Source organism: Hevea brasiliensis, chromosome 3 (genome assembly GCF_030052815.1).
Source record: "Hevea brasiliensis isolate MT/VB/25A 57/8 chromosome 3, ASM3005281v1, whole genome shotgun sequence".
NCBI lineage: Eukaryota > Viridiplantae > Streptophyta > Magnoliopsida > Malpighiales > Euphorbiaceae > Hevea > Hevea brasiliensis.
This window is the reverse complement of record NC_079495.1, coordinates 4,377,732-4,519,593: the sequence shown is the minus strand read 5'-3', so window position 1 is coordinate 4,519,593 and position 141,862 is coordinate 4,377,732. Positions and strand designations below refer to the sequence as shown.

Sequence of the window (141,862 nt, the reverse complement as noted above, 5' to 3'; positions counted from 1 at the left end):
TTGTAAAAGCTTTGGTGAGAAGATTTGTAAAGGGCTTTTGTCTCTTGCCTTTAAAAGAGAAGAATAGTGAAGTGAAGACTCAAAGTGGGATCTTTGAGAGAGTGGATGTAGGCTAGTTGAAGCCGAACCACTATAAAAATTTCAGTGTTCATTTTCTCAACCTTTGCTCTTTACATTTATGCATTTTAACTTTATGATTGATATGCTTTTGCTGATATGAAAGTTGATATTGTTTGCTGATAACCTTGGCAACCGAGAAAATTAGTTTCTTGCTAAATCTGTGACATCGATATAATCGCTTGTTATTTGATTTCTTTGTCGGTTAGTATATCCGGTATCTTGCTCTGCAGTTCTTGTGTTAAAAACTTATTCAGATTATCGATATCTCCTTTGAATCTTGATATAATTTGTTAGATCGATATCGATTGCATATAGCCTAACTTTGAATCAACTTGTCAATAGAGCTGTATTGTTCATATTTCACATTAGTCAATTGATTTGAACCTAGCTGCAATTTTCAAAGGTTTTGAGTAAGAACCGAAAATTGTTTTTAAAGTCCAATTCACCCCCCTCTTAGACATATTTTGAGACATCATAATTAAATATAATTTTATCAAACACTTAATATAAAATGGCTATCATCAACTATTAGTTATCAGCTATCAACTAATAATAATAATTATTAATTAATAATTATCAGTTATATTCAACAATTAAACTAAATAAGCCCTTAATTATTTAGGCGACGTTAGCATCAAACATAGTGTCGATTTAGAGTTAACATCAACGCATTAGATTAGTGTTACATCATTGATATTTAATTCCAATAATAGTTTATTCTGTGCTAAATAAAATGTAAATAGTAAAAAGTATTAAAATATAATTTTTCTTAAAAGATAATAAAATTAAATATAATATTTTTTACGGTGAAATAATATTTTTTTTACAGTTATATGATTTAAAATATGAATTAATTTTTTAACTAAATCTCAATAGACGATCGATGACATCAACTGAACTTAACAGTCTTTTACAATGCACTAGCGAATTTCTATGGAGATCGTTCAAGTACACCCGTCCTCTGAAGCTTCTGAAGCCGATCCCACTCAACAGCCTCCTGTAAAGACAACACGACGCCGTTATTTCACCGGAGACGGACCTATTCCCGCTAACAAGCGGGTCCGGATACCACCTATCTGTGTCCCCGCCATTTGCCGCCTCAAACAGGAATTGGGTCTTCGTTCCGACGGTGAAATCGTCCAATGGCTCATCCACGAGGCCCGACCCCAACTCGTCCCTGCTACCATATCACCACCCCACTCTCGCCCATCTAGCAACGCTCTCAACCACTCCCTTCCTAAACCCCTCTGCATGGAGTACCTCAACGAAGATAAGCTCGCGTCTTATCTTCCAGTTGCCACTGCCGGTGGTACGTCTGCAATTAAGCCGGTCAGGGCGACTGTGGTTCAGGCGTCGACTGTGCTCTTCGATACTCCGGCAACACTGGGTACGAAGTTATCCGTATCCTTTTTCTTTTCAATCTCAAGCTTTTTTCGCAGAAGTACTAATCTTGTTTGAATTGTGTAATAGTGGTTTCTTCGCTTCCCAAGAAGTATTGGAACACTAATAATATTTTGAGTAATTTCATGGATAGTTATTTTCATTATTGGCTCATTTAGTTTGAAAACTGTAGTTTGATTTGATTTGATTTCTTCGTATTCTGTTTGTTTCAATAATCATTAGCTTAAATATCAACGGATGAATTGCTTGTCTTTTATAAATGTCAACAGATGAATTGCTTGTCTTTTATCTGATTGCTTAAATCAGGTTTGAATAATTCAATCACCACCAACGGGGGTCTTTTTTCCTTTCCCTTCCAAGCAGATAAAGCAGAAAGACTAATTGCTGGGGCTGCTGCGTATGGGTCGCAAATGGTGGTATTTCCAGAAGCATTTCTTGGCGGTCACCCAAGGTATATGGCAACAGATGTTGATTTGCAGAAGTATTCTGCCTCCGCTATAGATGTGCCTGGTGAGACCACTTTCCATCAAAATTGTATCTTTCTTTAGGGTCAAGTTGTTTGAACTTTGCAATTCACTTGTGTCAAGTATATGCAGGCCCTGAAGTTGATGGGCTTGCAAAAATTGCTGGTAAATATAAAGTGCACTTAGTAATGGGAGTGGTGGAGAGAGATGGACTCTATCTCTTTAGTACAATTCTGTTTTTTGATTCCATGGGGCAGCACCTTGGACATCACCGCAAGCTAATGCCAATGGCATCAGAGAGTGCAGTGTGGTTTTCAGGAGAGAAAACATCACTACCAGTATATAAGACCACAATTGGGAAAGTTGGCGGCTTGGTATCTTGGGACAACAAATCACCACTTCTGAGAACTGAATTATATGCTAAAGGTATACTTCTTCCCGTTGTTGATTTGTGAAAGTTAAAATTACAGTTCGTGTACAATGTGGACAAGTGTCATTATGTGTCATTCTCTTATGTCCTGTTTTGCTAATAAATTGCTGTTCTTTTGTTTATTTATTTATTTATTTTGCACTGAAAAATGTAGGTGTTGAAATATATTGTATACCTTCTGCTGATGCAAGGGAAATATGGAAGGCATCTATGATCCATGTTGCCGTGGAAGGTGGCTGCTTTGTTCTTTCTGCAAACCAATTTAGCCGAGGGAGAGACAGTCCACTACCACTGGGAAATTCAGATAGTGATACAGCACTAGATGAAATAACAAGTGCTGGGGGTAGTTTAATTGTTTCGCCGTCAGGGACCATCTTGGCAGGACCTAATTACCAAGGAGAGTGTCTTATCTCAGCTGATATGGGTATGATTGCCATCGTCTTTATATTAACACATTTTCCTGCTGTTAATATTAAACTTCAACACTATGTTCGTGATGTTCTGACCATTGCTTTACTATTCCAGACCTCGAAGAGATCGGTCGAGCAAAGACAGAATTTGGCGGAGTTAGGAATAATCTCAACCCAAACCATGTTGGTTGGACTACAAGTGGATCGAATCCAATTTCTTTAGCAACAGATGTGAAAGCAGAAGTTCCCAAGCAGCTTTCATGGTGACTCGGCTGTGTAGAAATTGTTAGGTCTAGAATTAACTTGTCTTAATCTTACAAGGGCAATGACTAGTTTAGATTTTGCTTATCACTTATCATGTGTATAAAGTTTGGGTAAACGAGTAATCAGAATATGCCTGGTATTACAGTAACTTCATGCATTGCGTAGTTGCCTTTCTTAGCAACCTTGATGTTCGGAGCTTGTTTTGCAGGTTAGACTTGGCTTTTATGGCTCAGTCGATACATTGGTTGGATGTAGTTCAGAATGCGGTAATTTCATTCCTCTGAATGGGAAAATCTGGATCCAAGAAATGGTAATTGGAATTTCTTGGTTGCAGGACAAACTACAGAGGTTCTCAATTCTCATATTCCATTTGGATCAGGCACATTTAAATTATGGGTAGCTAAACATATCAAATGACCGTTAAAACAGCTAAGAAGAAGACAACATATCAAAGCATAATTTAAATGCTTCTAGCATGTTAACCTTTGTACCAGAAGCTTTTGTACAGGAAAACTTGGCAATGATGATCAAAACGTTTTTTTTTCTACAAGTACCCGTAAACACAAACGATCTAGCTAATTGCCAAAAGTTAAATGCATGGTGTGAAGCGATTGCTGCAGCTTTAGTGGCTCGAAAATGGCAAGTAGATTAATCGACAAAAAATTACTTCTCGCTGCCTAATTCTTCTTGCTTTAGGCCTCTAACTAGTGATGCCTCAAGATTACTCCCTGCTTTACTCACCACTTGGATTTTCTTCCATTAATGCCCTCGCCTAGTCTTGATTTTGAAGCATTCCCTGGAGCTGTAGGGGGTCTCTCTTGAGCTGCATTGTTGGGATCTCGCAGAGGCCGCTGCCCTACTTGGCGGGTAGGACTACCATAACTTCTAGCAGAATCTATCCTAGAACTAGACAACAAATAGTCCCTGACACCCTTCACTGTTTGATATCCATGCATTTCATCTGCAAGTTCATCTGCATAACTTTTTCCTTGCAGATGTCTTTCAAGTTCAGATAATCCCCCCCAGTCCATCCCATCCCCTGTAATTGAGAGCCTCTCATTTTGGGTGCTCCATTCAACTCCATCTGATACGCTTCTTTGCAGAGAAGTACTTCTCCTAGGTGCTTTGCTCGAGGTAGACTTCCTCCCTTTGATTTCTTCTTCATCAATTGCCGCCTTCCTCAAATCACAAGGAGTTCCAGAAGGATATGTCCATTTGTAGCTTTTATTATTGTTGTCCATATTCAATTCTATGGAATGAAGATCACTGTCAGCTGAGTCATCCTCACATTCTACCCCATCTTCTACTTCTCCTCCATCATCCTCATTTACCTCATTCTGATGGGACAATGAACGAGCTTTATTCAAATAAGCTGCAATCTCTTCATTCACATGATAAGCAGCACGACCTTTTTCTTTGGCTCTTTTGGGTCCTATAAAAGCTTCAAGTTGATTCCTCAGTTTGTCTACAGCTGCATTCTTCTCCTCAAGTTGATATTTAGCTTCTGAAAGTTTCATATGTACTCTCTCCTCACGTAATACATCAGCCAACTGCATCATCTCCCTTTTCTTCTCAACCTCTGCACAAAGTTTAGCTGATTCTCTCTTCAGTTCTTCAACTTCAGCTTTATCTTCACCTATATCCCTCGCTAATTCATCACATACTTGCTCCATTACAACTCTTGCTCTCTTCTCATTCTCAAGTTCTTTCACTGCCTTCAACAGAGAAGACTTTGTCTCAGCTAGTTCTTTCCCAAGCTTCTTGTTCAAACTTTCAAGCCTTCTTCTCAGCTTTTTCTCTACCTCAAGTTCTCCAGCAATGGACTCAATAGCAGCTTCAACCACTTTCTGCTCCTTGTTTTTCCATGCTGCCTTTTCTTCAGCAAAGCACTTCATTAAATAGTTCATATCATTCTGGTCTGAACGCTGTTCTTGGATAACATGATTGACCTGCAAGCGAGCCCTCTCAAGCTCAGCATGGAGAGCTGAGATAAGAGACATGCTTGATGAAGGCCGATCTTCATTACCCCAGACACGGTTGATAATTTTAAGCAATTCTTTAGATGTGGTCAAAGCATTACTGACATCCTTCAGATGAGTCTTAGCTCCAATAGTAGATCCGGTAGGAGTTTGGGCTCGAGATCTAGTATCAATCTGCATTACGGAAGAAAACATAAATAGGTTTCAAGCATCTACCCATGCAAATATATATATATAGACTAGTGATAATAACCAAAGGAATATTGATATTATAAACTGAATCATCTAACACTAAATTATTAAATGGGGAAACAAATTTTATGGCATTTATTAAATGAGATGTTCGATGAGCAAAAACAGGGGCATTTCCTATCAGAAAGCCATCATAACACCTCTAATAAAAGTTGCATTATTAGTCTCAAGTACCTCCATTAAACTGGCATTGCTAATAGAATCAAATGCCCCAACACAGTGGTCTGTAAGCCTAAGCCTTTGAGAAATTGATGACACTCTTCTATGGCGACTGCCAGTTCCAGATCGATCCATCCTCTACGAAATAATCATAACAATTATTGAACAAGAAAACCAACGATTTAGGTTCATGAATTACCAATGATAAAAGAAAATTAAAAATTAAGTCTAGCTCAGATACAATCGCACAACTTCTGGCGCCTTATGGTTGTGCTACATTCTGAGGCATGACAATACAATGTCACAAATGAAGCTTATAAAAGCTCAATCAATTAACAAAACTCCACAAAAGCGCAAGGTTTTCAAATTCCAAAGAGTTGGCATTCAACTGCTATGCGCATAGAGCATAAACATATTTGGCATCCCAAAATGTTGATTCCCAATCAAAATAATACCCTTTTTCTCAAGTTTAAGAGCTTCAACTATTTTTCTGTTACCAAAGGAATGTATGATCAATAAAGGAAAAAATATATATATACATGATCATAAAAATTTTCTTTCTCTGTTTCCTCAAAAGAAAAAAAATCCTTTCTTTGTTTTCATTTTTCCATTTTTCTTTTCTGAGAAGACCTTAGAGCTTCTCAAATAACCCATCACACCGAATCAAACACAACTGCCACTCATCTTAGAGAACCAAACTAACAGTTTGATTAAGATTCCATAACTCAAATTTCCTTTCCATTCCCCACTTTCTTTACCTAACCAAAAAATTCCACATGAAAACATATTTTCCCTTCTCTCCTCCCCCCCCCTCCCTCTCCCCTACACCACCCCCAACCCCCCCCCCCCCCCCCCCCTTTAAGCCATTCTGCTTTAGCAATAGCAATACCTAAACTTCTTTGGAGATTATGAACAAAACATGAGATAACAAACATTAAAAAAATTAAAACCCACCTCGGAGACGGGACTATGAGATGGATCAGACAAATGGGGAGGCAAAGAACCCGAATGCACAGACCTGTTCGCCCTCTCTCTGGCTCTCGCCCCTTTTCTTAACCTCCTCTCCTCCGACGCCACAACCTCCTTCATTTTCGGCGATGGCATCTCATTCATCTCCCACAGCGTCGCCGCCAACTTTCTCGCGGAAACTGGCGCCGCCTGCTGCTGCAGCTTCCCCTTGACAACACCGCCGTTTAGTGAGGCAGCGTACTTGGGAGAGTCCACGGCACGCAATGCCGACGATGGGGTCCTCGCCGTTCCCATCAGCTTCCACGTGGGCACAGGCGTACTGGATCCGCCCCTTTTCCCGACCAAAATTGCTCTCTTAAATCTGTAGTTTTGAATAATCGAAGACGAAGAAGACGCCGAAGAGGAACACCCACGTTTCCTTATTTTTCCTGGAAGCAATTCTTCCATGGCGGCCCGACTTTGCCTTGGCATTATCAAATTCTATTACCTCTCTAGCTTCCCACTTTAGATCTTACCAATCTTTCAAATAAAAAAATTTCAAAAAAAAAAAAAAAAACAAGAATCAATCAATCAGAACTTCACACTTCCACTTGGTAAAGCAACCAAAGCTCAAATTTTGAAACCATATTCTTGACTAAAAAAGAAAAACCACAAAAATTTTGAAAGAAATGAAAAGATAAAACTAGCAATAGCTTACTGTTAAGCTTCATGGCTCCTTGGATTTGAATTTGAAACTGAGTGAAGATGGGATGGGAGTGGTTTTGAGAGAGATGAATTGGGAAATGTGAAAGGCAGAGAAATGATAATGGGAGAGAAAGACTTTGAAGAGGAAAAGAACCCTATAAAAGAGATTTGAGAGCTTTTCCTTTTCTTGCACTACCACTCATCTACTGCTAGTCTCAGCTTGTGACTTTGATCGGTACAGACTGTACACTAGTACTCCGAGGGTGTAAAGTGCAGGTGGGTAGAGTTATTATCCAATGCAGACAAAACTAACATAAGCGCTGACACGTGGTTAGTGCTGCCTGTGGTGTGGTTTGTCACATCAGTAGGCCACTTGTTACTGTAGCAAATCTGATTTGGTGATGAAACCCGCTCGGACGTTAAACAAGAAAAATCCAGACAATAAAATTTAGAAAATTCTGTAAATTATTTTTTTTCTTAAAAAGTAATAAAATTACCGGATAGTCCTTAGACTTTCAAATTATTCTAAATAATCCCTCTCCATTTTTAAAATCTTTTGCCGTTTTTTCCGTTTGCGTGCTGGATGGATACGTTTCCCATGCATTTGAATGTTCAAAATAAATGCAGAATTGAAAATTTATTTAAATTTATTTTTTAAAAATATTTTCAACATACTAATTTTATATAATAAATAATAACTTTATAATTATATTTAATATAATAATTTTTTATTTATATTTTTATTAAAATATATAATATATTTATATTTTATATATAATTACCCTTAAAATAATATTTATTATTATGTAAATTAAATAATTTAGAATGACAAAATATAATAAATTTAATAAATAAGGGTGAAATAATTATTTTGTGAGGATAGAGAAATAAAAAGTAGAAATATGAAAAATTAAAGGCTCCGCTATCTACTTGCATGAATTTAAATTTTATATATTCAGAGAGAGAGACTTACATGATGTATCTTTTAAGGATAATAATCGGTAAGATATTTATGAAAATTATTAAATTTAAATTTAAATTAAATTAATATTTATATTATTTAAATTATATCAAATCTGATTATAATTTATCATCAATTATATGAATTCATCTCAAAAAGCGATTATTATTACTTGATATTCAAATGCATAATTTAAAACTTGATTATTATTACCCGAATGATATTCGAATTCGTAATTTATATAAAAGATATTTTAATTAATAATTTATATTTTAAAATTTTAATAACTCCATAATATATTTAAATTCTATTAACTCCATAAAATATTTAAATTCTATTTATTGAATATATAATATATATAAAAATATATAAACATTATTATAAAAACATAAATTTTATATTTAACTAATTATTTATATAAATGAGTTCAGTAATGGGTATCCAATATATAAAATACGAATTTGATTGGAGCCCAACACGAATGTTATTTGTGGAACATAAATTCATTCCAAACCCAATTATGTATTATTCAAATTTGTCCTATTATAATTCGGTTGGGTTAGATATCCCCAAATACTTGATTCGTTGCCATCCTTACTTAAAACTGTAACATAGTGTCTCTAAAAAAACTTTGCTTACTAAGTAATAAAAATAATTTTTTTAATTATTATATAAATATTTTATTTTTCTTTAATTATAATTATTTCATGGTCTAATTAATAAAAAATTTTGTTTTTATTGTAATATTAATTGTCATTAATTATCATAATTGTGATTATGTAGAAGACTAATAATGGTTTTGCACTAAAAAAAAAAGTCTTTTTTTTATTAATTTTAATCATTGCACATATTTATTTATGAGGCTACATTGAGTGATCATCTGAATGTTACAACAATATCAGCAAAATATGATAATACACGTATTAATACCAGCAATGTGTCCATAAACCCGAATAGCTTTGTTAAACTATCCTGGTTTTCTTCTTTGTTATGTTCCTAGATCAGCCAACAGGTGCGCAAATTGAGTGACAAATGCTATTAGGGAAGGTGTTCTTAGTCTTGATTGGATCTCCTATCCCCACCCTCAACTTGCTAATTTGTTAGCAGAGGATGGTGTTGTTTCCAGATTCTGTTGATTGAATGAATGAATATCTTTCTGATAAAAAAAATGTGTCTGTAATTTATATGTAGAGACCTCCACTTATTTTTTATTCAATATTTACAAAGTGCTGAAAAAAGAGAGCACAAAATCATGTCATGCATTAGACTAAAACGTAATTGATCAATTAAATAACATTTGAAAACCTATAGCAGCATAAGTAGGAAAAATGGCACTAGAAATAATATTATTTCCATAAAGTAGAGATTCAGAAACAGGTTCACAAATATATTCAAATATCTACTAGAAGGGGCAGCAATGAAAGTGATAATAAATACAAAAGTTATGGTTAATAAGGTAAGCATCATCAAAACACCAAACCATCCAATGTAAAGACGGTTTTCAGTGTTGGTTATCCAATTACAGAAATGACCCATAGACTTTCACTTTCGTGTCTCTCTAAAATTGCAGTCATGATAAAATCTTGGTTTATTTAATCATCAGGGACTCCCAAACGCATAAATTCTCAATAAAACAAAATAGACAATTGAGGGCTAGGTAAATAATTCTTGACTATTTATATTTAAAATTGACTAAATATTAATTATATTTTGTAACAACCCGAAATTTTTAAAATTATAAATAAAATAAAAAAGGAAATATTATGCTATTAATATTATAGGATTTATTTGAATTGATTTTAAAAATAAAGGAAGAAAATAATAATAATAAATTGATAATAAATAAATTAATTAAAGTTAATTTATTAAATGAGAATAAAATAATTAAATTTTCCTAAACTATATTTATTTTTATCATTACTAGAATTTTATTATACTTTAACATAATAAAATAATTTTGGACCTAATTGTAAATCTCTAAGAAGTTGAGGGACTAATAGTGTAATTAGAAGTTAAAAAAAAAAAAACTCAAAAACGCTGTGCAGGACCCCCACCCCCCAACTCTCTCTTTCTCCCTCCCTTTTTCCTTCATTTCCGGCCACCACTCACGTCAACCATCACCCACCAAGGTTCCAACTGCCTCCCTCAGCCGCTTCAGCACCGACCGACCCTTCCCCATCTGTTATGAACGCTGGCATAGCCTTCCACCGTCGCCAGAAAGGAGGAAGAGAGAGGTGGGCGCTTGGGCGAGGCTGCGACTTCCAAGTTTCGCCCCGATGTCGTCCGGCGATTGTTTCCGACAAGGCACGGCCCATTCAACTCAAAACCCAACCAGCTTCAAAACCCAACCAGCCTTGCCTCCAATGATGGCCGAAGAGAGGAGATCCGACAAGGAAAAGTTGAGGGAAAATGAAATGGGTTTCGTCGGTTTCTGACCACTTTTTCGGTGATCCGACCATTGGATCGAAAATCCGAGACCATCGATAGATTCAGGGCGATGAAATCTTCGAGATAAGACCGGTCCCGCTCGATCAGACACCGTTTGAAAAAGACAATAATCAGACGGTCCAGATCGCTTAATGAGATTTTTAAACTTTTTCGATTCCCAAAATTTAAAAATAATTTTATGATAATTATTAACAAAATTTAGACTTAATTTATGTGCAATCGGATCAAGGATAGCTCACCGGCGCCGAAACTACATTTTTAGCCAGATCTGGCTGACTGACGGCCCATCTTAGAATGTGGTTAATATTATAGTCAATCCTAGTATTTTCAGACGTTCTGGACGCATTCCAAGTGTCAAAATTGGCATAGATAAACCCAAACTCTAAATTGCTCATTTCCAGCTAATACCGATTTAGAATAAAAAAATACATAAAATATTTATGGGTGATTAGAAAATTACAATTCCTTTTGCAATAGCTTTATAACTTTATTAAGGACCAAAGGACAAAATTTTAAAATTTGTAGAGCTTGTTTGAATGGATTTTTACAAAATGTCAATTATAGGGACTAAAATATAATTTTTTTAAATTTATGACTATTGTCTGATTTGGAGGGCCCATGAGGGGCCATATGATATTGATGAGATGTGATTGTGGAAATTGAGAATTTAGAAGTGTTATCTGAGCATTTTTGCAGGTTGAGTATGTCCTAGGTATAGAGAGAACTCTGCTGGATTTTCGGCACGACTTAGGGCATCTTTGGTCTTTTCTAAACTTGTATTGAGTCAAAAATATTAAACAATTATAATAAAATTGTCAGATGAGCCGGGACAGCCTTCCTCCTCCTCCCAGCCGCCGCAGTGACCTCAGTTAAAGTCAGTGAGTAAAATATTAATTTTAATTATAATTTCGATATTATCATATGTTCAAGCATGCCCATGCATCACTTATAAATATGTATCTATGTAGTTAAATACTAGGAATATTTTATATTGCATTCATAATTGATGAAGTACCATGAATGTTGTTTGTAGTAATTTGAAGCAGTGTGCGTGCGTTGGCGTGCGTGTGGTATGGTATTGGATATGGACAGGACGGATAGACACAGCTTGAGAGAAACTTGCTGGGACCCGGTCTTTTATGGATAAGTCGAGGTAGACACGGCTTGAGAGACACTCGCTAGGACCCCGCATTTGGTTTATTAAGCAAAAGTCCGGCTTGAGAGACACTTGCTGACAGAGGTTGGATTAAGAGAGCTGTATAGGAGATCAGCTCTCATATATGTATTGTTTAAACAATGTTGGGTGGGTGAGTACTCCAAATTGCCTTTTTGCTATTATGATGTGATTCATATGAAAACTATGAAGGTGTTGCATTCCACTCTTTAGAATGCATTAGCTTTAGATAGCTATAGAAATTGTAGTTAAAATCCATATTTTACTCTCTGAATCGAACGCTCACTCATGTTCACCTATTTTTTTCAGACTATTGGAGGAGTTCTTTTACAGAGCAACATGCTTTCTTCCTTGCAGGTTTAACGTTGGTTATTTAATTGTTTTATTATTTTTTCTAAATTTGAAATCTATAACTCCGCATGTGTTAGTAGTAGTATGGATTTTGTTAGAAATCGTATTAATTTAAATTATTGAGATTAATAAATGAAAATTTGTATGGTATTTAAACAATTTATAAGTGATGGTATCAGGGTTGAGCGGGGCTCCTCTGACTTCAATTTTTTATGGTTATCGGATTGGGTTGACCTGAATAAAAAAATATTTTATTTTATTTAATTTTATTTCCATGTTTGGCCTAAGTTTTTAGGCCTTGGTTATGGATTGAGAACAGTAAGACTTATTACGGGCCTTAGGGACTTTATGACGGCCCAGGTCCTAGTGCCGATCCTGCCCATAGGTTGGGTCGTGACATATTTAATAATAAATTACCATTTACATAGAAATTATGTATCCATACATTATATTTATTAGTAAATTATGTTATATAATGACACTTTTTCCATCAAGTAATTTCAATCATTAACAAAAGATAGTTTTTTTTAAGAAAAAAAATATTTGTTCAAAATAAAATTTTTTAAAAATTTTATCACTTTTTTAGTTTTTTTTAAAGAAAATTTTCTAAAAAAATTCAAGAAAAAAATTTTATTGAAAAATATTTTTTAAAAACAATATTTCTAAAAGGGCTTTTTTAAAAAATATATTTTAAAAATCACTTTTCCATTAATTTTTTTAAAATAACTTTAAAAAAAAATTATTTAAATAGTAATTCTAAAATATCATATTAAGATTGATTAATATGACTCAAATGTTCTGATTAATTGATCAGATAAATTTAAATTATTTTTATAAATAAAGTAATTTTACTATATTTTAAAGAAAATAAAAATAAAAACTATCATTAATTTATATATATAATAGAATTAAATAAATTATTTTTAATTAGTTATATAAAAAAATAATTAAAAATACACTATTAATTAAAATAGTGAAAATTTATGTAATCTAAATTAAAGAAATTGTGATTTAGAAAGATCTATATAGCTTTACATCCATTCCATCGCTAGAAAAAAAAAAAAAAAAAAAAAAAGAGATTCTATGTGTATGTAATCTTTGATCTTATAATAAAACAATTTTGGTCTTCACTTTATCAAGTTGACTCTGCTTGCTTTTAAGGAAAGAAATCTCCACAAAGAAGATGCCTAATTATTGAATCACTATGCCTACACCTTTGTTTCAAGGAGTTTTGAGTCTTACCATTTATCAACTTTCATTCCACCGTAACCAAGTAATAATTACTCCTCCATTTCGTAAAGATAAACTTACTTTTACTTCATATAAATTAAAATTATGTATATAATTAATATTATTAAATTAATAAATATTATTTAAAAAATATTTAACTTAATTTATAAAAATTAAATTTTATAAATATTTAAAATTTTAAATAGTTATGTATTTTAATTAAAGTACTAACATATAAATAATTAATGCATTTAACAAAAAATAACTTATAAGTATATTTATTATTAAAATAATTAAAAATACATTAAATAAATTTTGTAGTAAAATTTTAAAAGATAAGGGTGTATCTATTTTCACAAACTAATTTATTAGGGCCACAATCAATTTAATAAACAATTCATAAAGAGTCTAAAATATTCTTAAGTAAATTTTTTATAAATAAAAAAAATGTTTAAATCAAATTTAAAATAACTAGCTTTCCATTTTAATAGCCTATGTTATCTCTTTTTCTATCTTTAGTTGAAAGAATAAAAAAAATAACTTTTTTCTTTATTTTTATTTTTTAAAGATATTTGAATAGTATGATCTTTCAAAGTAGTTTTTGTAATTAATATCAATTGTTGAGTTATTTTGTGTTTAAAGTTCTCAAATTATATGTATTTATTAAAAAATAAAATGTATATGTTAATTTCTTTAATTAAAGTGTAATTAATAATTATTTAAACATTTAAATTTTCATTGATTTAATGTTTTTCTAAAAAAATTTTTAATGGATAATTCTGAAAATTATTTGCTTATGAATAACTAAATATTTATCAATATTAAAAAATTATTATACATAAAATAATGACAAAATAATTGATGCTTCATAAAAGTGTATTATTAACATTTTTCTTGATTAGAATCATCCTTTTGTATTATTTTTGTAAGTTATGGGATGATAATTTATAATTTCAGAAAAACAAGTTTATAGTGGCAATTTAAATAAAAATAAATTTTTTATTTTAATTAAAATATTTTAATAATTTATCTTCTTTAAATTAACTAATAAGTATGGGAGAAAATATAGGGTTTAAATATGAAATTAATTTTAAATGAGATTTCCATTTTATTTTGTTTTATTTAATTTATAAATGAGTAATATTTAAGGATATTTTAGTCTGTTATTAATTTTCGTTGTGACTCTAATATTTTGATTTATAAAAATAGAGACTCCTAAAAGTAAATATGAATAATATGGTAAAATATTTAGTTAAACTAATTTATAAATACTAAAATAAAAAAGTTAGTCTCCCTCGACTTTTTTTTTTTTTTTTAGCTTATAATCTTAGTTTGTAAGTGATATTAAAAATAACTAAAATAATAATATGGCCGAGTAATGAGTAATCGGGTAATGAGTAGTAAGCAATCATAATACCCTACACTCGAAGAAGAAGATCACTTGCCTTACAATACTAACAATACTCAGATCACACTTGAAGATAAGGATCTCGATATATCTGTCTTAATTAGAGTCTCATCTATACAAGGATATAATCAGTAAAACAGACTCCTAACACTACTTAACTACAAAACTCTTAATCATAATAGGAGACTATATCAAAAGCCTATGTAAATGTCCTATGCATACTAACAAGTTTTCCATTCATTCTATTTTTCATTTTTATTATTAACTTAAGTATCAGAGGAGTTGTGGTCATCTAATCCACTCAGTACTCTTCTTTTTTGCATATTTTATCACACGTCTGTTACCTGAGCTTATAAGTTAAGGCAAATTAGTCTTCTCTTAATATGCCCTCTACTTATATTGCTACATAAAAAATTAAATAATTCATATTATTAAATTATTCTTGAAATTAATAAATTTTACTTTTCAATGCTTATTAAATTGGAATATATAAGTAAGTTAGTAATAAATAAATTACTATTTTAATAAGGAAAGTAACATATAATTCGAGATAGATTAAAAAAAAAAAGTATTAGAGAGAATATTTTGTATTTATTGTTTGGGAATAATTTTCTTTAATTTTGAAGATCATAGTAATTGTTTTAATATTCTCATTGACATTCGTACATTATGAATTCAATAAAAAAAAATCTTTCTTTGAAAAATTACAATGAGTGGACTTTTGCCAATTTTTTATAAAAAATAAATGCTTCCAGCAATGTTATGCCCCAAATTCAAATTGAGGTCTGAAGATATCAACTAACTGGTTTTAAATATTATCAAATGAGTTTTAGTTTAGCTTAAAAAAAAAAAAAAGTTCACAACTGCATCAATCTTTTGATTTTGATTTGCTTAATTGGATTGTGGCTTTTAAGTGTCTGTATGGATTGTAATTTTAACTTCCTTTTTAAAAAATATCATTTTAACGTTAATTTTTTTTTAAATTATAAATTAATTTAAAATTAATTTTTAATAAATTTTAAATCAATAACTCAAATAACATTATTATTATTATTATTATTATTATTATTATTATTATTATTATTATTATTATTATTATTATTATTATTACTGCTTAGAGCTTGTTTAATTTAATGTTAGATACAATTAATACCAGATAACAAATAAATGTTTCTATTGGCTTGTGGTTGATAGTTAATAATAGCTAATTTATATTAAGTGTTTAATAAAATTTTATCTGGCTATTATTGTCAGTTTGTAAAATAACTGATGAAGGTATATGTATATATATAAAAAAGTAGATAAATAAAAATTAAATAATATAAGAAAATAATATTTTTTATCTTAAAAATAATAATTATTGATGGAAAATAACTCTAATTTCATAATTTTTTAAAATGTAGCCATTTAATTAGTATATTAACTAAACAGTAGCCATTGGGTACTTTTATCCAATAGATTTAGAGTAGCGGTTAGATATGAAATCTCCATCAAATTATTATTATTATTATTCAGAAAAGAAAGAAGCCAGAAAAGAAATTTTCTTGGAATCCAGCAAATGCAAGAACTGGTCAACAAAGCCGAACCAAAAATAAACGTCCAAACGGCATTACAAGATTTCTACACAACTGCTTGTAACCTTGTAGGATGAGATAATGCAATCACAGATAACAAACAAATATCAAAGAAGCAGCCATTTGAACAAAACAAAAAGAGACGAAGAAACCAAAGATCCCCACCCAATGCAGGCAAGGTAACTCTTGGATAATCTTGGGAAACTACAATATATCTACGACAAATTCTTACGACATGATTTCAATATTATTCAATTAAAATTTATGAATGATATATTTTTATATTATTATGCTTGACTTCACATCGTATACAAAGTAATTGAACTAACTGAGGAAAAATAACCCCACTAACCTCAATCATCCTCAATTTCAAATTTTCAATACCCAACCAAGAAAAAGAGTTTGCAGTCCAAACAACTTATCGATATTTTAGCCAACAGCCCAATCTCTATGGTTATTTCTATTCAAAGCTAATGATTTTTTAAGAATCTCTCTCTTCTCTCTCTCTCCCTGCATAGCTTTTATATTTTGTCATCTTGTATGTAAAAGACTATACCTTTTTGCTTAGAGTATTAATCCCATTAGGATGATGGGAACTGGGTTCATATCTATCTGGTTTCTTCCTCTGTTTTCTTTACTGGTTTTTGGTATCTCTTCTGCCCATTTCATTCCAATAAGATTTCCTACTCCAATCGCTCAGTTTCAGGCAGAGAAGGACTCTGTTTCTTCCCCAACTGGGCTTTACAAAGAGAAGTTCTTCACTCAAATACTTGATCACTTCAATTTCAATCCCCAGAGCTACCAAACATTTCAGCAGAGATATTTGATCAATGATACATTTTGGGGAGGCCCAAAGAAGAATGCTCCAATCTTCTTGTACACTGGAAATGAAGGAGAGATTGAATGGTTTGCTCAAAACACAGGATTCATGTATGACAATGCACCTCGCTTCAAAGCCCTAATTGTCTTTATTGAGGTATATATGCATAATTCAAATCTTGAATTTTGAAAATGAAATCTCTCTATATGGTCAGTTCTTGAAGCTTTGGCCTAGCTGATGAATTAATTAATGTGAAATTGCAGCATAGGTACTATGGAAAATCTATACCTTTTGGAGGTAATGAAGATGTTGCTAAAAGCAATGCAAGTACACTTGGTTACCTGAGTTCAACTCAGGCACTGGCTGATTATGCCACTCTCATCACTCATCTAAAGAACAATTTGTCTGCAACTGACTCCCCTGTGGTGGTTTTTGGAGGCTCCTATGGAGGAAGTAAGGCATTCTTTATTTATATATATATTGTCTTTTTTCTCCTTATAATATTAATATACATAGGTGTTGATGATTTTGAGATGGGAAGTTTGAGGAATCAGAGATATTTTCTTGGTTTTGCAGTGCTGGCTGCTTGGTTCAGGCTGAAATATCCTCATGTTGCCATCGGAGCCTTGGCTTCTTCTGCTCCAATTCTTGGCTTTGTGAACTTGACTTCTCCATATAGCTTCAGCAAAATCATCACCCAAGATTTTAGAGTACTCTCTCTCTCTCTCTCTCTCTCTCTCTCTCTCTCTCTCTCTCTCTCTCTCTCTCCATCCATGATATCATTGCCATTTGCATTTTATACTATAATCCTAAATCCAGTACCCCTCCAAATACTTTCAGCTTTGATTAAATAATTTTTACAAAATTTTTATATATATTCAGAAAATTTTTATTTAGATTAATTCATAAAAAATTCAATATATAAATTTATACCCTGAAAATTTTATTTTTCTAACCATTTTATCATTTTGCATGTTAAAATGGAAATCAGAGTGAGAGTGAGAATTGCTACAAAGTCCTAAAAGGATCATGGCAACAAATTGAAGACACAGCAAGTCAAAATGGAGGACTTGAAAAACTGCGCAACTCTTTCAAAATATGCAAGTAAGAGAAGCATTCTTAATATATATATATTTATAGTTTCTAGTTCGAATTTCGATCAGAGTGAATAATAATAATAATTTGGGTGTGTTGGTTTCAGGAATTATATTAGTGGGGGAGCTCTGGAGGGTTGGCTTTCCACTGCGTGGGTCTACACAGCCATGACTGATTATCCAACACCATCCAATTTCTTAAATCCCATGCCAGCCTATCCGGTGAAACAGGTTTCATTTTATTTTTTATTAATTAATTAATTTTTGCTAGTTGGGTTATTTAACTTTCCTACCAAATGATAGGAAAATAAATACGAACAGTTACATTAAATGGATATAAATAATTGCATATTAATAAAGAAATTTTAAAAATACTATATCATTTGGGCTTTAATATTAAAAAAAAAATAATTATTTTATTGAAATAATATCTTCTGATTAATACTCTTAATTAATTGATTCACTATAAATAGTCTGCTGATGGGGTAATTAATTAGTTTTTAAATAAATTTTATACTTATCCCTTTTTCTGACATTTTTTTTTTAAAAAATATTCTTTTCTTTTTTTGAAAGAGTTTCTATCATAGTATTTTTTTAGAAAAATAAATTTTATTTTATTAATAATTATTATTGGATAAATTGATAAGCCCTAATCTAATGATGAATATTGATGATAATATCTAATTTAATTTAAAATTGAAGAAAAGTGCAACTTACTCATAGCTTGGTCAGTGTATTACTTTTATTATTATTATTTTTAATATTTTTATTATTAAATATTTATTTAATTATTTTTTAATTTTTAAAAATAATTAATTATTTTTAATATTAGTTAATTTTATTATATTTTATTTCTTTAATATTTATTAATAATATGAAAATATAAAAATAATATTTTTATATTTTTAGTTTTATTTAATTATAATTTTCTAATTTTAATTTAAAATGTAAAAAAAAATTAATGTTTATAATTTTTAATTTTTATTAATTATATCAGAATAAAAAATATTTTTTTCCTTATTTAATTAAGTATAATTATTATAATTTTTAATTTTAATTAATTATATGAAAATATAAAATAATTTTTTTCATATTTCATTTTGATTAATAATATTTAATAATAAAAATGTTATTTTTATATTTTAATTTAATTAATTATAAAATACAAAATAATATTTAATATAAAAATAAAAAATTAAATATTTAATAAATGACACGTATAACACAAATTATTTGAACTAAATTAAAAATTAATCAAAAATTTTAAATTAAATTAACTAAAAATTAAAAATAAATTAAATTAAATTAAACCTCTTTAACAAATATATGGATAAATTGAGTTCTTTTTTTTTATTAGTTTTGTTTTTCATCTTCTTTGTATAGAGGGTAAAATGGTCATTAAATAGAGTAATTGGCTCTGCAAAATAGATGTGCAAGGCGATCGATGATCCAACGACTGGAAATGATACGTTTGCGAAGTTGTACGGTGCGGCTAATGTTTACTATAACTACACTGGAACCGCCACGTGTTTTGATCTCGACGATGATTCTGATACTCACGGACTCGGTGGATGGGGCTGGCAGGTACTTATTAAATTCCAAACACAATTGCCGCTAAAATATTTGCTAAATTATTGAGGATAAATGACTTTGGCAATATTAGGTATTATAGTCACTGTTAATCGTTTTAATAATGGTTAATTGTGAAATATTAATTATTAAATATTAATTATTTATATAATAATTTAAAATAAGAATATTTTATCTAAATAATTATTAAATTAATAATTAAATATAAAAATAGTAATATCATCAGAGTGATAAAAGGAATTTAATGTCCTGACTGAATAGAATATCCTTTTTCAATTAAAGTGGTATCAGAGCTTCTGAAAAGCTTGTGCGGTTCCGAGTTCGATTCTGCCCTTTGCACAAAATACAAACTCTGCTCTAAGAGCTGGGTTTAACACGTCTCGCGTAAGTGGAGCGTAGTGGGTTAGGCCTGAGTTGGTTAAAGTTATTAGTAATTAGGAGAGAAATATACTGAATATTGTTTCATTTTGCTAATGTAATATTATTTCATTATTAAAATATTCAAGAATTCCACTACAATAAAAAAGAATAAAAACCCTAAATCAGAATGAAGTACATTTACTAGCAACCTCACACTCACCGCTCTTCAATGGCATTTTAAATCACTACTCTCTCCTAAGAACCTTAACTAATAATTAATTTTGGGATTTTCTCAAATGATTAAAATAGAGAGAAATAAATAAATAAAAAAAAAAAAATATATATATATATATATATATATATATATATATATATATATATATATATATTTACGATTAACTCTTATTAAGATTTGTATTAGAGACCTTAAAGTCCTGGATACAACTCCGACATTAATGAGCTAAAGTTAATATGTAGAAAGAGATGAATTTCAATGATAGAGTGTGAATATTTCAATATTTGGCATGAGAAATTAAAGAGAGGAACAAATGATATGCTTTTAATGAGGAAGAGCATGGAAGAGAAAAAGTAAAAGATAAAGATGGATGGGAAATTTATAATTGGGTCTTTGAATTATACTTTAGCTTTTGGATTTAACAAAATTAATTTTTAGTCTCTAAGTTTTATATTATATTATACTTTATTACCTAAATTTGTAGAAATTAATTATTTAATCTCTGAATTTTTTTTTATTATATCACACTTTAGTTTTTATTATATTAATATATAGAACAATTTAATTTTGTTTTCAATGGATAAAATTATTATAAACATTAAAATTACAGGGATTCAATTATTCTATTTATTAAAATTAAAGAGACTAAATAATTAATTTTTAAAAATTTAAATATTAGGGAGTAATATAATATAAAACTTAGAGACTATATAATTAATTTTTTAAAATTCAAAGATTAAACTATAATATAGGGTAAATTCCTAACATGGAATGATGGGATAAGATGCACTCACGAGGTTATAGAGAAGATTTTTTTTTTTTTAAATAAACTTTTAATAATAAATCTTACTTTATGACATATTAGAATTTTTTTTACAATAAAATAGTGTTATATTAAAAAAGTTAAATGATGTTAGTATGTTTAATTATCTTTTAATTATAAACGAAATATATTCCAAAACACATATTTATCACAAAAGAAAACATACCTCTAAATTAAAAAAAAAAAAAACATAAAATCACATAATAATATTTTCCACATTATCTAAAATAATTATAGAGAAAGGCATGAGAGAGTATCCAAGAAATGCATGTTACTTCACATGCTAATGTTTGTGATGATAATGATTGTTTGTTAATAACTAAGATTACCTCTTTTGGAGCCGAAAATGATAATTGGATTTCCTTGCTCATCTTTACTTTGCCTATCTTGTCTTCTTCAACTCAAACATCTCGTTTATTGATGCTTTTCTTTATCATTTTTGAGTAATATGTAAAGTAATCATCTGTTTTCACGTTATAAAAATAAATTATCAGATAATTAGAGAGATTTGAATTCGAGATTTGTTCACTCTTCATACCTTAAAAATGAAGGAAGATGAATGGAAATATCTGGCTTTAAAGTAATAAAATCTAGCACATACACACATAGAGACAACTGTGGTTATTGTTGGAATTGTAGGCATGCACGGAGATGATACTTGTAACAGGAGGCAGCGATGAGGAAAGCATATTTCCGCCTTCCGACTGGAGCTACGATGCTAGGGCGAGTTCCTGCAAATTTTCCTTTGGTGTTGAGCCTCGACCCGATTGGATTCCTACAGAGTTTGGTGGCCATGTGGGTACATTATTTTCTATTTCCATTATTATTTCTTCATATTACTATGCATATATGTCATCCTTTCCTATATATTTGCCTAGTTTCAACTCAAGAATTTATGATATTTAAAATAATTTTATTAACTAAATTTCAAATCCTGTTAAGCTAAAATTAATGTAAATTTTGTCTTATTGTTTTGGGCAGAATATTAAGAGAGTGTTGAAAAGGTTTGGAAGTAATATAATCTTCTTTAATGGCTTAAGAGACCCTTGGAGTGGTGGGGGGTATGTTCTTTCCTTCTCCTCTCTTTCTCTTTGTGCCTATGAACTTGTAAGAGATGAAGATGAAACATGTAAAATCTTTTCTCAATGTTGTTCTTTGATGGGTATTATTGCAGGGTGCTAAGTGGTATATCCAAGAGCATAGTTGCCATAGTAGCAGAAAAAGGTTAGTGGATATATGAAATAATCTTGAAATTAAGTTAAATAAAATGAGATCAAATAATTAATTAAAATAGGATTTTTGATGGAACAGGGGCTCATCATGTAGACTTGAGATTTGCAACTAGTGAAGATCCAAAATGGCTTCAACAAGTGAGGAAAAGAGAGGTGAAGATCATTGCTAAATGGCTCTCAGAGTATTACCATGACTTGGCCCATACTTAATTCTAAACATCACATAAACACCCAGTGAGAAGAATGCTATAATCATCTTCCCCCAAAAAAAAAAAAAAAAAAAAAATCTCAAATTAGTTGAAAACTACATTTGGGGGATAGGGGATTGCAATAACACAAGTTAAATTTAGGTATTTTTTTCTTTTGTAGGTGCAGAATTGTATTTGACTTTCTATAATGAACAAAGTTCAAGAGAAGTTCAACTCCCTTTTGATTATTCAATTTTTTTTCTTTTGTATTTAAATAATTTTTTTTAAAAATAAACATTTATAATGACATGTAGGAAGATATTATTATATTTTAAGTATTATTATATTATTATCTCTATAATTGTTGTTATTCCCTTATTATTATTACTAAAAATCAATTAAATATTAAAATAAAAATAAAATAATAATTACTTATATAATATATTTTATTACACAACTAATTATGCACATAAGTTGATACCAAATGTATTTTAAGTAAACGTTTAAATCAATCTTCAAATGGGCTTTTCATTGAATTGAAAGTGTGATAATGAAGCCTTGACATTTGGATTTCTAGTCCAAAGGCCTAACACGTTTCTCATTTAGCATTCACAATTTCACTGGACTATTCTTGATATGGGACTCCACCCTCTAGGCCCATTGGATTGATTAGAAACCCTTAAGGAAAAAAAAAAAAATAACTTGCCTGCACATAGGGGAGAGCAGTTTTCGGTTTAAATCGAAAAATCAAACCGAACCGATTAATTCGGTTCAATCGGTTCGAATTTAAAATTTAATCAGTTCAGTTCGATTTATAATTTTGATAATTTCAGTTAATCGGTTTGGTTCGGTTATTTTTATAAAAAAATCAAAAAAACCGAACCGAACCGAAATTATTAATATATATAGGAAATAAAAAAAAATCAAACCAAATTGAATCGAACCGAAATCAAAGAAAACAGAACCGAACCTTAAGATTTTTGAGTTTTGATTTCTAATTTATTTTGTTTTTATGTTTTTATTATTTAGATTTAATGTTAAAAATATGAAATTTTATAAATTTCGGTTTGATCGGTTTAAAACCGAACCGAACCTATATTTATCGATTCGATTCGGTTCGATTTTCTCTTATCAATTGGTTTGGTTCGGTTTTTAAAATTTTTTATTTTTGATTTTCTATTTTATCGGTTCGGTTCGGAACCGAACCGACCGTTTGCACACCCTACCTGCACATATAACTTAAAATTTAAATTTTAAATATTTTACTTAATATAACTTAATATAATCTTTTACTTAATTAAATAATAATTTTAAAATAAATAAATAAGTCATAAATAATATATATTTACTTATTACTTTTAATTTATTTTAAATAAATTTTTTAACTTATAAATAAAATCAAATATCTTTTTAATTATCGTAATAAATTTACAAATAATAAGGTAACATAGACAAATACAGAAAAAGATTTTTTTTTTTTTAAAAAAAAAAAGAAGTTTTACTTTATTTGAACACATAGATTGAATCAGCTGGTCATACTCCAACCTTGAAAATCTTAAGCTGCCTAACAAATTAAAGGAGGGCATTTGAACCCAAAAAGACATGTACCCTACAAAAGCAAAATCCATTGTTGCCACATAATTATTTAATATATATATACACATATATCATCATTAGAAAAATAAAAGGGAATGTAATGTAAAAACATGTGTCTACCTTTTAAGGATAGTTTTGAAGTTCAAAGTTAGGCCAGGAATGAGACATGTCATGAGTCTACCCATTCAAACTTGGCAATTAGGGGGCGGTGGTCTCAAGTCTCAAGTCACTTTGAAATTTGAGGCACTGTGGACAAACAATTGCAATTGACTTGAAAAATACCAGAGTGTCCCATCCATTAACATCTGTGTCATAATCAATAATACAATTCTATAATTTCCACATGTTAATTAGGGAAAACAATCATTGCCCTATTTGGGCAGCAATTGATTTTTTTCTCAAGTGTTGAATTGAACCACAAATTAGAGGAGCAGACTAATAAAGTAACAATAATTATCTTCACAAAAAGTCTCCTTTTAAAGCTTGTTATTTAAAAAATATATTATTTAATATTTTAATTAAAATATATTTAAAAATAAAAGACATGCCTGTATCATACAACTTGTCTATTTGGGTTGAAATCTTGATTGGACCAAAGAAATAATTGATGCAAATTAAATGCGAGTGTATATGGACGGTGGATTTTCCACGTTGATTGATCTTCTTGTACTGCAAGGCGTGGGCAATTCAGATTTTTCTGAGGACTTTCTGCTTTTGTAGTTGGCTTGAGATAGGGGACCTTATTAGGAAGATGGGTCGGTTCGTTTTAGTAAGAAGGAAAGTAGGCAAGACAAGTTGGTTATGCAACGAAGGACAAAGCTTTTAAATTCTATGAATTCGGGGTGGTGGGCTCAAGGGACCATGCTTCTTGGTGAGCCTTACATGGTTCTACACCCTAGCACCATCACAAGTCGCAGTCCACCACTACCCTACACATAAGTCAGTAATCTACACCACAAGTGCCACGTGTCAAAAACCCAATTGCATTATCATCACCTGCTCTTTATTCCCTTTGCCGCACCTTAGCACACAAAGGTAAGGGGAAGCATGCCATCAACAGTAGCAAGAAGGAGAGACCACCAGAAGGGAAAGAATAACAAGAAAAAAGAGATGAGTTGGTTGGTTTGGGGTCATGACCTTGTGGGCCATCTTTCTTTTTGAACCTTTTGATGTGGTGGGCCCCTTGATTAAAGCCCACGCATGCCTTCGGATGCGATGGGAAATATTGATTTCATGAACAAGCCGAAGATGCAGAAAAAGAGGAGACGTGGCCTCTCCTATTAAATATAATTTTATTAATAATTTAATCCTTTTATCTAAAAAAAAAAGCAAATAAATAATAAAATATAAAAACAGAAAGCCTACGGCCTGTGGCTGAGGAGGAGACGTTGATTATGATAGATAGACATGCCCTGGGAAATTGTCACTTCTGCTTTTCTACTTCATTTTTTAATTATTTTTATATTAATTTTTAAATTGGCAGGTGGCCGGTCAGTCCATAGTATGGTGCCAGATATTTTTATTGTTCATACATTGCGCAGGCCTTCTTTGGACTATTATAATAATAATAATAATAATATTATTATTATTATTTAAAAAATAAATTAATTTTTATAAAATAATTTTTTTAAAAAATAATTATAAAATATAAATTATTCGTCATAAAATAAATAGAGTTATAAAGCAGTTAATGAATGGACAAACCTATCTCTAGACATGCAAACAAGCTTAATTACCAAAAATTGAGCAAGAAACTTCTGTACATTTTAGGGTATTTTCGTTTATTAAAAAATCATTTTTCACAATTTTTTCATATTTAGAATTTTTTTTAAATTAGTCATTACAAAATATTCATCAAATAAAAAAAATTATATCATTTAATTCTAAAAAACGTATTTTCTCTTTTAAAATAAGAAAATTATTTTTTAAAAATATTTTCACACTTTTTATGTTAAAAAATATTTAAAAAAATTATCAAGAAAAGATATTGAAATTTAAAAATTTATCAATACATTATGTAGACACATATTCATCAATTTAACGGTCATCACTGCTACTTTTAATTGCTATAACCACCGTTGATCAAACAATGATCAATGGCTATAACAAGTGATAATATTGACAATAATTCCAACGTGCTAGTTTTTATATTTTTAATATTTAATAGTAAATATTAGAAAATAAAATTTTTATATAATCTACTTATTTTTAATATATTTTAAATACTACAAAATTATTTTCTCTTTATTTTCGGAATTGCAACAATAGACTTTCACTCCCTACATCACATGTTGTAGCAGGGATAAATTTCAAGAGATATCATTGAAATTTAGGTGTTGTAGTCAAAATATTTTTAATTTAAAAATATAATAAAAAATTTTATTAATTTTAAAATTTTGTATAATAAAATCATTTTAACCCTTGATAATTAATTTATAAGTAATATATTGATGTAAATAATAGACAATTATTATTATTTTTTCAAGATAAAATATTTCTAATTAGCTGTTGCTATATATCTAGCATTTTATTATCTTGTACTGGTGGGATTTTTTTATTATTGATTTGTAAAAAAAATCATATCTAATTTTATTACGATCATATGAAAAAAATAGAATTATTTATATTATCGCTACTCTGAATTGCATAAATCGATTATTGGGAGTTAAAAGAATTTTATTATATAAAATTTAAAAGTTTAAGAAAATTTATATTTATATTTTTAAATTTAAAAATAATTTTATTAAATTCCTAAAATTAAACTATATATTAAAATTTATCCCATAATACACCAAACATATTTCAGGAATTCTGAGCAATCTATATTATGATGCCTCTTGAATTTGCTTGGCTTTTCAAAATCAAGGGATGAAGTTAAAAAAATAAAAAAAAAATAAAAAAAAGAAGAAGAAGAAAGTAGAAAGAAAATATATTCTTGAAATGAAATCTTCTGATCAGAAGCACTTCTTGCCAGTTCCAAGAAGAAACACAGAAGAAGGCATCAAATTCACAGATAAAGGCCGTACACAGCCACTAAATTCAATCATGCAAATCCCAAAGTGGTCTCATTGATCCGAGAAGGCATGGAGATCGGTTCGGTCTAGCCAATTCAAGAATAGAATCGACGGTTCAAGGCTTGGTAAGGAAATGAATTGGAATCAAATCGATTGGCACGGTTCTAGCTAATTTTGATTAATTTAATTTAATTTAATTTCGATTTCAATTTCAATTTTTTTCAATTTTAATTTTGGTTCAAAACCAATTTGATCTACAAGATGCCCCTAGAGCCACAATTTTTTTTTTTTTTAAATCTGATTTAAACCAAATTGAAATCAGTAGTTTAAATTGGCATTTTCAGTTTAGAGCTAGAGAAAGGAGACCAAAATCGACCCTTATAGTCTGATTCCACTTCAAGCTCTTAAAGTGTTAACTTGGACCAACTCTAATTCAGTTCAAGTCTCGAACTGACCTGCTCAAATCTAAATCTGAGTATATATAGAATGTATAATTTTTTTTTATAAATAAAATAATTAAAATAATATAATTGCTTTACTATCAATGGAATGAAATTGAATTTCAATTAAATTTTACCTGCAAAATTAAGAGTTTAAATTCTGAAATTATCTTTATTGAAAAGCTTTTACCTGAATATTACATTCAACCCTAGCATACATGCAATACCACGTATAATTGCTCTAACATGTTCAATTCCCCTCAAACTAATTGCCTTCTCATAAATTAAATAATGCATAATTATCTCTTATTAAACCTTTTATTTTGTCATGAATACATCACATAATTAATAATTAGTGAGCATATGTTACATTATTTATATTGATTTTTGTGATTTCTATTTTTATATAATTGTAAACAGTGATTTAGTATTTCATTCTAAAAATGAAAAACATGTTAATATTTACTATACAAAAATGAACTTGTTTAAAAAATCTTAAACTTAAGGAATTAATCATATTATAAATTTACTAAACTTGACTTAGTCTAGTGGGTATAATTGCTAAGAATTAGAACCTTAAAATTATTAATTAATTATGTTGTGTATCGTAAAAGTATTTAAAATACAAATAATCAAAATAAGTAATTATATAATAACCCTCTTAATATTAGATTATATTTACGGGTATGTCATATTCTACTATCAATAAATAAATTATCAATTATAAGTTTAAAACTATACCACTCATCATTTTAATTATACTTAAAAGAACCCTTATATCAAACTGCTCATATTAAATATATTAATTAGTTCTCCTAATCTGTTTTAGATATAACTGATATATTTACTACTAAAGGGCATCTTAATTACAATGGACAATAGTGCTTTTACTTTGGATTATGCCCTTCTCCATCTTAGGTCAGAGCCTGTATCTTTATAAAACTACAATAGATAAGTGTCACTTTCTTCAATAACCAAAAGTCTTCTTTTTTTCTTTTTTTTAATTGAAAGCCACTTCTTAATAGCGGGCAAAATCAAATTAATCTCTCCATAATACTTTTATTTATAGTGTTAGTCTACTTTATTATAATCTAATTAAAAATTTCACTTAATTACTAATAACACTTAGACAATAATTATACTTTAATATAAAAAATAATCCTCATTTCTATTGAAAAATATCACACAAATTAAAAGAAAATACTGTTCAAATTCCTCTAATATTTTAGTCATCGATCTAGCAAATTGTACAACAATGATTAGGGTTTACTGTATGTATAAATAGTGTTTGTAATCACAAAAAAGATGCGTATCCAACTATAGATTATGGTACATTGTTCTTGGTCCTTGCCAACTTTCTCATATTGCTTCATTGAACTGATGTATCCCAAGGAAGCATCGCTTTCAATCATTCACACCCTTTCTACTTCTGCTTATCCACGTGCTAATTAAAAAAAAATTGGTAGTTGCAATTAGGTAATATTCAGGTTAATTTTATGTGTATATTGATTAATTTATATTTTTTTTTACATAAATTTAAAATATATAATTAATTTATTTCAATTTAATGATATTGTAATTATTTTAAAAACAATAAAAACTTAAATTTAAATTCTAAATGAAACTTGAATTTTGAATATCTAACCTAAACCTTGGCTTAACTCAATCATATTAAAGGATATCGATACACTAAAATATAAAGGGTCTTTAATTGGATGACACACATGTATTTTAAATAACAAATTAAAATAAGAACCGGTTTAAGAGAAAATGAAGTAGAAGAGCTCGAGCCTTAACTAAAGAGGTCAGGAAAGACAGGCTTGATAAGGTCATAGGACGCGAAGAGGTCGAATTATCATTTTGCTTGAACCTTGTGGATAATTATGCTGTACGAACCCCTTCAATCATCAAGCTCCTGATGACTACTACTAACTCCGAAATATATAATTGGAAGTAGAGAGTGACCTAGTACCTAAGCTTCCGACCCTCCAACCAATTTGGGGAGACTCAATAATAATGATAAGTTGTTGGACATGCCTATTGCATGGATAGGTCGGATAGATCAATACGCCGAGCAGACGATTTACCTAAATGTCATTGACTAAGTCTGTCAAGGTTGTCAATATTACAAAAGTACTTAATTTGATGTTGAAACGAATATGAATGATTTAGGCAGGCCACTTGCTGGAACCTCACATGTGTCGGGTGAACATTGATTCTCTAGTTCTATAAACAGGATCAACCTCTCACGGGAGGGGACATCCCTTTCTGAGTCCAGGCTATGCTTCAATTAAATCATCCCTAAGAGCCCTCCAAATCATATGATGGACAAGTAGCTAGGTTAAGTCCAACCCAGTCGATGATCCTCATTGACCCAAACAAACATGTGTCAGCATATCATAAGCCCATGTAATTGTGAGTTATCAGATGCTTAATCTCTTTCACTTGGACTTTGCTCGTGCCCATATTACTTGGCTTAGAAGTATAAAGAGATCATAAGATATCAACTTAACTGTTGGGAGAATCTCATACCCAAAATCACGTAACTACATTCTCATAGCAAGCCGAATGGTTGAGATTGATAGTTAATTGTCTAAAATGGCTCTAACGACTATAAAGAAATATTATAAAAAGGGGATCAAGGTCATATAAAGTACTTTTTCATGATTATTATCTTCTTTACACTATCACTTTTAACCTTTCATCTCTCAATAATACAATTTAATTTGAGTGTTAGAGTGACTATCATATTTACAGGTTATTGTTAATTAACGAGACCTACTAAGAATCTATGGCTGCTTCATCTTCATATATATATATATATTGTGATATATGAAAAATTCTTATCTAAATCTAGTCTATCATGAGTTTAAAACACAAATATATGAAACTTATATATTTAATATGTGAATCTCAGCATAATCTTATATATTTGTTCTATAATGAACTAGGTGTAGACAAGAAAAATCTTGTCACAAATGATTTTAGACTCACCAGGTTGGTTTTGCTTGGGAATTAAGGAAGTCCCAGATATGGAAAACATTTAAATTTGTTTTCATTACAAAAGCACCTTATCATCGATCGGTCACCACTTTTCCTTAAATTAGTAATGGGTGTCTGTCTTCTTCCTCGTCTCTGTAATAAACTATAATGGATTTTTTCATAGTTAACACAGAAACTCTTCACAGATTACATGGCAGATTCCTTACCCTTTGGTCAAGGATTCCACACCATCTTCTACAAAAATACACAAAATTTTCGGCTTTTTGAGCAAATTTTAATTTATTTTCAACACTGTCATTTCCAGATATTCCATGTTAAACAACAGTCGACATGCACAAAATTATATAAAAACAAAATAAATTAAGCAACAAGTTGATAAGCACAAAATTATATAAAAATAGAAAAATGAATGCATGGATGTATAGGGGTAGGCAATGAATAAGATGACAGAAGCATTGTTTGTATTAGACAAAGTATAAAACACAAGGCAACAACCTCTCCATTATGTGTTCCCAACATGTACTAAAAATAACAAGTAGTCCACCCTTTTGTAGGGATGAAAAGGGCGTCTGAATCTACCTGGAAATTGAGGTGGGTTTTGTCTCTAACCAATACATATCCATCCAACTATATGATTTTTAATCATAGATTACAAATTCACAGCATTCAGACAGGAAGAGAGTTATGATTTTGGTCCCTATTTGTGTGATTAATAATAGAGAGAGATGAGTGTGTGGAGAAGATTCAACCACGACTGTCACAAAAGAAATGAAAAGGGTCGTCTCCCAATTGGACAAATCTTATCTCATCTCTCTGCTTTCATTGGAAAGGGAAGGGATCTGTGGATTTTTCAAAGACCATGTTCGGAGATTATATTATACAACGGCATGGTGATTTCATATAAAAGGACTTATATAAAATAATAAATCAATCATAAAATAATAATTAAATTATAATAGTATTAAAAAATTTAATTTTATTCATATGTTAAAAATAATTTTTTTAAAATAATAAGTATCATTTTATATTTAATTATTACTCTATGATTAATTTATCATTTTATATTAAATATCGATATAAAATTACAATCGTAACATATAATATCTCTCATTTTTTCACTCTAATCCCTTTTTCTTTTCTTTTCTTTTCTCTCTCTTTCTTAATTTAATTCCTTTTAAATTTATGATTTTTTTCCTAATATTATATTCTTCAAATATGAAATCTGAATTCTATCTTTTAAAGTGCACTAAAAATACTTAATTGAATAATTTGTCAAATGGGAAATTATTGAGTTTGCCCTAGGAATGGCCACACTTCATCATTGCTGTCATGCACGTGACATAATTCATTCAATTTCTCATCTCTTTCGATCATAATCAAAATTCACTATCTCAAGGACAAGGACCACTCGTAATTAATTAACCCTTTTCTGTTTTTAACTTAAAATAACTTTTAACCCAAAAGGGTATTGTTTTTAATTACCCTTTTCCATTTACCTTGAGTGTGAAATCTCATAAGATACCCAGTGAATATATATGTACTAGTTTGTAGAAGTTACTTGAAGGGAGGTTTAATTTCCACGTGCCCAATCAGTGAAGATCTGCAAAAACAAAGTGCTATGCCGGCCCTTGGATGGGAACACAGGTTATCAATAACAAGTAAGTGGGTTGGCCCCATCATTTTGATTTGTTTGCCAATGCAGTAACATGGGATGTTTGTTTCTTAATCACGCCAAATAAAACCCTTATTATACTTCACCTGTGCTATCCCAGCTCAAAATTCACTTGACTGTTGTTAAAGTTCTTTGTAAGTGAATGATATGTAAACTCTACTGTAGAGGTTTCTGGCCTCATTAGAGTTCAAATATAGATGAGGTATCCCATAATCTTTTCGCTTCAAAATATATAAATCAGAAAAAGAAAGGTTATGAGAACCAAATTACAGGGAAAATAATGATTGAAATTTTTGCATCACGCAAAACCTTAAAGTACCTTTGTACTTACGCAGTCTCACACAGTCACAGTCTCTCTTCTCTTCTCTTCTCTTCTCTCTCTCTCTTTCTTTCTTTCATTGTCCTATCCTGCTATAGCTATTTGAAATATTCCCACTGTTTCTACATCACACCCATAATCATCACGCCTCTACCAGCCCACAATCACCCTCTCTCTCTCTCTCTCTTCTCCTTCCCCTCACATTCCCTTCTCTATATCAAAACACCATAATTAAACTCTACTTCTTTCTCTGTAATGTCCATAAACCACTTCTCTTCAGACCTTCCAGAAAGTCTCTGGTGGCCTCACCACCTCCACCACCAAAAACTATCCATCATGGAACCAAGCCCAAACTCTAATGCATCCCTTTACCCTATGCCACACAACTCCAATTCTTCTTGGCCTTCTCATCCCTACCCCCAATATCACCACCACCACCACCCCATGTTCTCTCCCCATAACCCCTCTCTCAATTTCAGTCTCAACCGCGAAGACGATGAAGAACAAAACCCTGAAGAAGAATCACACCACCACCACCACCACCAAGCAGAACTGGAAAAAGAAACCATGTTCGAGAAACCCTTGACCCCAAGCGACGTTGGGAAGCTAAACCGTTTAGTAATACCAAAACAACACGCGGAGAAATATTTCCCTCTCGGCGGTGACTCAGGTGATAAAGGGCTCTTACTGAGTTTCGAGGACGAGTTAGGCAAGTGCTGGAGGTTCAGGTATTCATATTGGAGCAGCAGTCAAAGCTATGTATTGACAAAAGGGTGGAGCAGGTATGTGAAGGAGAAGCAACTCGATGCAGGCGATGTCGTTTCATTTGAACGGCACCGTACGGAAGGTGAGAGGCTGTTTATAGGGTGGAGGAGAAGAGGAGATAACAGCAGCAGTGGGGTGGTGGTGCAGGGTAGCAGTGGTGGGGTGTGGACTAGGGGATTGTATTCTTCTTCATCTGCGCACCAACCTTATCAACATGGCCATGAGGCTAATGTTTCTACTGGTGTCCCATATCAATCTGAGTGTCTTCATGCAGGTATCATAATAAATTAAATAAAAAAAAATTCAGTTTCTTGATTTATTTATTATTTTTTAAATGGGATTTTGATTATTGAGTACGAGCATTAAAGTGCGTGAGAAACACCTTCCAATTAGTTTGGAGGAATGTGATTGGATTCTGCTAATTTTCAGAGCTTGTCTTCAGTAATTTTTTTTACCTTACACATTTTCCATATAAATTCCCTCATTGAAAGATGGCATTGTTCTAGGCTGCTGAGCATTGATTTCTAAATAAAATGAGTGTAATTACCACTAATTATGAGAGATTAAATCAAAATTGCATGTCTAATTTGCGCATTATTATTGTTTTCAGGGTCTGGTGTGCAGAACTCAAAGAGGCTGAGGCTATTTGGAGTAAACTTGGAGTGCCAAATCGATGAATCAGAGCCATCTACACCAGATGGTTCGTCTTTATCAAGCCAGGGTCCAACCCAACAGCAACTCTACAGCTTTTACTCATCAGCTTATTAAAGCTTCTTCTTCTTCTTCTTCTTCAAATAGCAGTCGTAGTCACATGGTAAGCTACATGTAGTTTTAATATAATATAAATTTAGCTTAAAAGGTAAGTTATAACTTCTAAGCTTATTCTCTACTGTATAGTTTTGATTTAGCTGTTTCTTATAGAGAGACAGATTACTATATAATAATAGTAAAGAGATTAGTTGATTAATGAGGCCAAAGGTAGGCCAACCCCAGCACATGTTCAAATTGCATTAGTCTAAATTTTGCAGCTTTGATTAAGAAGGTAGCTCAGGTGCTAACTGGCCTCTTTTATCTTTTCATTATCTCTTGATTATATTAAAATAATAATAATTATATAGTTAGAGGTGTGATGGGTTTTGATTAGTGAGGCCATTAGATTCTTAATCAAAAGAGGTAATGATGCTTTTCTTTTCTCATTTATTTATTTAATTTTGGCATTTTTCAAGGCAGAGTTGAATCAAAGCACGTAAAGCAAACCGACCATAGCCGAACTATCCAAAATTAGAGTTTTAGTGTTGAATTGGTCTTCTGCTTCTAAAGTTGAACACATCTTTCATTCTTTTTCCTTCATCAACCTTCCTGTCCCTACCAATTAGCTTTTATTTCAATAGTGATGTTTAACTTGTTTTCTTTCTTTCTTTTCTTTACCTTTTACTTGGGTTGAGGGAAATAGAAAAAAAAAATCATTTTTTCAAATTCTTTTTTTTAGACAATAAATTGAAAAGAGAAATGAAGAGAAAAGAGAAGAAAGGGAAAAAAAATTATATTTCTACTAAATCAATATATTTCTCTCTAAATTAATGAAAAATAAAGAGAAATAGATATTATTTATATTAAAATATTTTAATACTTTTCTACAATATAATAGACATAAAAAAAGATATAATAGTTATTTTATTTATAAAAAAAATTATATTTCTCATCTATTCGTAAATTAATTTTTTTCTTTTATTCTTTCTATTTTTTTTATTTATTTTTTTAATTTCTCCTACATAATTAAGAATTTAGATAAAAGGGTTAGTATTGAGACTGAAAAAGTTCAGATTTCAATTTAACTATTAAAATCAAATCAATTAAAAAAATAATCCTTCTATTCCTTTACTTTTTTTTTTAATTGAAAATTTTATTAATATATTTTAATATATCAATAAAAAAAAAAACACATGGGAACATATGAAATGGGTTTAATACAGGCCTGCAGGCGCAAAAGCCAGATATAATATTAACTAATTAATTATTTATTTTTATTTTGCTAAATTATTGTTGATTTTTAATCAAAGAAAAGTAATGTGAACTGGAAGCCATACTTAATTAATTAATGATAATTATTTTTCATAAAATTAGTGTGTGATTGTAGCAGGATATCACTTATTCACTAGCTGTCAACCGGATGAGATATCAAAATCACCGAGGATAAGATCTATGGATGTGACATCCCCGGATTTGACTTAATTGAACACTTCCTACCCCCACTCCACCCCCACTGCCCTCTGGGCAGGTCAACAATATTTTATCAAAATTTTTTCTTTCTTTATCCCTGAATTTCAGGTGCAAACTTCAAGCCAGGTAGAGAGGGGAAAGAGTTGAGAGGAAATTGGGAAGGGGATGAGAAGGATGGGAGATGGGGCCCAATGAAAGTCAGGTGGGTACTAATGGTGACATATGCAACTGCCAAATGGGAAAATGTAGTGTGGTTTGGGAATTGAAATAGGAGGAAGGAATCTATTTGTGCACTGTTGAGATTCTTCCTGAAGATTTTTCATTAGGTATCATAATCATATTGGAAGGCAGGTGGTATGGTGGTGGTGGTGGTGGTGGATGGGTGGGTGGGTGGGTGAATTGAATTGATGGATGGCAGCCCAGTAATGTTCTACAACTCCACTTCTCTCTCTCTCTCTCTCTCCATGTCAATCTATCCAACCATCAAGCAAAGCTGTTTTTATTCTCTTATCTTTTTTTTTTCATAGTAAAGAGAGCATGTTCTTTCTTTCTTTACCCTCATCTCTTATGTAATTGTAATTTACTTCAATTCAGGAAAAAAAGCACAAATTTTTGAATGGAAGGTTTCAGCTTAAACAAATCATTTGACAAGAATATTGATACAGCATTATCCCACAAACATACGTAAATAGTTGGCTTCATGTAGAACTACTATGCAATCAAACGTTGATAAACACCTAGTACTTTTGATACAGAGGTATCGAGTTCAAATCCCATTCCTATTTGGATTAACCTTTAGACAATTTGGTCTATAATATATTTTATTTATCCCATTGTAACCATCCTTGATAAATTCAACATTTGAAGCTTTTTTGTTAAGACAAGCTGAGCAATATCTGATAAATGATTGAGGATCCATTTCCTAGGTCTTTTCAAACATTCTAATCAGCAACAAATTCAATTACAGTGTAACAAAATGAGTAGATATGCTACCACCAACTAGGTCCAAAATGTTATATATATCAAAGAAGTGGACGGCAAGAGCAAATTGTCAAAGCAGAACAGCATATATGCTCACCCTAATGGCAAACGTCTGTGGCTAATAAAATATTGCAGTCCACCAACTAGAAATAGCTTTTAAAGTATTAAAACAAAGCATAGACAACAGATCACTCTGTACAGGGTCACGGACCACAACCTTGTAGCTTGTGATCACATGTTCAGCACAACTTACAAATGAACTGAAAAGATTAATATAATTGAGTAACAAAAGAATAGGAAAGATACGTGCATTACCTGAGTGAATGACCACAAAAAGTGTCAAGTGATTGTCAGGGCCCAAAAAGATTGAGGCGCAACAGATATTATTGACTCTGCTAGCGATGGTGTCGAATGTTTAGTGCTCTACAAGTGGAAGGGTCCCTAAATATTATGCAGTTATCATTCGCATAAGGCAGTGGCCAATCAAAATGAATGAAGGGACTTGTATAATGCATTTGTCCTGTAAGAATAATGTCAATCACGACTAAGTACAGTAGAAATATAGAAACACCATGTGAGCATTTCTTTTTCCCTCTTATAGCTTGTCCTCTCTTCAAGCTTTTTGCTTTTGGAATCCTGGATCAATCTCACATTTACTTCCCTTCTTGCACCTGCCAAAGAAAAAAATATCCTATATTACAATCCCCTCAGGATTTAAAACAAGCATTGATGTTCATATTAGTATTGGCACTGTCTAAAACATAATATGAAGTGTAAAACTATCTACATAGATGAGCATGTCTTTATCAACTAATCTCCAGAAAATACCACTCAGATGGCCAGACACTTACTTTTGGAAAATAACATTTCATCTCATAGTAGGATCAGATACATATTATCTGCAGACAAGAAACATATCAATTTCTTGTTCCCAAGGCTCCATCGCTGATAGGCATAAATATGTATCAGCTACTAGTGATGGAATGCTAATCACAATATCATATCCCTGAGAAGATTTAAAGTAAAAGGCCACGTGCTTGAAAAGACGCGAGCAAAGCCAGCCATCAAGCAGCAGGTGGGATGTGGAAACCCCACTAACAAACACTTGAAAAATAAAGCCACAAACAGCTTCTTATTAATAGTAGACTCTGCTTTAAAACAGTAAGAGAGAATGATACGTCAAATTGTTCTCCTTGTGATCATCAAAGCAACTTTCATTAAAAGGTTAATTAGTAAGCAGTTTTTCTAATCCTGCAGCAGTATGGTCCACCCAGTTTTCCTCATTATGCAAGTTATAATCAATCCTCTGCCTCTCTTCCACACATTGCACTTAATGCATTCACCCTCAAGTATTATGATCCAAAGTGTCTGCCACACACTTGTTCTCTGCAAAACAGTCAGCCACTCTATCCAGTTGTATCTCAATAGATGCTTTCCGCTTCAAAGATCAGTAGCAGCAATAAAATCTTCCCATTTAGTGCTCAGGGGGTCATCCCCGCAGCAACAACATCACCTAACCTAAAATCAAACTGATAAGAAGTAGCATCAGAAAGCATAAATCTTCACATTATCTTATAAGGATGCGTGCTCAGCGCCCTCTCAAATAATAAATAGTCATCAAAATTTTGTTTCAGAACTATTAAAAAAAAAAATCCTGATTGCTTCTGTTGTTGGATGAAAGATTCAGACTGTTCAGCAGAGAAAGCAACACCAAAAAGGATGTAAAAGAGGCACCAAAATAAAGAAGACAAAAAGGAAATAAAAAACAAGACTTCCATTTATTTTTCAACAACAGAGTTTAGAGGCTTCCAAAAGCTTCACAACTAGTTTAAAAATTATGTGTACTTTAAAAGTTCTGTTCTTTGTGTTCCCTTAATCCTTTGAAATAAAAGAAAATATAATTTTGCATACAACCTGCTGCCGCGCGACTACAGTCAGCAGTTATCAGGTAACGATGAGCTTTCACTTAATCGATATAGTTTTCTCATAAGAAGCAAATGACACTTAAGCTTTCACTCATTACCACATGATGAGATAGAGCTCAAATTATCAGGATGAAAAAATTTTAATGCTGTCAATGGGTTCATAATATCCATAAAGAAATTATATACCAAAAGGTTTTCAGTGTATCCATAGTTTTCAGACTAGGCTTAATGTACAATGGAATCCCCATAAGAGGATGAATCAACCTAGAAACTTCTTGCACTCTTTTTGCTAGGGCAGTAACTTGACAAAATTAAAAAGGACTATTACTTGCATGTGCAATAAAAAAACTTGCATTGCCTCAGTTACAGTAATCAATAGTCTTCCTCTTGTTGAGTTTTAGATTCTTCTTTCTTCTCCCTGACCTGCTGGACACCTTCTTGATATCCTTCTATAAAACTTTTGAGTGCATCTCTATATGCAGAAGCTCTTGTCATGTACACCCGCTGCAAAGCAGGCCTTAATGTCTCCAAACCTCCTCTTGCAGCCACCGCTATTAATTTAATTTGCAGCAGAAAAGAACATTGAATGTTAGAGTTTAATGCAGGAAACCACAGGTTCACAGAAAGAAATAAAGCTACATCAAAACACTAAAGAGACTTCATTTTTCCTTATGTCTGTAGTAGGATGAGGGGGGAGGGGGGGTTGTGGGGTGTGGGCGGGGAGGAGGAGGAAGAGGAGTTTAGGAGTAAAAAGTATTGTTACATAATTCTGTAGAATATTTTACCCAATGAATTTCCTTAAAAACGTAATGTTTTTATGGCATATTGCATATAAATGCTCCTTTAGGTGCCTCTAAGCATCAATAGTTCCTTTTCCAAAAACAAAATCCCCAGATATTTGTATCTCACCATAAAGGAATCGTTATGAAAATCTACACACAATGTCAAAATAATCAGAACACAGTTTAAGTGGTTCAGTAATTAGCCTACTCCACAAATCAATCCACTATTAAGGGAAAAATAATACAACCACTAATCAGCCTCACACACTCACAAACCCTTTAACCAATACATCCAATGATGTTTACCCTCTCAAGCTAGTGGTCTCTCTAGCACTCTCACAAACTCAACCTTACAGAAGCTTATTTCAAATTCACTTGCATATAATAGCTTTGCCTGCCATGAGTCTTGGCTATTTATAGTGTAGAGCTTGGTCTCCAAGCAACGCGGAGTGGACATCAAGTATTACAGTAGAATAATTGGTCCAACTCAAAGTAAGCTTCACATTTCCCATTGCAATTCTTTTTAATGTTACTTAGGATTATGGGCTGTATCACAACAGGAATGTTTGTATACAAGAGGCATGATATAACCTTGTAAAATTACAATCACAAGGCAACACCCAAAAACAAATTCACTAAACTCAAACCCCCAAAGTAGTTGCCTTGCAAAATTTTAAAGGCAGGACAGATACCAACTAGAGATTTCCAAAAAGTAGCTCCCCTCATACCCAAATCATCTGATTCAAAATTACCAATTTCAACTACCAAGAGAAAAATGCAACAGATAATTATAGCTTATCACCTCCATAGCTGGACCATATGTTTGACTCGCTAAATAGAGATTCAATATGAATGAAAAAAAGAAATGTTATATAGGAATGACTTTTCAAAATCCACTTCTGACTTTTGAGAAGAAGCATGTAATTGAGTATTGCTTCATTAATTAGGTTTTAAAATTAGAAAACTTATTAAGTTGTGGAAGTATGAGTATCTAGGAGTGTGTGTTTGATTTAAGTGTTGAAATTTACCTTAGAAGTTCCCTTCTAGTTTGTAATCCTATAAATATGTAAAGTTAAGGATATCTTAATATGTAGTCAATTTCTATAAAATTTCAAACCGGCTATGTTATATGGTAGTGAGTGTTGGACACTGAAAGAGTCGTATGCATCTAAGATAAGAGTTGCAGAGATGAAAATGTTAAGGTGGATGAGTGGCCATACTAGACTAGATAAAGTCCGTAATGAAAGTATTAGAGAAAAGGTAGGAGTGGTGCCAATTGAAGATAAGTTGAGAGAAGGGAGATTAAGGTGGTTTGGTCGTATGAAGCTAGACACACGGAGGCTCCAGTTAGACAAGTAGAGCACATTAGGTCAGAGGATAGAAAGAAAAAAAGCGATAGACCTAAATTGACTTAGAGGAGAGTAGTACAATATGACTTAGAAGCATTACACATATTCTGAGGATTTAACCCAGAATTGTTCAGAGTAAAAAAAGAGAATCCATATAGCCGACCCCAACTTTTTGGGATAAAGGCTTAGTTGAGTTGAGTTGAGTTCTATAAAATTTCAGTTCTTTTACTTTCTGATGGACTCTATAAATCATTTTCCTTATTGATTCTAGGATATTTGAGGCTTAGGCATGTTCTAGCCCCGTTAGTGTGCTTCTTTCCAGTGTCAACTTCTATTGCTATCCTCATCACGTTTCTACCCTTTCTAACCTAAAAATCAATAATGAAAAAAAAAATGCATGTTCAAAGTTCTGCAATCTCACCATCAATGACAATCATGTAAACCACTAAAGAAAAACTTGATTAATAGTTGACAACACCAATCACAATGGTCAATCCACGAGATTGAGGATTCTTACCAAGATCTTCAAATACCGAGGGCTCTTTCTCTTGTGTTGAAGTGTTCTTTCTTCCATTGGGCTTGTCTTCACTTCCTTCCTCCTTCTTATAGTCGTTTGGCCGAAGATCAGGACCAATATCCCGTATCCAGCTTGCAGCATAAAGTCTTGACGCCTCCTTCAACACCTGAAGCACAAATAAACAAGGCACTTAACACTTGAATCTTTAAGCAAAAACCTTACGTTTACAGCTTCAATAATAAACAAACTTCATGCAACAAATATGTGAAATGTACCCAATTTAAGAGCTTGACATAAATTAACCACTACCCACATCAAGACAAAATCCCAAGAGAATTCCTTTAATCTCAAACGCCCATTAACAACCCATAAGAAAAATGCTAAAAAGACATGAAAATTATAACAATTCATAACTATTGAAGCTTCTGCAAACAAATTAAAAGATAATTGAGATAAGTATAAGCAAAAGAAAAGAAAGAAGGCCCATACTAGGAAGCGTTCGTGCCAAGTCAATTTGCGACGCTTTTTGAGATGAGGAGGGTCAGGCAGCGATGAAGGAAATGCTATTTGTTTGAGATCGTAGCGAATGTAATCGTACACCTTTCTGCTCACCACTCTTAGCTTCATTTCGACAAGAATAAAAACAAAACGGGAAGTGCGAAGTCTCTAATCACCAATTCTTGGCCCTTTTAATGGAGGGAGAAACTACAGAAATTAATTTCTTTCCACTGCGTTATTAGAGACGGCAACGCCAGACCACCTAGGGCTGGGAGAGGCGAGGAAACAGCAGAAGACGAGTGATCAACATTGTGAAGGTCACTGCCATGCTCTGTTCTTCGCTCAAATTGAACAAATTTATAATTAAGTAGCCCTTATTTGATTTTAAGTAATAATTTAATCTCAAAATTTAATTTTATTAACAAATTTGTTTTAATCGTTTAAATTGACATTAAAATTTTTTAAATTAAAAATAATTTAAGCGATGAAATTTAATTTTATTAACAAATTAATTTTAATCGTCTAAATTGATATTAAAATTTTTTAAATTAAAAATAATTTAAGCTATAAAATTTATTTTATCAATGAAATAATTCCTAAAATTTTATTTATTAAAAAAATCATTATTACTATAAAATTATTTAACACTTTAAAAATTTTACCATTTAAGTAATTAATTCTTTCCCATTTTTCTTAAAAAATAATTTAAATTTATCTCCTGCTTACCTATTTCTTTAAATAACTTTTTATTTAACTATTTATATTAATTTTATATATCAATAATTTTCATTATTATTTTCTATTTGTTAACATTTTTTTATATTTTATAATAATTTTTTTATTTTTAAAATAGTTATCAATTTGTTTAATTATTAATTAAAATTTTTTCAAATCGTACACTTTAAAGATAAAGAAAAATTAATTGGATTATCTCTTATTAGTATAATAAATTTAAACATTGATCCTATAATAATAATAATAATAATTTTTATCTTTACCTTTTCACTAACGGCCAAAATTAACCCCTTTTAATTTAGCTTTATTAACCCCATTTGTTGATTTTAATGGCTTAATTAATTATAAAACTATTATAAACATTAATTAATTGATTTTCAGTTAAATTTTAGGAGCTAATTTAGCTATTTGGCCAAAAAGATTTCAACATATGGTCAATGGCCGAGAAGAAGGCTTTATTTTGGGACGGCCAATCACGATTATTAAACGGGTAAACTAATAAATAAATAAAAACAAACCAACAAACTAGTAAATATCAATTTTAGTTGATTTATTTGTTATCAGGCAAGTTATCCTAAAAACTATCCTAATCCAACTAGATTAATATTCATTATCAATTATTCAATTCTATATCGAATCCGATTATTATTATTTAAAAAATATCTAAATTTATTTAATTATATATATTTTAATTAATAATTTATATTTAAAATTTATTATTATTAATTTATATTTTCAAAATTTAATAATTTCATAAAATATTTAAATTGTATTTAATTTAAAATAAAATATAAATTTATAAATATTATTATAAAATATATATATATATATTATTTTTAATTAAGTATTTATATAAATGAATTTAGATAGCGAATACCCAATATACAAAACTTGAATTTGATCCGAATATGTCATAGGTACTATTATTCAAATATGAACCTCTCTGAAATCAGACTATATATATTATATAAATCCATCTTATTAGAATTTAATTAGGTCAGATACTCATAAAAAACTTGATTTGTTGCCTTTCCTAATTCATCATCTCCCCACTTAAGGCTACATTCACCTTTTCTTCCACTATCATCAAATAATAAACGATTAATTATAAACTCAAAATTATCTATCATGGAACCAAATTATACCAAATACATCATCACTTCAAATTGCTTATAGTAAATATATTATAGTTCATTTTAGTTTCCTCTAAACATAATCAATATATTTACTATTTTAATTATATTATACACTGTAAAAAGTATCTTTAACTATAATAGATAGTAATTTTTTTCTTATCACTTTAGGTTGAAGCCTTTTTCTTCCATGGGCAATAGCCCCTAATTACATTGGGTGAAAACACCTCTCTATAATGGGTGGACGCTCTATTAATTGACAAAATTGAATAACCTCTTTATAATACTCCTATTCATAGTGCTAAATCATTCAATGCTAATATAATTAAGAAGCCAACTTAATTTATAAATAACAATAAAATAAAAATTCTATTATATAATAAAGTAATAGTTCTTTCACTCAAATTAAAAAAGATGTTTTCTAAATTCACTAGAATTTTCTAATAATTTAAAATTTTTTTATAGTAGTTTTATGCAGTGTTATTCAACCCAGTCCAAAGGTTGACCCGGTGAAGGGACTGGGTGAATTGGTCAATGGTTCAATTAGTGGGTCAATGTTCAATCAGTAAGTAATTAAAAACTAATTAATTAAAATTAATTAATATAAATAAATATAATTAATTAAATTTTAATTATTTAAAATAAAACTTTAACATTTATTAAGTTATATTTAATAAAATTTAATGGTATTTTTAAATTTTATATAAAATAATTAAGTAATATGATGAATAAAAATTTCTAATAATTTATAATTTTTAAATATTTATGAAATATTAATTATATATTAAAAAATAATACATTAAAATAAAAATATATATAGCTACTAAGTTAACTCAATTGATTTTGATTTTAGAAACTTTTTTTATAAGGTTTTAAGTTTAATTTTTTATAAAAAAAAAGAGAGATTTTATTGAATAATTAAACCACTCAAGTCAATTAGGTCACATCGATTTTTCAGTTCAATCGTCAGGTCAATCAGGTCGCTTTTTTGACTTGTTCAATTATAAGCTCAAACTGATTTGAAGGCCAGTTCATCGATTCACTGACTCAATCGATCGGTTCAATCTGGATTTAATAATGATGATTTTAAGTGAATTATAATTGAAAATAAAAATTTAATTTAATATAATTTGATATGAAGGCTTACTCTATTTAAAATTAGAGAATTTATTTTTAATGCAAATTATTAAATGATAAGTAAGATCATGATTATGAAATTCGTTGAAATAATATATTTATATTAATTATTAACTAATCATTAAATGTAAATATTATAAAATTTATTTCCTTAAAAAATATTTTACATAAGTTTTCTTTAAAAATAATATTTAAAATTTATTAGGTAATATTTCATTAAAAATAGAAAAGTTTAAAGAAAAAAAAAAAAACAATGTTTTATATTATCTCCAATAAGTTGGTTTCAACCTTTTTCCTTTCTCTCTTTCATTCACGACGATTATCACTAATTTCGGTTTTTTTTTTTTCTCAATATTTTGTAATTATCTTTGTATACTTTAAAAAGTCAGCAGCAATATTTATAGCAAAGCCAATTCTAAAATTGACAATATCCCATCAATAATTCCTTTGATTTTCCATAAAACAATAGTCTCTCAAAACAATTTCAGCCACAATATTCTTCCTTCTCTTTCTTCCAAGACCTCTTCTTATGGATCCTCGTCAACCCTCAGACCAAAAGCACCACCTATTTTCTTTCCCTATTATAATCAAAAGAGAACTTAGGTATGCAATATTTTTTCTCGTCATCCTAATCTCTTCAATCTTTGTCTTAGAACTCATAACCACTCCCCATCAATTTTCTCGTTTTAGTTTCTTGTCACAAATCCTATTAAACAATGAAAAATCATCAAAGGGAGCCTGTGATTACTCTTATGGAAGATGGGTTCGAGATCAAAGTTATTATAAGATTCAATCCTACGATGAAACTTGCCCGTTTCTCGATCCAGGCTTTCGGTGTCGTCGGTGTGGAAGGAAAGATGCAGAGTATCTGAACTGGAGATGGAAGCCCGATGGCTGTGAAATACCAAGGTATACATATAGGGAAGCTTCTTTTATCATGGAAGTTAATTTGATTTGAGGGTTAACTGTGTGTATGTGTGGGAAAGAAAAAAAAAAAAAAAAAAAAAAAAAAAAAAAAAAAATGATGAAGAAGTGAGTTGAAAATAAAATTAAAAAAAAAATAAATTAATTAATTGAATCATATAAAAAAAAAAAATTAAAATTTAATCTTTAATTTATATATATATTCTGTAATTTATTTAATAACATTCCAATGAACGCGTCCAAATTTAAAAATAAAAAGAAAGCTCGTCCAGCATTTGTTTTAATTTTTTTAATATTTAATATAAATATTATTTAAATAAATAATATTATAATAAATAATATTATATATTATAATATTTTTATTATAAAAAAATTATTTTTTAATTTAAAATTAAATTAAATTTTAAGTAAATAAAAAAACTAAAATATAAAATATTATTATAATAAAATAATTAAAAATTAAAATAAAAATCTACACGCTATTTAGTAGCGTTCAAATTTTATTTTTAATTTTTTAATTATTTTATTTTATATTTTAAATAAAATATAAATATTATTTTAATAATTAATATTATAATAATTAATATTGTATATTATAATATTTTTATTATAATATTTTTATTATAAAAATTATTTTTCAATTTAAAATTAAATTAAATTTTAATTAAATAAAAAATTTAATTTTTTATAAATTTTTATTTATAAATTTTTATTTAATAATAACATTTAATTTTTTATTTAATAATAAAAAATAATAAAAAAATTATTTTTTTTAATTTAATTTTAAATTAAAAAATAATTTTTATAATAAAAAAATTATAATATACAATTTTAATTATTATACTATTATTTATTAAAACATTATTTTTATTTTTATTTAAAATATAAAATAAAATAATTAAAAAATTAAAAATAAAATCTAAATTTTTGTTTTAATTTTTAATTATTTTATTATAATAATATTTTAATTTTTTTATTTAATTTAATTTTAAATTAAAAAATAATTTTTTATAATAAAAATATTATAATATATAATATTAATTATTATAATATTATTTATTCAAATAATATTTATATTTTATTTAAAATATAAAAATAAAATAATTAAAAAATTAAATAAAAAGCTAAATGCTATTTATAGTAGCGTCCATAAAAATATTATAATATATAATATTAATTATTATAATATTATTTATTATAAAAAATTATTTTTAAATTTAAAATTAAATTAAATATTAAAAAAAAATTTAGATATTGGGATGTCTCGCGTACTATTATTGATAGTGTCCTAACTAAAAATGCTATTTTAACTCGCATCTGTATTTTTAATTTATTTCATTCTCTTAATTTTTTAATTTTTAACACTTTTTTTATATTTTTTTTCCCTTGACACACTCATACGATAATTAACCTTGATTTGAACTGGGTAGCTGTTGTTGCATGCGTGGCTACGTTGTGTTGGTGTAAGCGTCTATTAGGGTATGAAATTTTAGGAAATTTGCTGTGAAATTTTAGAGCATGATTTTTTTTTTTTGGGTACTTAATAATTCATCGCCATGATTTAAACCTTTACTTCATCAAGCAGATAGGCTAACCTAATGGCACAAGTTTGGTTTGATGTGATATAATATTATATATTTATGAAATAAATAAATAATAAGAAATTAATTTCAATTTCTGGGGGCCAAACTAGGGGCAGCCTCAAACATTTATAAAATTTTTTAAATGTCCTAAAATTTAATTTTTTTATTAATTATTTTTTAAAAATTTTAATTAATTTCACATAAAATAATTTATATATGAAAGATGTTTTTAATGAAAAATATTTTTTATGAAAATGTTTTATCGTATTTAATTACAATATTAAATTAATAGTATGTGTTTATATTATAAAAAAGATTTTTTTTTGAAAAATTTATTTTTTTAAAAAATAATTTAATTTTTTCTTTAATTAATAAAATATTTTTTATTAATTTATTTTCTCAAATACTCCAAACATTAGAAAATATAAAAAAATATTATTTTAAAAATATTGTTTATAAAATAAACAAAGCCTTAATCTCTAAGCAATTAAATATGTATATTAAATAATTAATAATTTATTTATTATTATTTAAATTAAAGTATCAAATTACTTAAATGAGTACAAGAACTAAATTAAAAATTAATTATTTAAATTTTTATATTTAAAAGTTATTTTAAAATTAAATACAACTCCATCTAATAATTTTTTACTATATAATTTCAAAGATTTTTCAATTTGTATTTTTGCTTTCCCTGTCTTTATATGTGTACAATATAATTTATTTTTTCTTTATCTCTTCTTTATGTCATCCAAATTAAAAAAATATTTTATTTATATGTATATAAGTAGACAAAATTTAATGGTCTCAACTCTAATATAATTTTTTTAAATTTATCAACTTAAATGTATATTTGTTTTTGCATGGTATTTTTACTTTGATGCTTTACTAATTTCTATTTTTTATGTTATAATTTGTTTTAATTTTACATTATTATATCATATAGTATAGTAAATTAAGGCTTATATTTATTTTTTGACTTTTAAATTTATGAATTTTATGCAATTATTTGTTATAATATTTGTATACTGTTTTTTATTTCTTTAAATAATAAAATTTATAATATGAATTATATAATAAACAAAACTATTATTATTTAACACTTATATTTATTACAAAAATTTTATTATAATTTTTTAAGCTCAAAAAAACTTAATAATGATTTCCTTGTACATCTCCATACACAGATTTAATGCAAGCGACCTTCTGGAGAGGAGCAGGAATGGAAGGATAGTGTTTGCTGGAGACTCTATTGGAAGAAATCAATGGGAGTCCTTCCTATGCATTCTAAGTCAAGGAGTTCCCAACAAGTCGACAATATATGAAGAACATGGAAAACCCATAACTAAACATAAAGGTTTTCTCTCTATGCGTTTCAGTGAATACAACCTCACAGTTGAATACTACAGGGTACCCTTCCTCGTAGTCGTTGGTCGCCCTCCACTTGATTCTCCTACTTACATCAAGATGACTGTTAAGGTCGATCAATTGCACTGGTTCTCCAGAAAATGGGTCGGAGCTGATATTCTTGTTTTCAGTGGAGGCCATTGGTGGAATGAATATAAAACTCTCAAAATGTATAAGCTTTTGTTTCTCCTGTCTAGTACAGTGTAGCCCAGTTTGTGTGGATGATTAAATTAACCTTTTTCTTTTGTGCATGTGTTCAGGGGCTGCTATTTTGAGGATGGAGGAAACGTAAATACTTCGATGAGTGTGATGGAAGCATTTCAGAGATCTCTACAAACATGGAAGTCATGGGCAATACAGAATTTAGATCCTGAAAGAAGCCACATTTTCTTTCGTAGCTTCTCTCCAGTACATTACAGGCAAGTTTTCTCAACATGGGGGGTGTTAGGGTACAATAGCAATTCACAGTTTAAGAGCATAGATTCTTTCAAAATTTTAATGAGTGAAATTGCAGGAATGGCACGTGGAATACTGCGGGTCGATGTGATGTGGATATCCAACCAGAGGCAGAGAATCTGGAACCTGAGCCAGTGAATAATCAATTGATTTCTGATATAATCAAACAAATGGAATTAGAATACAGAAATAGCAAGGTTCAGTACTTAAACATCACATATCTGACACAGTTCAGGTTTGATGGGCACCCTTCAGTCCATCGCGAGCCAGGCACTCCAGTTCCTGCTCCACAAGACTGCAGCCACTGGTGCTTGCCCGGGATACCAGATGTATGGAATGAAATCCTATATGCTCATTTACTGTCCCTGGGATTCAGAACCAAGTGATGTTACCTGGCCAAAAAGGAAAAATGGACAATTTCTTGGTTGCTTGCCTTGAAAGTTCTTTAATATTGTCAAGGCTGTATATAATCAGGGCTTGCTTCTAACTAGGCTCATTCCTTTTCATTCTCATTGGCATCAGCTTCGCTGGTTTCCATTTCCTTCACTTTCTCAAGCTGCCTCTAGAGCTCTAACCTTTCTGGTCCATAAGTAGAAGGTATCTGCCAAACAGCATAAGATTTGTCCCGATGGTAAGCGATTTGACATTCACACAATAATTTTAACGGCATTTAATATCGTCAGAAACCACAGGCCAAAGCTGGCACATATCTCTGGATAGCAGCATGCCCAACTACAGTAACCTGCAGGAGACAAATTATCCTTTACATTCAGCACATGATGTAAATCATAATCATACGATGTAGCACTGAAATATATTCAAGATTTCATGAATGTATATGTGAAGCCATTTGGATGATGTTCATCTAATCCACAGGATTTCCCTTCAGAATAGTAAATTGCAGTACAATAGGAGAAAAGAGGTCAAGTGTCCATAGTGCAGGAGGTTAGGGATAACCTTGGAAGCTCCCATCCCCTTTAAAATACCAATACAAATTATTTGTGTTTTGATGAAATTAAACAGTGATAATAAAAAATAAATAAAAAAAAAGCAAAGGAAAAGATTTTATATATATATATATATATATATATATATATATATATATATATATATATATATATATATATATATATATATAATGATATGGAGCTGTGGTTAAAAGAGTTGTGAGGACAACCTTAAAATCAACCTAGAATCAGAAAACCAGGCAGAATGAAGCTCAAAAGAACCTGCCCACTGGTTTTAGGGCATTCCCATATAGCCAATCTCAATTGTACACTTAGAACTACTTGGGATTATTTTCTTAGTAATTGAAGCAAAAACAATAACTTAGATACAGTACTATATCATGGACCAAAATGGAACCAACCATGCAAAGGCCTGTTGCCAGAAAGCCAAATCATTTGGCTAGGCCTGGTATTAGACTGACAAAAATTTGAAAGTCGACTTCTGAATTCTTCAATGGTGTTATGGTTTTACAAAGGATGCTTCATTAGTAGTACTACAGTAACAATCCAATGACGTATACAAACAACATGTTGACAAAGATGAAATACAAGATTCATATTTTATATAAATCTTCAAAATAGAATGTTAAAATTATTCACTCTCTGATTCTTGGAATAGGAGTTTCAGATATTAAAATATCTGATCCACTCCTTGGACAAATTTCCTGCAAGTCAGATTCACCACAGGGATTTCTTGAGTGGGGAAGGCAAACTAGAATCCCAATCCCCACCTTCCTTTCCCCACACATGCAAGGTCTTCTAGGCACACCCCTGGGATACATGTACACGGACACCTCAACATGAATACAGGATACAATTACTTTTTAAGAAAATAGAAGCAAAACAAATCATGGCACATTAACAATGTAACCAGAATATATGTTAAATTAACTGAAAATTTGGAATACCTGATAATCCAACATAGTGATGATTAAATATTTTATTTTTAAAGGTTACAATGATTCTTAGTACTGTCAAAGATTTATAAAAGTGTATATAAGGGAAGTCCTTGATTAAAAAAAAAAAGGAAAGGAAAGAAAAGAAAAGTCTATCCATACAGAAAAAGAAACTGTCTATTAAAATAGCCAAAAAAGAGAGAAAGAAAGAAAGAAAATGATTAACACTAATGACAACTAAAACTATCCACCAACAAGCTTATTAGTTAATACATTCTAATTCACAATAAAAAGTTTAATCTTTGTCTTAATTTTAGCATAGCAATTTTTTTAGGTTACTAAAATGCAGCAAAAACGTATTCCAAAGTTGACCCTGTGTGTCTACTGTGAATCTGACACAGAAAAAAGTGTGTGACACTTGCTAATTGTCTGATGTGTTGGAGTCTTAGGCCTGCCTTGTGAAATTTGTAAGGAAAGCCTCAATATGCAATAACAGAGAAAAATAGCATACAGAGCAGTGGCAGCAATAAAGAGTAGGTCTCCTTCAAAATAATTAACAAATGATGCCACCAAAGCTGGGACTTGCTAGGACCAAAGCCATTCATAAGCCTCAGGATGCTTGGCAGATAGTTTTTCCCTGATTAAACTCTACAATGGAGCTGATTGTCGCAGTAAACTGCATGAGATAAATTGTTAAAACAGGTATGAAAGTAATACAGAGATATTTGTATAAAAATCACATCAACAACATTAATGGGAAGAGACAACCATACAACCAAAGATTTTGAAAATGTATATGTAAATGTCAGATAGAACCTACATTTAAACTGGACAAAAGTAGATAATTGCAAAAGTGAAAGTCATAGTTAGTAAAGGCGCAACAAGCTCCAAGGCACAAAGAGATCCTAGAGCCCAGATGCAAGGTTCAAGGTGCAAGTGCGCACCTAAATGACGTGGGACAAAAAAAAAAAACTTAAAAATTAAATATTAAAATTAAAACTTAAGTTAAATAATAATAGATATAAGCTTTATTTAATCAATATTATCAATTTATAAAATATTAATAAGCATAGAAAAATACGTAAATGAATATAAACTTCATTAATATCATTTTTTTTTCTCTTTAAAACAACATTATGAGAACTTGTTGGAAAATAAGAAAAACCCAGCTTTTGGGAATCCATAAACAAACCCTGATTGTGGATATCCAAAAACATACCCAAATAGTATTCTACTATTGTTAATTTTATTAGAAAAAAGATTAAAAAAAGAAGCAAATTTAGATAACTCAAAAACAGAGGATAAATAATCAAGAAATAAAGGACCTAAATAACATTTTTTTTTAAAAAAAATAGCAATTTCAGAAAATCCTAAGTAAAGGACCCAAATAGCACCATCAATGGTGTTTAAAGAAAAACATCTAATTTCAAATAACCTAGAAACAGAGGAGTCCTACAGCAAAAGAAGATGAGAGAAGTTTGGAAACAAGGAGTGAGGATAGGGATTAAAGGAGTGCCAGTGTTGAAATGGAAATATGGGCGGTCAGCAATCAATTTTGGTGGTTTGATGAGATTCTGGCAACTTTCCAGTGCGTTAACACCGTATTCTTGTGGATCAGCGAATTCTTGGCCTAGTTGTAGTGTCTTTTGCTGATGGAAGTGCTTACTGGAGGTGGAAATTAAGAAGGTAAACTTTTCCAGAGCTTTGCTCCTGGAACAAGATGCATGCCTGGGCCTATAAAGGTCGCCCGCCTATCACTAGTAGTTGTTGGGGTTAAAGCCATGTGCACGCCTTTAACAACACTAGCGAAAGTTCAACACTCTGAATCCACTATGAAAACAGAGCATGAGTTTTCACGGAGAGAGAGAGAGAGAAAGAGAGAAGACTGCTTATTCAAATTTCTATTTTTTCATCATCAAATTAAGGAAACCAACTATTTATGGCCAAATTCTGTTCCCCAAAAAATTCACAACATCCCTATCTCTTCCTACACCTCAGGATGAAATGTCACATGCTGCTTGCAATAGAGAATACACAGAGTCTGAGAATTTCATGAAACGTAAGATGGCGTAAATAACATTTTGTACTAAAATAGTTAACTCAAAAATCTAATCAAAAGAATTAGCTCCAAAAGTTCACTAAATCATATACAGAAATTTAAACGTTTTAAAAATAATTTCTGAGAAACAGTGCAATAATGTATCAGATTAAAACCACAACAAAGAAAGAAGAAAAGTGAAAAGAATTATGAAAGAAATAAGGAAAAGTTCATGGCATCTTAGAATCAAGGCTTTAATGAGAACCTATGAGCAAGAAACTTTACTACTGGAGAGGGCAGGATTAGCTATTGAGATTTTGCTTCTTGGTGATGGGAAAACTAATTAAATAAGTTTAAATTTTGACCAAAAATACAAGATAAAGCATCTCAAGACAATTCAGAAGCATGCTAACCAGATCAAGTCCAATCTTTGAATAATGCAAGTGAAAACGCATAATGCATCCTATCATCTATAAAGCCATCAAGCATTTTAAAAATGCATCACCCAAGGCAAGCCTCAAAAAAGCTTCCTGCAATTTTACAAGGTACTGAATTCACTAAAATAAATAAAAAGATAAATATCATCTTAAGCCCTCAAGATTAGATGAAAACGGCAAGGGCTTTAAAATATTAGATTCATTATGTTAAGATCCATCAATGATGAGTAACTAAACAATTAATTATAATGAAGGTTGAAGTGGTAGAGACCTCAGTGGCAGCGAAAATTAACAACAGTTGTCTTCATTGTGATTAACCACAGTCATACACATTGTGGGGATGTCATTGATTATACTATGTTCTTTTACATAATTGTAATGGGAAAAGATGTAGCAGGACAAATAAGATTGCAAACGGTACAGACAAGGCAATGCCAGCAACAATAACAGTATCAGTAGTGATGTGCAATTGACAGAGGTAGCAATTCTGGTTGTTGAGATAAATCACATAATGTTATACACAGCTATTGAAGGTGTCATAATACCAATAATTGAGGTAGAAGCAACGTTGACAATAGTATCACCACAATTCTGTTTGTTAAAATAATGAAATAAAGCCAATGAGTGACCAATATGCTTTGACTGGAAAATCTCCCATACACAGCCGAATGGCATTATAGGATTAGCATCATATAAGATATGTTTCTGTGTTCATTGAAAATTGAAGATAATTTTGAATCCTTCCATATTTAAAATATGATAAAATAATACAGCATTTTGCAGACCTTGTATGTGCATATCTTACAGGAAAAAGAATAGGGAAAGTAAAATAGCATATGTGGTACGAGATATCCTTTTTTTTTCCTTATAAGAATGAGAATCAACCTGGTAAGATTGTGTTTTTACCCATGCATTCCTGTCTAGAGCAAGCCAAGCTATTGAAAAGCAGGATAATTTTGAAAGAAAGCCCTGTTCGTTAATAGCCAACTCAAAAACCCTGGCTGCATCATGTAAAGATTGAACAAGCCTATCACCATTGTCTTCAACTTGCAATGACTGATTAAATTTGACTCTAATTTCATCTACATCAGTACTGGTACATGCTGAGGGACTTCCATTGAGAGTAACACCATCATCTGCATTTGCAAAGCGAAGAAGGTGTGCCGCCCTCCTAGTTTTATAATAAGTCAGTTTTGATTTCTTATATACAGTAATCGATGATTAAGACTGTGGCTGTCATTCCCCAGAAAAACACGCACCATAAGACATTTTTTCTTGAATTACCCCAACTGCTCAATAAGTAATCCAAGTGAACCAATCTTTTGCAGGAAACGAGTCCAATTGAATTTCGAGAAAGGCATGGATTCGAAGAACTGCAATTTGCAAATACAAAGCTCAAAGACAAACTATAAACCCAGTCACGATTACTTCAACATTCCATCAAAAATAGTGAATCTAAGAGTATTTGGATATTTGGACGAGGTGAGGAAATGATAAATAATAGAAAGTTAAAAAAGGGGAAGGGGAAGGGGAAGGGGAAGGGGAAGAAGAGTTACAATAAAAAAAATTTTTCATGTTTGGGAATAAGTGAATTAATAGAAAGATAAGAAGATGAGATGAGGGTGAAGGAGACGTAAAATCAAGGGGTGTATAAGTAAAAATATTCATAACTATACTCTCTTCCTCTTTATCCCTTCTTATACTCTAATTTAGGGTGTAAAAAAAAATTGAGATTTGAGGGATAAGGAAAGTAAGACTTACCCTTACCTACCCTTATCTACCATTAACTCACTCCTCCCCAGAATAATTAATTATTACTCCTTACCTTTATTTATTCATCACTCATTCTCATCTTCATCCAAACATATCCTAAAGAGATGTCACAGTCAAACAATATTGGAACAAAGCCCAGCAAGGGTTAGGCTTTTTCCCAATGGGAAGCAACTAAAAAAAAAGAAAATGTTTTGGCTAATGTGAAGGAGGGAGAGAGTTTAACACTTGTCTAGTAAATAAAAAATTAAAAAAAATAATTGTTAAAAAATAGTTGAAAGCTACTCTAAGAAATGTATAACTACTTTTTTATCCTTAAAAATATGAATTAATTACTTTAAGAATTAATTACTTTAAGATTTTTAAATAAAATTTTTAATTACAAAATTTTTTATATATTTTATAAAATAACCATAAATATTATAATTATTTACAAATAAATCTTTATATTTTTATAATTAAAAAATTTAAAAATTGTATATAAAATTAATAACTATATAATATAAAAAATTTAAAAATACAAATATTATTTATATGTAAAAGAGCATTAATATTTATTTAGCAAATTAATAAAATTAGTATAGAGAATGAATTATATTAAATATTTTATAAATATTTGAAAATTGATATTATTTAGTATTTATTAATTTAACAAAATATTAAATTATGATAAACATTATTAATATGAATTAATAAAAAAATATGAATAAATAATTGTTGAAATAAATTAATTAAAAATAAATAAAATAATGCTATTCATAGAAGGATTCAAGAGCTCACTCATAAGCTTGATGTTCTCAATTCCTCTTCTGGCTCAAATATGATCCAAGATGAAATTATGATAAAGGAGATTGGATATATGACAGTTCCTTAATCAATCAAGAAGCGGTGAAATACTTTCGAGGGATATTCTCTAATTCTCCAATTCATCTATCGCAAAATTCCTTAAATGTGATCCCACATGTTGTCACTGATGAAATGAATAGAGCTTTATGTGTTATACCATCAGAAGAGGAGATTAAGTCAATAGTCTTCAGCTTAAGGGCTTATAAAGCTCCAGGACTAGATGGATATCAAGGGGCCTTTTTTCAGAGATATTGGAATATAGTGCGCATTGATATGGTGAAATTGGTGCAGGATTTTTTTCACATTGGTGTTTTGCCTGCTAATATCAATGAGACTCACATTGTCCTTATTCCTAAGGAGCATCAGGCGCAATGTCTTAATGAGTTCCGCCCAATCAGCCTTTGCAATTTTTCCTATAAGGTAATTTCAAAGACTTTAGCTAATCATTTGAAGCCTTTTCTTAATGTTGTAATTTCGCCTCTTCAAAACGCTTTTGTTCCTCAGAGAAGCATCTAAGACAACATTTTGTGGTTCATGAGGCATTTCACAGATTGAAATCTAGGAAGAGAGGCCAAATTAGGGCTATGGCTCTCAAACTTGATATCCATAAGGCTTATGACAGTGTTTCCTGGGAGTTTTTGGTGGCTGTGATGAGACGTATGGAATTTATTGAGAAGTGGTTTTCATGGATTTATTCATGCATTTCTTCGGTAAAATATTCTATTATCATAAATGGCATTTTATCTCCTTCTTTTGTTCCAGCTAAAGGTATCAGGCAAGGGGACCCATTGTCCCCCTATCTGTTTCTTATGATCTCTGATGTGTTGCCGCACATGTTGAATCAGGCGGTGCAACGAAATCAGATAAAGGGGTATAAGATTAATTGCCATTGCCCGACGCTTACCCATTTGTTATTCACTAATGATACCGTATTGTTTGGGTGAGCCACATTGGAGGAAGCTCGGTGGATTAAAGAAGTGCTTGGAAGAATATAGTGCTGCCTCAGGCCAACGTATAAATAGAAGTAATCAGATTTATTCTTTAGCAAGAACACTACTAGGTCCCAGTCAAAGCCGAAGAAAATAGTTCTCAAAATGAGAGATTGGTTGTATTTTTCATTCCTCTATATCTGCTGCTGTTACAAGGAATAAATAGAAAAAATTTGAATAACAAATTCAGACCTATTCTAAAGGCAATAGGGGCTTTATTTCAGCTAACAAATGCTGAAAAATCTCAACAACGTTTGACCAATTATTGAGCAGTAATTAACTAAGTAACTATAGCAGCAAAATAACAAAGACTTCAGTCAAAATATTTTCTGTTTTTAACAGGTACTCTGGAACTTCTTCGTGGTCTATCATTGCTTTCCCCTTTTGAAGGAACCTTGTCCTCAAGGTTCAAAGTTGGATAACGTACACGTAATCCATTGGTGCTTTCCCAAGTAGCATCTTCCTTAGGCAAGTCCTTCCATTGAACCAAGCTTTCATGATTAATTGTGGAACCTGTTTGAATCATCCTTGTGTCCAGCACCTGTGCAGGTTCTAATAAAACATCACCATCAGCAGAAAATGGAGGCAAATCTGTAGACACAGGGACAACATCTCCAATATGCTTTTTGAGGAGAGAAACATGAAAAACCGGGTGAATTTTGGAACCTTCTGGGAGCTGCAATTTGTAAGCTAATTTGCCAATTCGTTCTTCAATCAAGTAGGGCCCAAAGAAACGACTTGCTAATTTCTGTGAAGCTCTGCGATAGACTGAATGTTGACGGTACGGCTGGAGTTTAAGATAAACAAGATCCCCCACTTGAAACTCGACATCTCGACGCTTTAAATCAGCCATCTGTTTCATTTTATTAGCAGCACGGGAAAGGTGAGTTTTCAATTCAATCAAGATCTCATCTCGTGATGCTAGCATCTGATCCACCTCATGAAATAAAGATTGGCCAGCTTCATAATGTGGTATTGCAGGTGGTAGTCGACCATACAAAGCTAGGAAGGGTGACATACCAATTGAAATATGGAAAGAAGTATTGTACCAGTACTCCGCCCAAGGCAAAAACAAACTCCAACGCCGAGGTTGCTGGGATGCAAAGCAACGAAGGTATTGTTCCAGACAACGATTAGTTACCTCAGATTGGCCATCTGTTTCTGGATGGTATGAAGAACTCATATTCAATTGTGTACCCGAAAGCTTGAAAAATTCCCGCCAGAAATTGCTCATAAAAATGGGATCTCGATCGCTGATTATTGAACGAGGCATCCCATGGTATTTGACAACCCCTTCCACAAACTTATCAGCAATAATTTTAGCAGAATATGGGTGAGATAAGGGCAGGAAGTGGGCGATTTCATCGAGCCTATCAATGACCACCAGAATTGAATTTTTACCATGAGAAGTAGGCAGACCATCGATAAAATCCATTGCTATATCATCCCAGACCTGATGAGGAATTGGCAGTGGTTGTAAAAGTCCCGCCGGCGAAGAAGTGACTGTTTTGTTTTTCTGACAAACGGTACATGCAGCTATGTACTCTTGAATCTGCTTTCTCATCGAAGGCCAATAAAATTGTGGGGCGACTCTTTTATATGTTCGCAAGACGCCTGAATGCCCTCCATTAGGGGAATCATGAAATTCCTGCAGAATCTTGAGAGTTAAATCAGACTTAGGAGGTACCACAACCCGATTTTTATAAAGAATCAAGCCATTACGCCAAGAGTAAGGAGCTCCTGGGTTCTCCGAAGCTAAACTGCCCAGCTTGATCATGTAGAGATGAGAAGAAATAGCTGCTCTAATCTGATCCCATAGTGAAGAATGAGGGATGAAAAGAGCGTTGAGGCTTGGGCTGCCACTAACTCTGGATAAGGCATCAGCGACTGTATTCTCCTTTCCAGGTTTGTATATGATCTCATAGTCAAATCCCAGTAATTTGGAGACCCATTTTTGCTGTTCAGGTGTAATGACTCTCTGTTCCACCATGTACTTCAAGCTGCGCTGATCAGTTTGGATATAAAACTTTCGGCCAAGCAAATAAGAGCGCCATGTTCGAATAGCTTGCAGTATTGCTAACATCTCCTTAGCGTATGTGGACTAAGACTGTTTTGAAAACCCCAGAGCACGGCTCATGAAAGCAATGGGCCGATCATGTTGTGATAATACAGCTCCGATGCCGTTGTTGGAAGCATCAGTGGTGATGACAAAAGGGGCATCAAAATTCGGCATTGCAAGTATTGGTGTGGAGGCCATGGCTTTTTTCAGTGCAGTAAAGGAATCATCTGCTTCCGAATTCCAGAGAAATTGACCCTTCTTCAAAAGATTGGTTAGTGGCCGAGCAATGGTTCCATAATCACGAACAAATTTCCTGTAATATCCTGTCAAGCCCAAAAATCCATGCAAATCAGATACATTAGTGGGTTTAGGCCAATCAATCATAACCTGTATCTTCCTCTGATCCACCTGAACACCATTACAAGAGACGATGTGTCCCAAATATTCTATCTGCTGCTGTCCAAAAGCACACTTGCTGAGTTTGATATAAAATTGATGTTGCCGCAATAATTCAAAAGCAGTGCGTACATGTTGCAGGTGTAATTCCCAAGTGGGGCTATAAATCAACACATCATCAAAAAAGACTAACACAAATTTTTGCAAGTGAGGACGAAAAATTGTGTTCATAAGCGCTTGGAAAGTGGAGGGAGCATTACACAAGCCGAAAGGCATTACCAAGTACTCGTAGTGACCATTGTGAGTACAGAAAGCGGTCTTGTGAATGTCAGCATGGTGGACTCGAACTTGATGGAATCCAGCAATAAAGTCTAGTTTTGTAAAGTAAGCTGCTCCATACAACTCATCCAGCATGTCGTCAACTATAGGGATGGGAAATCTGTCTCGTATGGTCACCTCATTAAGAGCCCGGTAGTCTGTACAGAATCGCCAAGTCCCATCTTTCTTATGGACAAGTAATACAGGTGAAGAGAAAGGACTGGTACTTGCCTGAATAAATCCCGATTTCAACATGTCATGAACCTGCTTCTCAATTTTTGCCTTTTGGAAGTGAGCATATCTGTATGGCCGAACATTAATAGGATTAGTGCCTTCCTTGAGGTTGATTTCACGTTCTGGAGGAAGCTGACTTGGCTTTTGATAAATATCTGGAAACTGATCCAATAAGAGTTTCATCTCAGGATGAATTCCTTCGGGAAAGACAGTCGAAGTGGTTTCCGCGCAAATGGCAAAGAGTGAATTATTGTGTTTCAAATCTTTGGCCATTGCTTTCAAAGAAGAAGCTTTAATTGGCTGACCCTTAATTCCCTGTAGATGGTGCTGCTCCCCTTTCCATAGAAAATCCATCGTCAGTTTGTCCCAATTGCACTGAACTGTACCCAGTTTTCTCAACCATTGAACTCCCAGAACCACATCCAAACCTATAATCGGCAAGGAATAGAACGTGATGGTGAAGGGAATTCCCTGTAAAAGAGCAGGGGTATTCCTGAATTTGCCGTTGCACTGCAGAGGATCCCCGTTGGCCACCTTCACGTTGAATGGTGAAGTCGGCTCAACTGGTAATTTTAATATTCCTGCTATTCTCTCGTTGATGAAATTGTGGGTGGACCCACTGTCAATTAGACAAATTAATTCCATCGGATTGATTCGTATATTAACCCTCATTGTACCAGCCGACGACCATCCAGTGAGAGCATGAAGCGAAATCTCTGGTTCACTATCATCATCCTCCTCTTCAATTCCAATTCCGCCATCAAGAAGAAGAAGCTGCGGTTTGGAGCACCTGTGTCCAGGAACAAATCGCTCATCACAGTTAAAACATAGTCCCTTAGCCCGACGATTCTGCATCTCCTCCCAAGAGAGTCGCTTAATAGGCGTGCTCTGTTTTGTTTTAGTTGGAGAAGAAGAGCTCGGTTGATAAGATGGGCGAATTGCCTTCTTTTGTCGCAAAGAATTGCTCATCCTCATACGAGCTAGGCTGATTGCATCCTTAAGAGTCTGTGGCTTGAACATTCGAATACCCTCAGAGATTTCTGACTTGAGACCGCCCATAAAAGTCCCCACTAGTGCCTTTTGAGTCCAGCCCTTAACTCGGTTTCCCAGCCTTTCAAACTCCCTCTAATAATCACGTAGGGGTCCTGTTTGCCGGATTTTTGATAACAATTCGTCAAAATCCTCGCAATCAGTAGGCCCAAATCGTGACCACAGTTCTGCAGAAAAGATTTCCCATGTTACCGTTTTTCCCGCTTCTGTGTGAGTTCTGCGTAGCCACTGCCACCACTCGTTCGCTTCCCCCCGAAGGTGATAAGAAGCCAAGGACACTTTCTCTGATTCTGGCGTTCCTTGATACTCAAAGAATTGATCAACTCTGGTGAACCATTCGGTTGGATCATCTCCGGAATATTTCGGAAACTCCAGTTTCGCTAATTTAGTGGAGTACAAAGGTTTTCCCCCTTCTCTGGATTCATCTTGGCGAAAAGTGACCGACTAGCACGGTCGCTTTAATCGCTGGTCGCTTCTTTGCTAGAGAGAGTAAGTTCGGAGAATTTAGTGATGGCTGCTTTGATTTGCTGCAACTCATCGCTAATTCCTCGTTCCATTTTTGACAGGTTATCTTGGAGCTGGCCGAAGCCAACTTCCAAATTTTCGATTCGCTCCTTGTTGGTTGTCATAGGAGAAGAAGAGAAAAAGATAGTAGGATAAGATAGGCTCTGATACCACTGCTAGGTCCCAGTCAAAGCCGAAGAAAATAGTTCTCAAAATGAGAGATTGGTTATATTTTTCATTCCTCCATATCTGCTGCTGTTACAAGGAATAAATAGGAAAAATTTGAATAACAAATTCAGACCTATTCTAAAGGCAATAGGGGCTTTATTTCAGCTAATAAATGCTGAAAAATCTCAACAACATTTGACCAATTATTAAGTAGTAATTAACTAAGTAACTATAACAGCAAAATAACAAAGACTTCAGTCAAAATATTTTCTGTTTTTAACAGGTACTCTGGAACTTCTTCGTGGTCTATCAAACACCCTTCGTAAGATGAGACAAGATATATCTCATATGTTTCAAATCTCAAACTCGGGTGCTCCATCAAAATATTTGGGGCTTGCCGGTGAAATGGAGACGCTCCAAAGTGCAAGCGTTAAATTTCCTCAAGGAGAGAGTAGTGAGTAAACTCCAAGGTTGGAGGGGCAAACTGTTATCGCAAGCAGGCAAAGAGGTCCTTATTAAGGCTGTTGTGCAGGCAAGCCCCTTACATTTTGTCAGTGTTCAAACTCCCTCAAGGAATCCTCCAGCAAATTCAACAACTAGCTGCCAAATTTTGGTGGTGTCAATCATATGAAAAATCCAACATTCATTGGTTAAGCTGGAGTAATTTATCTTGGAGCAAATCTAAGGGTGATAAGGGATTTAGGGATTTAAATTTGTTTAATGTGGCATTATTAGCAAAACAAGCTTAGAGGCTTATCGCAAACCCTAATGCTTTCTGGGCTAAGGTCTTAAAGGGTCTGTATTTTCCCTCTTCTGACTTCCTTACGGTAGGAAGAAGTTATAATGCTTCATGGTGTTGGAAAAGCATTGTGGAAGGAAGAGCAGCTTTGCAACCTGGCATTAGATGGAACATCAAGGGACCCTCCTTTATTAATGTTTGGGGAGAAGCTTGGGTGCCAACATCACCTGAATTCATCATTTCTTCATGTCAGTCGAGAGATAATCCTGTTCCGTATGTAGCAGATCTGGTGGACAATAAGTCTAAGCAGTGGAATATTCGTTTATTATATTCTACGTTCTCTCTAGAGGAGTGTAAGGAGATTCTTAAAATCCCTTTAAGGGATCATCCAGTAGAGGCAAACAGGATTTGGCACTTTTCCAAATCAGGGGTAGTGTCGATTCGATCTGTGTATCATTATTTGAAGTAACAAAGGTCTAAGCGGGAATTACCCTCTGTGGCCAATTCTTCTGGGGGAAGTTTGAGATCTGGTTGGTCTAGTATTTGGAAGTTATCAATTGCTCCAAAAATTAAAATTTGCATTTGGAGAGCCTGCTGTAATTCTTTTGTTACGAGACTTAATTTATATAAAAGGAAATGTATAAGTTTTACTCAATGTCCGTTGTGTGACAATGCTGAAGAATCTCTTGAGCACTTGCTGTTCTTCTGTGCTCATGCTCAAGCAACTTGATTTGTTCCTCGAGCTGTTAACAGAGGAGCTAACTGAGTAGCAAGAATAGGTAGACTAAAATTGTTAAGTCCAGATTGATTGTATAATCTTCCTCCCTAGTTACCCTCACTGTTGCTGGAGGATATGTATAAACGTGCCTCCGTTTTTGAATGAAATATCCCTGCAAAGAGCGATGACTGTGTCTATTCATTGCCATAAGTGCATCTATGGAGCTTTAAATATCTGTCGTATGGTTAATTAAAGCTTCAGCAACCGCTATAAATGAAAATCAGAAACACAATAAAAAAGTTTTAAAATTTATGAAACATGTCTCAAAATATTAATAGGAAAAAAAAATCATCACATGAATCGTCATTATTATGCCAATATTTCAAATAGTTTTTATTTTAAAACAAATTTCAGGTTTATCTTATAAGATATCTATTTTATGACAAAAAATAATGTCCTTAATGAAAATATAATTAATTATTAATTTTTTTAATTTTAAAAAAAAAAATCTCTAATTGTATTGTCTGCCCCTTCATTATTTTTATCTTTATTTCAATATATACACTTTTATGTAAATTTCATTCATATCTTTTATATTATTTAATTTTTATTTTTAATGTTTTTATTTTAATCTTTATATTTTTGTCAATATTTTAGTTAATATTTATTTTTAAATTCTTAAAAATGAATTTCTAATTTTGCCCCTGATTTTGTTTAATTTGTGTAGAAAGGTAAAGGAGTAGAGGGTCAAAGTTTGATTGATTAGGTTCCTCTATTTGCTAGGGTTGCATAGATTTTTATTTGAAAATAAAAACTTGGATGGATTTGCTTGTTGTATGTGAAGAATGGATCATTATGAGAATAATTTATTTTTTTTAAATAATTTAATGATAAAAACGCATAAAATTAAAATGCTTAAAAATAGTTTTTTTTTTCTTCTTAAAAACTGTCATAAAACATGTCAATAAATTTGTAACCAAACAAAAACATTATCAATAAATTGATTCAGCCACCAGCAATTTATGACTCTTTGAAAATAATAACAATAATTAAGTTTTAATTTTAAATTAATTAAAATTAATTATAAAAATTTTTTCCTATTTAATTCTGTTTAATATTAATTTTACATCAATATTCAATTATCCCTTCACATTATTTTAAACCTTTCTTTTTTGACCTTTCACTTGTCTTATTATTAATTTATCACATTTTATTTGGAAATATTTGATTTCCTACATTGTATATGATTAAATTACCTTAAATGAGACTCACAATTGTGGTAAATATATTCTCAGATGTGATTATTTTTAATTTTATTTATTATCATATTAATAAATATTCATTTTAACATCTATATTTCTGTCATACTCAAATTATAAGTATTTTTATAAATTAAATATTTAATATTCACTTCCATATAATATAAATTTGTAAATCCACACTTGTGATTTAGATTGATTTTGATGACACACCTAATCCATGCTACAACTTCAATTTTAAGCATTGACCCAACCATAAGCTAAACAATATAATTTTTTGGTTATTCTTCTCTAATGGTTTGAAATTTATTTTATTTGCTTATAAGGCTAATTAAAAAAAATAAAAATAAAAACTCAACTTTGAGAATCTTTTCATTATATCATGAAATTTTAATTTTAATTTTATCAATTTGACACTTTAAATTTCATGTTTATTTTAAATTTTACTCTAATTAATTCACTATTAATGAATAATTTGATAATCTATACCAATTGAACACACTATTAAAAGCGTGCCCCCCTTATTGTCCCATCTAGAGCACTACATGAGACACATGTCATGATCCTAACAGGTGGATGATTTCATATTATGTAATTTCATAAATACATGAAAGAGACTAATTAATAAGCTTCTCTTTACATAAATTCATCATAAAGCCATAGTTTCATTTGGCTTTTATTTTGATTGGAAACTATAGTACATTAATGTCACCATACATAGGAGTTTTCAAATATGTATAGAGATGGTACATTGTTATTTAAATTTTAATTTATAATATAAAATTTTTAAAATTTTCATTTAATTAACATAAAATCTTTTTGTAAAATTTAATAACTAATTTTTATGTATTTATGTTAACGTGACGTTTATTAAATCAAAAAATTATATTTTTATTGATTGATAGTTGCAAGTAAATAAATTATAAATTATTAAAATGTTAGTATGTGTAACTTTAATTGTTATTACTATGGGTAGGCAGAGAATATAATTAATTTTTTTTTCTCAATCAGTATCAAATTAACAGAGTGATAAATATAATTTTAACATAATAAATATCTCATCAACAAAAATAATTTAAAAATTAACTATTAAATATCACAAATTCTATTATTTAAATTAAAAATTAAAATTAAAAATTTTGTATTATAAATTAAAATTTAAATATTTTACTATTATATACCCATTAGTTAAAATACTCTATCCTAAATTTTTATTAAAATTTAAATTTAAGTCAATAATTCAATTAACCCAAATAATAATAGTAATAAGAGTACTATAGTGTGTCCTGTGCTAATAGTGTATGAGTTGGATGCTATGGTATACTGTGATGGTCTTAACATATTTTATATCGCCTGGTCAGCGTACGTGTGTGTGAAATATATGAGTTAACATGCTTAATCAAAATTATCATAGTTTTGATTAAAGGTGTGTTCTGTTCATATCTCACATGTGTGTTAATCAATTCTTATCAAAAAATGAAAAAGTCTAAAAAATTATGATGTGTGAAATGAGTAATGTGGTGTACTGTGATGGTCTTAACATATCTCACATTACCTGATTAACGTGTATATATAAGATATATAAATTAATATAATTAATTAAAATTATCATAATTTTAATTAAAAATGCATCGTGTTCCTATTTTATATGTATACATTAATCAATTTCTATAAAAAAAAAAAAGTAATAAGAATACTAATAATAATAATAAAGGAGAGCATGATGTAAGGGTGAAGCCACTGCAAAGGTGTTGCCTAGAAAAATCCAATTTAGAAGAATATATATATATATATATATATATATATATATATATAGTCATAATTAAAATTTGGAAAAATCCCAAAGCCAGCAGCTAGCAAGTGAAGGTGTTGACTGTTGAACACTGACCCTTATCTTAATATTGTACCTAATGACAATGACATGTCCATATTTGATATTTATCTTCTCAGCTTTTCCACTTTCAAGGGCAATTCCTCTTCAACTAACTCATATTATCATGCTCACCTAAGATAATAATTTATAAATAAAAATATCAATTGGCAATTAATTACTGAAAATGACTTATTAAATAATAAGTTTCACTTAAATTAATAATCAAAGGATAATTTAATTTTAATTCAATTTAGTTTTAATTAAATCTAATAATTATTTTTTTAATTTTTAAATGAAGAAGATAATTTAAATCATTTAATTTTAATTTTTAGTTAGACGGTCAACATAATTAGGGATTTCTATAATTTTTTGGCACATGCATCTTTGGTAAAAAATTCATTGAATCAACCCAATAATAAAAAAACAAACATAAGTGGATGAAGCAACAACCGTTATAAATGATAAAATAAACCTTGCCGTAGGTAATCTTTACCTCATAATCTTTGACCTTCTAATTTGCATCATCTCCCCAACCCAACAAAAGATTATACCGCATTTTATTTTCTAAATTAATATTAATAATTAATAATTAATTAATTAATAATTCAAAATTTTTTTTCTCAAATAGAAATTGACCCAGTCAAGACTTTGTAGTTTACTGATTACTCCAAACGGCAGCCAATTTAGAAAAATAGATTATTTGTTTTTTTTTAAAAAAAGAAATTTATGGTCCGAAGCCTGCAAGGCTTGCGAGCAACTACAATGTGAAAGTAAACTGAATGTAATGGCAATTTCGTTAATAAAGCCAAAACTAAGGTCATTTAGTAATAACAAGGAAGACTACACTCCCTCCTAAAATATTCCTATATAAACTCCAAATCACAACTCTTTTCTCGTCAAGGTCTCCCACACAATCTAACACCTTTCTTTTCTCTTCAGACAAGAACCAATTACATGGCTTTTTCCTCTGAAAAACTAACACCCTCGCCTTTTCCTTCCACCGCTGAAACAGCCACTGTCCACCACGGCGGCTGCTCTTCATCTATCTCCGCCGTCCATCCAGACATTCTCCAAACGCATATCCTAACACTTCTCGACGGACCCTCCCTCGCCTCCTCCTCTTGTTCCTCCACGGAACTCAACTCCCTCGCTTCTCAAGATGATTTGTGGACCAACATTTGTCGCTCTACTTGGCCGTCCACCGAGATGCCGCGGTTGCGCCAAGTCATTTCTACTTTTCCCAACGGTCCTCGTTCCTTCTTCTCTGCCGCCTTTCCTCTCCTCACCATCGATCAAGCTTCCGCTACTTCTCTGGTTACTCCTCATCGTCCATCCGAACTGATCTCTGCCGTCGATATTTACCACCGGAATGAGCTCATTTTCAGTAGAGTTGTGGAGACAGAGACCGAGTCTGGGTGGTTCCGGTGCTCTCCTTTTAGAATCGACATGCTCGACCCCAAGGACACGTGTGCTACGCCTATACCGCATCCAGAAACACAGGACGCTTGCCGGGAGCTGGCGGAGGAATTGACGCTGAGCTGGATTTTGATCGACGCTACCGGACGGCGAGCCATGAACCTCTCAAGCCACAAGCCGGTTTCTGTGCAGAGACACTGGCTGAGCGGTGAGGTACACGCGCGGTTTGTATTGATTTTGGCCGGCGAGAAAGGATCATCAACGGAGTTTGTACAGTGTGGAATTGTGTTGACCTGTGGAGGAGGGACAGCGGGTGGAGGAATGCACGTGAGGGAAGTGAGCGTGCAGGTGGAGGACATGGATGGAATGTTTATGAACGGGAAGGACAGTTTGGGAATTTTAAACAGATCATTCGAGGGCAAGAAGGGAATTAAGGGAAGAAGTGAAGAAGAAGGAAGGAGAAGGTATGAAGGATTTTTGGAAATGAAAAGAGAAAGAAAAGAGAGAAAATTGAGAACTGAAGGCACTTTAGACACCTTATGTGTGGGTTTTGGTTTCTTGATTCTCGTCTGTCTTGGCTTTGTTTTCTTGAGATAAAATTAAAGCTTCAATATAGGAATAAAAAAGAATTGTAGTTACAATATACTTTATAAAATTGAAAATTTAAATTATTTGTTTTTTTTTAATAAATGATTTTTACAGGCAATTGAATATTTTTTAATTGGGTTAATTTGTTTTATTAATTTTGTATTATATTTAATACATATTCAATATAAATTGACTATATAAGCAACGGAAGAAAAACATAATTTGGAACTTTTATAAATGCATTTTTGGGTAAACGATACCGTGAAGAAATGGTGATTGAAAAATAAGGTTAAGAAGAATATCTTTTTTTTAAAAAAAGAATATAATTAGAATATTGGTGGTGGAAGGTTGGTGGAAGAGAGTACGCTATAATGTTCCATAAATAATGGGTCACTATGTCAAATAGGAGTAATTTTACTGTACATCCGTGATTCATGTTATAAATATGGAAAGTATTGCTGCCGTGAGTTTCTAAAGATTAATTTAGCTCATATGAGCTTATGACACAAAAGAAATAGTAGGTTGATAATTTATTGTTCAGTCACTCTGATACTTAAATTAAAAAATTAATTAAAAATAAAAATATTGATAAAATGTTTTTAATAGTAAATTTAACAAAATAAACATACTTAATTAATATTTAATTTTCATATTTATAAATTAAGGTCTAAAGAATTATAACTATTTATAAGAATTTTGAATATTCGATTGCTATTTCTAGATTTTCATCTATGAATATTATTGATGTTCAGTCTATCGAGCTAGTATCCATGTTTGTTTTGACATCCTTCGTTTGTGTTTGCCCGGTCTAAGTTGTTTGAGTCATTTTTGGTTCAGACTAGTTGAGCTGAACCACTTGATGGCCGGTCTGCTTTCTGATCATGAGTTTTTTTGTTTTGATTTTCTAACCGAGTTTCTTTCACTGCCACGTTAACTTTTTTAATCAAATGATAATTATTTAAGTGAGTTTTGGGTGGTTAACATCAACAAATTAATTATAAATTGATATATAACTAAAATAATTTTTTTGTTTATCTTTATTTAAAAAAATTATATAACAATTATAAAATTTTGAAATCCACCGACACATACATATTTATTTACTATTGAAACGTCATTTTATATATCTTATACTTACATGAAATCATAGGGATATTATAATATTTTATTAAAAAAAATCTCGTGTGTGTGTTTATGTGGAAAAAGGGATTGGAGTATGGAGATGTGAGCGGCAAGTCATGAGGAATTTATGAGGGACTCACAAATGATACGCAGCAGAAAGGATAAAGAGGTTGTTGATTCACGAGGGAATATGAACGTTATCATCTTACGAAGAATTTGGGCATTTATTAGCTTGTACACCAAACGTGTGATTTTTGTTCTCTCTCTCTCTCCTCATGCATAGATCATATGAGCTATGTAAATCCTAATCAAAATTAGTGGTTTTAATTTTAAAATTTAGAAAATTCAAAATTAAAGTGTATGTTTAATAATTGATTTGTCATTCTCTATATGTGAAGAAACATTATCTAATTCATTTCTTATACACAACCACTTCAATTCATAAATGTCAACCCTAAGTTAGATTGGGGGAAATTATGCAGAATTGCCTAATCTTGTGGAAAACTTATAAAAAAAAAAAAAAAAAACTTATGACATGCTAAGAAAATGTTCTCTCATAAAAAAAGTCAAAGTGAAATTGAATTTAAAAAAAAAAAACAGTATTTTACATATTTTTTTTTATTATGATAGGGATTAAATTTTGACTGTATTAAATGAGTGATATATCTTTATATACTTAATTAAATCAAGTTATGGCACATTTTGATGTTGTGTTTTTTTATCTAAAAAATAAAGACATCAAATAGGGAAAAAGTGAAGTATTGAATTCACTGATTAATTTTAATTTTGTTTATATAATATTATAAAATATATTTTAATATTCTTTCATAATACTAAATTATGAGTATTTTTAAATCTTTCTAATAAAAAAAATTAATATTAACATTATATATTTGACTGAAAAGATATCAAATGCCAACAAATACATTAAAAAGTAAAAACCATGCAAAATCTGCCATTATACATGGTGTAAAAATTACATTAAAGCCAGAATCATCCCTTGCAACTTTTTTTTTTTTATTTTTATTTTTTATTTTTTTATCGTCAGATGTGTATCCTAACTGTTAGCTAATCAGACTAATCACTTCCTGAACCCTCGCAATAGCCTCGAAATCACATGAGTTTAGATAGCGAGCTGTAAGACTCTAGGTCAAACGGTATACTCTACAGTCTCAGACTCGAATCTAAAATCTCTCTCAAGCCCACTTCATCATTAACCATTGGGCCAATGAATCATTGGTATCCCTTGCAACTTTAATTTTTATTTGAGGAAGTTCTTGGTATTAAAGGTTGAACTTTTAAAAATTAGGTAAGGAGTCAAGGATCATATATATTAGTTTAGGATTTCATTGGTTTTAGCTTGGATATGGCCTAAATAGACTCTAGAATTTTTCTTGTCTAAATTCAGTTCATCATAGGTTTAAGACACAAGATGTATAATAAAACTCATTTATTAAATGCATGATCCTATATAATTGTATTTTGAGTCAATGATAAATTAAATCTAAGCAAGAATTTTTCGATCCATCCTAAATTAACCCTTACATTATTGATCAATAATTAATTGAGCTTAAGAACTCCAAATCTCCCTTTGGCCCATATTTTTTCCCTACAAGATTTTTTGACTCATGAATTGAAGAACCTTTTTCTTATGGTTTGCATTGTTTTCTCTACATTTAATCAACTGGCAGTGTCTATAAACTCTTAATGGGGGATATGGGATTTAACAGGAATTGTTAATTTTGCTCATCTAGTTTTTAGTTCATCTTTCTTTCATCCATAAAAGCATTTATATATCTGGATTATATGGCTGGTTTCTCTTTATTTCATTGTATACCCCTTGTAGCAATATAGCATTGTTCGGATTTGTTGTCAATTCTACTTTTGTTTGCCTCATCATCCAATTAAGCCAAAAAAATGTCCATTTCAGGGAGAAATTATATTGTACCCTACCATTCCATGTAAGATTAACACATAAAATGACAAACTAATCATAGCTTGACAATTAGATAAAAAGTTAATTATAATTTAAAAAAAAAACTTTTTAATTTATAAGAAAATAATTGATTTATGGGACTTATAACTACTCATTTGTCATTATGACATTGCTTTGCCATTCTATGTACACTATCTTACATGAAAACACAATGGTAACATATAATTACTTCCTTTTAGGGAATCTACTTTGCATTATTATTATAGTTTTAAATGCCCTACTAAGGAAATGTGCGATAAATTAGCAGGGGAAGGAATAAAGAGGGAAAGAGTGATGTCTAAAATGACTTGAAGAAGTAGTTTCATAAAATTTATAGGTTTTGGATATTGAGGCAAAATTACTGTATAACAAAGCTAAATGGCAAAAAACAAAATCCATATAATCACCTCTAACTAGTTTGAGATTAGAATTTAATTGTTGTGATATTTTGAATATATTTATTAGGGAAAAAAAATAAAAATGGTTTTTGATGTAAATTCAATACGCTTTTGTCTTTAAAAATGTTTAAATAGGGAAAAAAAAAAGAATAAGTAAATCACTGCTTCTTCCAATAATATATAAAATAATGCATTTTCAAACAAGCAATTTCTACTTCAAGGCCAAACAGACATTGAAACAGGAATAACTTTTATGAGAAAATATGTAACAGTCTGAAAATCATACTTCTTCGAGCCAACAAACATCATCTGGAACTTACTGAGTCTAAAACCACCCTCTTTGCACAACTAGATCTAACACTGTCTCATCATCAACTAAAAATCCACTGGACATTGGATTCTATAATGAAAAGATTCTGGTGTAACATTTTCTGATCAATTTAACCATGTGCACAACAGAGAATATGGGGCAAGCTTTTAACTGAGAGTTGGTTTGTGAATATTTGATTCATTCTGCTAGCGTTCTTGCGACTCAGATAGTTCAGGAGGCCCCCTAGCAATAGGCATTTCGTTACCAAATCTAGTCTTGGGCTTTGCATAATCCACGAAGATAACTCTTCCATTCAGTGTCTGCCAGACATAACTTGTTATTTTTGAACTTTCTGGGTTAAATAATAAATAGGGTCAAATCAAAACAAGAGAAGTATAATGATTTACCTTTCCATTCATCTCAGTTAGAGCTGTGTGTGCTTCATCTACAGATGCAAAAGTTACAAATCCAAAACCTTTTGATTTGTCAGAGACTCTGTCACTTACAATTTTAGCTGGGGAAAAACAAAAAGAAAAGAAACTCTACTCATAAAATGTTTCTATGATAATAAGTTAGCTCAATAAGTTAGTTCAACAATATTACAGTAATCTCAAGATACCTTCAACAACTTGACCGTATTGAGAAAAAGCTTCAGATAATCCATTCTCTGTGGTGTAAAATGACAATCCTGCAAGAAAGCAAGTTTATGACATAAAAGTTCAAGGTGATATCAAATATGTATGGCTATAAAAGTTGCATCTTAAATGATTGACATTTACCAGAACAATTACTATCCATTCACTGGCAAAAAAATTAAAGAACAATATATCACAAAACAAATTATGGGAAATCCAGAGACACAAAATCCAGATCTATCACTCCCCCTTCATCCACCTTCTGTGGAAGATAAAAGAGCTTCATGTTCCCATAAAAATATGACATGAAACCAACAATGCAGCAGTGTTGTGTTTTTTCCCCTTCTCTTCATAAAATGCAGGAGGAAACCAATACACTCACACAACCAAGGGTAAACCAACCACCAGATATTGGTTTGTTGACTTGGATACCAGAATATACCAAAAAAACTTGCATCAATGACATTCTTTGCATTGACCTTTCAACACAACCTTTCCCACAATCAGAAAACATTCAAGAAAATTCCCATGAAGCTATTTCAACATGCCTGCTTAAGCCATGGATAACACTTATTGCACTCACAAGTACAGTGGACTAGCAGATACGATGTTTAAGCATTCGATGGGCAGGAAATTAGTCACACTACACTCATAAATTGCTTATTGGGAACCCTACCCAGAAAAGAGGTCAATAGTTCACAGCAGCTACTTGCAAACCCACCATACAAAAATCTCGAGTATGAATATGTTATTTGCACATGAATTAACGCAACAACAGAAAATGCTTGAGCTTGTGCACAACATATTTGAGGAAAAGTTGAGAAAACATAAGCAGTATAGGATTCAACCGGATTTTATTTTGACAGAAGAAACTAGCCACCAGTAAATATCTCAAAAGGGACATTAGATTAGTTCGAAGCACATAATAAATCATTCCATATGAGAAGATGCGTTGAGATTAAAAGAACAGGGCGTTGTATTGCCAATGACGTAGAAGAATAATCTCGCAATATTAATTAAGAACTTGAACAAAATTAAGAACTCGGAGACAGCTAAACCCATAAAAGTTACCCCAAATTTATATCGTAAATAGATGGCAGGTTTGGATTAGGAATTTCTACAAACAGTTTCATCGAATTTATTAGAACTGAAGCTGAAGACCAATAAACATATTAAGAAATGTGAATTCAGTAATCAGAACTACAAAAAGCATACCTCCAACGAAAAGCTTAGTAGCAATGCTACGACAGCAAAAGAAAAGAGCAGGAGGAAGAAGAGGAGAAGTTGATATGATACTGCTTTTTCCCGCGATTCTCCTAAGAGCCGCCATTAGTAGTTGGTGAGAGGATGAGACAGAGTGATGACTCTCGCGAGTCGGCGACTCAAAGTAGACGTCGATCGGTGAACCTATATTTCGGGTTAGTCGGCAGAAGGGAAGGATGCGCGCGTTGGCTCGGCTCCAGCGGTGTATATGTAGAGTTCACTGGTCCGCTCCACCTATCACTCAACCACATTTCCCCAAAAGTTATGCATGGAAAATTATTTCCTATACCACTCTGTTTTAATAAAAACTAATTAATTTATTTTTTTTTATTTTAAAAAATACATTAAATAATTTTTATATTTTTAAAATAATGAAAAGAATTAAAAAATAAATGAAATAAAAATATAAAAAATTATTTAATATATTTTTAAAATAAATAATTAAATAGTGTTAGTTTGCTAATATAAAAATTAAATAATTAAATAATTAATTTTAATAAATTATCAAGCTTTTATAGTAATTTGCCCAAAAGCCTATTATTGAAAGAAGTAAAGATTTTATTGGAGGTGTTGTTCCAAAGAAAGTAACTAAGAGGGAGTGAATTTGACACTTTAGTTAATTTTTCAATTCTTGCTTAAGAGTTAATGAAAAATTATGACTAAGCACTGTGTGTATAACTCTGTTTTCAAAGTGTAATCTAAGTAACCTAATAAGTTATGCATAAATAACAGTTGAATCACAAGATGATAACTTAATATCAAGTATTTTTTTTTCACATATAGTTTAAAATATACAGGTCTGATGGTTCAAGCTTAATATTAACCCAATAGAATAAATTCTCAACACATTCAATATATAACAGAGTAATAAAGTGCTAGAAATTAAAAAATTAAGGGAAGAATATCAAACACAATGTTTATAGTGGTTCGACTTTTTTGGCCTACATTCACTCTTCCTAAAGTTCCACTTTGAGAGTCACTTCACTGTTTGATCTTTTTCAACAGATAAGATTCAAAGCCTTCATAATCTCAGCAAGCTTTCCAGGTACTTGAAACCTTTATAATGCCTTTGCTTCCCGCAAATGACCACGAGCTTCACTAGGTGCTTGAAAACATTTCACAATGTCTTTGCTTCTCACAAATGACCATAAGTTTCATCAAGTGCTTGAAAACCTTTCACAAGTGTGCTCTCACACTCACACAACCTTAAATAGGTTTTGGTATAGATGAAATCACTCTCAATAACTTTCAAATACATAAATAAATGCTAAAAGATTGAGAGAGAAGATCTACCACTAAAACTCAAGAGTATTGAATGAAAGCTTTGCAAAATTAGCACAATAAATTCTCAATAAATAAGAGCACTTTTAGTGAATAAAATTATAGTAAATGAGGCCTTTTATAGGTGCTTTTCATGGTAAAAAATGTCTGCTAGAGATTGTGTTTAACGGCTTTTTAAATTTCAAAAAACTAGCAATTAGTTAATTGAAAGTCATATAACAGAGTTGTATTATGTTAGAGTATAAAAATAGTTAACTAAAATTTTTACAGGTTAACTAGTTTCGTAAGATAGAAAATTTAGCTAACAGAGCTAGTTAACTAATTTAGTTACTGTTTGACTTAAATTTTGAAAAATTGAGTTTTTGAATGAAGAATGTAAAAATTATTTTGATCATTCAAAAATATTAGGAATGATGTAAAAATACTTTATAAAAACTTGAATCTAAAAACAAAATTGATTTTAAGTCTTAAATAGTATAATATCTCGAATCTTGTATAATTGACCTACGAACTTAATTTCTATCCTATTTTTTCATAGAATTTGATTCATCTCATGTTATACAAGATAACAATCTCCTTTTAGATCAATTATTTCAATAGAATAGTCATTCCATCAATGTTTTTGTACATCATGACTTATAAAATCACTTCAAGTACTATATACAAAAAGTTAAAGTATATTTCATTAAGTTTTGCTATCATCAAAATCAAGTTCATTGTAGCTTATGGGGCCTACAGGAGACTTAATAGACCCGAATTCCAAAATTAGTTTTTTTTTCCCAATTTAATTAATTTTAATAATATCATCAAATTTAATTATATGGATAATAAAACTTTAAAGAGACAACAGACAGCCTAATTCATGCCAGAAATCCGACAGAGTTTTCCCAATACCTATGACTTACCCAACCTGCAAAAATGGTTTAAATAATACTTTTAAACTCAACTCATATCTCATCATCATTATATGGTCCCTTCTAAGCCCTCCAAACCAGCTAACACTCATAATCTTAAAAATTATGTTTTAGTCCCTATAATTGATATTTTATAAAAATCCACTCAAACAAGCTCTAAAAATTATAAAATTTTTGCCCTACTGTTCTTAGCAATATTATAAGGCTATTGCAAAAGGAATCAAAATTTTCTGATCATCCGCAAATATTTTATGAATTTTATTCTAATCCAGTACAAGACAAAAATTGAGCAATGTAGAGTTCAGGTTTGCCTATGCCAAATCTGACACCTGGAACGTATTCAGAACGTCTGAAAATGCTAGGATTGACTATAATATCGACCATGTTCTGAGACGGGCCGCCAGGCAGTCGGATCTGATTGAAAATGTGGTCCTGGCACAGGTGAGCTATCCTTGATCCGATTTCACCTAAATTAATTCCAAATTTTGTTAATAATTATCATAAATTTTTTTTAATTTTATAAATCGAAAAAATTTGAAAATCTCACCAAGCAATCTGGACCGTCTAATTATTGCCTTTTTCAAACAGTGTCCGATCGGAGCGAAATTGGTCCTATCTCGAAGATATCGTCGTCCCGAGTCCATTGGTGGTCTCGGATTTCCGATCCTACTGTCGGATCACCAGAAAAATGCCGGAAAGCCCTTTGCCCAAATTTTCTCTTTCCTTTTTCTCTTTCTTTGACTCGCCGGAAAAGCTCCATTATCGCCAGTGAAGGAGGTCCCAAAGGGACGCCTAAGCCACGCTACCACCGATTGCAGGCTTCTCGGCTTCGAAAACTGCTGGAAAACGGCATGGAAGCTCTCCCACGTCGCACGCCTTTGGGTGGTTGGTCAAGCTCCCTATCACTGCTGTTGCTCTTCTGGCCGGCTTTCATGGCTTACAATCATCGTCGATCGTGCTAGAACTGGTGGGGATCTCGCCGGCCATGGCGGTTCATAGAGAGAGAGAGAGGCCATGGCGGTTCATAGAGAGAGAGAGAGAGAGAGAGAGAGAGAGAGAGAGAGGGGGGGGGGGGGAAGAGAGGTTGGGGAGGGGGGGGAAGAGAGGTTGGGGAGGGGGGGGGGGTTTCCTAGGCTGCGTTTTGGGATTTTTTTTTTTAACTTCTAATTATACTATTAGTCCCTCAACTTCTTAGATGTTTACAATTAGGTCCAAAATTATTTTATTATGTTAAAGTTTAATAAAATTATAGTAATGATAAAAATAAATATAATCTAGGAAAATTTAATTATTTTATTCTCATTTAATAAATTAATTTTAATTTATTTATTTATTATCAATTTATTTATTATTATTATCTTCCTTTATTTTTAAAATCAATTCAAATAAATCCTATAATATTTATAATTTTAAAAATTTTGGATTGTTACAAATAATAATTGTTAAAAAAGAGTAAATTATTTAATCCATCTAGAAAAAGGTGCCTAATATTATTTTTATGTTAATAGATTAGTATATAACAATAATGTATATACATATTATTTTAAAATATTTATTCAGTTATTAAAAAATAAATTAAATATAATATAGATTATATCAAAACTTAAAAATAAAGTAAATTTAATTATTTATTATTTATAATAATACATTTATTAGACTGACAACTCTAAAAGATATTATAAAAAGTTTGTAAATATTATTTTTTAATATTTTTATCATAATAATAATAATTATTATTATTATTATAACAAAAAGAATAATAATTTTAATTAAAATCTTACCATTTTAAAGTAGTGTTCATAGGAAAAAAGTAAAAGGAAATACTGTTCAAATATATTAATAATTTGTTATTATTATATTTTTCCTTACAATGAAATGAAAGTATGATATTTAACGTTTGTTTATAAAGCAAAATTTATTTTATAATAAAATAAAATAATCTTAAAATCATTTAAGAAAAATAATGATAATAAATGCAAATTAAATAATTCAAAAACAATTAAAATAAATAAAAAAGTAAAATTTATGAAAAAATCATTTATTTAAGAACATATAAGTGGTTTAAATTTTAAAATAAAAAAATAGAAATTTAAAAATTAAATTAATAAAATAAAACACCATATAAAATTTTAAAAGAGATTCAAGCATTTATTTTGATTTAAAAAATTCAACTAATTCAAAAAAAAATTTTAAGATGTCAAAAAATTCAAGATATATCTTGTAAAATTTAAAAAGGAATTATTTGTTTCAGTAATAAAATAAAAAAGTTATAAAAAAAAGACACTAAAAATAAAGAAATGCAATAGAGAAAATTATCACAACATTGTTATTAAACAATAAATTTAAAAATTATTTCAATAATAATTAAATATTTTGAAAGCAACTAAAATTAAAATATTAATTGAAATGGAAAAAATAATTTTAATTGATATATATATACATATATATATATATATTAAAATTAATTGTTATTAGATTGTAAAACCGTTAAAAAAGTAAAGATTACTTTTTAATATTGAAAAACATCGATTAATCTATAGATTAGGATTTAGAAATTGTTTTTCTTTATAAGTTTTATTTGAAAGAGGAAGTTTTGATTTATAAAAATTATCATCTTCAAAAAAAAAGATAAAAAAAATAAATCGATTGCCATCTGTCATTTAAAGTTAGAAACGTAAAAACAATAACAATCTTTCTATGTTCAACACCTGCCACAAAAAAAAAAAAAAGGGCAGAGGGACCTTTCATTGTTATTAGAAACAGTAAAATATTGCCCCCTTTTAGAATATAATAATAATTACACCAAGTCAAGTTATACGAATTCAAATGTGAGGTTAATATCATAAGAAAATAAAAAATTTCGAGTTTAAAGTTTATATATATATATATATATATATATATATATATATATATATATATATATATATATATATATATATTTTAGTATTTGAGATATTCAATAAAATAAGCTAACAAAAAAATAATTAAATTATTTTTAAAAAAATAATTTTTTTTAAATAATTTTATTAAAATATAAAAAAACATATATTCATAAAATAAACACATACACATAACATTAATTTAAGATTACAATAAAATAAAATAAAATGTTTTTAAGTATAAATGAAAATACTTTCATCTATTAACAAGTTTGAATTTTTCATTTACTAATAGTGAGATACAATTTAAATAGATTATACTTTCACATTAACTTTGACTCTTGTAATTAACTCAAGTGAAAATTTTTTGTAACCATTTTACAAATTTTCACTCCAATTCAACATTAATTGAAAAATAAAAAATTTTGACTTGAAATAATAAATCAACCATCGATTATATAAATTTTACTCCAATTCCCTTTGGATGTTCATAAATCATCAATGAAATCTATCAGCATATTAAATATGTAGAACTAGCAAGCAACTAAAAATAATAAAATACCCATGGCAATCATCAAGCATAGCAACACAGTATTCCATCAACCATTTCCACTATTTTTTTATCAACATCAGCCATCTCTAATCCTTCCCCCAGAGTTTTTTATTTTAATAAAATAATAAAAAAACGAAATAATAACAACAAGTGAGAGAGAGAGAGAGAGAGAGAGAGAGAGAAGAAGCAAACTTCATTTCTTACAGATTGTCCTTAATTCCTTATTAACAAAGATTTGGACCCAGCTGGTACTACAGAACCTGAAAAACGGCAATGACATCTTGTGATTTAGAAACTTCTATTTCTACTGCTACAACATCCCTTTGAGTAGGAGACACCATAATAATGAACCAACCGTAAAAATCCCATCCAACCACAAACAGGTAACTTCACAGCGAATATGAATAAGCTCATTACAAGGAGGCATGCCACCATTATTTCTATGGACTAGAGCTGTACACCAAACTCATGTTACAAGCATGCATTTTGTACTTGTTCTAATCTGCCAAAGGAAAGGCTGCTGTGTCTCTCCAGTACCTCAGGAATGATGCACCTTCAGCAGTGCTTGATAAAACATGTCAATAAATTGATCATCCTACCAAATAAAGTGACTCAAGAGGTTAATGGATGTTCTAGCATTCGAAAGAAAACCAAAATCAATGAATACTTATAAAAATCCACAACCAAGAGGATCAGAACATTTTACACTAACCATCCAAACAACATTTCAAATACTCACTGTAACATTCTAGAATTATTGTAATAATCCATTAATTTATTCACCTTCTCTCTCTCTCTCTCTCTCTCTCTCTCTCTCTCTCAAATTCCAAACAAAAAGTTGGGAAGGAGCGGCCAAGGTTGCCCCTCAGTCAGTCTCTCAACCTTCCACCCTACCTTAATTGCCCCATTTAGCATTTTACTTGTCCCACCATTACAACTTCAGATTCCGAGTACTAAATCAAGTGTACTGTATAATAGGGCAATTATTACCATCACAATTTCACAAAAAACGTGATTATACCAAATAGCAGACAACCATAACATACGAGAGAGCACTGTTACTCGAATCTTATGATTTGATTCGATTTCCCATCCTGGTGATTCGAATATAGAGGTTGAATCTAAAGTGTACTTGAATCTTGACTGTTACGATTCGATAGTGAATCGAGTGAATCATGTGAATCTATCAATTCGATCATTTTTTTTCTAGAGGGTTATTACACTTTATAGCTTCAAAATTAAATATTTTTACTTCATTTTTTTTTTATAAAAAGTGCACATAAAACCTTTCCTTAGCTATTTTTCTTCCACTAGCCATTCTTTTCCCTCTTCCTCTACTTTTTTTTTTTTTTTTAATATACTTCTCTAATAGTAGTTGTCAAATTCTAACATTTTATATTAATACATTCTGACCTTTTAATTTACCCCACTATTATTTTTTATTATTTAATTATTTGTTCAAATTTAAACAGGAGTTTCAGTACATGCACAATAATAATCATTATCTACAATTCAAGAGTTCATAATTTATAACATAAGACCACATTACATAACAAGAATATTTTGTTCTATTATAAAGCATCTTTCTCATTAGTTAAATTCTATATTTATTGTGATATTTTATATATATATATATATATATATATATATATATATATATATATATTAGAACATATATTATTTTAATTAATTTATCGAATCTTACAATTTGATTCTTGATTCACAAAATGAAGATTTCGATTTAACAACTATGCGCGTGCGCAAGAGAGAGAGAAAATATAATCGAAGTTGATTGCCAGAACTGGAACCAGCTGATGTCAAAAGGCTTATCCATAAACACAGGCTTAAAATTCAAAGCCTGAAGTGAGAAACCACTGGGCAAGTGGCAAGCTAATTATCACTCACTTCCAATAAATAAAAGAGTGCATTACCAGAAAAAATTTTCACAATTTTGATCAGACAGAAAGCATGATAAAGCCCCTAACACACAGCAACACAGATGTTTTATATTCTCACCACTTGAGAAAAGATTAATACAAAAGAAAATTTTGTTCATCTATTAAATAAGATAGGAAATCACAGAATTGGGAGACGAGAAATAGTAAAATACCTGAACAAGTTTCAAAAGTGCATCACGGACTTTGTCTCTGTTAATAACAGGTGCAGTGGTAGGAGAACTAGGAGTCAAAGATGGTGGTGGAGTGGGGGGAGGAAAGGGTTGAAGCAATGGGGTGCCATATGGGCGTTGCAGATTTAGGGGAGGATGAAGAGCAGGAGCAGTTGGCAGAGGTGAAGAGATAGGTGGAGCCGTCAATGCAGATGAAGAAGGTGGAGTAAAAAAGGAAGAGGGCTTCACAAGATTAGTAACACGATTGCTACTGCTGATTGGGTCATGAGTGTCGCGGATGGCTACTGAAGTAGGCAAAGATGAAAGAGGAAGGGATGATACTTGAGGAGTTTGTGAAGGAGGGGAAACAACATTAGGTGTATGGGAGGACACTGAAACAGTGGCTGAAGAATGATAAGGCTGTCTTGAATTTGCTAAATTAGGGGCACTACTTGCAATATTCATAGCTGCCTGCAACAATAGTATTAAGAAACTTCTCAGGCCAGAAGCATGAAGGACATAACAAGGGCCATGTGGAGAAAAGCTACCAAAATAAGACTAGCACACCATCATAAGTGTCTGTGCAACTGTTAACTATGTTGCATGCTAAAAGCATACACATCCTAAACAATTAAATGGAACACCACATACCACAAATCTTAAACTAGTTTTCCACAACCTAGCTATTTCACCATTGCTCCACTTTTGAATTATATAAGCCGGTTATTGGAAGTTTATGCTACTGCTTCTGTAACTGTCTTTCTTTACTAGATAAAGGAAGTTGTCTGGCAAAAAAAAAAAATTAATATTCACTTCCACCAATTGTATCAGTTCTACAATAGGGCACATTTTGTACCAAGTGATATGACGCAAATCTGTGGTGGACTCTGACGAGCAATCTTACATGTCTACAATCTGATGAATGGAATAACTTTCTAATTTAGTGGAAGTCCCAAGGATCACCAGAATAACTTCCTTAAAATTACATCCACAAGTGGTTTTAACTAAGAACAAGATTCTTGTTGCTGAATAATAGTTGTATAATCCTTTCTATAGTGCCAATATGTAGTGCTAATAGTTAAAGTAAAACTTAGAATAACCACAACAAAATTAGGAATGAGACTTATAGAAAAACATAGAACTCTAAAATGAGTTTTTTTTTTTTTTTTTTGCCAGACAAAACAAAACTCTATAATGAGTTTACCCCCTAAAATGTTGAACTGAGGAAAAAATAGTAAGGAATGGGAAGGAAAACAGCATTGCATATATATTCACTGACAAAATAATTCAAATATATTATCTTAACAATAGATTTTCAAATAAAAAAAATCTTCAGACAAGTGGTGGGCTAGGCGGACATACACTAAAGAAATTCTCAAATGAAGAATCTTCTGGACCATCAGCGGCAGCAGAGACAGTAGATGAAGGCTCCAGCGGACCTTCAATCACTGACATACTCAGAACTGCTTCAAGCTCCTCAAATTCACTACAATATAATAAGATTTGAGTACCAGGCTAAAAAAGGTTGAGATCTCAATTGGCAAAATGAAAGATCATGGGTTGGAATTTCGTCAATTACAGTCATTCCATGTTAATATTTGTAAACGCCTGATGAACAAAGAGTGAATCTATAACCATTCAAGTAGCCCTAGACTTGAGAATTCCAGTAAACAGTATTAAAAGATACATTACAACGTACTTCTACAAACCACAAATAAAAATAAACCAGAAGAGTAATTTCTATGTCAGAATCTTCTTATATTATATATGCTTGATATATGAAGCTGGAAAAAAAAAAATCACAGCTCCCTATCTCACAATCATATAATGTTTCTCAACTATCATAAACTTACCTTCACATTCCATATTATTTTATTTGCCATAGATTATCCTTGGATTCATATTGTAAAGGCAGAAAAAAGTTTGTGTGCAAGAGAAAATGGGTGCATGCATCAGCATGTGTGGTTCACATATCATGAGAATCAACCTTCACGGGGTATCTAATCTTACTTTGAATATATTCTAAAATAATTATTACCTTTTGCTTGAAGACACCTTTGGCTTTGGAGGAACCTTTGCGTATGCATTAAGTATTCTGTAAAAGAAAAAGTATTAATTGGTAACTAGTAAATCCAGCCCATAATATTAATGTAAACTAGTAAGCGAGCCCATGCAATACACAGTGTTATATTTTGATATTTTAGCTCCTTATTATTGAATTAATTGCATTTAGGCTATATTAGCCTTGATATTGCATGTATTTTCAAAGTTAACAAAGCAATATATATATATATATATATATATATATATATATATATATATATATAAGTTAACTTTTATTGTTCTAGTACAAAATAGAATAGAACATCTAAAAAAAAAAAATCCTCAATTCAAAACTAATACAACATCAAAACTAAATGCAATCCATTCAACAATAAAATAAAATAAAACAAGCAATGACTTGCAACTCCATAACCAAAGGCATTGTGAAAAACCATAATACACAATGAGATGCCAAAGAAGAATGCAGAAAACAAATTTATGAGTGGAAAAAAAATGTCAACAACCAACAGCTACACCACTTGAGAAATCAAATGGCACCTAACATTGATATATATGATAACTTCATTAAGTAAAAGAGTGGAAAACCAAAACAAGCCAACAATTAAAAGAAATTAAAAAGGCACTCAGCTTTTTTACAAATAATAACTTTGTCACACCACAGTCATAAATAGCATATTCAACCAACTTATGAACAAATAAACAAAAAAATTTAAAAAGAAAAAGAAAAATTGGATATGTAGTCTCAATATAAACGAATTGTCCACAATTCCTACAACCACAACAATATCCAAAAAACAGCTGATTAGCAAAAGAATAGGATACCAATAAAGCCAAACAAATAAATGTTTTAATACAATAATCATACTCCAATTCACCACCACTAAAATCGAACATATAGGCTGAACTGAAACCAAATAATGAAATCAACTAATTTAATTCAATGAATTCTCTTCATCATCATCATCATCATCAATATACTAATCATGAGAATCCTTTAATGCTTCAACCCCCTCTAAAGCTTATTGCAATTGGAAGCCCCAAAGGTCCTTCACTGTGCTAATCTTCACAGTATTCATGAATCAAAGCCAATATATCTAAATATGCTTTTCTCCCATCTACAAATTCTCTTAACTTCTAAATTTATAACCTTCATTTGTTACCAAAGTCTTAAGGTTCATACACTTAGTTTCTCACCCACCCATTACCAATTACGCATTTAGTATGTTGAAATTCCAAGTTGACATCTAAAAAATCAATCTAATAATGTTAATAACAAATGTACTGTACCTACTAAAGAGATTGGCAACTTCCTCACATTCACGTGAATTGTAAAACCAAATACCATTAACTTCTTGGGCTGCATTTCGATACAACAAATATGGCACTTGAACTTCATACTCAAAATCCCCCAATAGATTCTCTACTAGGTTTTCTGTACAAAAAAGAAAATAAAATATTTCAAAAAACTTGACGGTATAAATAAGCAACTACATATGACAGAATGCATTTCCGTGAATCAAAATTTTAGTAAAAAATGGTCAACAGAGATTTGGTTGTCAATATAAAACTTGAAATTTTAAAAAAAAGAAGTATTTATTTAACCCCACAGAACAAACATAGGAAAACGGAAGCCATTGAAAATCATCTCTCATATGATATGGCCACAAAATATGCCTCAGGCTAGACATAAAGCATTATGGAACTACATTCAGCATTGAAGAGCTAAAATACAACAATTCATAGAGCATTATCTTCCAAATTAATACATATCCGAACCTGTATTTCGCCGATTCATTACAATGAACTGAAACCGGGGCTGAGTATTCCTTTAACATTAAAAAGAAAAAACAGTTGTGCCAATATTAGGTCAGCCAAGTTTCGGTAAAATCCCATCTCCTCTAACACATTAACATCAATTAATAACAAATAAGCCAATACATCTCTCTCTGTCTCTCTCTCTCTCTCTCTCTCTCACACACACACACACACACACACACACACACACACACAAAGTGAGAGTCAAACACAGAGTACCTCTTAACGACAAATAGAGATCCTTCAACGTCCTTTCTACTCTGCAACCACAAAATCAAATTCCAAAAAGAAAGCAACAAATCAGAGTAATAAGATGCAAACAGAAATCTAAAATGAGCTCATTAGCCAAACGGACGGAGAAAGCAAAAGAATCAGCAAACCTACCCACTGGTTGCTTTCGATATTAAACTCGTAGAAAGTGACATGGGCGGCCGTGATCAGAATCTCTTCAATGAAGGGATCGATTCTCTGAAGAACTGTGAGATTGAGCATCTTAGTGCTCTGCTGATCCAGATTCGGCATCAATTTCCCAGTCTGAGACATTTTTATGATTCGTTACGCAAACCCTAAACCCCACCTGACTGAGAATTTTCCCTCTATTTTCCCGGGAAAATGGGTAAGAGAGAGAGAGAGCCGTGAAGGAGCACTGTTCTGTTACAGTGATGGACAGTGGAGTACAGCCGGCAATTTGTTTTGCAGAAAGACAAATGTGGCCCTCTGGAGCTTGGTTCTTAATTCTTAACTTCCTTGCTCAATGCTCGGTAGGCTTGCTGCTTTACATCGGATCCATATGATATAAGTTCCATTTTGTGCAATAATTGAGTCCAAATTTAGATTAATTTTTATATCTACACTTGTATAATTAAAATTATAAATATAAAAATTTTATTTAAATATTTAATTTAAAAATTATTAATTTAGTGACATCCGTAATAAGAAAAGTTGTCTACATTTTTTATCGTAAATCCGATTGATTTCATAATAAGTTAATAAAATTAAGATATAGTGTTATTCAGTTTAAATCGAATAAATTATATTAAATTATTTTAATTTAGTTTAATTTTTAAGATAATTTTATTTAATTCAGTTTTACATTTTAAGAATTTAAGTTATTTCAGTTGGATTCGATTTTATATTTTAATAATTTCAATTATTTTAGTTCGATTTAAAAAAATTAATTAAATTGAATCGAATATAATTATTTTATTGATTTTTAATTGATTAACTTTTATAAAAAATTTATAAATTATATGTAATTATATATATAAATTATTTAATTTCATTGATTAAAAGTTATTAGGTTCAAATTAAAGTCAAAATCAGATTAAATAACTTGAAAATCAAGTCTAAATTAAAAAATTCATCTAAACTCAAAAACTAATCGGTTCAAACTGAACCAAACTGAAATAGAGTGATTCAGTTCGATTTCTTAAATATGATAATTCGATTAATTTAGTTTTGATGATTCGGTTCAGTTCAGTTTGGTTTAGTTTGAACAAAATATGTAGCCCTAAATGAAATGACTATTTAAAACCTTCTCCCTTTATGTATTTTAATAATGAAGAAAAATTAATCAAGATACCTTTAATTGTCTATACAAGAAGACTCAACTAGGGGGTTGATTCAAGCCTCGAATCGGATTGGAACAGGCTCAAATCATGTTTGGAATTGACACGAATCAATTTTTCAAGGGACTAAATTGGAATTAGACTGATTATAAAAGGTTTGGTTTCAATCCTCTTCCCCAAGCTTGAATTAAACCGAATCGACTTAGTTTAAACTAAATTTAAAAAAAAATGGCAGCTTTTAGAAACTCTATGTGTACCAAATTATTTTTAAATTAAAAAAAAATCATAAAAATCAAGAATTATAACCAAAATTAAACCGAACTATAATCAGATCGAAACCGATTAAAAGCCAGAACTGTGACCAACTAATTCAATTTCAATTCATTTCTTGTTAACAAGGTCTTGAACAATCGATTTTGACCCAAAACTGATCCAAACCAAATCAACGGTGATGCCTATACATAATTTTTTTTTTTTTGGCCGGAAATGCTAATAGATTAAGCCTTAAATAGGTTAAGAAAATAATACAAAGTTAATTTGCTCTAAAGGATTACAACAAAAAAAGGGCATTACAGAGCATCTGATGAGCAATAGAATGAACAACCATATTGTAATCTCTACGAACAAATTGAAAATTAAAATCATTTAGTTCTTGAAATAACAACAATATATATTGAAAGATACCCTTTAGATCATTAGAAATAGATCCACCTTTAGCCATAGATATGACTAATTGATAATCTCCTTAAAGAATGACTGAATTGAAGCTTTTATTTTTTTGCAAGCAAAACAGCTTCGGATTAATTTATATATTTACTACTTAATCTATCAAGTTTAACTTACTTGGCAAGTATAATGGACAATATGAAGCAAAACAAAATGATATTTTCTTTTAAATTTCTCCTAATACAGGAAATAATAAAGAAACATCGATCATATATAATTGATGAAAGCAAGAAAACAAAAAGCATGCTAATTAATTCTGCTTTCGAAGAGCCAGACCAGAAATCACAACCAACAACATGAAGACAACAACTGAAACAAACGATGCCACCACAGCTCCACTCACTTTCTGGCAAAAATCACCAAATTGTACGCAAATAGCCAGCCAGTTTGAGCTTTGGTTACCATTGTGAGCTAAGTACACTATGGCCGCCGCAGCTGCAGCAGCCGCCGTGTTTAGAGTTAGCGCCACCTACATGCATGTGATAAATAAATAAATAAATTATTTTCAATATCAAATGTGAGATTACGAGCTCGAAAAGAGAATTACAATGTCCAAAATGAGGAGAAGGAGCCTTGGTCCGACAGCGTGAGGGCGAATAATAGCCACAACAGAGAAGGGAAGAGAAAGGACTAAATAGCCTCCAATTATTGCCATAGTAATAACAAAGAACCTGCAGCCATGCATGGATAACGGATTTCTTAGTTACTGTATGCATATATATAAAAAGTTTGCTGGTAAGAATTAATGAAGATGAAGGATATCACATACTGAAAAGCGGGGAGATCATCATAACCAGCTTCAAACTGGAAGAACTGAGTGAAGAAAGGAAGGGTCTCATCACTAGTTACCATTGTAGCAGCAGCACAAAAAGCAGCAATTATAGCACCTAGCCTCAAAAGAAAGTCAAATATGGCAATACCCTTGTTGTTTCCTCCTCCATGGGTGGTGGAAGTTCCTATTAGGGGAGCTTTTCCCTTAGCAGCAGCACTTGATTCAGCATCAGGATTAATATCAATTGTAGTTGACATTAAAGAAAATTGAAGCTAGCTTACAGCTTTTGGTAATTAATAAGATAAATGATTCAATTAAAGGAAAGACTGAAAATTGCTAGTGATGAAATGGGAAGAAAGGCTGAGGGGTCATATATAAGAGAGAAGTAGAGGAGTTGGTTGTGTTGAAGTTGTTTGCATATATTTAGAATTGTCAACCATGCATGGTCAACGGTGATTTTTTTTAAATCTACTTATTTAAGAAAATTCTGATTAGTAAGGCTTGAGAGGAGTTGTTGCTAATTTCCATTTTTATAATTAGTAGGAAAATTAACCTTTTGGTCACCTTTGTTTATGAAGCAAAAGCAGAAAAGAGACCAAATAATGCTAACTACTCAATTGTTATGGATTGGTCAAAAAAAAAAAAAAAACTTGTCATGGATTGGATGGGTAAGAGTCCATGCATCAATATATTATATATCTGTTTAAAATATATTAATTTCTAAATTTATTACTAATGTGGTATAATTCCATCGATATTAATTTAATTAATTTAGCTACTAATTTAGTTTTTGATCGCTTTTTACGATTAATTTTTAGTTATTAGATCGGTTATCAATAGCGATCAATTTATAACCGATTGCTAATTGATTTAATAATTATTTTTATTGCAACTGACTGAATCAATTATAAAATCGGTTGCTAAATTGATTAGCAATTAATTTTAATAAATTAATAACCAATTCGGTTGATTGTTAATTTGATTTTTTTTTATTTTATAAAGTCATCTTCAAAAGTGTGATGATTTTTAGTTAAAATGAAATGAAAAGAAGTTCAAATTTACTTAATGCATGAAATATGAGTCAACATTTTTGTAAGGAAATTATTTATATCTTCAATTTTAATTGTAATTATAAATAAATTTATAATATCATCATTATTCATGCGTTATATAATTTTTAATCTTACATAATAGGTGAAAGTGAAAAGACATTATTGATTGCTTTGAAAGTATAATATAAATCAAACTAACTATGGAAAACTTTATTTATATATAAATGAATTGCACTTAGATTTTATTTTTTTTTAAAAAATAAATCTTATTTTATAAATAATCACCATTTATACTTTATAATTTTGTAGAAATTTTAAGATACAGATATATAGTACTCGATATTAATTCTAAGTTCAAAATAAACAAATAATTGAATTTTTAATAAGAGTCATCTGTACAAGATGGCCAGGTAAAGTACTCAAGAAAATTATTATACACCAACTCAAACTTGATTTATATTCTCAAAATTTAAATACGTTTTAAACTTGATTAAAATTTAGTCTCAATTATTGGAACTCGTCCCAAACCTGATTATTATTATTTGAAAAATATCTGAAATTATTTAATTTTATATATTTTAATTAATAATTTAAATATTTTTTTAATAATTTATATTTTAAAATTTTAATAATTTTATAAAATATTTAAATTATATTTTATTTAAATAAGATACATAAAAATTTATAAATATTATTGTATAAAAATATTTTATATTTAATTAAGTATTTATATAAATGGGTTCAAGTAATGAATATCTAGCATGTAAAGCTTGATATAAACCCATAACAGTTATTATTTTTCAAATTTAAATCATATTATATGCTATCAAAACTCATCGATTCGGTCGAATTATTTTTCTCGCAAAATCTGACCCGTTGTTATTCCTAATCTTGTAGATATACTTTTTATTTTCAACATTTTTCATGGCAAGTATTTGAAATAAAAGAAACAAAAATTATTTATCATGAGATTTAGCATATGAATATTAAAAATGTCCATATACTACTGTTGTATAAATTAAATTTGCAAAGAGTTGGCTGCTAAAATGCTTTTAGTTTAATGGAATAATTTTTAGGACTATAAAATCTTAAATTCAAATTTTAATTGAAATTAAATAAATAAATGAATAACTTATAAATGATAAGAAAACATGTTAATTAATGAGATTATACCATTTTGTAATAAAGTTATGAACTCCCCCTTTCTGATTAAACCCCATACCAGAACTTCTTGATTGATCAAGTGTATATCCCTTCAGTCATCAACTGTAAATAGAATTCATTAATTTCCACTGGAAATTCACTAATACAGAACTTGAAAATCCATTCCATACACTTGCTCTCTCTCCATCACTCAAAAGAAACATTGATCAGAATATTAATTATATTACAGAACCAGCAATCTGCAGAAGCAGAGATGATTTTTAAGAAGAACCAAACTTTGAGGTTCCATGATCATTGTGTGTATGTGTGTGTGTGTGTGTATACTTAATTCCTTCTGAGAGCCAGACCAGACATCACAACTAACAACATGAAAGCCACAGCTGAAGCGAACGATGCCACCACAGCCCCACTCACTTTCCGGCAGAAGTCACCAAACTGTAGGCAGATAGCGAACCAGTTTGTGGTTGCATTCCCATTATGAGCCAGGTACACTATGTCGGCGGCTGCTGCAGCCGCGGAGGTGTTCAGGGCAAGCGTCACCTGGAAGAGAAAATGGGCCAACTATTCAATTAACTATGAAGAAAGTGTCTGTCTCGTAGGCCAGTATGTCAAAAAAAAAAAAAAAGGATAGAATCAGAGAGGTTACGTACAGTGTCAAAAATGAGGAGCAAGCTCCTTGGTCCAGCTGCATGAGGGCGAACAATGGATACCATAGAGAAGGGAAGGGAAAGGACGAGGTAGCCAGCAACCATTGCCATTGCAATCACGAAGAACCTACATGCATATATATGGAAATGGAAGATTCATATATATTAGAGGTTTGAAAATATTATTGTTAAAGATTAAGTAAAACACCTACTGGAAAGTGGGAATATCATCGTAGCTAGCTTGGAACTGGAAGAACTGATTAAAGAAAGTAAGGGTTTCATCACTAGTTCCCATGGTTGCAGCAGCTGCTAGAGCAGACACTAGAGCACCTATCCTTAGAATGAAGTCAAATATTGCAATCCCTTTCTTTCCATCTCTAGGAGCTGCCATGAGAGATGCTTTTCCTTTAGAAACAGTGCCGGACTCTGGCACATCAATTGCAGTAGACTCGCTTTTCATCATTTTTGTTAAGAAAAAATTGGAGGACTTTCAGTGTATGAGAATGAGAGACTCTTTAAGCTTTTGTTGATGAAATTGACTGTAAGGATGAACCTTAATAAATAAAGTAGATAGATAAGAGGAGTTGTTGCTAACCATCTCCTTTTATCGGTTAGCTTTCATCACAAACCAAGTAGAAAGGTGATAAGGGCATACATTAGTTGGTCCTGCTTCAAACAATGAAGTCAATCCAATAATAATACTAACAACTCTATAATTCCCCTCTTGTATCCAGAATCTCATGCCGACCTAAGCCTTAACCAGTCAACCATTTATGAAATTAATCTTACCTCAGCCATCGTAGAGCCAAGGTCTTCCACAATGCCAATCTCAAACTGAGGAATAGTTTATATAGATTTTTAAAATTGTTTTAAGAAAATTTTTTGTCTAAACACAGTATTTTCCTTCAACTCATTTTCTTAACCGCACTAAACACTAAAAAATATTAAAAACATTTTTCAGAAAAATATTTTCTATGAAATAAATAGAGCTTGCAAATATAATTCTTTTTACCCAATGTTTATCATGGTTTCATTATTAAGCATGCAATGAAGGAATAAGAGTTGCATTTTTCTAGCAAAATCACTACTTCAAAAGCTGCCAAAATTGAGGACAGAGCTAAATATAGTAATTGAAAGCATCTATATATGATACTGTTACATGCTACTCTTCAGTAAATTGAAACCCCATGTTCTATCAACTACAAAACTGGTATAATCATGAGATCAGTTGATAATTGATTTTACAACGTTTCAGAAGTTGAACGTGTCAGTTTAAATTTAACTGCTTTTGACTGTTAAAATCTGATCTGAGCAAGGGGCCAGGGATGTATCAAATTGGTGCATTGTTTAAAGTTGGTCGTGCTAAAGTTTGAAAAACACATCATCCTCGACTGCTTGTACTGTCCATCCACGCTCCGCAAGTGCGTTAATTACCTGCGAAGCGGCCTCTGCAGTGTCATTTAATGGAGGATAGCTCCAGACCTTGGATATCTGTAAGATCAAACCACCGATGAGTGAAAGTTGAGTGTGATACTTTCTTCAGTGACAGTATTGTGATTATGAGTAACCATAGGCCGCAAACAGATATATTTTTTTGTGCTGTTGCAGTAATGATCTATCCATTAACAGAATTGATATCTCAATTTGCATTCACTTTTGGCTCTTGATACATAACATGCAATTTAGTTTAATGAAAGGAAAGTACAGATAACAAATTAACACCATCTATTGCAATCTTTTAAGAATAAATACACCTGCTTATAATAAAGCAGCAGCAAATTACAAGGTGAGACAGATAGCAACTTACATCCTCTTCGCCAGTGAATGGTCTAACCACTCCACGATCATGTAATCTCTTTTGAAAGTCAGCAAACTTCCACGTGCACCGTTCAGCTCCTATAACATAGACAGGGATCCTGCAGCCCAGAAACCAAAATCAGAAAACAAACGAGCCATAATTCGAGAGTAGCCCTTATTTACCATCCAACAAACATACCCAGTGCTACAAGCCTCACTCAACATACTCACAGAATCTGCTGTGATGACAAAAGCATCAGCCCAAGCTAGATGCCCCATATGTGGATTTGGACCTAAACAGTAAGCATTAAAAGAAATTTATTCTTCCATACAAGCAAAAGTAAACTAAAAAATGACTTTGTAGTTAGCTGCAGACCTTTACCATCCCAAATGTAGACCTTAGGGTTATTACTGAATTCTTTCACTAAAATATTAGACACCTACCAATAACAGAGCCAACAAATAATGAGTACAAATCAAAAGAACTGACAATAGAAATTGCTTTAGAGCATGCACACCTTCTCAGGTGTTCTTCGAGAAAAAGATATTCTAACACTTCCACAACTCCATAGAACTTTCTGCAGCTTATCCTTTAACTGTTCTGCAAGATCTATTCCATACTCACAGTTGCCTATTAAGAAAAATAAGCTGTAAGATATGGATTACGGTAAAAGGATGAACTGGACTATTACATGGTGAAGAAAATGCAGTTCACTTGCAAGTAATAAATTATTTATGTGAAATCAAGATCATCAAATTTACGTTAATATCACAAGGCTCATGTTATGTACCACACAGTGTAACAGTGATCTAATGCCCATGAAATTTTTATTTGCAAAAGATTTTAATGTTTGATAGATGAGAAAAAAATTCAAGCAATAATGAATAAATAAACCCTTTAACCAACAAAACAATCCAAACATTTCTCCATGCGCTTTGACATTCTCTTTCTGTACACATCACCCGCCTACCAACACAAACCAACCCAATTATCAAACACCTACATCTCACTCAATGACACAAACCAGGATTTCCCCTGCTTTTGCATGAGTACATGGTGGCCCAGGGAGCTTAAAAATTGGTTTAGGAATCATTATCAGGCCCAACTGCTTTAAGCATTTTGATATCTGTGGCCTCATAGAAGAGTCACCTAAATCAGCCATTACTGCATATTTACAATAATTAGAATGCAAGGAGTTACCTACAAGTTTGAAAAAAATATATATATGCAAAAATCTTTCCCCCAACTCATAAATTACAAGATAAATAACATCTGGAATTCCATGGACTGCTTATATACAACTTCCAGTTATATACAACTTCCAGAATATCAAAGGCTATCTAATAAGAGGTGGTAAGAAATGTATAATTGAGAATATTCTCAGAATAATGCATCTACAGCTATTCTAAAAGATGCAAAGGCCATCTTTCACATGTTACAGCCCCCAATACTCCAATTATTGTAATACTACCAGGACTTTTGAATATACACTACTCAGATGTTAATCAACAATAAAACAATGAAATTTCAACAAAAAGTTCCTGAAAAAATGAGAACACAGCAATTAAATACATACATAGATACACAGCATATTACCGGTAGGCCCTCCAATATTGATAACAAGCAAGGGCTTTGGAAGCAGTGCCAGCTCATCATGCCAAACAGAAGCTGCACTTCTCAATGCAGCAGAATCAGCCTGGGGAAGAGCTCCCACAGTTAGAACCTGGGATTCAAAATAGCAAAACTATGAGCTTTAGATACCACTATCACAGTGATGATTTAACTAGAAAGAGAAGCTAAAGTTTAATGGCTATCCAAATTATTCCTGACTTAGACCTCTGAGCCATTTAAGCAAGTATTTAGCAACCCAAACGCATACCACGCGCCTATCAGGAGGTTCACGTGGAGTTATCCACCTCCGAAGGAACCAGGGGACTTGCTCCTGAGCATGAGGAGTCAATGGATAATAATCATGATGAGGAGTAATCACCAAATCAAACCTATTCAAACGCGATCTTGGATGTTGTATCTGTAAAACAGTTTTAAAGAAAAACAAATTTAAATGAAACATCACAGCATACACATGCCATAGAAAATCTCCAATATACAATAAGCACAGTAGAACAGAACAAAGAAACAGGCCAACTATATTAACAACTAAATTGAACACCCAGAAAAAAAAAAAAAAAAACCCACCTCTCTAAAACAATTGTATTTTTCATATGAACATCATTCATATGCAAAAATGCCAGTCAATCATCAAACGCCAAATATATATTCACAAACACAAAGAGTAGTAAGAAGAAGAATAATGAAGTTCAACCTGAACAACAAAAACATAATCTGGAGCTAATCGTTTTATAGAACTTGATACTGAAATGGTATCACGACCAGATGCTACCACCAATAATGGACCATCCCTAGAATGAAAAACCACAACTTTATGAACAAATTACATTCATACAGCTTAACACATTAATCAGTATCATTAAACACATCATAAACTAATCACTGATCATGAACAAGCAAAATTCCTAAGCCTAAAAGAAATAGCAGCACTTGTCAAAGAAGCAAAAATTTTAAAGCCCCAAAAGAAATACTTGTTAAATGTATCACGAGCCAATGTCGCAATCTGCTTCGCATCAGCAAGCCCAACCACGTTACCATTTAGATTATCAAACCTCTTCAATTCTAAATCAGAGAAAGTGTTATAATTTTCCCATAAAATACCAGTTCTTTCAGTTGAAGAAGGCATCCCCATTTGGTCATTAGCATTTCCTCCATATCTCCAATAATCGTCATGGATACTCCTTATTAGAGAGTCCACTCTTCTGTGGATAGAACCTGGGAGCCAATGGAGCCACTTGTTGATACCTCCACTTGGCCTAGTAGCCCGCTGAAAAAACAAACACACCTGAAACATTACAACGCTGGATGATAAAAAGGTGAAGACATGAAACCTGGAAGGAGGGTAAATTACGTATAGGGAAAAGCGGGAGGAGAGGCCGAGAGCGCGAACCAAGCCAAGGCACTGACTCTCGGCCCCGGAGAATCCATTGCCGATTATCACTGCCCGTCTGATCACGCCAGAGACCCAACCGCTCGGCCGCCCGGGAAGTTTGACTGGTCTCATTTTTCTCTCTCTGTTTCCTCAGAAACTTCGGAGTTTCCAGAAAATGGCTATGGCAGCTGAGAAAGGAGAGAAAATTGATGGGCCGGGTCGGTTCATAATTGGCTTGGGCTAATGGAGCCCGATAGCCCAATTCATGAAAGAAACCGACCCGAATCGCCATGCCCATTTATAGCGCTAAACCTAAAATCGCCGAAGATAGTGTGACTGTGGAAGACTGGAAGTGGCGATTGTTTTGCTGGTGGGTGTTAAAGATGTGGGCAAGTTCAGAAGGAGGCGCTCCAGAGGTCACTCTAGAAACTTCCATGGGCTCTTTCACTGTCGAGGTACTCTCTGCGTGTGTCTTTTTTTTTTATTACTTCTGTTTGGTCACCGAGAAAACGAAGAAAAGAAAAGGAAATTTCAGTCTGAAAGCACTGTCCTTTCTCTGCTTCCCAGATTTGGAAGCATGGAAAGTTGATTGAAACCCTCCCTTTTTTTGGCTAAATTACGCAGCTTTATTACAAGCATGCTCCAAAAACTTGCAGAAACTTCCTCGAACTATCTCGCAGAAGTTATTACAATAACGTGAAATTTCACAGAATTATTAAGGTATTGAGTGACGACTCAATCTTGTATTATTGCTGCAATTTTCTTTTTATTTACTTTTTTTATGAAGTCTATTGTTTATGAAACTTTGGGTTGATTTTGGAATAGGATTTTATAGTGCAAGGTGGGGATCCGACGGGAACTGGAAGAGGTGGAGAATCCATTTATGGGTTAGTTTTCTTTTAAACTTATAAAGTTGAATTATAGTATTGGATACTTACTCCCTCCATGCAACATAATTCCAAATTAAATTATAGCCACTTTAATATGCATTAAAAAAAATATAATAAATATTTAACATAATTAAATAAGTAGATGAGATAAAAGGTAATTAAAAATGAAGTTATCAAATCGTGCGAACTCAAATGCCACATAATTTAATTTTTAATGGAGCACTATGAGTAGAGGTCATATTAAGTAAAGACTAAATAAATCTTATTACTTTAATTATATTAACTTTATTTTCTTAATTTATGTGAAAAAAGAAGTAATTCCATCTTTGTTGGACGGAGATAGTAGTTGATTATTCTGCAAAGTTACTACTATATTATTGTCCCCCTAAAGAAAAGAAGGCCCTACTTAAGCCTAACCTAAGTAACCCCTAACGTAAAAGCCTCCCAAACCTAACTACCATCCCATCAACACCTCAAGCCCATTTTTCCTCAAGGACCTTCCAACAGAAATTTTTTAACAACCCTATAAGGGAGTTTTTACAACAATAATTTCAACACTCACACCAATATCATGGGATAAACACATAAAATAATAAAATAAAAAACTCCAAATAAAAAATAAACAAACATGCATGTAAACAACCAAACAACACACAACCAAATAATACAAACATCATAAACAATAAAATTATATATAATAATAATAAAAAAAATGATAATATAAATAAATATAAAATAATAAAAATTAAAAAAAATTAAAAAAAAAATAATATTAAAAAAAAAACAAAAAAAAAAAAAAAAAAAAAACACAAAAAAATCAAAAAAAATGAAAAAAACAAAAAAAAATGAATGTAACCATAAAAATAAAAAATTTATTTTAATAATAATAAAAATCTCTGATCTCTAAAATAAAATAAAACAAAAACAACAAAAAAACAAAATTATACAATAAACACAAAAACAAAAAAAAAAAAATCATACACATATAAATCAAAATCAAAAATATATAATAAATATATAATCATTAATCCTTCTCTCACTCTCTTTAATCTCACTACAAAAGCTCTCAAGCACTTTAAGCCTTAATAAACCAAAAGGCCTCCAAGAAATCGTCCCGAAAAACTGCTCATCTCACCAAGAAGTCTCCCCCGTCATCTCCCTCATCATAGCCAACACACCATCATCCACACCATCATCACACGCACGCATAATGCAACACACACACAACAAATAGCACACTTAAATTGCCACATAAACATTAAAACAGAGTCTATAGAACGTATATATAGATATATACATATAAGTGATGCATATATCATATATACATATAATAATAATTATAATTAAAATTAAAATTAAATTTTAATTAACATATTTTTCACAAACTTTTGGTTATTCTGAAAGTGGAGAGTCTCTTGATTGGAGAATTTTTATTTTATTATTTAAATAAAATATTATTGACTCAAATAAAAATAAAAAAAAAAAAAAAAAAAAAAAAAAAAAAAGAAAAAAAAGAAAATCCCCTCCAACCCCAGAACCTACCTACCCAAAACTTCCAAATAGGTTTAACACACACTTCTATATCCACCACCACCCACACCACAACACAATCATCATATCACCTTATCACCCATCCAAATCAATCATCCATCAATCCAAAATGTAAAATTACAAATATAATAAAATTGATTTTTTTTGAAAAAAAAAAAAAAACAAAAAAAAAAAATAAAAAAAAAAAAATTTTAAAAAATTTAATTTTTTATTAAAAAAAAAAAAAAAAAAAATTTAATTTAAATGAATATTTTTTTATTTTTTTTTTCATTTTATTTTTATTTTAATAAAAAAAAAAAAAGAAAAGCAAGGGTTACCTTTTCGATTCCTCCTCCGATTCTGGGGCGCCGCGCGGATAGGTAGCCAAAAGGGTAATCAATCAAATCCAATTCCAATTTTTTTTTTTTTTTTTTTTTTGAGCGGAAATTCCTGAATGCATGCAAATTGAATCGAATTGAATAATTGAAGGTACCAACACACACACAACACAACAACAAGGTTTTATAAAATTTTTTTTTTTTTTTCTAGCTTTATTTCTTAAAAAAAAAAAACCAAAGAAAGTGGGGGGACCCAAAAAAAAAAAAAAAAAAAAAAATTTATTTTAATAATCCTCTCTCTCTGGCGCGCGAGCGCCTCTACTCTTTCCTTCTTTCGGGGGGGGTTTTTCGAAGAAATCTCTAAAAAAAAAAAAAAAAAATAAAAAACTTCACGAAAAAATTGGACAAACCACTCTGTTTATTTTGCTTGTGTTCATAAATAATTAGGAGGGTATTGCTTATGTTTATAAATAATTAGTAGGGTACCTTTTAGTTAAGTTTGAGTTTGTTTTGTTGCTTTATTTTCCTGGACTTTGTTTGGTGCTAACATGCTCACTCAAATTTTGTTGTGGGTGACAGCAAATTTCTGATTGTGAGGGTTTTCTTTTTTTTTTTTAAATACCTACTTGGATTATTTTGTTTTGTGTTTTAGTCCAAAGTTTGAGGATGAGATAAGGCCCGAGTTGAAGCACACTGGAGCTGGGATCATATCCATGGCAAATGCAGGTCCAAATACCAATGGAAGCCAGTTCTTTATTACTTTGGCACCAACTCCATCTCTAGATGGTAAAGACCTTTTCTCTGCTTATCGTTATTATTTGTTTTGATTCCTTTTTTTGTTATCCTAAGTTATTAAAACATGTGGATTGCATATTTGCATTATACTTTTCAGGTAAGTTGCATGATCAACTTGATATGTAACTAATTTTGAAATTACAGAAAATCGAGTCCGTCAAATATTTATAAAGTTAGAAAGCTAGATCATTCTGGGATATTGCTTGCAAATTGCGGGTTGAAGCAAATCCTTTCAACCCAATCTGCACCAAATATTGATCCTTAATTGATTATAAATCTGTCACCTTGTTGAAAACTATAAGGCTCAAAAGCTGTAATAGAAAGCAAGAAAAGAATCATAAAATAAAATAATATGTTATCTAGGAAGGTTTTCTGCAGGTCCAGCTACCAACTCTGAGAATGCATAGACTTAAAACTTAAATGTAAATGAGGCTCTGTCTCGTTGAGATAGAAATCTGTAATTTAATGGCTCATAATGGTATCTGTGTACCTTTTTAACATGTTTTTCCCTCACTTCTTGATTGGCTGCCTGCTGAAATCTCTTTTATGGGTGAATTTTTTTATTAAATTCTTCCTAATTATATCCGTGCAGATTTTACATTATAAAATAATGTGAGCTGTTAACACTTCTTTTGACTTGTCAACATCCAGGAAAACATACCATTTTTGGTAGAGTATGTAGGGGAATGGAAGTAATCAAAAGACTTGGTAGCGTTCAAACTGACAATAATGATAGGTAAGTCTTTCTTTTGTATGTTCTGAATCGTTGAGGACTTTGAAACAGTACTGACGGGCCTTGAGTAAATTGCAAAATGTTCTATATCAATAACTGGAAGAGAAGAAAAGTAGAAGATTAATAATGAAATATACCTTTCTTAAAAGGCAGTCTTTGAAGAACAATTTATGTAACTAAATTTCTAGGTTTTGGTATCAAGATATATAAGTTTGAATAGAAGATTTTTTTTTCTCACTTCCCACTTCTACTTGCATGTTGTTATCCTCATTCATTTATTGAGGGCGGTGGATTCTTCACTCTCTTTAAAATTCTATTCAATGCTGAATCAAACCACTGCATTATTTTTGTTCTATTAATACAGGCCTATCCATGACGTGAAGATATTACGGACGTCGGTAAAAGATTAATGATTTGAAGGTTGTTCCCAATGCAGACATTTCTATTTCCATGGAAAGCCTCTAGCAATTGGTTTCCTGGGTACTCTCATTGAGAAATATGATTGATTGTGGTACGTGAATTGCATTTAGAAGCAGAAGAAAAACAAGTTCGTGTTTTGTATTTTTCTCCTATTCTCCCCTGAAAATGGCTACTGCTTTTCTGTTTCTACAGCTAGTTTATTTAGCCTCCCTTTATAGGCTTGCCATCTTTTACTTGACATTTATTTCATAACCAAAAATTATGAAAAACAATTTTGCACAATAAACTTTAGTGATTGTTATTAATTTTTTGCCATATGCTATACGGTGTGTTTTCATTAAACCCAAAGCCTTAGCTGCTATGCTAAAGCCTGCAACTGAGAACAGCACTTAAGTAAATCATGTGATTGATATTTGCTCTATTTCACCATATTCACTATCAGTGAGATCACAGGATCTTTTCCATACAAATACTGAATTACAAACTCCCTCTCTGGCAATCTAATCCAGCCATTTAAATATCTTAAAAAGAAGGAAAAACTCTCCTCACGATTTACATGCCACCGCTAAATTCTATGATATGATCCATGGCGAAAAAAATGTGATGCAGGTGCCTACTTGCTACAGCTCACAGATTCTCTCTTCCAATTCACTGTACTCTGGCATGAAGAATAAACTAAAAAGATCCAAGATACCACCAATCGCCCGTACTCTTTCCCAAAGAATTTGATCCTGTAATAGGAAATATAGGGTTGCCACTGCATTCTACACCTCGTTTAAACTCTGCAGGACACAGCCACAAATATTATACACACAGGAGGCTTTTTCTATCATGTAGATACATTCCAAGCATGTCTCCACACACACGTTACATGAACCACCTAGATCCAATTCAGTTTCAGCTCAGCTTGTTTGAAGTATGATTCAACTGACTGACTCCCATTGTCCTCAAAGAGTGATTCACCAACTGCTATGAATCCATTTGCCTTGACAGATTCAGGAAGGCCCTCTGGGATACTTGCTGGCTCGGAGTTTTTGATAGTTGCTGCTTCAGAAATACCCTCCTCTCGAAGCAGTTCCATGCGCTTTAAAGATGGCACATCACCTTTACAATATCTATGCCACATGTCCCGGTATATGGACTCTAAACCAAGTGCAAAGCTTGCTCCATCACAGACGGGAGACTTAGACATAAGATCTCTGAGACTCATTCTCAAGTTTGAGAGAGCTGGTATGTCTGAGGCAAGCTGTAGAGCCAACTGGACATATTCATCTTCATTTTTTGCAACCAGATGTCCCAGCCCTGCATGACAGATAGATAGAAGTTCCCATTAATTTAAGAGGCTAAATGAAAATATAACCAAAAAAAAAACAGCGTTGCATAAAAGTTAAAACAATGGAAAAGGATGCTGGTCGGTATACCCAGATGTATACCAGCAATGGGAGTACATATAATGGCTCCATTTGAAACCTTGAATCAGCCAAAATGACAATGAGGTTTCCCATTCCAATTTTAGATCGTGTGAGCACAGAGTAGAATTTACATACTGCTAACACCAACAGCAATTTTAAGATAGACTATTAAGGTTGGAAAGAAGGTTCCTCACCAACTTTGCTGAGAAGACTCACACCAACATTGTGAGCGTGAACTGCACCAGCCATAGTAACACATGGAACTCCCATGTATAGAGATTCACATGTTGTTGTTGTTCCAGCATATGGAAAAGTATCCAAACTACATGAAGAAAATAAAATAAAATAAAGTTAGGATCTGTGAAGAAGATTGACATGATACACCAGATCATACAAAAAATAGAACACATTCAAAATTTATTCATAAGCCATATGCGACTGGAAACAAAGCTCATAGACAGCAGATGTACCACTCCAAAATAGCCTATGACTGTAAGCTAACCAACCTCATATAAACAAGAATAACAAACATCAGTCCTAGATTCCTAGCTTTAACCAATGACCCTCTGTTATTTTCAGTAACCTATATAGAAGAGTTTAATCAAGAAAATTGACTTTGGGATAGTAGAGTATCCTAACTGCTTCTGCACCTTAGATTCCTAGAGATGCACTTCATGATGGAGCTAGTGCCACATACAATTGATGATAATTCCTTCACCAGTTTAACTTGAAGGTAGCTATTCTAAATAAAAATGTGATCAGTGCTGTTTTGGAGGATAGTTAATGTTGCATCTTTTGTAGAATATATGAATTGTTAGTTCATTTGCTGGACTACTAGAAGCCACCCTCCCCTTCACCCTTCTTATTCTACTCTCTCTTCAACAAGCATACTTTCTCACTTATCCCCACTGAAACACCAGCACAGATCTAATACAACTCTTAAAAATTCTCTCTCTAAAAAGCTTTATTATCCCTCATCCCTAGGCTTAAAATGTCCATTTTCAATCCCATTTTGGCCCATTGAAATAACAACAATGCAAAGATATTAGGAAATTATCACAGAGCAACGCCCATGCCTCCTCTCCCTTCCGCCCCCCACACAACCACACCCCCCCCCCCCTCCCCGGCAGCCCCCCGCCCCCAAAAACCACCCAAAAAAAAAGGGTGCACGTTCATTAGGTAAATGTACCCTTATACCCCATTCATTTCATGCCAGCTGAGTTACTACTCACTGAAAGTGCCAAGAAATAACACTGAAATTGAATTATGTCATTCACATTCTTTAAGAAATAAGTACTTATACATTGTTTTCAGCCTTAGCTAATATAATATCAGGACCCTCTATTTTTTAGCCGCATGCACAACATAGAACGAGTGATATCCACAAGACTATCGGTTCAATATACGCTGTTTTCCAATTGGATGTTATCGCCTTCCACTTGGTGCGGAAAAACTTTTCTGCTTCAGACATTTTTTCTAACCTTTTTAAAACTCGACTATTAACGAATTTGCAGTCGAATAAGAAGGATATCAACTCCATGACCACATAGGCCAAAAAAGATAAGGGAAAGCCCAGCTATAGGGACAAACAGGGTAGACATCAAATGATCACATAAATGAAAATATATAGAGCACACTAGGCTTCTCCAAAACAGTTGTCAGAAAGAAATAAAGCTGACTAACAAAAAGATTAGATCTGAATATCTTACCTAATGTCCATGAGAGAATATGCTTGCATATGATCATGGTTAAGAAGAATTAGAGGTAAAAGATCAATACGCAATGATTCTAATCCCAGCTCCTCCAATGTTGAAAGGAATCTCTGTCTAACACTATCACAACAAAAGGGCTTGCATTTTACTACAAGGCGAGAGTTTGGTACTGCACAGAGTATCCTAGCCCAAACTTGTAGTACCTTAGGAGTTATCTTGGGGAGGAAAAAAAAAAGAGATACATTGTAAAATGTTAAAAAGAAATATCAAATAGCACATAACAATAATAATTTGAACAAGTAAGGGTTTTCTCAAAATTGACAAATACACAAAACTAATCAATACCTTTGCAAGATTATTAAAGCTACCAAACGTGATAAAGCCATTAGCAAGTGCAGGAGTTGAAGCAACAGGCCCAGCTTCAGGGGATGGTGTATAACAAAGGAAGCATTCTGGTAGTCGAACCAACTCCTCAACATGCCTGCCGTGTCATTAGATAAGAATAGCACACATGAAAATCTTAGAATAAACCAAGACAGGAACAATATTTCACTTGAACCCATAAGAAAAAGCCAAAAAAAAGGAGATACTTTTGCTTCGTATCTGGAGGGTCTGCCTGTGAATCAGTGATTCTATAATCAATGGTAGGCAAACCAGTTGTGTTTGGGTAGCCAATCCAAGTCACCTAAATTAAAAATAACGCAAAACAGGGTCAGAAATGCACTGCATTTAATTCTGTTCAAACATACAGATCCTTTACACGAACAAAATGCACATCATGTTAGTATTGCACATAAATTTTACGATAAGATTTCCTATGAAAATTCCAACAGAGGCTGAAAAATATGGGACAGTTATAGCCATGATGTGTCAAATGGTTATCATGTGCTAAGACTCCAGCTACTAATCATTTTCTTTTATTGCTTATTTAGTTTTTGGCTTGTATTTTCAGGTGCATTTTAGTATGTATGCAAATTATTTCTAGCCCCTCCTCAAAGTTTATATAAGATCTTGGGAAAAACATCAGAATGCCCATAACTTTTCAAGTTTTTGCCATTGAGGTTCTAATTGAAACTTGTGCTCTATAAAGCCCTCATAAAGCTTATGGTCTCTTTAGTAGTTTCTTCCTAAAATATTTCTATCCTTGATCAGATCCCAAAGACCCGTCAGCAAGCCCTAGAAAGGAAATTTTATCCATGGATGACAACTCGTATGAACAGTATTGGACCAGGAAGGGAAAAGGAATTTGTTTGGATCTATTATTTATGTAAATCATTTTGGTTTTCCGCTCACCAATGCTAGAGAATTTGGGATTGATGATAGCTTGTTCCTTAATAGGAATCATGCCTCACCATTATCCCATAAAGCTGCTCTCTCAGAACAATTGACAAAAGTTTTTGATAAATTATATGTTCATTCAATTTTCTACACAAAATGTAATTGCATGTACGTCTATACATTCTCTCTCTCTCTCTCTCTCTCTCTCTCTCTCTCATGTAACGTCTGTACATTCTCTCTCCCTCTCCGTCTCTCTCATGTACGTCTATACTCTCTCTCTCTCTCTCTCTCTCTCTCTCTCTCTCATGTACATCAGTACATTCTCTCCCCCTCTCTCTACCTCTTTCATGTACGTCTATACATTCTCTCTCTCTCTCTCTCTCTCTCTCTCTCTCTCTCTCTCTCACATGTACAGCTGTACATTCTCTCCCCCTCTCTCTCTCTCTCTCTCTCTCTCGCGCTCTCTCTCTCTCTCGCGTGCGCACGCGCGCAGCAGCGTAAATTTGTAGTGGTCCTGGTTTTCTCTTTAGGAAACTAAGGACTCAATACCTAGAAGTGAAATTATAACAAATTCTTAAATAAAAATAAGCATAATTGCACTTGTATAAAGTGGCATCAAGCCTAAGAAGTTCAAGCAAACAAGTTACACATTTTTCTGTTTTGCCAGATAAAACAAAACTCCAGGGAGGAGTATCTTGTACAAAAAGGTCTGGAATAAATGAAAAATTGGCCATTTCAAGCTCTACAAACTTCCCATGCATGGTTACTTATTAAAGAAAGCAACTGTATACAGTAAGGAAGCAATTCATCCAGCAAAGTCTTGAAAAGCCAAAATGATTCAAATCAAAAGAAGAGGCTTTTAAAGCACAAGAACTCTCATATAAATTGCAAAATGATTTGATATGGAAAATAAATGATTCTAATGTTTCACATAACAATTTCCACATATTTAGCTTCTTAAAAAAAGATATAATACTCAATAAATTATGGGAGAAGAGAAAGTGAACCTCAAGAAAGACACACAAAGAATAATAACCTGAAGCATACCTGAACAGGTGCTGATCGGCATGCCATCATTCCCAACTTATTGTTAGCTGTATGTCCGGTAAGTTCTACCAATATGTCAACTTTATCTTCTCTAACCATGCTTGCCACTTTCTTTTCATCAATTCCATATATATCCCTCCATACGCCACCCTTTTTTAAGACTTTCTCCCTAAACCTATTAGTCTTTGCATCAGCCTGTGAATCATAAGAAATGTAAATCCAGAATGTGAAAAAGGTTAAACATGAAATATCACTTGATATATCATTATGGCAATTATAAACATACTACTGAATACTCCTGAATGAATAATATCATTTGATGCAATCTCCAAACTTAAATAATTTAGGTATCACATATAATGCTCCTAACCCCTTACTGAAACTTCTTGTATACCCATTACAGCTGCTTTTCTAGCCATTTAAAGCAAGATTGTTGGCTAGATAAATATTAGCACAACAGCATATATAGGACAAGCATGTTAAAGAATTCATTAAACAGATAAATAATTAGACAATTCCACATGTTACCTTCACAACTGCTGAATAAACCACCACCTTGTAATTTGCATAGTCATGATATACAAGAGAGGCCTCAATGAAATACGATACAGAATGGGTAAAATAATCAGGAGATACATATCCAATCACAATTGGCCTTTCTGGATCCTTTGGATTGTCCCATGAAGTGTATTGCGGATACAACCTCATAAAGCGCCTACCCCAGTCCCTGCATGTAGGCATTTCAATTCAGATGAAGCCTCACCAAGGACAAAACAATATTTTCTTAGAGCCGTAAAGCTGCTAGTACAGAAATGCAAACATAAATAGATAAAATGATTCATAAGTGGTATGAGATTATCCTTTTCATTTGCAAATGAGCATCAAAGAAGAAAAGAAATAATACCAGGAAACTTGAAGAAATCAAGAGACACAGATCACAAGAATATAATTTAGAAAGACAAAGAAAAATCAATGGAACAACTAGAAGAAAAAAAAAATTTTTTTGAACGTGAAATCGAAGCCAATAAATCTAGTAGATTAATTCTGCAACAAGGTACAAAACAAAATGGGCATAGCAAAAAACAATCACTTTCAAAGTGGATTTTAATAGATGTCTCACTCAAATGTTTCAATTAATGCATATTTTTTATCCAACATCAAATCCTGCAAGGTCAAATGGTATTTTCTTGTAGGCTCACAATCCTCCAACAAGTAATCCATGTATAATTTGAACTCTGAAATAAGTAGCACATGGCTTCATTACAAAGTCCATGAGAATGGCAACTAGCAAAAATTAATAACTGTACACGACAATGGACTCATAATAAGTTGCATTTTACGTCAAAAAAGAAAAAGAACTAAAATAAAAGCATGCCCAATTTATCAAAATCATGCGAAACCTGTGAGCCTCAAAAAGCTTATCATCACATCCCTCATTTATGTAGTTCATTGCAAGCAACCGATTCTGCAAAAGTAAGTTCATAATTACAACTATGAGGCAGATTAATACAGGAGAGGATGCGACAACCATCAAACACATAACAATATTAGCATACAAAAAATACACAAGCTGTTTCAATCTTGGGTATCAAGTGTGACAACAATTAAGATGAATTCAGCCAACAAATTTTCCATAGACGACTGAACAAGTGAAAGAATCATCATTTCATTGATTAAGCCATTTAATGGTTCATTTCTGTCAAGAAATCCACACAAAAGGAAGAAAGAGGCAAGTTTGGCACATTGTCTATTGTTAAGCCCTTGATCAAATGTGGAGCACTCGTATGTTAAAAATATAATCAACTGAATCATAATTCCATGCAAAAACTTCCCTTGCTTTTTCCTAAGTGATTTCTGGAAATTGAAAGCTCCTTGGTTAAACCAGGAAAAAAAAAATTACATAAAAAAGATGGGCTGCTTCTTAAGTTTCCCTCAACACTAAAGTTATATGTTCTATATTCAAATATAATTATTATTTAATTTTCGGGGCAAACTTCTGGAAAATACCATTGTTCTTGTCAGATAAAAAACTACCCACATATGTTGAATTGCTATTATATCTGCAAGAAACCATATAAAGTAACATTTGTTTGATATGATTGAGTATAAGAGATCCAATTATAATAACTGAACATAAGGAAGTAAATGAGATGCACTAGAGCAAGGTTGCAGATCTACGGTACCTGGCCTGCATTGCGAGAATCAGGATCTATCTTGAGACATTGCTCATAAGCATTAATGGCCATAGTTATATTTCCTGCATCTCTGTAAAGGACCCCTGCATATAGAGGATATACAGATTGACATTCAGGGAAAAAGTGTAGAGGGCTAGGCATGAAAGAATTGTTTTTTGTCAAGAAAACTTGAACTCAGTGGAATAAGAAAAGAATACAGTAAAGCAACAGCAAATGGGAACCACAAGAAGACACATTAAACATCAAACAAAAAAAAGAACCAGTCAAAGATGCAGAGTGTAACTATTGTGTGTGTATCCAAGCGTGTGTGTGTGTGTGTGTGTGTGTGTGTGTGTGAGAGAGAGAGAGAGAGAGAGAGAGAGAGAGAGAGAAAGCAAATAAGAGATAAACCTAGGTTATTATATGCTTCAGCATAAGTGGGATTCGCCATGATAGCTTTCTCAATCATGCTTGCAGCAGCATCCATTTTACCCTGTCAAATGGAAAGATGTCATCAGAAACCATATCAGGCATATATCCTTTTAAATGACTTGTGAATAACTCCATGTTGAACCTGGACTGTGTACACTACACCAAGATTGTTCAAAGACTGAGAGAAGTTTGGTTTGATTGATAATGCCATCTGCAAAAACAATGATAAATATGACAACTACAACAGAAACTCGTGAATAAAAATCTAAAATCCTAAACCAGGGTCATGAATTACCTGATAACACTCCACAGCTTTATCAAGGTTGTCTCGGTCTTTGTATATTACTCCTAAGTTGTTGCAAGCCTCGGCACAGTGAGGATTGAAGTGGAAAGCAAGCTCATAAAACACAATTGCCTACAAATAGAAATTGTTCAGTGAAAAAATGAACAACCTAAAATGATCTAAAAATAAAACTGGCTAAAACTTGTGAACATGCGACTTTTTGCATCAGTTACAAAGAAGGTATGAGTTCCATAATATCATTTAATCAATCCTCATTGTACATGTGAACACAAACATTCAGAGTGTAAAATTCATCATGATGTACCATATCAAACTTCAGCATTTCACCATATGCAACACCAAGATTATACATGGCATCAGCATAGTGCCAATTGTAAAACAAAGCCTTCTTGTAATATGCAATGCCTTGATTGATGTCTCCCTCCAATTTAACCTGATTATACATATATATCACTGAATCCAAAATCAGTCAAAGGAAACCGAGAAAAAACTATTGAAGTAAAAATCACAATAAAGGAATTTATATCAACAAGTATGAGAAAAAAAAGTATTCTATTACAATGGTTGGAAAAAAGACCATATGCCCGAGTACCTCATTAACACAACCAACAAAAAATAGAAGAAATAAGTCCTAAAGAAAATTTCTGAAAATAACATAGTGACTAGTGAGTAGTGAGTAAATAATAGATAGAACATTGCAGTGAGAACAAGAGTAATCAATAGGATGGAAAAGCCACCTTTGTTCCTAAATCTGTCAGAGCAATCGCCATATTATTCTTTGCTATCTCAAAGTTTGGTGACACAGCTAGACACCTGAAAAAACATATCAGTAGGGCATCAGCAGATGTAGAGACCAACAAAGATGCACCTTAGATGCAAGGCCTGGAAGAAAGGATAGATTGCTTATTGCTAACTGGCAGGCTACCTCTCATAACAGGCAATGGCCGACTCCAAATCACCTCGGTTTTTATAGATGACACCCATGTTGCAATAAGCTTCAGCATACATGGGCCTCTCCGATGCAGCTTTCTCATAGCAATTAAGGGCAGTGTCATATTGCATCATTTCAGAATACACAACACCAAGGTTATAATATGCAGGCTGCATGTAAGAAGTAAAAGTGTAAAACTATAAATCCATATGACAAAAGCAAAACAAACATAAAAAAAATATTTTTAAAAGAAGCTGAAAGCTACTGAGGTGGGATTGAGAAGGTATGATTTTACGGCATAATGCGGATCTATTTTAAGAGCTTCGTAATACTTCTGAATTCCCTCCTGTGTATTGCCAGAAAGCTTTAAGCTGGTACCAAGATCAGTTAAGACAATGGCTAGGCATTCTGCAGCTGGTTTGTATGAAGGATCTGCTCTCAGAGCTTTGTGATAAGACTACACCAAGTAAAATTAATCAAGTCCTAAGATCAACTATCACCAAGGCAAATTACAGTGGCATATCATTTTGTAAAAGAATAACTTCACCCTAAATACAACAAACAGCACAATTTTAAAAAAGAAAACATATTCGCATAAGATGACAGGTTATTGGTCATAAAAACAAGAAAATAGAGGCAAAAGGACTCCTCATGTTACATCCACTGGAAGCAACAATTCTCATATTACACACTAAAATGTGTCCTGTATATAGAACTAATTCAGAAACATCAACACCAAGAAAGGACACACGAAAGGTACAATAAATCATAACAAAACTGATTCATGAACAACTTTTCTGTGCAAACTAATTTACAGTTGAACAAAACAACACCATCTTAACTGCTTATATTTTTTCCATAATAAACATGAATTAATTGTCACAAGCATACCTCAGCAGCCTCTACCAGTCGACCCTCATCCTTGTACAATATACCACAATGTGTAAGGGCACAAACATTCTGTGGATCCAGCCTGACCGCTTCAGCAAAACTATCAAAAGCAACCCTTCCCATGCTCTGCATCTGCAGGCATATGCCCTTTCCAATGTGAGCTTCGACGTTTCCACTATCTTTCTCCAAGACACTCTCATAAATAGCAAGAGCATCAATAAATTTGTTTCTGGAACGAAGAATATTGGCATAAGAGAGACCATCCTTCCCTTCAAAACCCTTTGGCGCTGCAGCTATACCAACGGGAGAGCCACTTGCAGTAGGAGAAGGCTGCGACCCTTCCAAGAAACCATTATTTCCATTCGATTCCTGCTCTCTCCCATTTCCATCATTTTTCTCAGTCCATGCCATCTGGAAATAACAATAATCCCACTTTCCTAAATCAATATCAATGAACACATTGGACTAAACCTCAACAAAGCATCACAAAGATAACCACTCGATAATATCTAATAGAATAAAAGGCATAATAGAAGGCCCAAAACACGATAAAAATGGTAGAAACAAAACTAAAACATTCATTTGTAACAGCATTGAAGCACGCACTCGAAAACCCTAAATATGATACGAAATTATTGAAGTAACTACCGCACTGAGAAAAGCTATGCTCTTAAACCCAAAATTAATCACTCTATGAAAAGCAAAACCCTAATGAAGAAAAAAAAAAAGAATATCACATCACAGAGAAGCTCCAAAACCCAGCAAAACCCACCACCAGTAGAAAAGAAAGATTAGGGATTTGCACAAATGGGATCCCAGTTTATGTAATCTGACACACATAAACAGTAAGAAGACGAAAAAGAAAGCACCAAAAAATAAATTAAAATAAAGTGGGGAAAACTAGAAGAAATTAGGGATTCGATACTCACATTCAAAGCAGAAAAGCCACCGAGAGATTACGAAACAACAAAATTGCTTTGCGTACTATGAACTCTATTTAGAGTGGGCGCATGATAAGCAGGGCGAGGCGCGTAGGCTAAGGGTGGTGCAAGTAAAAAACAGTCCAGAAAGGAGGTAAATTCGTAGAAAGATAGGAGGAGGGAGAGAAAGAGAGTATATGAGTCCAATGGAGAGGAGGCAGATGTGTCCGACACAGCAAACGTTCGTCTCCGACAAGCAAGTGTTCGACGTGTCCCAAAACCCACGAAATGGGAGGGAGACCACTTGGGTTAGTCCAAGCCACGTTTTGATTTGGTTTGGTTTGAGTCGGGAATTATATTAAAATCAATTCGATTAAGTCTGTATTTTTTGGATAAATTATAATTAAATACTTAAAATATTGTAAAACTCATAAATCAGTCTTTGAAATAATTTAGCGTTAAGAGATTCGGGGAGTTCAAACACATTTTCTTTTAATAATTTTATGAAATAATTAATTATTTATTTTTAAATTAAAATATAAATTAAAAAAAATATTTTAAGTCCTCTAAGAAAAATAGCATTGTAAATCAATCAAATTAAGTGTTTAAAGAAAATCAAATTGAGTCAAATATTAAAATAAAAATAACTTTTTATATATACATATATAAGGAAAAAAAGTTCAAATCGCCTTTTAACTTTCAATTGATGTCCGAATAAGTTTATTTTTAACTTTTGAGTTAAACTAATTTAAAACTTTTCATTTAGATTCAAATAAACCCAATATTTGAAAAAAAAAATAATGATTTTTTTAAATTTTTAATAATTAAATATTAATTTTATAATTATAAATTTAAAAAATTATTTATTATTTAAAAAATTAAAAAAGAAAATAAAAAACCTAAAATCTATTCACAAATCCAAATTCCCAATTGTAAACTCCATTTTCTTCTCCTCTTTCTTAGATCATTTATCAAATAGTTTTACCCATTTCTTCTTCTCATTCTTCTTCTTTTTCTTCTATAGATGGCATGCTAGTTCACAGCCTGTCAATCTAAGTGTCTATTTGCCATTATATTTAGAGGACAAAAATTATTTTTTTAATAAAAATATTATTATAAATTCTATTAAAAAATAATTTTAAAAAATTTATTTTATTATTTTATAATTAAAATTTATTAAATTTAATTTTAAATTATTTTTTAATATTCTCTATCTAATATATTTAAAAAAATAATTTTTTCAATAATACCAAATAGGCCTAAGTCATCAACCTTTACACCAAACAAGATCATGGTGGATAATTGACAATCAGATGCATGAGATCGGAGTTCATGCGCCGTAGTCACCCCATTTCCAGTGAATTGCCAAGCTTTAATGATGTAGAGATCTTTAAAGTCCTATTTGGCATTGAGTTTCAGAGCATGAAACGGCTTTTCTGAATAAAAGAAACATTTTAGATGTTATTGAAAAAAGCAGTTTGAAAAAAATTATTTTGTTATTTTAGTATTCTTATAGCTAAAACTGATCAAATTTAATTTTTAATTATTTTTTAATACTCTTTAACTAGTATATTTAAAAAAATAATTTTCTTAACTGCAGTTTCAATAGCAATGCCAAACAGGCCATAAGTATTTCTCTTTATACTGATGTGCATTCCTTACAGAATTTTAAGGCTTTTAATAGTTTCAATTCATGGTTCAGCCAGCGTTAAGAATTATTTAGATTTAGAATAAATTATTTGTAAGAAAATAGTTAATTATATTATCATATAATGGTTTATTTTTTATTTTTTAAAATATTTTTTTTAATTAAATTTATTCAAATTAAATATAAAAACATAAATAAAAAAGATTAAAATTAAATGATATAAAAAATATAAATAAAATTTACATAGAAACATAGAGATTGAAAAACAATATTAGAAGGTAAATAATAATTTATTTTTTTAAAATATACTAAAATTTATAAATAAATTTTTAATTTTAAAAGTTTTAGAGCGAGTACCAGTAATTTTTTTAAATTTTAAAGATGAAATTATAATTTTCAAAACACATTTTTTTTAGGGGGAGAAGGGATGGAGGCGAGGCCTAAAATACTTGCGCCTGTGGTTACAACAGACTAATAGAGCAATAAGGAGATCAAGGAAAGGCAATATAAAATGATTTTTATTATCTTATACTCGATCTGTTATATATTTAATATACAAGATATATAGTAAATTTTATCTATTAAATTTTTGAATGCATATGTTTATATTTTAAATTAATGGTGAATTGATCGTTTGGGATCTCATATCGATTATGGATAGCGTGTGTATGTGACTCATATAGAAACAATAACCTTATTAAAATTACTATGATTTTAACAAGTATCTATTTCCGTCACTAAGCCGTATGTGTGTGCCTATCTTTTAACAAAAAAAAAGTGTGACTTTGAGTGAAAACAAAATATGAGGTTAAGTATCAGGTGTAGCCTTAGTTGAGGTCCGCGAGTGGGTTGGGCGTGCTCAAATACTGATATTTTGGGATCCTACATCGATTGTGGACAGCGTGTGTGTGGGGAACTTATATGTGAATAACAATTTTATTAAAATTGTCATAGTTTTAACAAGTATTAATTTCTATCATTGAGCCATATATATATTTATCTTTTGAAAAAAAAAAAAAAAAAAAAAAAGTTAATGGCGAATTAAGTCCAGACAAAAATTTTCTAACGAGGACAACATGGTTAGGAGTTGTAAGGATGCCCCGAGCCACATTGATTCCTTGTCCCAGCGCTATGGGAATTGTCACATATGTTCCTTTCGTCTCTGATTCATGTCCTCAATGAGACATTTTCAAATGTTGACATTGAAACTTATATTGTACGGGAGGAGAGGAAGGGAAGATATGCAATTCCCAACTGTCACTCTTAATTTGATGGAGCAGTAGTTAGGTGAAAAATTGAGTTCATATGCACATATAAATTTAATTCAATGGATATTTGATAACTTTGTTGATATATTTGGAAATATTTTTTAAAAATATAAATTTTAATTTTTCTCTTGAAAATTATATATATAATACACTAATAAAATTTTTATCCTAAAAACTTAATTATTAATTTATTTTTTTAACAAAAACAAGGTAAAATAAAGACAAAAATGAACAACTGATAAAATTATTATAATTTTAACGAAGTTTCTTATTTCTATATATCCTCATTATAAAATAATTTATAGCTTAGTATGTATGTCTCTTGCTTAGTTATTAATTTATAACTAAGTATTTCTGTAACTGATATTTAATTGACTTAATTTACCGTTAGATTAGCCATATATCCTCATTATAGAATAAAAAATTTTGAATTTATTTAAAAAAAATTGTTTCAATAGAATTAAAAATTCCCTATAATTGTGAAAACTTTCTCTTTCATACATTTTTTTAGTGGTTATATTATTTTTAAAAAAATAATTAAACTAGTATTCAAATTTAATTATATAAAAACGATCCTAATATCGTTTTCATAATTTTTTATGAAAAAATATTTTTAAGTAGAATTTATCATGATTTTAATTAAAATAATAATTGTTAATTGATCAGATATATACAGTCGGATGTAGCTAAGAATTACCCTTTTTTATATATATAAAATAAGAAGTAAGAAAATAAGAATTTAAAAGCAATGAAATTTCATCTATTATGCATTAAAAATGATGTCATTGAGAATAATTTTCACATATGTAATGAATGGCATCTATAAAATATTTTCCACCTTTTTATATTTTAAATTTTTTTATTAATTTTTTAACAAAGATGGTCAACATTAATACTAAAATTAAATATTTAATCATTTAAAACAAATTAAATATTTATCACTGAATTATTAATTTCATGATAAAATCTAAAAATCCTAAAATTATTTTCTCATGTAAACAATTAAATGTTCCTTTAAAAAAAATTAAAAACAAAATAGAAGAAAAAAAAACAAAATAAAGATATAAAAGATTAAACCTGATTTACTATATATTGAATATAAATATTTGAAATTCATATATCGATAGGTCGCACTACATACCTTATATTTATATTTTAAAGAATATTTTGTTTGACTTATAAGTTTTCAGATTCACAATTATAAACTCCACTTTCTTCTCCTTCTCCTTTGACTTCCATCATTAATCTAATAGTTTTACCCACTTCTTCTTCTCCTTCTTCTTCTTCTTTTTCTTTTTCGACAATTGGTACGCTAGTTCATAGCCCATCAATCTCAATGTCTATTTGACATTGCGTTTAGATGGTTAAAATTATTTTTTAAATATAATTATTATTTTAAATATTATTAAAAAAATTTATAAAAAATTATTTTATTATTTTAATGTTCTTATGACTAAAATTTATTAAATTTAATTTTAAATTATTTTTTAATACTCTCTATTTGATATATTTAAAAAAATTATTTTCTCAATAATAATCCCAATAATAATGTCAAACAACTCTAAGTCATCAAACTTTTCACCAAATAAGATCATGGTGGATAGTTGACGGTGAGATGCATGAGATCGGAGTTCATGCACCGTACTCAACTCATTCCGAATGAATCGCCAAGCTTTCATGACCAGATCTTTACGTGTTTCTCTTTCTAATGATGTGCGTTCCTTATGAAATTTTAAGGTTTTCTCAATAGTTTCAATTAATGGTTCAGTCGGAATTATTTAGATTTAGAATAAATTATTTGAAAGAAAATAGTTAATTATATTATCATAATTGTTTATTTTTTATTTTTTAAAATAAATTTTTTTAAATTAAAAAAATTAAAGTTATTCAAATTAAACATAAAAATATAAAAACTTAAATAAAAAACAAGAGATTAAAATATTAAATGATATAAAAATATAATAAAATTTACTTAGAAATGTAGAGATTAAAAAAAAATATTAGAAGGAAAATAATAATTTCTTTTTTAAAATATACTAAAATTTATAAATAAATTTTTAATTTTAAAAATTTTAGAGAGTATAACAGTAATTTTTTTAAAATTTTTTTAGCCTTTGGAGGTAAAATTTTAATTTTCTAAACTTTTTTTAAGGGGAGAAGGGATGGAGGCGAGGCTTAAGATGATTCCGCTCAGGGCAATATAAAAATGTTTTTATTATTTCATTTTGACATAAATTTAAAATATAAAATATATAAATAAAATTTATATATTAAATATTTAAATTTATATATTTATATTTTGAGTTACGGTAAAGACAAAAGTTTTCCAACAAGGACAACATGGTCAGGAGTGATAAGGATGCCCTGAGCCACATTGATTCCTTGTTCCAGCGCTATGGGAATCGTCAAATATCTTCCTCTCCTCTCTGATTCATGTCCTTAATGAGTCATCTTCAAATGTTGACATTGAAACATATACACTAAGGGAGGAGAGGAAGGGAAGATATGCGATTCCCAACGGTCACTCTTAATTTGATGGAACAGTAGTTAGGTGAAAAATTGAGTTCATATGCACATGTAAATTTAATTCAATGGATATTTGATATTTTTGTTGATATAATTGGAAATTTAAAAAAAAAATAGAAATTTTAATTGTTCTCTTGAAAATTATAAATATAATACACTAATAAATTTTTTATCCTAAAAACTTAATTATTAATTTATTTTTTTAACAAAAACAAGGTAAAACAAAGATAAGAATGAGTAATGATAAAATTATAGCAATTTTAATGAAATTTTTATTTTTATATATCTTTATTATAAAATAATTTATAGCTCAGAGTGTATGTGTTTTGCTTAGTTATTAATTTATAATTAAGTATTTCTATAATTGATATTTAATTAATTTAATTTACCGTTAGATTAGCCATATATTCTCATTATAAAATAAAAAATTTTGAATTTATTTAAAAAAATTGTTTCAATAGAATTAAAAATTCCCTATAATTGTGAAAACTTTCTCTTTTATACATTTTTTAGTGGGTATATTATTTAAAAAGAATAATTAAGCCATTATTTAAATTTAATTATATAAAAATATCCTAATATCGTTTTCATAATTTTTTATGAAAATATTTTAAGTGGGACTTATCATGATTTTAATTAAAATAACAATGTTTAATTGATCGGATGTATACAGTCCGATGTAGCTAAAAATTACTCCTTTTTATATATATAATAAGAAGTAAGAAAAATAAGAATTTAAAAGCAATGAAATTTCATTTCTTATGCATTAAAAATGATGTCATTGAGAATAAATTTCACATATGTAATGAATGGCATATATAAAATATTTTACACCTTTTTACATTTTAAATTTTTTATTAGTTTTTTAAAAAGAATTGTCAATATTAATACTAAAATTAAATATTTAATCATTTAAAACAAATTAAATATTTATCACTGAAATTATTAATTTCATGATAAAATCTAAAAATCCTGAAATTATTTTCTCATATAAACAATTAAATGTTCATTTAAAAAAAAAATTAAACAAACAAAATAGAAGAATAAAAAACAAAAGAAAGTTATAAAAGATAAGGGAAAATTCTTGCTTAAACTCGATTTACTATTAATTGGATATAAATATTTGAGATTTATATATTGATAAATCACACTGTATATCTTATATTTATATTTTAGAGGATGTATAATTTAATTTATAAGTTAGTCAAACCTATATAAATAGAAAGTTATAAGCATATTAGTATTTATTTGACTTATAAATTAAAAAATCTATTTAAAATAAGTTAAAAGTCATATATTAATATATTTATTTTAAAACTATTATTTGACCAAGTCAAAAATTATATTATCCTAATAATTTTTTGAAATATTAATATTATTCTTATTTTAACACCTACAATAATTAATTACATATTATTTTTATAATTTTAATAAATTAAATTACTTTTAAACATCTTTAAATTAAAATTTAAATTGTTTAAAAATTATTTTTAAGTAATTTTATAAAATTAATAATTAATTAGTTATTTTTAATTTAACTTTTTAATTAAAAATATATTTAAAATTAAAAGTAAAAAAAAAAAATAGATAGTCAAATCAAACACTCAGACTCATTTAGGTAAAAAAAGACAAAAAAAAAAAAAAAAAAAAAAGAAAGGTTAGCTTACACATTCGATGTAAAGTAAACCAACTATGCATCATGTGCTCAACATATTTGACCAGTAGCTCCACCTTCCCTTCCCCTCCCCTCATTCCCTCCTATTTATCATCCTCTCCTCTTCTCCCTCTGTTTCTAACAAAAAGTTAAAAACCTCTCTCTCTCTCTGGACTCCGTATTCTCCTGCAGAAAATTGTCCCTCACCGATGTAAGCAATCTCTCTTCTCTCCTCTCTATGAAGAAACCGATAAACTAATTAATTAATTACATATATATAACAGAATGGCCACTGCCGGGTGTCTAGGATATATTTTCATGTCATCTATTCTTTATGATCTTAACATATAATAGTTTATTGATGAGTTCTTGAAAAATTTTTCATTCTCTCTTTTTCTTGGTAAAACTGTCCAAGAATATATGCATTAGTATTACATTTTAATGCCATGCAGAGATTTAATTAATGGAGGCTGTGTGTGTGGGTGTTTTTTTTAGTCCATTCATTTTGGATCTGATATATATAGAGCGGCCATGCAAAGCCCTTCAGAGAACAAAAGAGTTGGCGTCTACACCTACATGGCTCAGTGGCCTATTTATGCACTTGCTTGGTCGGTTCGCCATGACAAGAAACACCGTCTAGCTATTGGGAGTTTTCTTGAAGACTATAGCAACAAAGTTGAGCTCGTTCAATTCAATCTTCACACTTGTGATTTCTCCACCGATAACCGGCTCATCTTCGACCACCCTTATGCACCCACAAACATCATGTTCTTCCCCTCTGAGGACAGTGCAAATCCCGATATTGTCGCCACCTCCGGCGACTACTTACGTCTATGGCAAATTTATGATGACAGAATTGAGCTCAAGTCCCTGTTCAATGGCAATAAGAGCAGCGAATTTAATTCAGCTATAACATCTTTTGATTGGGCAGATTTTGATGTTCGTCGAGTGGCTACATCTAGTGTGGACACTACTTGTACGATTTGGGATATAGAGAAGGAGACTGTAGACTCCCAACTAGTCGCACATGATAAAGAAGTGTATGATATTTCTTGGGGGGGATTGAATGTTTTTGCTTCAGTTTCTGGTGATGGTTCAGTTAGAGTTTTTGATCTAAGGGACAAAGAAAGATCAACAATAATTTATGAAAACCCTATTCAAGAATGTCCTTTGTTACGGCTAGAGTGGAATAAATGTGACCCAAGATTTGTAGCCACAGTTGGTATGGATAGTAATAAGGTAGTAATTTTAGACATTCGCTTTCCAACGACTCCATTGATGGAGCTGTGTAAGCATAAGGCAAGTGTTAATGCTATATCTTGGGCTTCGGTTTCCGGACGGCAGATATGCTCGGCCGGAGATGATTCTAGGGCCTTGATATGGGAAGTGGTGGACTCTGGTCACCGGTCGGAAAACGGTTTTGGTGGTGATATGGACCCTGATATGTGGTATGGATCAACGGCTGAAATCAACAACGTACGTTGGTCGCCTGTTCATTTGGACTGGATTTCTGTAGCTTTTTTGAATAAACTACAACTGTTGAAGGTTTAGAAAATTCAAAATTGCAGTGTATGACTAGTAATTAAGTTTGAAATGCAGTAACGGATGGCTAGCTACCTTTGTAGCTAGCTTGAGATGAGTTGTTGGTTGAAGACATGCCCTAACCTCAGTTTAATGAAATAAAGAGTTCTCTAACGAGTTAATTTAGAGCACTAGTTAATAATTTGATCCATTTTCATTTCTATAAGATTTTATTCACCATGAGAATATTTTAAATAATTCACATTTAATTATAATTCATCTTTAATTATAATAAAATTTTATCAACTACGCCCAATAAATCTCACTTCCCTCTCATTTTTCTCACGCATAGCTGATCTATCTATTACTTTAACATCATAACACATCATAAAGAGTATTTCCATTTCCATTACATAGACAATAGCTCTCTTCTCTCTCGATGGGCTGCAATGGGCAATAGCTCATTTGTTCATGCAGGAACTACAGCTAAATAACATATCCTACAATGCTTTTATTTATTATATTAGTCAATATTCGATAATCCTAATAAGAATAGAAATCCTAATGCTATAATGAGAGTCATTATCTATATAAAAAATATTATTCAATTTAATTGATAAATATTTCTCTCCTTTAAACTAAGAAAATATTTTTAAAAATCCCACAAAATTTTAAATCATACCATAATAAATTATAAATAATAGAAGCAATTAAAATAAATTTATTGCTCTTTAACCCGTACCCTAAGCTATTAACTTTGCATGCTTTAGTCACCTTCTATATAAAAAATATTATTCAATTTAATTGATAAATATTTCTCTCCTTTAAACTAAGAAAATATTTTTAAAAATCCCACAAAATTTTAAATCATACCATAATAAATTATAAATAATAGAAGCAATTAAAATAAATTTATTGCTCTTTAACCCGTACCCTAAGCTATTAACTTTGCATGCTTTAGTCACCTTTTACTCTAAAATCTTTTCCTCCTTTTTTTTTTCTTTTTTTTTTCTTATAACCTTTTTAAGGTGGTGGCGGCTGATGATTATTTTCCCTAGTTGTAACACTCCAAAATTTTAAATTTTATTATTTTATGAGTATTTTTAGTATTTTAATTTTATTTAAATTTTAAGAAATTATTTGAGGTTTTTCGGATTTTAAAAATCGGGTTTGATTTTTCAAAAATATAAACTTTGATGATTTTTAAAAATTAATTTAAAGACCACGTGGCAAAACTAAAAATATATTTGGAATCTACGAATTTTTCTGAGTTTTCTGTAATTTTTTCGGAATTTTTAGACCTCGTTTTCGGTCCCGATGCAGAGTAAAAATTCAAAATTTTGTATTTCGAATCGAACCGATTGAATCGAACCGGACCGGATCGGACCGATCGAATCGGACCGGCTCCCTCCCCTTTTTCTTCCTCCCGCGTGCGTCTCCTCCTCCTTCTCTCTTTCTCCCGTTTTCTCTCTCCTCCCGCCCACGGCCACCCACCTCCCCGCCACACTCACTCACGGGCGGCCCCACCTCCTTCCCCCGGCCCCCCGCCGCCCCAAAATGCCGGAAAACGCGTGCGAACTCCCCTCCCTCACGCGCACGACGTTTTAACTTCCTAGCCAAAATCCGGCAGATCCGGCCACCAATCGGACCGGGTCTTATGTCTAAAATCATCTACTCGTCGAGAGCTTTCCATAGACACCAAGAACGCCGAAATCCAATGAGCGGTTTGTCCAATTTTTGCCTGGGAAGTTTTAGCCCATTTTGACTTTCGGGCTAGATTTCTCTCAAACCGTGAATCCCACGAGAAAACTGAGAGTACCAGAGCGCTCCACTCGTCGAGACCTTCGCGGCGACATAAATTTCGAATTTTTCCGACACCGATTTTCGATGGGTCCCACGAAACTTCGCAGTGTTTTTCCGAGCATTAAATGAGCTTAGAAAATTCTGAAAAATTTATGTCCCGTGTTGTGGGCTTCGTGTAGGTATCCTCAATTCACGGAAATTCGACAGTTACCGGATCTGCAAATTTCAGGCCAGACAGACCCGTTACCGGAAAAGTCTCCGAATTGGACCGAGGTTTTGGCTACCCCCCATTGTCAAATGTCCCAAGCGCGTCCCCGAAGTCAGAATCGGCAAAGGTAAACCCGAACCTTGCTTTTTCGTAATTTTCTAGTACTTAAATAGGATTAAAAATCCATAAAATATTCGTGGTAGCTCAGAAAATTATGATTCTTTTTGCAATAGACTAGTAATATTGCTAAGGACCGCGGGGCAAAGTTTTAGAATTTTTAGAGCTTGTTTGGGTAGTTTTTGTAAAAATGATCAATTATAAGGACTAAATTGAAATTTTACATATTGTGATGGATGATTGATTTGATGGGCCCAGGAGGGGCTGTGTGATGAGATTGAGTTGTGGATATATGGGTTGTGAATATAGAAGTGTGTTTTGAGCCCTTTTGCAGGTTGGGTAGGTCCTAGGTATAGGGGAGACTCTGCCGGATTTTCGGCACGACTTAGGACGTATTTGGTCTTTTCTTGATTGTATTAAGTCATTTGTATTAAATAATTGTAATGTAATTGTCAGGTGAGCCGATGACCTTCTTCCTCGCTCACCGCCACAAAGGACCGTTGTCAAGTCTGTGAGTAAAATATTAATTTTAATTGTAATTTCACTATTATTATATGTTCAAGCATGCCCATGCATCACTTACATGCATATATCTATGTAGATAAACTTTAGGCACTATTTATGTTGCATTCATAACTGTGAAAGTGCCATGTATGTTGCTGTGGTAATTTGGAGCAGTGTGCGTGCGTTGGCGTACGTGTGATGTGGTGTGGACTATGGATAGGACGGGCAGACACGGCTTGAGATCTTCGCTGGGACCCGGTCCTTCGGGGTAGACACGGCTTGAGTTCTTCGCTGGGACCCCGATTTGGTTTATTAAGCGAAAGTCCGGCTTGAGTTCTTCGCTGGCACCAGGTTGGATTTAAGAGAGCTGTATAGGGGATCAGCTCCCATATATTATGATTGATACTACTGGGTGTGTGAGTGCTCCAAATTACCTTTTTGATGTTATGATGTGAAAATGTTGTTGATGTTGTATTTCACTCTACAGGGTGCATTAGTTTTAGATAGTTATAGAGATTATGGTTAAAATTGATATTTTACTCTCTAAGTCGAACGCTCACTCCTGTTTAATATTTTTCCAAGCCACAGGAGGATATTTTTGAGGTTAACCTGCTTCCTTTCCTCGCAGGTTATTTATCAATGTTTGTGTAATTTTATTAACTCCTAGAATTTCCGCATGTGTTAAAAGTATTTATTTGATTTTGGTGTGTAATATTATTATCATGTTGGACCTGTAAACATATAATGATATGCCTGTTTGATGGATTGGATGAGGGAGCTAAGCTCCCATTTATTTTTATGCTGATGAGTATGTGGAGGGTGAGCTGAGCTCCCCAATTGATGATATATTTTGTTTACAGGTCGGGTGAGCCAAAAACTCCCCGTTGAAAGGTCCACTTTATGGCCGGACTCCGTCCGGTTGATTTCTTGATATTGGGCCCAAATGGGCCTTAGAGTTTGATTAATGAATAGTTAGGCTTACTACGAGCCTCGGGGGCTTTAGACTGACCCAGGTCCTAGTGCCGGTTCGGCCCATAGGTTGGGTCGTGACAAGTGGTTATTCTCACCGTGACGATTTGGTATTTCTTTTTTTGTGAGGATTTGATATTTCTCATTCTGAGGATTTGCCATTTCCTAAAGATTTTTTTTCTTTCTTTTTATCATCGAGTTGTTAGGTGTTTTATTTTATTTTTTTAGATATTTTATTTTATTATTTAAGTAAAAATATAATAATAAGAAATATAAATTTTCTCTTTAGTAGGATATAAAGTTTTTCAAATTGAGTTCGTAAAATGACTAAGTAATCTAACAGTAATAAATTATTAGGAATAGAGCATGCTTTCTGTTGAATAACTTAAAAATTAAATATTTTATCAATATGATTAGATTGTTTAAATCAAGATAATTGTCATTATATTTTATATAAGTAGTTTATTTATTATTTAAAATAAATGGTAGAAGTGGAGTAAATAAAATTTCTTAAATTTCTAATATAAACACTAATTTGGGAGATTTTTCATTGGTGCGTTTTATAGATATTATATTAAGTGATATTATATTAAGTAAATATTTATAAATATAATTTTATTTAAATTAATTTAATTATAATTAAAATAATTATAAAGACTTAGACGTAGACTTTTTTTTATACATAACATGGAACATTACCATGTTAATTATTTTCATTTTTTTTGTTGTACTTTAGTTTTTTGATAACATTTTATTTCATAACTTTTACCATTAAAATTAAAATTTTATATTAATTAATTGATAGATGTTAAATAATATTACGTAATAATTATTGGTTTTAAAAAAGCAATTGTCTTTGATTCTTTCTAGATATAAAATTGCCTTCTCTAATTATTAAGACATTATTGTTGTAATATAATAATATTTTTTTAAAATAATATTATTTTTAAATATAATAAAAATCAAAATTTTAGTAATATTTTTATACTAGAAAAAAAAAAGTTACAGCAAAGATTTCGGCTTGACTTGACCCATAATAATGGGAAAACTTGATAATAATTTAGGCAGTGGTGGTTGGTGATGGGCCATAGGAATGGACCTAATGTACTTGTTTTAAAATGAAAGGTGCATGTTCATGTATATAATTGTGGATAAATTATTATTATTATTATTATTATTTTTAATTTTGTTCATATATAATTTCTTTTTATGTATTTTTAAATTTTTATTATTAATGAAGTGTAAAATATCTTAATATTTTTACAATAAATTATTATTTCATTCACAAATTTTAACATTTTTATTTCTAAATTTTTTAAATTATTAATATTTTATTATTTATGTATAATTTTTTAATTCATTTTTTACTATTAAATTTATAAAAATAAATAAATAATTTAGAGACGTTTTCATATACTCCTCTAAATATAAACATCTGAGCATTAATTATGACATAACACAAAAAAATAATTTTATTTATAATTAATAGGATAAAATGTAGAACAGATAGTGGAATATAATACAAAATAGACATAGAAAATAATAAAAGATATCATAGAAGGAGACCAATTAGGAAAGAACAAGATAGGAGGAGGATCAGGGTTGGTACTTGGAATGTTGGATCACTTACAGGAAAATTAATGGAGCTTGTAGATACCTTGGAAAGGATAAGGGTGATTATTACTTGCATTTAAGAGACTAAATGGGTAGGAAAGAAAAGCAAGGAAGTGGGTAATTCAAGGTACAAACTGTGGTTTACCGGAAAGGAGAGAAACAAGAACGGAGTGGGCATAATCATAGACAGGATATTGAAAGACGCTGTAATAGCTGTGAAAAGAGTAGGAGATATAATTATACTAGTAAAAATAGTACTAGAAGGAGAAACAATAAATGTAGTTAGTGCTTATGCCCCACAAATAGGACTAGATAGTGAGAGTAAACAAATGTTTTGGGAAGATATGGATGATTTAATGCAAAGCATACCAAATGAAGAGAATATTTTTATTGGTGGAGATTTGAATGGACATGTAGGAAGTGATAAGCAAGGTTATGAGAATGCTCATGGAGGTTTTGGTTTTGACAGTCGAAATGAAGAGGGAAAAAGTATCATAGATTTTGCTATGGCATATGACCTAATACTAGTAAATACATACTTTATAAAAAGAGAGTCACATTTAGTGACTTTCAAAAGTGGGCAACATAGAAGCCAAATCGACTTTCTCTTAACCAGGAAGACAAATAGAGCTCTATGCAAGGATTGCAAGGTCATTCCAGGAGAGGCTTTAACAAGTAAACATCGGTTAGTGGTCTTGGATGTCAAGTTTAGGAATAATTCAAGTAAGGTCAGAAGAAATAGTGTAGCTCGAACAAAGTGGTGGGAGTTCAAAGGAGTAAAGCAAGTAAAGTTCAAAAATGAGTTTCTTGAGTCCGAAGCATGGAAGCTGGATATGGAGGCCAATGATATGTGGATACAGTTGGCATCAAAGATTAGAGAAGTAGCTAGAAAAGTACTCGGAGAGTCTAAAGGATATGGACCACTCTTAAAAGAGGGATGGTGGTGGAATGAGGAAGTACAAAATGCAGTGAAGAGAAAAAGAGAATGGTATAAGAAATTACCTAAATGTGATAATAATGAGGCATATGAACAGTACAAGATAGCAAAGAAAGAGGCAAAAAAGGCAGTTAGTCAAGCAATAGCACATGCCTTAGAAAAGTTATATGAGAAACATAGAACTAAAGAAGGGGAGAAAGATATTTATAGATTAGCAAGGAGGAGAGAAAGGAAATGTCAAGATCTCAATCAAGTTAGGTGCATTAAGGATAAAGAAAGAAAAGTGTTGGTGAAAGATGAGGACATTAAAGAAAGATGGAGAAATTATTTTAATGATCTCTTTAATAATAGTCAAAATGGTAATAGTGTAAATATAAACTATAGAACAAAAGAAAAGAATGTGAATTATACTATAAGGATTAGATCTTTATAAATAAAGGAAGCACTTAAGAGAATGAAAGTGGGTAAAGTCTGTAAACCCGATGGAATACCAATTGAAGTGTGGAAATGTTTGGGAGATATGGAAGTGGCATGGTTAACTAAATTATTTAATAAGATTCTAAACTCAAAGAAAATGTCTGATGAATGGAGGAAGAGTATTTTAGTATCTATTTTTAAAAATAAGGGAGACATACAGAGTTGCTCAAACTATAAGAGAATTAAACTCATGAGCCATACTATAAAGTTGTGGGAGAGAGTTGTGGAGCATCGACTACGTCATGAAACTTCTATCTCTCTCAACCAATTTGGCTTCATGCCCGGTCGTTCAACTATGGAAGCGATCTTTCTCATTAGAAGCTTGATGGAGAAATATAGAGATGTGAAGAAAGATCTACACATAGTTTTTATTGATTTGGAGAAGGCTTATGATAGTGTTCCAAGAGATGTCTTATGGAGTGTGTTAGAACAAAAGAGGGTATCTATTAGGTACATATAAGTGTTGAAAGATATGTATGAAGGAGTAACTACTATTGTGCGCACAGTTGGAGGGGTCACAAGAGATTTTCCGATCTCAATTGGATTACATCAAGGATCAGCTATAAGCCCTTACCTTTTTACATTAGTTTTAGATGAATTGACGAAACATATACAAGAGAGTATTCCTTGGTGCATAATGTTTGCAGATGATATTGTTCTGATAGATGAGATGTGAGAAGGAGTCAATAGAAAGCTAGAGCTTTAGAGAAGTACTCTAGAGTCAAAGGGCTTTAAGTTAAGTAGAACGAAAACAGAATACATGCATTGCAAGTTCAGTGAAGGCCAAACTGGTGATAGAGAAGGAGTTAGTTTGGATGGAGTGGTACTGTCCCAAAGTAATCACTTTAAAATCTTGGCTTAGTCTTTTAAGTAGATGGGGGATGTGAGGATGTTAGTCATAGGATTAAAGCCGGATGGTTGAAGTGGAGACGTGCCATGAGAGTTTTATGTGATTGTAAGATTCCCAATAAGTTGAAAGCAAAATTTTACCGTACAGCCATAAGACCGGCTATAGTATATGGTAGTGAGTGTTGGGCATTGAAGGAGTCGTATATGTCGAAGATAAGAGTTGCGGAGATAAGAATGTTAAGGTGGATGAGTGGTCATACTAGACTTTATAAAGTCCGTAATGAGAGTATTAGAGAAAAGGTAGGAGTGGTGCCAATTGAGGATAAGTTGAGAGAAGGGAGATTAAGGTGGTTTGGTCATGTGAAGCGTAGACATACGAAAGCTCCAGTTAGACAAGTAGAGCATATTATGTTAGAGGATAGGAAAAAAAAGGAGTAGACCTAAATTGACTTGGAGGAGACTAGTACAACATGACTTAGAAGCATTACACATTTCTGAGGATTTAACCCAAAATCGTTTAGAGTGAAGAAAACGAATCCATATAGCCGACCTCAAATTTTTGGGATAAAGGTTTAGTTGAGTTGAGTTGAGTTGAATAGGATAAAATGTTTTTATCTTTATTTAGAGTCTATTTGATATTCTGTTGATATTGCTGTTGAAGAAATAACTCATTAAATATATTAATTAGAGAATATTAAAAATTAATTTAAAATTAAATTTAATATGTTTTAATTATAATTTTTTAAATATAAATGTGACACCCTTAATTTTTAAATAATTATTTTATATGTAAATATTAATATTTTATTATATTAAATATTATAAAAATTTATTTGAAATTTTCTAAATTTTAAAAATTGGGTTTGATTTTCTTAAAATAATAAATTTCATTAATTTTTAGAAATTAATTTAAAGACCATGTGGCAAATTTAAAAATATATTTAGACTTCATAAATTTTTTTGAGCTTTCTAAAATCTTTTCAAAAATTTTGGACTTCGTTTTGGGTTACAGGATAGAGTAACAATTAATTTTGGGTATCCTAAATCGGACCAGCCAAATCAAACCAAATCGGATCAGACCTGTCAAGTCGGATCGGCTATTTTTTCGCTCGATTTCTCTCTCCTCTCTCCTTCCCTCGCTGGCTGGCCTTTGCCCCTCCCTTCCCCAGTCACTGGCGCACCTCCCCCAAGCCTGATGTCTCAGGTGGCCGAAAAATCATGCCAAAGTCCTCCAAACTCACAACATGACTTTTCATCTTCCTGACCAAAATTTGGCAGATCCGGCTACCAATTGGACTGGGTCTTGTCCTAAACACCTTCTACTCCTTGATAACTTCCCATAGATACCAAGATCACAAATATTCTTCGAGCGGATTGTCCAATTTTAGCTTGGGAAGTTTTATCCCATTTTGACTTTTGGGCTAAATTTTTCCCAAACTGAGAACCCCACGAAAATTCTGAGAGAGTATTGGCTAGCAGTATGTAGGGTTGAGAATGAATGGATTTGATGCATTTGAATGGTTGCTTAAGTTGAATTAAGTATGTAAACTATGGATAGATGTTTAGAATGCATTAGGTTTGAATTTTATGAGTTAGGGTTTTTGGCACTTAGGGTTTGGGAGGCAAAAATGGGAGAGTTAGTCAAATGGTGTATTTGACCTTGTTTGAGATGAAAAATGGTCATTTGTGACCAATTGAGATGTGTTGGAAGTGTTAGAAGTGAGTTTAAATTCAGATTGAAAATGGTCATTCTGCAGGCAGTAGGACCAAAGTCCCTTTGAGGGATCAAAACCTGAAAATTTACAAGTCCAATTGGTGTGAGGCTAATTGAGAATGAAAATAGACACAAAATGACACAATTTTTATTTAGGAATCATACCCAAAAAGTGACCAAAACCTAGTGAACAAATTGACCAAATCCGGACTTAGGCAATCTGACCTGTACAAAAATGACCAAATAAATAGTGTTTGTTCATTTGGCTATAACTTGGGCTAGGTAGGTCTAAATGACCTGAAATTTTACCAGTGGACAGCTGAGATATGGGCCTAAAACTTTTATGAAGAACACAAATCCAAATTATTCCCTTAACCAAGTCATTTGGCCACCCAAAATTAGTGACCTAAAACTGTCAAAACCAGTTTGGTGCCCAGAATTTTGGGTTAAGTCCAATCCGGCAGCCATTATTCAAATGGCTATAACTTGAGCTACAAAACTCCAATTGGAGTGATTCAAAAAGGAGAACAAAGTTAAGACAATAAGGAACAATTTCTATGAAGAAAACTTAGACAAATTCTAACAGCAACATGACCAATGGAACAGTGCAACATAAGATACTAAAACTGAAAATTTACAATTTTGCCTAAAAGACTTAAAATTTGAGAAAACAACTAAAACCAACAAATTAGGTAACCAAAATGTGGTATGTGGGTGAAATTAGAATTCCCATACCTATTAAGCATTAGAAAATTAACAAATTGATTTGAATAGTGTCATGAATAGTAATCCCGAAATACAAATTTTAAAGAACGTCAAGTTTAGCATATTAAAGCTAAGTATAAGTATATTTGAATTTATTTTTAGAGTTATGATAAATGATGATACTGAAACACTGTGAAACTGTGTTTCAGTAGAAAAGAATACCGGAAAAGAACCCAAGACATCGAGTCAAGGCCGAGAGGCGATTCGTATAAGGTTGGTGCACAACTAACTATTTTGTTACTTTTCACTTCTAAATTGATTTGAACAAGTTTATTTTATGATTTATAATTTTGTTGTGTTGAGGATTTTAATTTGTTGAATGAAATTGTATAAATTAAATGTAAATTTTCTTATGCATTTAAGGATTTATTGTATGGTTTTGAGGATTGTAAATTTTAAGTTTGATGTGTTGCCAACCATGAGCATGAATTTATGATGATTAAATATGTTGATGATTTTTAAACACTTTGTAAATAGAAATTGTTTTGAATATAATTTGAAACCACAGTTGACATGGCAAAATATGTTGTGAATTCTCATTAGCTTGTCTAGTGAGATATCTCCTCCACTAGATGGGGCGAGTTCCTTCCTCTCTGGCTTGCCAGTTGGGGAAGAGTTTGAATGAGTACTCATATATACTAGCTAGTCTTTGTTCCTCCCTTTTAGCCTCGGTTATTGGGAGAGTGTGAAATGTCGTGGTGTATAACACGGCATCTATTTGAATTTTGGGTCATGGGTTCAACTGTGTGAATTGTTAGTAACGCCCTTTAAATTATGCATACTTTGATAAATTGTGGTTGAAATAAATAATTTGTCAGTGATTTAAAATATTTTTTTATTGTTTTGGGATTTAAAAGAAATATAGATAAATAGTTACTATTTGATCAAAATATTATTCAAATGAATAATTTGCATGAATGAAAATATTGATTTCTGAATGTTATGAATTTTGAAGAATTTAGAAATTTTAAATTTTTATTTGTTATGAATTATCAAGCATAACTTGTATTAAATTTTAAATTATTAGTTTGTGCACTACTGAGTTCACCACTCAGTGATAGTTTTGTATGCTGTCGCAGGTGAAATAAAATATAAAGCAGCTGAGTAAGATTACTAAAAGGCATAGTGAGACTATTTTTGGGTATATCATAGGTATACCCTTGTACTTTAGATTTTGATGTAATTCTGTAATTGTATGTATAAAATTTACTTTGAGCAGTTGTACCAACTCTTTTGTGATATATTTTTGGATTGTAATGAAATACAAATTATTATAAGGTTATCTTAAGATTTTATATATTTATAAAGTTTTGCACTACTAAATTTTTTATGATCCCATGAATGTAAATATTAATTTTGTTACCTTAATGAGAGGTTTCAATGTTTGATTTAATTTAAACTGCGTATTGAGTTGCTTGTGTTGATTTGTGAAATGAGATTGAATAATGGAGTTGTGATTGAGAAAAATATTGGGAGTGTCCTTATTTTCAGGTTTTAAAGAATTATTTTCTTAAAATACAGACGGCATTCTGCCGAAATTTTTGTAAAAATTACGGAGATTTTAAATATCTAAAAATTTAATTTATGTTTGTACTTTAAATAAAGGTTTTTAAAATCTGAAAAAAAAAAATTTACCCACCAATTTAAAAATGAATGAAAATTGTTTTAAAATCTCTTGTAGTATATTTAATGGGTTACCGGTAGGCGAAGTACGGTAATTTATTAGGTGTGCTATGGGAGCATGTTACATCTTACGAGGAGTAGGGTGTGACATTTTTAATTTTGTGAGTATTGCCTATTTTGGAGTGCCCAGGAGGAGCCATATGATGTTGATGGGATATGAGTTGAGGTGTATGAGTTAGAAGTTTTATTTGAGCCATTGTGCAAGTTGAGTAGGTCCTAGGTATAGGAAAAACTATGTCGAATTTTTGGCAAAACGTAGGTTGTCTTTGACTCTTTAAATGTTTTGTTTTAAGTAAATATTGATCAGTTTGTAATGTAATTGTTTAGGTGAGTTGGGCTAGCTTCCCTCCTCCGCCCAGCCACCGCAGTGACTTGTGAAGTACTTTGAGTAGATATTGATTTACTTATAATTTCAATATTATTATGTATTCAATGTATGTTCATGCATCACTTATAGATAAATGTACATAGTTATTTGCTAGACATGTTTTGTATTGCATTTATATTTGATGACATTACTGTGGTTGTTGTTTTATGACAATCTGGAGTTATGTGTGTGAGTTGGTGTGCATGTGATGTGTACATGAATATGGGTAGGATGGGTAGACACGACTGGAGCTTGACTCGCTGGGACTCGATCCTTTTTATAGATAAATTGAGATAGGCACGGCTTTGAGTTGATCTCGCTGGCAAATGTTGGAACTAAGAGAGCTGTATAGGAGATCAACTCCCATATATATATGTGTGAGTATGGATTTGACACACGGGTGTGTGAGTACTCCAAATTACCTTTGGTGTAATTATGACTTGACTTGTTTGAATTGTGTAAATATGTTGCATTTCATTCTTAGGGATGCACTAGACTTAGATAGTTATAGAAATTGTATGTAAAATCAGTATTTTACTTTATGAGTCGAATGCTCACTCCTGTTCACCCCATTTTTTCAAGTTACAGGAGAGCTTTTCTTTTCTTGAGTTTAACCTGCTTCCTTCCTCGCAGGTCCATTAGCTACTACATCAATATTTTATGTTGTTAATTTGAACTCTAGAATTCCACATGTGCTATGATTATCTTATTTGATTTGGGAATGGTAAAAGATTGTTAATTGGAAATTGTAAACTTAATATTCTGCATGTATGTTGAATAGAATGGATATTTATGATGGATGAGGGAGCTGAGCTCCCATTATATTTCATTGATTGATTGAGGATTGTAAGGGTGAGCTGATCTTCCCAAATTTTTATATTTTATTATTGCAAGTCGGGTGAGTTGAGAACTCTCCGTTGGATGGTCCAGATTATGGCTGGACTCTGTCCTGTTGATTTATTGAAATTGGACTCAAATATGGGCTTTATGATTGGGTTAGAAAATAGTTAGGTAAGCTATAGGCTTTGGAGGCCTTATGCCGACCCAAGTTCTAGTGCCAGTCTGGCCCATAATTTGAGTTGTGACAATAAATAACTTTTTTTAAATTATTTTTTTAAAACATATCTAAAATATATTTTAAAAAATATTTTCTACCTCTTAATTATAATTTCAAATGGAACCTTAACATATTTAAGCCTGTGTTTCCATCGGTTGAATTATTTATAATATATTAAAAAAATTAACTATTTATTTTGCTCACAAATTTGTATGAACCTTTTTCTTATAAATTTAGATACAAATAAATGCTTTAATTAATATTTTTTAGTGTTTTTTATATCTTTAATAATTCTCATTGTTTTAAGTGATTGTTCTAAGATGGATATTATTAGTGTTTAAAATCAAATTTTACGCATGACATATGTTAAAAAATTTTCAAGAAAAATGTAATAAGAATTTATGATTTTATCCGATTGTTGTAAGAAGCTACTTAATTGCCGACTTTGAATCAAGTTGGCAATAATTAAGATTGAGAGTTTAAACCTTATCAATCATTTTTTTAAGTAATTTATAAATTTTCTTATAATTTCTCAATAAAATTAGTGATATATTTTGATGAAAATCATTAGACCTAATCAATTATTTTTAGATTAGCTTCTAGAGTTGTGAGGTCTTGAGTTTAAATTTTAATAAGAATCAATTATAAAAAAAAAAAAAAATCATTAGACCTCAAATTAATATTTTCATATAGATCCAATTAGAAAATAAAAATGGTTGTTTCTTTTTAAGTTTTTTTTTCTTTAATTAGAATGACAAATCTTTTCTCCTTTAATGACATATATATATATATATGATGGGTTTCTCTAATCACTTGTAGAAGTTAACAGAAAGAGTCAAAAGAAAATGGGAATCTACCATTAAAATAATGAAGTCATATTCTATGTTTAGAATTAAAGTGTCTTGCAGCTGGCTGCAAATTGCAAGGAAATTTACATTGAAGTTAGCAATTAGCAATTAGATTTTCTGAAAGTGTATTTGGAAATTGTCTGTAGTGAAGGCTTTGAAGTTGGCCTGTATGTCTATCTAATGTTCATCTGAGGCCTTTGGTTATGAGGATTTTGCACATCCTAAGCATATTTAAAGAGAAATCAATACTCATGCTTCAATTTTTAACCGAAAGAAATACTTAATTGAAAGACAATTTATTTTAACTTTTATTCAATTGGAAATGGAGATTAGTTTTAAATTACATAATAATATAAAAAAAGAAAAAGAAACAGATAAATATGTGGATTTATGCCTAATATGATGTATTGTTTTGGAGTCTATGTGATCATATGTTCATTATTTTTTATGATGGATATCAAGCGATTGGCAATGCTGCATGGGGTTTAATTTTGGGCCATGGACTCTGCAAAGCAGAGGTGAGGCTGCTTATTTAAATTCTTTAAGTGTGAGATGTTTCATACACTAGCTCCTGCAGCTATACAAAGACTCCTTTTTGGCTTCCCATCTGCAGATATATACCAACATATATAGCATTATTCTAGGTTTATATCCTCTCCAGTACCATAAAACCAACCTAATTCCCCCCCAAGCAGGTGATCATGTTCTGCAGAAACTGGCATGCTTCTTTTTTCCTCTGAGGATTGAGAGCAACAGCCCACCTGCGGCTGCTGATCTTCTGAAAATGAACCCTCAATCGAGCATCTCCCCTCCACCATGGGAGGATTTTGACGAGTTTTTACTCTTTCCTCATCATCATGACCTTGTTCATCAGTCCTCATCTGACCTATTGCCACTCCAAGTGGCCTTCTATCGAACGATCGCAGGCATTTTGCTTTCTTGTACACCCTACACAAATAGAATTCCTGCTTTAACTGCAAAAAATTTAACAGAGACAGATAATTAATAATTAGCTCATTGAAGATGAGTAAAATTTTCTCATATATATATATATATAGAGGAAGTTGGTGGCAGCACCACTGGATGTGCACTAGCTGAAGAGGATACTTCTCCTTGTATAGCTTTGTACTCGTTCATTTTCCACTCGGTCTTTCTTCCATTTGGAACTCTTCCCTTATAGAAAACCATGGTTCTTTTCACGCCAATGCAACGATTGTTGGAAGAATAAACAACACAAGGTGAACCAGTAGATTTCCAGTATCCTGTATCAGTGAGTCGATTTGGCCTTCCTCCATGGACTTCCCTTTCTTGTCTTGGGATAAAGAAAAACCATTGTTCTTGGTCTCCATGGCAATAATCTCCGCAAAGTTCTGAACCAAAATAAATAAAAGCGATCACATTAGAACATTAATGTGAAGACTTAAAAGAAAATAAAAGCTGACGGGAAGTTTAATTACGTACGTGGAAGGTCCCATGGATTGAAGTCATAGATATCAAGAACTGGTATAACACGATCCATAACCTGTTTCAGGTCCTCTCTCTTCCCTTCTAGCTTATGATGCAGATAAAATGACAAGAGCTCTTCTTCTGTAGGGTAAAAACGAAACCCAGGAGGCAGCAGATCCTCCATTATTTGCTTCTCTGTGTGTGTGTGTGTGTGTGTGTGTGTGTCAAATTAAAAGTGCAAGTGTACCAGCAACAATTTAGTTAGCTTGTAGCTTTTAACTCTCTCCTTATGTTGGCCATTGTTGATTGTTGGTTACTATATATATGGTAGAAGCTGAGAAATTGTGAAAAGTGAAGCAGATGGTGTTGCAGTTGCTTGGAAATTAACTGACAGTCGCCTAATGGGAAGATAGTCTCCTCTCTTGCCGTGTTCTTTGTGGAACTCGACAAGGGTCATTCACATACCATTTTGGTGTTAACTCATAAAGTACATTACACTTATAAACATATAAATAAAGCTGCATAGTACTAATAGAATTCAGGAGCTGTTGATATCGACAAGCAAATTTCACAGCCGACTGGCTTACAAATGATGTAGTTCAGCTGTCTCTCGGTTACCATATTGTATTTCGTGGATTGGTCTTAAGGTATTTTTTCCTTTGATTATAAATGATTATTATAATTTTAATGAGAAAAATAAAAAAAAAATTAATTTTATTCTAATAAAATGATTTTAAAATACATCTGAATTCACTCCAAACTTAATTATATATTATTCTAACTTGTAATAAAGTTGAATCAAATTGCATATTTAAAAATTGGTTGGTTTAATTGGAAATTAATCATTAATTTTCTGCTTTAAGTGTTTTAGGTGCCTTGACTATTATTTATTAGGCGACGTATATTGCGGTAATGCTTGCATATTTTCCAGCACCTTCTTTCAAGGCACGACCAAACCAAAAGGCAGGCCAGGCATTCCTTCATTTTGACTTAAATCCAACGTCATTTTTTTAATTTTATATTTTTTTAATTGTAATAATATAAAAAAAATAATTATTTTTTTCTTTTTCTCATTTTCAAACTACTAAAAATGTAGTTTATAATTTTTCTTAAACAAAACAAGAAAATGTAGTTTATAACTATTCATTAACGTAGCCTATTATTTTTATATGACTTAAATTTTAAATTTTTTTTTATGCATATAATTAAATTATGACTCGACTTGAAAATTTTACGCTGCAACTCCGATTAGTATAAAAAGTGAGATGTGTAGTCATAATGAATAGCACGGGCTAATAGACCCAGTATAGATCAGTATAAATATTGTAATATTTTGTCCTTTATAATAAATACATGAGATATTTGAAAAATAAATTAGAGTTAAGGTTTGAGAGTCTAAGTAATTGTATCTTACTCTTTTCATCATCACAGTAAAACTTTTTATTTTGTCTTACGCGTAAACGTAGACTTTACGATTAAATCACGTAAATCTGTATTATTATTTTTATTTTTTTTATTATGTGTGTGCCTTAAATTTATAGCACACTTCCATTTGTTTTTAAAATAAACTTCTTTTTCTTTTTTAAAATTAAAAACAACATTTGCTTGTCCATTGAAAATTTATTAATTTGAAAGTAACAAAATTAAAAAAAAATACTATTTCATCTTTTTATTTTGAAAAATACATTAGTCAGTCTCTATATTTTATTTAGTTTATTTCGTTCAATTTAAATTAAAATTTTTTATTAATCAATACTTTTAAAAGAGAGAAATTCCCGTTTTATAGACTAAATAATTTAAAGTTAAAAAAAAAAAATATAAAGACTAATGAATATATTTTTTAAAATAATAAAACTAATTTATTAATTTTATTAAAATAAATAAATTAAATAATATTTTTCTCAAAAAATTTACTCAATATAAACAACCCTACCACCACCTAATTATCATTACCATTACAACTCAATATAAGTTAATTTTTATTTTTTCTTAAATGAATTCAAAATTTTTTCATTTAAACTCAAATAATCTTAATTTAATAAAATATTATTTTTTTAATTTTAAATATTAAAAATTATTTATTAATTTTTATTAAAATTAAAATAAAAAAGATAAAATTTTATGGACAACAAGAACACCACATTTACAAATAAATTCAAACAGAAATCACAAACCCATAAAATCTGCAAAACCCATGAATTCAGAACATTAGCTTTGCATGTGACATTGATGGATTTATAAGAAGGACACATTTTAAAATATATTATTTAGAGAGTATTAAAAAATGATTTAAAATTAAATTTAATAAATTTTAATTATAAAAATATTAAAATAATAAAAAAATAATTTGTTTTTTTTAATAGTGTTTAAAATATATATTTTTTTTAAATAAATTTTAGCGCTCCGACTTAAATAGGCACAAAGGCAGGTTGAAAATTGAAGTTGCAGTTGGCACAGGGGAATAGAAAATGAAATTGGGGAAGGCTCCACGAGAGACATTGTGGGTTGTTTAAAGAGTAAATTTTTTGTTGTGATGAGAAGGGCCATGGAAGAAAAAGCCCAGCTTGTTTAGCTAGTTTGCTTAAGGGCTGTTTAACGTGTAAGTTTTCTCTTGGGCCGTGGGAAACTTTAACTTCAGCCTTCGGGGTTGGCAGCTTGCTAGCTAAATTTTCTTTGAGGTTAAGTAGCTGTTGGGTATTGGGTTTGGAGGGCTTACACTATTTTTTTTTTAATAAAAATATTATTTTAAATATTATTAAAAATATAATTAAAAAAATTATTTTATTATTTTAATATATTTATAATTAAAATTTATTAAATTTAATTTTAAATTATTTTTTAATATTCTTTAATTAATATATTTAAAAATATGATTTTCTTAATAACAATTTTAATAATAATGCTAAATAGACTTTTAATGTTTTGATTTAGTTTGAGTGTAGAGTAACAGGTAGAGAAGTAAAATGAATTAACAAATAAAATAAAAATATTTTTAAATTAAGAATAGATAAAAGGTTTAGAAAATTTATTATTTATTTTTTTATTTAATAAAATTAATTATTTAAAAATATATTAATTAATTATTATATATTTTTTATTTTTTAAATATATAATATTTTATTAATAAAAACTACGAAAATTTTAATAATTATATTTATTCTAAACCTAGGCTAGTAGGACTCTCCATTACACTTAACCTAAAGCTCAAAATGTTAAGTAAAAAAAATCTAGAAAAACATAAAAAAAAAATTACATAGTGATCTGGGAGGCTTAGATCAATAAGGGGGAATAGTATATAAGGTAGCTGCCATAGTAAAAAGAATGACTAACTACGTTAGCTTGTTTTCAAATTCAAGTAGATGTCTAATTAGATTGGTGTGATAATAACCGCTTACAATAAAAAATAATTCGATCAAACTCAATAAAGCCCTCCTATAAAGAATAAATAGCATCAATAACTCCTTTTAAATTCATCTAAATATTGACATAATTAATATGATAATTACTCAATTAAAAAAGAATTTATCTAAGTGTAAGGTTCTCGGTAATATTAAGAATGACAGTAAAAACACCAAAATCTAAAACTCCAAAAAAAAATTGTCCATTCGACTATCGAAAAATAGCACCAAAAGTTATTATATTTTCTTCTCCAAATATACCTGGATCAATGTTGCATTTCACATGAACCCTTGTAGGTTTGCACTAAACAAAATTTTGCCTTCACATGGAAGCAACTTGACCGTGCATGGCATAAATAAGTGCTTGCTTCCGATCATCAAGAAACTTTAAAGCAAATCGGATAATTTTATGGACTGATGACACAATAGCTTGCCACTCTAATAAATTGCGTCAATTATTTTATCTGTTAGTTTAAATTTTATTTTTGTAAATTAAAAAATATAATTATATAATTTTTTTTATTTTTTTATTTTTAAATTATTTAGTATGTAACAATAATTTTCTTTTCCTTGTAATAAGTTGACTATGAAAAATTTAATTTAAATTAAATAGAGAAATTAAAGAATAGAAAAATATAACTAATTGATATATTTTTTAAAATATAAAGACTTTAAGATAAAAGGATTAAATTGTAAATTTCTTAAGCCATTATTTCCATTTTCCAGCAGGCTTGTCGCTTGGTTCTCGTAAGTTGCTTCTCGTTTTCAGAAACACAAGCAAATTCCGTTCCTTCAGTTTTTCTTTGAAAAAAAAAACAGAAAAATGGCAATGACAATTGAAGGTACTGTTTCTTAATCTCTTCTTTCTTCAATTATATCTGCTTTCTCTTACCTTTTTAAATCCAGATCATCTTTTTTTGCCTCCCCATTCGCTCTACTTTTTTTTTTCCCCCTCTTATTTAGTTTAATTTTGTAGCAACTGAACCTGTTTAGGGAATTTGTTGTCCAATTACTCTTTTCAATTTAGGTTTTGATTTAGTTTTCGAGGGTTTTGGACTCAAAAAGTATGGAATTTGAGTTCAATACACCTTAGAGTATGTGTGCTTTCTCTATTTAGATGCTAATCGTCTGTTTGTTTCTTGGGAAAAGGAGCGAGGGAACGATGTACAAAATAGAAATTGAGTGCTTCAAAAATGGGGATTTTTTTTTTTTTTTTTTTTTACAATCGATTGGTTCATTATATTAGTTTGGTTTAAATTCCTTGGTTTACTAAAGGAACTTGCTGAAAATGATGAGGCATTACGGTTCTATATGTTCTAAGCCTAGTTACAGTATTTATTGGGAGACCAAATTACTGTAATGTAATGTATATTCTTAGTTCTTATTGATTTTCAGGCATGCAATAGTGTTTGCCATCTAATTTTTTATCGTACTAAAAGTGATTTCTGCTGCTTTTTTTTTTTTTGGGTGCATTACCGCACTGGGTTGCTGAATGTACATTGACTTTTGGTGTGCAGTATAAGTTGGATGCTTTAATCTGTAATTTTAGTTTGTTCTGTATTCCAAATAATGTATATAATGTGTTAATTGAAATGCAGGCTTGCTGGGCTTGCTTTTATGTTTTCAGCTAGCTTTCTACTGCAAATATTGGCATGTTTTCCTAGCCTTTTATGAGATTCATATGGAAGAGATTACATGCTCCTCCCACTTAAAGTGCCTTGAATTTTGATCCAGTGACTGTTATTTCACTTTTCTTGATGAGTCAAATCATCTTAGTTTGTGCTTGTGTTTACTTTGCATGATTAGATTAAGAAACCCAGTTTTGTTCTAAGTAATCTGACTGCTTCAAATAAGATGATGGATGGATCAAATTGAAAAACTAGGAGGCAATCTAGGAACAAGACAATAATTGCCTATTTTTTAAGTGATTTATCTGAGTTGATTGAGACAATAATCTAGGAACAAGACAGTAATCTGACTCCTTCAAATAAGATGGTTAAACCGTGGAATTAATTTTCAAAATTTTGATTGAGCCAATTAAATTATAGCACTTGGATGGAATTACTCTTTTCTGAGTTTATTTATCAAGAAATGCAACTATGTTTTGCAAGTTTTGAGTCATTTGAAATCCCTCCTTTGTGATTTATTTGTTCTTTTGTTTGGGGACAAGCAAATTCTTAGGTTTGGGGGCATTTGATATTGTAAATATTTATTTGATATTGTAATAATGTTTTGTTTAATTAATCTGGTCCTTTTT

The 141,862-nt window shown here is 31.3% G+C and overlaps 16 protein-coding genes and 2 long non-coding RNA genes across 28 annotated transcripts in view; 8 read left to right on the top strand and 10 right to left on the bottom strand.

Annotated features, from left to right (window-relative positions):
- The first annotated feature begins 1,000 nt into the window (after positions 1-1,000).
- Positions 1,001-3,237, top strand: LOC110639704 (bifunctional nitrilase/nitrile hydratase NIT4B). Of its 3 annotated transcripts, none has more exons than XM_021790757.2 (5): positions 1,001-1,507; positions 1,885-2,031; positions 2,163-2,411; positions 2,570-2,839; positions 2,941-3,237. In XM_021790757.2, the coding sequence occupies exons 1-5, from the start codon at positions 1,054-1,056 to the stop codon at positions 3,090-3,092; spliced, it is 1,272 nt and encodes a 423-aa protein (XP_021646449.2). In that variant the 5' UTR covers positions 1,001-1,053; the 3' UTR covers positions 3,093-3,237. The 3 variants fall into 3 exon arrangements, with proteins under 3 accessions (XP_021646449.2, XP_021646447.2, XP_021646446.2); XM_021790755.2 differs by having other exon boundaries at positions 2,118-2,411; XM_021790754.2 differs by having other exon boundaries at positions 2,109-2,411.
- Positions 3,238-3,525: 288 nt separating this feature from the next.
- LOC110639703 (uncharacterized protein At5g41620) lies at positions 3,526-7,376 on the bottom strand. Its single transcript, XM_021790753.2, has 4 exons — positions 7,146-7,376; positions 6,434-6,967; positions 5,495-5,617; positions 3,526-5,242 (listed from the first exon to the last, which is right to left on the bottom strand). The coding sequence occupies exons 2-4, from the start codon at positions 6,917-6,919 to the stop codon at positions 3,827-3,829; spliced, it is 2,025 nt and encodes a 674-aa protein (XP_021646445.2). The 5' UTR covers positions 6,920-6,967; positions 7,146-7,376; the 3' UTR covers positions 3,526-3,826.
- A 9,367-nt stretch (positions 7,377-16,743) lies between these two features.
- LOC110647981 (uncharacterized) lies at positions 16,744-22,735 on the top strand. The gene is made up of 10 exons (XM_058143447.1): positions 16,744-17,254; positions 17,362-17,551; positions 17,675-17,808; positions 18,090-18,202; positions 18,300-18,423; positions 19,621-19,776; positions 21,840-21,995; positions 22,182-22,261; positions 22,375-22,424; positions 22,512-22,735. Exons 1-10 carry the CDS (start codon positions 16,865-16,867, stop codon positions 22,640-22,642), a joined length of 1,524 nt encoding a protein of 507 aa, XP_057999430.1. The 5' UTR covers positions 16,744-16,864; the 3' UTR covers positions 22,643-22,735.
- A 9,823-nt stretch (positions 22,736-32,558) lies between these two features.
- LOC110647979 (B3 domain-containing protein At2g36080) lies at positions 32,559-36,019 on the top strand. Of its 2 annotated transcripts, XM_021802043.2 has the most exons (3): positions 32,559-33,703; positions 34,040-34,243; positions 35,758-36,019. In XM_021802043.2, exons 1-2 carry the CDS (start codon positions 32,920-32,922, stop codon positions 34,195-34,197), a joined length of 942 nt encoding a protein of 313 aa, XP_021657735.2. In that variant the 5' UTR covers positions 32,559-32,919; the 3' UTR covers positions 34,198-34,243; positions 35,758-36,019. The 2 variants fall into 2 exon arrangements, with proteins under 2 accessions (XP_021657735.2, XP_021657734.2); XM_021802042.2 differs by lacking the exon at positions 35,758-36,019 and having other exon boundaries at positions 34,040-34,599.
- A 2,714-nt stretch (positions 36,020-38,733) lies between these two features.
- Positions 38,734-42,051, bottom strand: LOC110647980 (uncharacterized). Its single transcript, XM_021802046.2, has 3 exons — positions 41,693-42,051; positions 41,204-41,369; positions 38,734-39,106 (listed from the first exon to the last, which is right to left on the bottom strand). Exons 1-3 carry the CDS (start codon positions 41,828-41,830, stop codon positions 38,928-38,930), a joined length of 483 nt encoding a protein of 160 aa, XP_021657738.2. The 5' UTR covers positions 41,831-42,051; the 3' UTR covers positions 38,734-38,927.
- Positions 42,052-45,151: 3,100 nt separating this feature from the next.
- Positions 45,152-49,945, top strand: LOC110647976 (protein trichome birefringence-like 8). The gene is made up of 4 exons (XM_021802039.2): positions 45,152-45,615; positions 48,401-48,790; positions 48,881-49,039; positions 49,135-49,945. The coding sequence occupies exons 1-4, from the start codon at positions 45,236-45,238 to the stop codon at positions 49,460-49,462; spliced, it is 1,257 nt and encodes a 418-aa protein (XP_021657731.2). The 5' UTR covers positions 45,152-45,235; the 3' UTR covers positions 49,463-49,945.
- LOC110647977 (uncharacterized) lies at positions 49,204-54,911 on the bottom strand. The gene is made up of 3 exons (XR_002493487.2): positions 54,340-54,911; positions 51,491-51,655; positions 49,204-49,818 (listed from the first exon to the last, which is right to left on the bottom strand). It is a non-coding gene; the product is annotated as an uncharacterized LOC110647977 (long non-coding RNA).
- A 12,367-nt stretch (positions 54,912-67,278) lies between these two features.
- On the top strand, positions 67,279-68,464 carry LOC110647978 (probable F-box protein At2g36090). Its single transcript, XM_021802040.2, has one exon. The coding sequence runs from the start codon at positions 67,332-67,334 to the stop codon at positions 68,388-68,390; it is 1,059 nt and encodes a 352-aa protein (XP_021657732.2). The 5' UTR covers positions 67,279-67,331; the 3' UTR covers positions 68,391-68,464.
- A 3,641-nt stretch (positions 68,465-72,105) lies between these two features.
- LOC110647974 (small RNA-binding protein 11, chloroplastic) lies at positions 72,106-74,356 on the bottom strand. The gene is made up of 4 exons (XM_021802038.2): positions 74,037-74,356; positions 72,806-72,874; positions 72,594-72,700; positions 72,106-72,506 (listed from the first exon to the last, which is right to left on the bottom strand). The coding sequence occupies exons 1-4, from the start codon at positions 74,149-74,151 to the stop codon at positions 72,393-72,395; spliced, it is 405 nt and encodes a 134-aa protein (XP_021657730.2). The 5' UTR covers positions 74,152-74,356; the 3' UTR covers positions 72,106-72,392.
- Positions 74,357-79,885: 5,529 nt separating this feature from the next.
- Positions 79,886-86,467, bottom strand: LOC110647986 (mRNA-decapping enzyme-like protein). Its single transcript, XM_058143667.1, has 8 exons — positions 86,082-86,467; positions 85,917-85,957; positions 85,659-85,708; positions 85,170-85,314; positions 83,857-83,913; positions 83,181-83,304; positions 81,822-82,289; positions 79,886-80,306 (listed from the first exon to the last, which is right to left on the bottom strand). The coding sequence occupies exons 1-8, from the start codon at positions 86,238-86,240 to the stop codon at positions 80,250-80,252; spliced, it is 1,101 nt and encodes a 366-aa protein (XP_057999650.1). The 5' UTR covers positions 86,241-86,467; the 3' UTR covers positions 79,886-80,249.
- Positions 86,468-88,138: 1,671 nt separating this feature from the next.
- On the bottom strand, positions 88,139-89,110 carry LOC110647988 (casparian strip membrane protein 1-like). Its single transcript, XM_021802055.2, has 3 exons — positions 88,761-89,110; positions 88,539-88,662; positions 88,139-88,460 (listed from the first exon to the last, which is right to left on the bottom strand). The coding sequence occupies exons 1-3, from the start codon at positions 89,018-89,020 to the stop codon at positions 88,242-88,244; spliced, it is 603 nt and encodes a 200-aa protein (XP_021657747.1). The 5' UTR covers positions 89,021-89,110; the 3' UTR covers positions 88,139-88,241.
- Positions 89,111-91,061: 1,951 nt separating this feature from the next.
- LOC110653306 (casparian strip membrane protein 2) lies at positions 91,062-92,621 on the bottom strand. Its single transcript, XM_021808865.2, has 3 exons — positions 91,839-92,621; positions 91,630-91,753; positions 91,062-91,519 (listed from the first exon to the last, which is right to left on the bottom strand). Exons 1-3 carry the CDS (start codon positions 92,087-92,089, stop codon positions 91,304-91,306), a joined length of 591 nt encoding a protein of 196 aa, XP_021664557.2. The 5' UTR covers positions 92,090-92,621; the 3' UTR covers positions 91,062-91,303.
- Positions 92,622-92,731: 110 nt separating this feature from the next.
- LOC110647982 (mitochondrial fission protein ELM1) lies at positions 92,732-96,710 on the bottom strand. Of its 4 annotated transcripts, none has more exons than XR_009147535.1 (10): positions 96,405-96,710; positions 96,025-96,320; positions 95,748-95,844; positions 95,304-95,453; positions 95,021-95,147; positions 93,942-94,054; positions 93,800-93,863; positions 93,655-93,716; positions 93,434-93,542; positions 92,732-93,117 (listed from the first exon to the last, which is right to left on the bottom strand). XR_009147535.1 is itself a non-coding variant. In XM_021802049.2 (10 exons), the coding sequence occupies exons 1-10, from the start codon at positions 96,555-96,557 to the stop codon at positions 92,989-92,991; spliced, it is 1,332 nt and encodes a 443-aa protein (XP_021657741.2). In that variant the 5' UTR covers positions 96,558-96,710; the 3' UTR covers positions 92,732-92,988. The 4 variants fall into 4 exon arrangements, 2 of the variants coding, with proteins under 2 accessions (XP_021657741.2, XP_057999649.1); XR_009147536.1 differs by having other exon boundaries at positions 93,806-93,863; XM_021802049.2 differs by having other exon boundaries at positions 93,623-93,716.
- A 5-nt stretch (positions 96,711-96,715) lies between these two features.
- Positions 96,716-101,436, top strand: LOC110653307 (peptidyl-prolyl cis-trans isomerase CYP18-2). The gene is made up of 6 exons (XM_021808866.2): positions 96,716-96,880; positions 97,050-97,145; positions 97,251-97,312; positions 99,836-99,969; positions 100,630-100,714; positions 101,076-101,436. Exons 1-6 carry the CDS (start codon positions 96,716-96,718, stop codon positions 101,119-101,121), a joined length of 588 nt encoding a protein of 195 aa, XP_021664558.1. The 3' UTR covers positions 101,122-101,436.
- An 84-nt stretch (positions 101,437-101,520) lies between these two features.
- LOC110653304 (probable UDP-N-acetylglucosamine--peptide N-acetylglucosaminyltransferase SPINDLY) lies at positions 101,521-112,565 on the bottom strand. 2 transcript variants are annotated; one of them, XM_058143664.1, is made up of 18 exons: positions 112,242-112,565; positions 111,313-111,723; positions 110,687-110,878; positions 110,416-110,591; positions 110,228-110,303; positions 109,795-109,923; positions 109,482-109,601; positions 109,329-109,397; positions 109,166-109,247; positions 108,764-108,858; positions 107,981-108,045; positions 107,109-107,307; positions 106,581-106,775; positions 104,846-104,940; positions 104,601-104,736; positions 104,253-104,470; positions 102,738-102,865; positions 101,521-102,433 (listed from the first exon to the last, which is right to left on the bottom strand). In XM_058143664.1, exons 2-18 carry the CDS (start codon positions 111,721-111,723, stop codon positions 102,012-102,014), a joined length of 2,808 nt encoding a protein of 935 aa, XP_057999647.1. In that variant the 5' UTR covers positions 112,242-112,565; the 3' UTR covers positions 101,521-102,011. The 2 variants fall into 2 exon arrangements, with proteins under 2 accessions (XP_057999647.1, XP_057999648.1); XM_058143665.1 differs by having other exon boundaries at positions 110,717-110,878.
- Positions 112,566-119,399: 6,834 nt separating this feature from the next.
- On the top strand, positions 119,400-121,035 carry LOC110653303 (WD repeat-containing protein LWD2). 2 transcript variants are annotated; one of them, XM_021808855.2, is made up of 2 exons: positions 119,400-119,539; positions 119,824-121,035. In XM_021808855.2, the coding sequence occupies exon 2, from the start codon at positions 119,860-119,862 to the stop codon at positions 120,877-120,879; it is 1,020 nt and encodes a 339-aa protein (XP_021664547.2). In that variant the 5' UTR covers positions 119,400-119,539; positions 119,824-119,859; the 3' UTR covers positions 120,880-121,035. The 2 variants fall into 2 exon arrangements, with proteins under 2 accessions (XP_021664547.2, XP_021664550.2); XM_021808858.2 differs by having other exon boundaries at positions 119,408-119,539; positions 119,853-121,035.
- Positions 121,036-135,045: 14,010 nt separating this feature from the next.
- LOC110671091 (NAC domain-containing protein 90-like) lies at positions 135,046-136,489 on the bottom strand. The gene is made up of 3 exons (XM_021833469.2): positions 136,223-136,489; positions 135,839-136,131; positions 135,046-135,735 (listed from the first exon to the last, which is right to left on the bottom strand). The coding sequence occupies exons 1-3, from the start codon at positions 136,389-136,391 to the stop codon at positions 135,397-135,399; spliced, it is 801 nt and encodes a 266-aa protein (XP_021689161.2). The 5' UTR covers positions 136,392-136,489; the 3' UTR covers positions 135,046-135,396.
- A 4,774-nt stretch (positions 136,490-141,263) lies between these two features.
- LOC110648572 (uncharacterized) overlaps positions 141,264-141,862 on the top strand; it is a 5,151-nt gene continuing 4,552 nt past the window's right edge. For all 3 annotated transcript variants that reach the window (XR_009147531.1, XR_009147532.1, XR_009147533.1), the window contains exon 1: positions 141,264-141,862. This exon is cut by the window's right edge. This is a non-coding gene — a long non-coding RNA (uncharacterized LOC110648572).

Excerpts from the sequence above, each read along its gene's own strand:
- LOC110647974 (XM_021802038.2), bottom strand. The coding sequence starts at position 74,151 with ATGGCGGCTCTTAGGAGAATCGCGGGAAAAAGCAGTATCATATCAACT. Across the intron at positions 72,875-74,036 it reads TACTAAGCTTTTCGTTGGAG|GATTGTCATTTTACACCACA; the intron begins GTATGCTTTTTG and ends GCTTTCTTGCAG. Across the intron at positions 72,507-72,593 it reads TAACTGAGATGAATGGAAAG|ACACTGAATGGAAGAGTTAT; the intron begins GTAAATCATTAT and ends TATGTCTGGCAG.
- LOC110647978 (XM_021802040.2), top strand. The coding sequence starts at position 67,332 with ATGGCTTTTTCCTCTGAAAAACTAACACCCTCGCCTTTTCCTTCCACC.
- LOC110653304 (XM_058143664.1), bottom strand. The coding sequence starts at position 111,723 with ATGGCATGGACTGAGAAAAATGATGGAAATGGGAGAGAGCAGGAATCG. Across the intron at positions 108,046-108,763 it reads ATTCTCGCAATGCAGGCCAG|AATCGGTTGCTTGCAATGAA; the intron begins GTACCGTAGATC and ends TTACTTTTGCAG. Across the intron at positions 106,776-107,108 it reads TTTATTCAGCAGTTGTGAAG|GCTGATGCAAAGACTAATAG; the intron begins GTAACATGTGGA and ends TATGATTCACAG.
- LOC110639704 (XM_021790754.2), top strand. The coding sequence starts at position 1,054 with ATGGAGATCGTTCAAGTACACCCGTCCTCTGAAGCTTCTGAAGCCGAT. Across the intron at positions 1,508-1,884 it reads CGATACTCCGGCAACACTGG|ATAAAGCAGAAAGACTAATT; the intron begins GTACGAAGTTAT and ends CCTTCCAAGCAG. Across the intron at positions 2,412-2,569 it reads AACTGAATTATATGCTAAAG|GTGTTGAAATATATTGTATA; the intron begins GTATACTTCTTC and ends TGAAAAATGTAG.
- LOC110671091 (XM_021833469.2), bottom strand. The coding sequence starts at position 136,391 with ATGGAGGATCTGCTGCCTCCTGGGTTTCGTTTTTACCCTACAGAAGAA. Across the intron at positions 136,132-136,222 it reads CAATCCATGGGACCTTCCAC|AACTTTGCGGAGATTATTGC; the intron begins GTACGTAATTAA and ends ATTTTGGTTCAG. Across the intron at positions 135,736-135,838 it reads CAGCTAGTGCACATCCAGTG|TTAAAGCAGGAATTCTATTT; the intron begins GTGCTGCCACCA and ends AATTTTTTGCAG.
- LOC110653303 (XM_021808855.2), top strand. The coding sequence starts at position 119,860 with ATGCAAAGCCCTTCAGAGAACAAAAGAGTTGGCGTCTACACCTACATG.
- LOC110653306 (XM_021808865.2), bottom strand. The coding sequence starts at position 92,089 with ATGATGAAAAGCGAGTCTACTGCAATTGATGTGCCAGAGTCCGGCACT. Across the intron at positions 91,754-91,838 it reads GATGATATTCCCACTTTCCA|GTTCTTCGTGATTGCAATGG; the intron begins GTAGGTGTTTTA and ends ATATGCATGTAG. Across the intron at positions 91,520-91,629 it reads TGCTCCTCATTTTTGACACT|GTGACGCTTGCCCTGAACAC; the intron begins GTACGTAACCTC and ends TTTCTCTTCCAG.
- LOC110647986 (XM_058143667.1), bottom strand. The coding sequence starts at position 86,240 with ATGTCTCAGACTGGGAAATTGATGCCGAATCTGGATCAGCAGAGCACT. Across the intron at positions 85,958-86,081 it reads ATATCGAAAGCAACCAGTGG|AGTAGAAAGGACGTTGAAGG; the intron begins GTAGGTTTGCTG and ends TTGTGGTTGCAG. Across the intron at positions 85,315-85,658 it reads AATGAATCGGCGAAATACAG|AAAACCTAGTAGAGAATCTA; the intron begins GTTCGGATATGT and ends TTTTTTGTACAG.
- LOC110647979 (XM_021802043.2), top strand. The coding sequence starts at position 32,920 with ATGTCCATAAACCACTTCTCTTCAGACCTTCCAGAAAGTCTCTGGTGG. Across the intron at positions 33,704-34,039 it reads ATCTGAGTGTCTTCATGCAG|GGTCTGGTGTGCAGAACTCA; the intron begins GTATCATAATAA and ends TATTGTTTTCAG.
- LOC110647988 (XM_021802055.2), bottom strand. The coding sequence starts at position 89,020 with ATGTCAACTACAATTGATATTAATCCTGATGCTGAATCAAGTGCTGCT. Across the intron at positions 88,663-88,760 it reads GATGATCTCCCCGCTTTTCA|GTTCTTTGTTATTACTATGG; the intron begins GTATGTGATATC and ends GCATGGCTGCAG. Across the intron at positions 88,461-88,538 it reads TTCTCCTCATTTTGGACATT|GTGGCGCTAACTCTAAACAC; the intron begins GTAATTCTCTTT and ends ACATGCATGTAG.
- LOC110639703 (XM_021790753.2), bottom strand. The coding sequence starts at position 6,919 with ATGCCAAGGCAAAGTCGGGCCGCCATGGAAGAATTGCTTCCAGGAAAA. Across the intron at positions 5,618-6,433 it reads CTCATAGTCCCGTCTCCGAG|AGGATGGATCGATCTGGAAC; the intron begins GTGGGTTTTAAT and ends ATTATTTCGTAG. Across the intron at positions 5,243-5,494 it reads GCAATGCCAGTTTAATGGAG|ATTGATACTAGATCTCGAGC; the intron begins GTACTTGAGACT and ends TCCGTAATGCAG.
- LOC110647976 (XM_021802039.2), top strand. The coding sequence starts at position 45,236 with ATGGATCCTCGTCAACCCTCAGACCAAAAGCACCACCTATTTTCTTTC. Across the intron at positions 45,616-48,400 it reads GATGGCTGTGAAATACCAAG|ATTTAATGCAAGCGACCTTC; the intron begins GTATACATATAG and ends CTCCATACACAG. Across the intron at positions 48,791-48,880 it reads GAATATAAAACTCTCAAAAT|GGGCTGCTATTTTGAGGATG; the intron begins GTATAAGCTTTT and ends GCATGTGTTCAG.
- LOC110647980 (XM_021802046.2), bottom strand. The coding sequence starts at position 41,830 with ATGAAGCTAAGAGTGGTGAGCAGAAAGGTGTACGATTACATTCGCTAC. Across the intron at positions 41,370-41,692 it reads CTTGGCACGAACGCTTCCTA|GTGTTGAAGGAGGCGTCAAG; the intron begins GTATGGGCCTTC and ends TTTGTGCTTCAG. Across the intron at positions 39,107-41,203 it reads CTCGGTATTTGAAGATCTTG|CGGTGGCTGCAAGAGGAGGT; the intron begins GTAAGAATCCTC and ends TTAAATTAATAG.
- LOC110647982 (XM_021802049.2), bottom strand. The coding sequence starts at position 96,557 with ATGAGACCAGTCAAACTTCCCGGGCGGCCGAGCGGTTGGGTCTCTGGC. Across the intron at positions 95,148-95,303 it reads AACCTCCTGATAGGCGCGTG|GTTCTAACTGTGGGAGCTCT; the intron begins GTATGCGTTTGG and ends TTTGAATCCCAG. Across the intron at positions 93,864-93,941 it reads CTCGAAGAACACCTGAGAAG|GTGTCTAATATTTTAGTGAA; the intron begins GTGTGCATGCTC and ends TGTTATTGGTAG.
- LOC110653307 (XM_021808866.2), top strand. The coding sequence starts at position 96,716 with ATGCCCATTTATAGCGCTAAACCTAAAATCGCCGAAGATAGTGTGACT. Across the intron at positions 96,881-97,049 it reads TGGGCTCTTTCACTGTCGAG|CTTTATTACAAGCATGCTCC; the intron begins GTACTCTCTGCG and ends TAAATTACGCAG. Across the intron at positions 97,146-97,250 it reads AATTTCACAGAATTATTAAG|GATTTTATAGTGCAAGGTGG; the intron begins GTATTGAGTGAC and ends ATTTTGGAATAG.
- LOC110647981 (XM_058143447.1), top strand. The coding sequence starts at position 16,865 with ATGATGGGAACTGGGTTCATATCTATCTGGTTTCTTCCTCTGTTTTCT. Across the intron at positions 17,809-18,089 it reads TCATCACCCAAGATTTTAGA|AGTGAGAGTGAGAATTGCTA; the intron begins GTACTCTCTCTC and ends AATGGAAATCAG. Across the intron at positions 21,996-22,181 it reads CTACAGAGTTTGGTGGCCAT|AATATTAAGAGAGTGTTGAA; the intron begins GTGGGTACATTA and ends TGTTTTGGGCAG.